The 144,179-nt window shown below is 44.5% G+C and overlaps 2 protein-coding genes across 4 annotated transcripts; one reads left to right on the forward strand and one right to left on the reverse strand.

The window, feature by feature from the left end:
• Window positions 1-8,295: 8,295 nt before the first annotated feature.
• On the reverse strand, window positions 8,296-83,719 carry LOC147902775 (WD repeat and SOF domain-containing protein 1). Its single transcript, XM_087373779.1, has 19 exons — window positions 83,523-83,719; window positions 81,382-81,458; window positions 77,850-77,939; window positions 77,637-77,748; window positions 73,637-73,664; window positions 65,873-65,971; window positions 33,285-33,351; window positions 33,133-33,167; window positions 17,584-17,658; window positions 17,381-17,476; window positions 11,695-11,758; window positions 11,513-11,566; window positions 11,307-11,392; window positions 10,227-10,287; window positions 10,036-10,100; window positions 9,828-9,933; window positions 9,597-9,685; window positions 9,066-9,274; window positions 8,296-8,963 (listed from the first exon to the last, which is right to left on the reverse strand). Exons 2-18 carry the CDS (start codon window positions 81,445-81,447, stop codon window positions 9,112-9,114), a joined length of 1,356 nt encoding a protein of 451 aa, XP_087229905.1. The 5' UTR covers window positions 81,448-81,458; window positions 83,523-83,719; the 3' UTR covers window positions 8,296-8,963; window positions 9,066-9,111.
• A 32,925-nt stretch (window positions 83,720-116,644) lies between these two features.
• LOC147902776 (D111/G-patch domain-containing protein) lies at window positions 116,645-131,490 on the forward strand. Of its 3 annotated transcripts, none has more exons than XM_087373810.1 (7): window positions 116,645-117,237; window positions 117,320-117,554; window positions 118,627-119,315; window positions 119,441-119,691; window positions 129,391-129,456; window positions 129,549-129,746; window positions 130,848-131,490. In XM_087373810.1, exons 1-7 carry the CDS (start codon window positions 116,874-116,876, stop codon window positions 130,983-130,985), a joined length of 1,941 nt encoding a protein of 646 aa, XP_087229936.1. In that variant the 5' UTR covers window positions 116,645-116,873; the 3' UTR covers window positions 130,986-131,490. The 3 variants fall into 3 exon arrangements, with proteins under 3 accessions (XP_087229936.1, XP_087229937.1, XP_087229938.1); XM_087373812.1 differs by having other exon boundaries at window positions 117,087-117,237; window positions 117,400-117,554; XM_087373811.1 differs by lacking the exon at window positions 130,848-131,490 and having other exon boundaries at window positions 129,386-129,456; window positions 129,549-129,682.
• Window positions 131,491-144,179: the final 12,689 nt, after the last annotated feature.

The following is a 144,179-nucleotide window of genomic DNA, read 5'->3' on the forward strand; positions in this document are numbered from 1 at the left end:
ATAGTCCAACATAGGATTCCAATTATTATTCTCTAATTTGTTCCATATATCAGAAAAGTCTGGATATCCTTGATAAGAATTCTTCATACTTTCAAAAGGCTGGGTCTCTACAACAATGATGTGATTAATACTTGGCTTTCTGCTAAGAGCATTAACAACTACATTCTCTTTTCCAGGTTGATACTGAATCATGGGCTGAAAACTCTGTATAAATGATGCCCATTTAATGTGCCTCAGATATAAGTGGCTGAGTTAACAGATGCTTGATACTTTGCTAATCGGTTTTGATAAGAAACTCAGATCCCATCAAATAATGTTTTCACATTCGTAAGGCATGCACAACAGCGGTTAATTCTTTATCATATGTGCTATAATTGCATTCCGCTAGTTTTAATTTTTGGCTCTCATATGCTATTGGATGTCCATCTTGCATAAGCACGGCTCCAATTCCATATCCACTAGCATCGGTTACAACTACAAAGAATGGTATAGAGAAATCGGGTAGTTGCAACACAAGAGCTTGTGTGAGAGCTTCTTTCAAAGTTGTAAAAGATTTATCTTGATGCTAAGTCCATAAGAAATGTTTAGCTTTTCTAAGAAGGTATGTCAATGGGTGTGCAATGTATGCAAAATTCTTGATAAACTTTCTGTAAAAGCTACACAATCCCAAGAATGATCTTAATTCATGTATATCTCGGGGTTTAGGCCATGTGACTATGCACTCAATCTTCTTTGGATCTACTCGAATCCCATCGGCGGATACAATGTGACCCAAATACTTTATCTGATCTTGAAAGAAACTACTCTTTTCAGGATTTATGTACAATTGATTTTCTTTCAAGAGTGAAAAAACTAGCTTCAGATGTTCCTTATGCTCCTCAATGTCTTTGCTAAACACCAGAATATCATCGAAGAATATGTTCAGGATTTATGTACAATTGATTTTCTTTCAAGAGTGAAAAAACTAGCTTCAGATGTTCCTTATGCTCCTCAATGTCTTTGCTAAACACCAGAATACCACACAATCTTGGTGTTTAAGAAAGATTCGGTTCATCATTCTACTAAAAGTAGCTGGAGCATTAGTTAGCCCAAAAGGCATAACTAGGAACTCATAATGTCCTGTTTGAGTTCTAAAGGTAGTCTTGTATATATCCTCTTCTACCATATGAACTTGATGATAGCCAGATTTGAGATCTATCTTACTGAAGACCTTGGTCCCTTTCAATTTGTCCAAAAGATCATCAATCCTAGGGATTGGATATTTGTTCTTCACTGTGATTTTGTTTAGTGCACAACAATAGTCTATGCACATTCGATAGGTTCTATTTTTCTTTTTGACTAATAAGACAAGTGCTCCATAAGGAGAACTGTTGGGTCTTATCAATCCTCTCTCTATCAGTTCCTCCACTTGCTTTTGAATTTCCTTTTGTTCTAGCTGATTGACTCTATAAGGAGCTTTGCAAGGTGGAGTATTACCCGGAAAAATTTCTGTCTTATGATCTTTAGGTCGAGAACATGGTAGTCCAGGGAGTAAATCCTCTAAGAAACAATTAGAAAATTGAGAAAGAAACTTTTGGTGTGTAGGCTTAGTGTTTGGCTGAGTAGCCGTTATCGTATTCAGCAAAATCAGATATGTCTTCTCACGTTTCCTAATTGCTCTTTTGGCTTGTGTGTGGTTGAGTAAAGGACTGATCTCAGGTTTCGACATATTTCTTGTTTGTCCTTCTCAATCCACATCTGATGTGAATCGTAATCTATCTTAGGATTATATTGATGCCTCCATGGCATTCTTAAGATGATGTCCACTCCCTGTAGGGGTGCCACTAGAAAGTCTCGTATATCCTTATAGGGTTTGATTGAGATTTCAAGATTCTTGACTTCTCTAGTGCAATTGTACTTTGTTTTGGTAAAAGCAGCTTTGACCTTATAGTTAGATGGGAAAGACTCTAGGTTTAGCTTTGCTAAGGTTCTTTCCAAAATGAAATCGTGTGTACTACCATCGTCATGCAGAATAGCAACCGCTTTGCCATTAATGAAACCTTTCATTTTTAGAAGAGCATGACAATTATAATTACCTCCCTCTTGCTTGGCTGCTTCGTCGTTAATCATGTGCACTTTCACCATTGGGGTCTTCTTTCTTTCGGGACACTCAATGGCTATGTGTCCCACCTTGTTGCACTTGAAACATCTTATTTCTTTCTTTGGAAAATTTCCACCGTTCGGCTTTGAAGAAGAATCTATCTTCTATGGAACAAAACCATTTTTAGATTTAAAGAAAGGGTTTTTATCAAATCTCTTTTTCTTATGGAAAGGTACATGCCATTCTAAATCTTTCCCTTCTTTTGGGATCCCATTCTTCCTTTCACAATTCATTGCAAAAGAAATTGCAGAGCTCAGTGAGCGATGATTAAACATGTTAATCTCGGCTCTCAACTTAGACTTTAGACCTGCCACATACTTCCTGCGTTGATCTCACTCATAAACTTTTTCTAAGGACTGTAATTGGATCAACGTTTCCCAAAATCTATCAGTATATGTGGAGATTGTTTCCTTATCGAATTGCCTGGAAGTATCCCATTGTTGTCTAGCTTTTGCTTTGAAATGTGAGGGAAGAAAATCTCTCTTGATGAGCTTTTGAAAAGACTTCTAAGATTTTGGTCGCCTTTTACTATGCTTAGTGATGCTCCACCAAAGTGCATCACTCTCTACTAAATGATTTGCAGCACATTTAATCTTATCTTTTTCAGAGAATTTCTCCCCTGAAAAATAATCATCTAGCTGACTGAGACGAGACAGTGCGTGCTTCTTTCTTTCCATCAAAATTTTGAAATGAGAAAGCTTTTCTACTTATCTTACTCTTCTTCCTTGAATTTTGTGCTCTCAATGTGGCTTTGACTGTCCTGATAATAGTATCATCGTCGGAATCATCGTCGGATGACTCATCATTAGATGAATATCTCTTCCTTTTCTTACCATTGATTTTCTTTTCCAATCTCTCCCTATGCTCACGCTCATTTGCCAACTGTGCCTGAAGTGCATCTAACTGTTCTTGGAGCATGGGTGGTTGTGGCTGATGTGCCATGATAATGCGATAATTATAAATAGAGTGCAACGGAGAAAAATAAGGGTACTAAGTAAATGAGAATTAAACGGATGAAAAAGTGTAATTCAAGTGTATGGGAAGAAATGGATGGTGGAAGATACTAAGTGTATGAAATATAAAGCAAAAGAAATCACTTATCTCGCTCTTTGATCGGAGGTAGAAAGGACTAGAGTGAGAGATATGTGACCAATGATGTCGCTTGTAGTCGTCTTTGTGCTCTACTGATCTCCAATTAATTGCTCAATGATTCGTGGTTCCAATCGTCCTCTTGATTCAAGTGTTCAGAATTGGCTATGGTCTTTGCCTTATTGAGCCCCAATCGCTCATAGGAGCCCTGTAGCTCAGTTGGTTAGAATGTTAGTCTTATGAGTCGGAGGTCGCAGATTTGAGCCCCACCGGGACTAAGTCAGCTTTGTTGAATTTTTTTAAATAAATAAAATAACAATGAGGCCTTTGAGCCTTATACCTTGATCAGCCGCGCTGTTGTTTGCTGTCCCCGGAGTCTAAAACACAGTGCAAGCGAATCGCGACGATATTCTGGACTCTGTGATGGCAAAATTCCCCGTGCGTCCATGAAGGCTGTCTGTTGTAGGACTTCGAAATGATAGCATTGGCGGCTTGCAGAGATTGCTTTCCCAAGGGTGGCGACGCTATTAAAGATTGCAGAACTGTGAGACTGCGCACAGGCGAAAGACTGTGGGATTGTGTGCAGGGGTGAAAGACTGTGTTAATGAGCCGGTTGCCTTGGCTATAGGTCTACAGCTGTAGACGGGCGCGTAAACAAAGATGAGACCCCCGAGTCCTAAGGTCTCCAAAAAGGCGACTACTACGCAGATTATAGAAGGCTGGATGCGATGGGTAGAGTTCTTCGACGCTCGAGGAGAGGAGGGCCATTCATGGCCCTTGTTGCAGTCTTCAGGAGGCTTCTGGGGTCCAGCCTACGTGCGTCAACTCACACGAATAGGAGCTTATACTTCCGAGGGGAATTAATTTTATCTTGCCACTGTAGCATGTGCAATGCTTGATGCAGACTTCATAGCATATTCATCAAAAACTAAAGTGAAACTTTCGTTTTTTTCCTTGTATCAAATAAGGAATTTTTTGACTCCTTTAGAGCTACGGAGCTTTAAAGACGGCGTAGCCAACGGGTTCCAAAACTCAAGCGTGGGTACATTCCTCGATGCACACTATCTCTTCCCCCATGAACTCTGTTTCTGCGTATGTGTCATGTAGTCCTTTTGAATCCTGAACCCTCCACACTCCACAGGACTTCTTTTACTCCCTCCTTCCCATGAGCATGACCACGGCTCTGATACCACTGAAACCAAAAGGTATTCTTTTCAACACACAAATTCACCACTTAATCAATTGGAGAAGAAGAGCATAATCACACCACGAGAACGACACCAGACTGGGTACAATCTCCCCCCCTAGATGAGTGGCTCACCCTCCCTCATCTAGAGTATTTATGATACTTCATAAAAGCACCAAGGAGCCAAAATTATCCCTCTCATCCAAAAATGAGGGATTTGCTTTACATAGCCATCTTAGGGCCCAAAATGAATTATGTCCACTATAAAATATATTGCTCAAACTTGCAATAATAAAGCAAATACAAAATTGGCCCATGACCATACATAATGCGCTATGCGACACCTCGATCGGTACCCTCGCACTAACTCCAATCCTTGCTATGAGTTCCATCACCTGTACTCAAGCCGCCAATTACATTAGTTATTAACAATCGATTAAACGAATCACCGAATCAACCGATCCCAACATAACCGCGCTCAAAGCACAATAATCAAGCACAACACCAATAACACTAGCGATATCATTATTAACATGGAATCATCCACAATACCGACCATCTAGCATGGCAAAACACAAGCTAGGCAGGCGTCCCCAACTAACCACACGAAGTATCCACTAGGACCCCTGCCACGTCCAGTGTGCTCCTATGGAGTACTTTGCCATAGTCACACTTGACTAAAATAATAATGTCCAAAGCAAGATATATCAGAAAAAAATATAATTTATGTAACCGAGGGGGATAGAGAAGTGTGGTGCCAAAGTGCACATGGATACATTCCTAGAGGATAGAAAGATTGGTATTGAGGAGGAAAACAATGATTGGATGTGGGTGATTGTGACAAGAAATGATTGGTTAGAATCATCTAGAAGGATGTGGTGGACAATGTACTTTGCCAATATATTGAGGCACTATGCAATGGAAAACGTATCACTTACCTTGCTCGCTTTCTCTCTTATCATGTTGATTGTCTTTGATCCTCCTTAGATTTGTAACATCAATAACCCCTATTGCTACTTGGTCGGATGTTGAGTTCTGTCCTCATGGAACTCCCATTGTCGTCCTTGACGGGGTTGAGAAGAAGGAGGTGCCCAACTTGTCCCCTTAGGAGCAAGTTTGTGCCAAGTGGCTCGTCTACCTGTAACAACGAAGGCACTAACCCAGGAGACCAAAAACCTCAACCCTCTGCCAAATCTCTCCTCCATAAGTATCTCAAGGAAGATGTCCTCCCAAAGAGTCTCAAGGAACTCAACGATCACCCTGGTCAAGGGACTCCATCATCGATCACCACCAATACTCCTTCGAGAACCTCAATAAGAGGAGCATCATTGGGAATCGTGGCACATGCTAAGTCAAGTCTATGCTGTCAACTATGAACCCATGATACCAAGGGATCAAATACACTAGGTGCACGCTAAGAAAGAAAGACTCCTCTACTAGGGCTCGAGTGGTGTCAAGGGAGCTCAACAGATGAGAAAGACTCCTCTCCTACGAATGGTGACCTCTTGAAGTGGTCATCCTCTAACGCCAAGCTCACATGCACGTTGAGAAAGAAAGACTCCTCTAGTAGGGCTCGGGTGGTGTCAAGGGAGCTCGACAGGAGGAGAAAGACTCCTCTCCTACGAATGGTGACCTCCTGAAGTGGTCACCAAGCTCACGTGGATCTAATCACAAACCTGGCTCGTCATAGGCATGAGTCCAAACAATTGGACCCTCAAGTGCTCTGCTTTATAGAGACTGTACAACGTTCTTCACATGTTGCTTATCATCCAAGGAAAGTACAATCATAACAACAAAGTAGGTGCCATGTGAGCCCCTCTTGCCTAACCAATAGTCACCACCAAGATTCACTCTAGAGGTGCCATGTGAGCCCCTCTTGCCTAACCAATAGTCACCACCAAGATTCACTTCTAGAGTAATAACCAAAGAACTTTATTCCGTTGATAGAGGAGATAAAGGCGAGAGAAACAAAGGGGAAAGAACGAAAACGCAAACAAGAGGGAGGTTATTACAAAAGCACCAACAGCCCTCCATGAAAGGCCAAACACAAGGGGCCACAGAGAGGGAAAGTCCTTCCTTAGTCAACCATTGCCCGATTGGTAATTAACCACCAGAGCCAAAATAGAGAGGGGCACCAAGCCCATGAAACAACTAAACCAAGAGGGCACCTCCATGACCAGCTGCAAGCAAGCCAAGGCTGAAAAAAGCCCTCTAACCAAATTGTGCATTGCCTAGGGCCGCTAACCAAGGAGCTATGACAAAGGCAATGTTGCAAGCAACAAGCTCTTGGACGACATGTGAGCAACACATAGAGACCAAAACAAGAGGAGGGGGGGCAAGGGAAGGTGAGGCGAGTAGGTGAGGTAGGCGTAGAGGCAGAGATGAGCATAGGGTGAGGCAAGGGGGTGAACAAGAGCAGCACCAAGCAACAAGGAGCACTCGAACCTTTTCTACTTAAAACTTGCCCATATTCGTGTCTCTAAGTTCCTAAACTATGTATTCGCACATTAAAATTTAGGCAAATTCTTATAAAATTAGTAAGAGGCCCAAAAATGCATTCTTAATATTTTGTGAAGTTTTTTAGTCCTATATTGCAAGGAGACGACGGCCACCAAAGCAATGTTTTGCATCCTATTGAATTGCTAACCCTTTGAGGCATATTCGATAGACAAAAAACTAGTAACATGAATCTACAAATTTTAAAAATATGCAACCATTTACTTAAAAAGTTTGGGGCTTCTCTATGGGGCATCCAATTTGTATCTCAAGTTAATATTCTTTCGTGGACTTCCAAAATGTGGCCATTTTTAGAATATTGACAAGATGGATTCTGACACTCCCGTCTTATTACTGTCAATGGCAGTTGCAAGCCAAATTTGCAATGGTTCTCAACTGAGCTAGCTAAGCACAAGTAGCATGCAAATCACATTACATCACATCACATCGTTTAAAGTTTTGAAAACCCTAAATTAGTCCTACAAGTGTCTTCTACTTCTTTCACACTAAACCACATGCTCTCCCACTTTGATTGTAATCACACTCCAACCTTTTATTGAAACAAATGGAGAGTAATATTGCACATCGCATTGTAGAAAAGACATATTATATGATTTATTGTTAATCTTCAAAGGATCTTCGTTCAAGGTCTTGTAAGTTTTACACCAAGTAAGGTTGTATAATTTTAAAGAACTAAGAGTTCTAATAAATTTGAATGGTAATTGTATGTCATACAACTCTAGACACAAACATAAACAAATATGCAAGCTAATATAGTAGGTCACTTTTTATAACACTCTAGATGAACTATGCAATATTGGTCTTTCAAGTCCAAATAAGCATCCACCATCACTTGCACTACACAAAACCACATACCAAGAATCTATGAACTACATTAGCATTTCAGTTTGTCCTAATGGTTTTTGCATCCTAAGCATCCCATCATCTAATTTGCCCAACACAGTCACTTCTAGTGTCTTCAATGGCAGGAGTTTGGAAGCAAAAGTTTCATGCGAGTATAACAATATGGATTGGTATCACAAAAAACTTCCAATCCTTAATACAATGAACATCACAAATCCAGATACAGATCCATTAATTTCAAATTTCTGTTTACCTATAGTTTGATGACGAATCCAAATATGGTAACTTAACCTTAGTAGTACCAAAGTTTTACAACCAAGTCAATGTGTCTATGGTGCAGCTTTTTTCAAACTATCCTCAATAGACCAGTCATGAATGGGACAGATTATGCAGACGTCCAAAGTTGAAAACTCATGCAATTTGGAAGTTTCCCTTACCATACATTGTATGTTGATAGTAATACGTTTCCATATTGCAGTCATCTACCTGTACGGCTAACAAAAAATTAGGAATACCAAGCAACAGCAGCAATATATCTCTGCAGACTGTTTACAAGTACAGAAGTAAACTTAAACCATGCCCTAGCATAGGAACAGTTTTGGAAACAATGGAAGAAAGGGGCATCCAAAGAGCAAGAAAAAACAAATCTCAGAGGTTCAGCGATTCTTAAGTCTATTACAGGTTTAAAAGCAGCTCTACCATGATAGTAACTGTCTCGTCTCAGTGATCTCCTTCTATATGATTGAAATCACCAACATGGTTACTCACCCACTTTTTCATGTATTACATTTGTAACCAAGTCATATATGAGACTCTAGGCAACTTGGAATTCTCAATAATATTATCTGTTCCCTAGTCCATATCCTTGGATCTGTAGATATTGCAGTCACTCTCAAGCATTTGTTACAAGTTGACTACCAAAACTTGCAATCCTAAGGAAGGGAAAATATTGAAGGCCTCTTGGAAAATTTACATCAAGAGAATTTGCCCCTCTCAGGCTGATGCAACGTTTCATTATGATCCTTTCACTAATCCATATGCTTGGTTCTGTAGAACTTGGAGTCACAGTGCTTTCCAACCGATAGATAATGATGCAACGTTTCATTATGATCCTTTCACTAGACCATATGCTTGATCCTGTAGAACTTGTCACAGTGCTTTCCAACCGATAGATAATGATGACAGTGCCTGCATTGTCAATTCCAGGGAAAAAAACCTCAAATCAATTTGCAGATCCACAACAGACAACTCAAATTACCAAAAGGAAAGTTCCTGCTGAATGAGTCTTACATTGCAAAGTATACTGCCAAGTTCCACTCAGCAAATAGTCTGGACATCACTCCAACTCTGCAACAATACGTTTCTTGCGCGCAGGTAAGTGAGGAACAGCCCCTGGAGCACTGTGAGCCCGTTTTCTCTCCTCCCGGTTCTTCTCTGACTCGTAAACATTCCGCCGTAGTTTGGCAGCCTTATAGATTGGCTTTGGAAGATGGCGATGCCTGATAATATGGCAGAATGAGTTTCAATGCTAAAAATCCTCGAGGAGTAGATAGTTGAGAAATCAAAAAGCCGTAAAAATCTCATTCAAAGTCAGATATTGCAACACGACAGCACAGTCAACACTATATCAAAAAACATGGCAATCTATTAAGAACACATTCAGAGCTGGGAGCAGAAACAAGCAACCTGACAAGATGCTCAAATTACAATCCTAACACATGCAGCCAACAGCAATTGCTGGAAAATAGCCTGATTTTTGCAATGACCACCTCACAAATTAGGGGAAGTAGAAAAATATGCAAAATAGCCTGGTTTTTGCACCTGTCTATTCTTTTGATCTCAGGCAGATGCTTATAGCGTTCCTTCAAAGCATTCATATAAGCATGCTTATTTTTCTCCCTTGGAAGCAGCTGTTAAGGCAAACAAATAATCATCAGAGACAAGGTCCCAATACAAATCAGGTACAAAAAAACATGGCTCACCATGTATGCGAAGAAATGATACATCCATGATCCAAGAAAGAAATGTTCCATCAAAGAAAAAGAACCATACCACTCCAAGTTGCTCTGCTGCTTTTGCCTTCCAAAGACGAACATTGGTATCGTCACTTCCTGAGATAACATATGTGGCATCACAGCTAAACTTGACACAAAAGACCCTGCAATCACAGACATCTTTGTCAATAGATTTGTCCAATCAACATCCAGCCACTAAAATATGACTGCACAATGCTGAGGTTCAGCCACAAAATAATAGCCACCTCTGCATTCGTGTTGTATGGTAAACCTCCCTGCTATGGCCACCATTGTATGCAAATATGCGGACCTACAGACAAAACAATGCCATTCAGCAAACAATAGGCATTAAGAAAACACACTTTAAAATCATAATCTGTAAAACAATAAGGACAAAGCTTAGAAGAATAATCAATTAGAGCTTCGAAGCACATACTGTTCTATCATAAGATCCAGTGACAAATTCTCGCCCAGTTGGAGAATAATCAATATCCATTCTGTGTCAGCAAAAAGCCAAGGGTCCATATATCACTTGAGGGATTGGGAGAAGTGGCTTCTCTTAAAAGTACCATACTAAAAGATACCAGACAACCGTGATAAACATAGTTCACAATAGAAAACTTATTTCAAACTCCCATCAAGCCCCCTTTTTTGTACTCTTCCTGAAAACTTCATTGCTCTTCAGACTTCAAGGCACAAAAGCCAAGGCTCCTTACAACCCTATTCTTCTTAGTGAACCATAAAATTTCTCTTACAATGTCCAATTGCCTTCCACCTTTGCAATGTGCAATACATCAGAAAATAAGTCTGCGTCTCTAAAATTTCCTTGAAAGTAAAATAGCAAGTTTTCAGAGCTAGCTTATCAAGACTCCAGAGTTCTCAATCTGTACTTAGGAGTTGTAGTATACACAAACTGCAACCTACAAACCACCTACAAACCATACAGCCCAATCCAAGAACCCCCTTGAGTGAGAGAGTAAGACAAAAAGGAGTAAGACATGCAGCTCACCTACAAACCACACAGCCCAATCCAAGAGCACCCTTGAGTGAGAGAGCTTGTGGACAGTATATGGACGCATGGTAGGGAAGTGAGAGTGCCCTGTATCTATTAACCAACCCTTTGGCACAGATATCATCCAACTAAACCTTGTACAAGGGGAAAAAATGGCAAAATACAAGTTTAAATGAACTTTTAAACCCCAGCAAGCCATTCATAGCACATCTCTCCATAAAGCTAGGGGGATCCATGGCATGTTCAAGATGGGTATATGTTCAGATCTTGAAGAGGTCGTGAGCATCACAATTGCTGCTCTGTTTCTGCAGGTCAATGAAACTTCAAAAGTTCAAGTACAGACAAAACTTGGATGATTGGCTTGCTTTCTAGTAGGGAGGCCCAAACCCAAGGAATTATGTCAAGCCATGTGGGTTAGTGGCTGTGTGTAGAAGAACAACAATAAGCCCCTGCCAAGAACACAAGATGGAGTTGAAAGTACTCTCAACGAAATAAGTCACTTACACTGCAGATACATGGTCCTTGTGGATGCATAGCGAGGTGTTCAACTTGCGCATGTCATAAGAATAGCAATTGCAATCTTCGTTTGCCTGTTAATTCAAAATATGTCCTCAGTGCCATAATAATGTCCACAGCCTGCACGAACTAAGAGGCTTTTACCCAAGTACTTAACACGGTTTGGAGTACAACATAGGTAAATGCTCACTTACACATGTGAAGTTAAAAGCTTCTCTAGGATTCCAAGCAACAGCATTTGTTCTTGTCTGCATTCTACACTTAGTATTAGCCATCGCACTGGAAATATTGGAAAAACATTTGGGGGTATTTCAACGAGAAACATATATAGATGAATCCAGGAACATGCCCAAACTCATCAAGATATTTAGCATACCTGCATTATTAGTTTTCTCAAAGGTGTTCCCATGCGAAGGTCATACAATGCAATGCTACGATCGCTGCAAATATAAAACAGCCAATTTAAAAGCAAGCAACAAGACATACACAAAAAGTTGATACGACAGTACAACACAGTCTAACAAGCACATTAAATTATCTAAACTGCTTGTTCTCCTATTAAAACTGCTTGATGTGATGGATACGTCGTATCAAAACATCATGAGAATGGATCTTGTGTACCAAATATCAGAATAATCACACGGATAATTGGCATTAGGATGTGAATTTGTGTCAAAACGCTCTATAAAGTTCCTTTTTATTTTTATGATTGTTGGATTTAGTGAGGTATTTTAGTACACCTAATGAAGTGGCCACACGAACAAAACCGTAACGCAAGAAATTGGATCAAACCTAGTCAGAACCATCAGTTAAAAAGACCACCTACACGAAAGAAGGGCCATTTATGCACGGAGGCTGACACTCTCGCTTCCATTTGGGTGGAGATTATCTTCTCTCTCAGGAGTCAGTGGGAGCGGTGTACAGGCACCTCTTTGGCAGCTCGTGGGAGACTTGTATCCTTCATGAGGACATGGGACTGCTCTCTTTTTTTTTTTTTTTTTTTCATTTGACCCCTTTTGGGATGTCGTGGCATTTTAGACCACCTCCATGGCTTTTTTGCCACATTGTTGAGGCTAGGGATAGAGTACTTTCTCTCCCACCTGTTGTATGATTTGTTTTGAATGGAATATATCACTCTTTCAAAAAAAGAAGGGCGTGCCCTCAGGACATACTACTGCCTATTAGTATACTACTGCCTATTAGTCTAAGACTTTGACTTCTCCTCTCTCTCTTCTGGACATAGCGGAGTAGAGGAGGAGATAGATGATATGAGGGCTGAGTGGGTCAATGGGATGAGACAAGAGATGCAGGAGCTACACATGATGCAGAGACTGATCAAGGCACGCACGATGGAGTTTCAGCCCATCATAGCTATATTCGGGGGGATCACCCAATCAGAGGTGTCACTATCGCTCTTTGACCCGGCAGACACTTTTCGCACCTCATAGAAGAGCCACCTTGGCACCGGGTTCTATATTTGATTCTTGTATTTTGATTTTGGTTTACCATAGTACTCATCAAGGGCCTTAGCGAGCCCCCTGCTTCAGCCCACACTGGCTTGTATGGGTTATCTTTGTGATTGTACTTTGTCTTATAGGTCCACGAGGCATCCTGAAGACAGTAATCTCTCTCTCTCTCTCTCCCCCCCCCAAAAGAAAAAAAACAGGAAATTAATTCAATGGACATCCATGAGATGGAAAAATACCTTGGGGACTGCATATCAATATTCCGAAGGCATCTTATATGCAAAATAAGAACTACATCACATGATCTGGAAGTGGAGAAGGGAAGGTGGGTTCTTCCAAGGGAAGAAACAATATGCAAAATCTGCCCCACCGGAGAAGTGGAAAATGAGCAGCATGTACTCCTAAGATGTCAAGCCTATGCACACATCAGAGAAAGATATGATGAGAGCAGAGGGCAACCTGAAAAACCTATTGGAACAGCCAGCTACAAAGCTAGGAAGCTATCTAAAATAAGTTTTGGAACACCTCAGTCCCATAGATCCTAAAGGGCCTCGAGGACTTTTCTATGTGCCTGCCCAGCCTACTATGAGAGTAGGGGACGATACCATTGCCTCTACCAAGAGGGGAGCGGCTTCAGCCCGCTCTCACGACTGATCCAATTCCATGACCAGGTCTGTCTGCATTGGCCTCTATCTGCTTGAGATGCGCCAACACAAGGAGACTCTTTTATGACAGATTAAAGAGCAGCAAGAGGTGACCAGACCACATGATATCTTGACACAACATGTCACAGACTTTTATGCACTTGAGTCAGCTCCAAGACACAGCGGGGTGGAGGAGGAGGAGCTAGCTGATATGCAAGCAGCTTGGATCACAGAGAGAGGGATGCACAGACCACCCGCGGCACGGAGAGCGACTAGAGCACACTATATTGAGGTCTGGCCTATCACAACTTTCCTCAGGGGAGACCGCCTGAGATGAGGAATTACTCTGAACATAGCCCAATGGTTCAGAGATCGAGGAGACCACGCCCTCCCCCACCACCACAGCGTGAGACAGCCTGAGATATTTTCACCGCTCACAAACGAGCCACCACGGTGCCGAGCTTCGGTTTTTGGGTCCCAGCTATCAGCCTACTTCAATTAGTATCTGATTTATACTTGATTTTGCTCGAGCTATTCAGCTCTATAGATCAGTTTAGTACTCAGCAAGGGCCCTAGTGCGCCCTTTGCCCCAGCCCATTAAGGCTTGTATGAGTTTTTCCTTTTTGGTGTACTTTGTACTTTGTCCCCATAGACCCACGAGGCCTCCCACGGACGTTAATACATCTCTCTCTCTCTCTCTCTCTATGGTGCAAATACTATCATACGCAAACGATATACTCCTCATATCATCTTCACGAGTAGGCCTACAGAGACACCTAGATGCCCTAGAGATGCTTTGTAGGGAGAGAGACTTGACAATCAACCTTGGCAAGACCAAGGTTATTGTCTTCAATAACTCACGCATAGTACTTCATTGACACAGTCTCAATATGTACCAAGGGGAGCCAGCGGAGATCATGCAAACCTACACTTATCTAGGGTTAGTCTTCATGGGACCCATGCAGCCACAACACGGCTTACACAAGGTCAAGGAGCTCTAGCCTAGCTCGAGCGACACTGCTTCCAAGCACATTTCTAGGACTTGAGGGGAAGAAACTTGAGAGGTTGATTATGGGATTCTCCAGTTGACTGGAGGAAACTTGAGGGGCTGATTATGGAATCCCGATGATTTGAAGTAAGTGTAGGCAGAGTTTGCCATGACACACTCTAGATTGATGCTATCTTCCAGAAAGGTGACATATATTCACAGGGTTTGGGGTTTGCCTAGTTGGAGACTACCGAGGTTGGCACCACAGTCATCCAAACAAGTTGGAGACTAGCGAGGCTGGCACTAAAGTCATCCATAGGACTAGCTGATAGAGGTATGCACTTATATCCAGATGGTTCGCCAGCCAAGGTATTCAAATGACCCCCCCCCCCCTCACCTCTTTTCAGTACAGCTTGGATGCACCGTTTCCCCCTATCCCACGAGATGAGATCAACCATATCATACAGTGATCTACTCCAACTCTATATGTCAAGGACTATGAGAAAAGCAGGGGGAGGGGCGGGAGGAGACTAGGAGTTCCCCATTAAGACCCACTTCTACCACGACCAGTTCTTGAGAGTATCAGACATAGTTGCAAGAAACAGCGTTTCGGCCGTCACAAATAGAAACGGACACAGCCGAAACGGCAATTCTGTTTCCCTATTTTTTAGGGAAACCCTAACTGCAGGTTTTTGCACCTGCCACCTCTTTTCGCCGCTCCCGCGTGCTGCCTCTACCCTCTAACCGCCTGCTGTAATCCTGCTCTACCCTCCACTCTCCTCTACCCTCCTCTATCCTACTATCCACTCTCCTACTCTCCTCTACCCTCCACTCTCCTACCTCTCCTCCACCCTCCACTCTCTTCTACCCTCTCCACTACTCTCTACTCTCCTCTACCCTCTTCACTCTCCTCTTCATACTCCCTCCAACCTCCTTGAGGAGTCCTCCTATACCCTCTCATACTCTCCTCTCCTCTCTCACTCTCCTCTACCCGCTCACTCTCCTTCTCCTCTACCCCATCCTTAGACCTTGAGTCCTCCTCCTACTCATACTCTCCCTCCTCCTCCTCCTCCTTTCCAGAATCCCTATTACCTACTCCTCTACACACAATGTCGAAAGATCCGGATTGGAGCCATGCCACCTACATTGATAGTTATGTGGGAGGTGGTGGCTCCAAGAAGTGGAAATGCAACTATTGTGGCATGAGTAAAATGAGGTCTATCACACAGTTGAAAGACCATCTGGCGGGTGTTCTCGACAAGGATACATGACTTTGTAAGTCTGTGCCTCTTGACATGCTACCTTCAAGAATGGAAGCGTAAGCGCATGGCTGCACCAAATTAAAACGAAGAAGAGACCGAGCCATTGCTTGATGCTCTTGCTAGCATATTGGGTTCAAAGAGGAGTAGAGGGGCATCTATAACATCAAGCGTGGGTCCTAATGCTAGGAGGACACCCTTGCCACATGGAGCCGATAGTTTGGATGCTACTGTGGGAAAAAGAGGCTCATTACAAAGGCCTAGCATTCAAGCACGCATGCAAAAGCAGGTAGTCAAGGAGGCCACTAATAATTGGAGCACTTGGGCCCTCTTCCATAGAAAGAAGAGGAATAGATTCACCACGGCTCAGTTGGAGCGGTTGGTGTTCTGCCATTGCAACCTCTGCCTCCTTGAGTACTCTGCCAACTCCCCCGAACCTCGCCAAGTTGACATTGACAAGGTGGACATGGAGAAGATGAAGGCCATACCAAATATCCCACGAGAGGAGCTGAACATATATGCCATATTCTACAAGGAGATGTCGGCACCGACAAATCGTACACGATCGCAGCCATCTAGAGATGGTGCTAGCACTTCAGTTGCACCCGATGCTGCTGCTTCTTCTTCAGACAATGACACCCAGGACTCATTTGAGGACGAGTGCTGAGTCAATGGATGATGCAGATGATGGAGATGAGACCAGTATTGTACAGATTCATAGATGTGAAACTTGAAGCATGATGCATGCTGCATAAGTCATGACTTAATAACACTTAGCAAATGATAAGTAGCATAATTTGTCACTTTTATTCATAATTGTATTATGTATAAAAACTTTTTTACACAAAAATTGTACTATATTGTTGTTTCGTTTCCCGTTTCAGCTCCGGCCAGAAACTCAATTTCCGTTTCGATGGGCAACTATGGTATCAGAGGACAGAGTGATCATCACAGCCAATTCTTGGAGGTCTAGCCTCTCCTCAGAGGGGACCGCCAGAGTCCAGTTGTCACTCTCGATGCCTCATTCGTGCCCCTTGAGCAAGCATGCACCATGCCTCTGTTTTGGAGCATAGCAACACCTAGTAGCATCTATCTAGGATGGAGAGGATAGAGAGAGCATAGTCAGTGAGCATTCTTCTTTCAGAAGATTTGGTATCTCCAAGCAATTCTTTTTTTAAATCTTGTCAAAACCCAACATGATATTTTTTACAGTATCTTTGTAAAGCGTGATAATAATTTTCATAGATAAACTTACTCTACACAGGATTGACTTCAACCCCATAAATCAAAAATCTGGCCCCTTTTCATGGACCTGTTGAAAATAAAAATAATTATTTCTTAAGGAACTAAAATGTAGTCTTTGGTTTTTCGGATGTTAGTTCAAAGGAGTAGGTCGTTGTCTTTCTCAAATCCAAAATATAGTGTGATTGAAGGTGGTTGCAAGAAGTAAAGCAGTTGTCAGTCTGCAATTGGAAGGGACAGGCAAAGTGCCGTCATGGTTATTTCTAAAATAACTACGTTAAACATAAAATATCAGAAACACTTATGAGCAAACGAATAAATGACTCTAATCTGTATTGAGCATAGCTTACTCTATGTAATATCCCACCAAGATTCAGTTTGTAAAACTAAGGCACTAGTCAGCAAATATGCAAGTATGCATGCTAGAGTTTCACCAGATTATCATTAATGGTTAAGTACATACCTTGCTGTTGTAGCAAAAACTTCAGGCTCAGAAGGATTGAAGCGAACAGAAATTATCGTGTCTGCACCCCAAGAAAAGCTGTTGATAGGTTCTGACCTTCAAGATGTGAATCCAGCAAACAGCATCAATCATAACTATATATTCTACAAATTAAAAAGCCAATACCAGGTGCTTGAAGAGGAAAGAAAAGGATGGAGGGCGACCTGTTAGCATCCCATATATCAACTTGAGCACCAGCAGTTGCAAATACATTGCTATTCCATTGATGGTCAATAGCTCTGTAAACAAAAGAAGCTGTGCATTATTTCTATTCACAAAAACATACATTAGCAAAGCCATTCCACAAACCCTACTAATTCTCCTTACATTCTACTGGGGAGGTGATTAGCATGAAAAAAGTATACCTTCACTCTCTGATATTCATGTATGCCATTCTACGAATTCTATTGAATTCTAATTATATTATGCTAATTACATTCTACTGTTAAGATGATCGACATGAAAAAGCACATCTCCAATATATGAAATTCATAATGGCACAAAGAGCATATGGAGCATTTGGAGGGTTATTTTGTACAAAGACACTTTCTACCTACGAGGCCAAAGTGGAATGGTTCAAAGGATTGCTCTGGTAACATCAGTCTTAGAGATAACAGGGAGCTGATAGTGAGCATCATTGCCTGGTACATATGGACAGCTAGGTGCAGGCAGACCATAGAGCAGCAGACCACATCAGCCTTGGAGACACTGGCCAGCACTTGGCTTGATATCATTCATACTCTCATAGGAAGATGGGATAGACTCTAGGGAGATTCAGGTTGCGTGTAGCACAAGAGGGAGGCTTTTATCAATATATGGGCTTTCCTCATTTCACAGATGATGGTATGATATGGCATTATATACGAATGGAGTGGCTATTTGTTCAGCCCTTTGTATGAGGTAATCCACCATAAAGTGGCCAGCCAGGGGGTATCCTTGTGTTTTTTCTACTGTACTCGTCATTGGAGGGTTGTATTTTCATTGGTGTCCATGTCACTAAGGAGCTTATTAATTAAGTGTTCTTTTCTCTGAAAAAAAAGTAAGTGTTCTGTCTTAACACTCATCAGGAATATTCAAACATTGCCCTCTTACAGAATCCTAGACGAATCCACGCTCAAGGATAGGTAGATGGTGATTTTCAAGGGGGAAAACAATGCCTCGATCGCTTTCCTACAAATTAACATTATTGCACCCCCTACACAGATTTGAACCAGTCTATTGCATAGACAAGAGATTTCATGAGAACCCTAGGGGGAGCTGGATGCTCTCTTGCCGGCTCCTTGCTCCGAATTCTATTATACGCTGATGACGTGGTGCTCTTATCTTCATCTCCTCAGGGGCTCTAGAGACACCTAGATGCACTACTGGCTTTTTGTGAGTCCCATGACTTGAAGGTCAACCTGGGTAAAACCAAGGTCACGATCTTCAACACCTCCTGAGCAGCTATGCACAGAGAGCAGTTTACTTTTGACGAGTCACTGGTTGAGATTGTCTCATCATACACACATCTAGGGGTTCTATTTTCTGGCTCTATCTTCACGATGAGACCTACGATGCAGGCCCGCCCAAGCAGGGGATACGCCTCTCTTGCCCAACTGTAGAGACAATGCTTCCACTCACACTTCCAGGATCCACGGACCAAGGTTCTCCTCTTCGACTCCTTGGTCCAACCTGCAGGCATGTATTGCAGCCCTTGATGGGGCAGACCTCTCCGATACAGAGAAGACTCAATAGGAGAGTTTAGAGGTTCTCTTGCCATCACAGATGATCCGCAGTAAGCCATCGGTTCCCCATTAGATCATTCAGGCTGAGTTCGGGGCATCTCCATTGTAGTTAGATGTGCAGACTATCACTTACCTATACCGCATGCGAGACTTGTATTGCAAGGCGATGCAAACTACCTTGGTTGGCGCTGTCCTCTTCAATGGCATTAGCAGCTCAGGGTGATCAGAGATGCTGATATGCACACACATGCAGATGGTTCGCGAGACTGGGTTTCCATATAGACAGGCTGCCACCCTTGCAATATAGCATCAACACCCCATTTGTCTCATTTTTTCGGGGCAATGAGTTCAACCCAATCATTCGAGAAGATCTTCTACAGCTACAGACATTCGGGACCTAGTTGGCAATCATAGAGCTCCCTATGAAGCTCAGCTTCTATAGGGATACGCATCTTCGAGGAGACACTTAGATCCATCTACCACACTCGCTTAGGATTGCCATTGGGCCTTGTTTCATCACACCGATTCCATATCAAGAGTAGATGAGCCGAGGGGATCCCCAGAGATAGTCGTATCTGCACACTATGTGACCGACATGAGATCGAGACAGAGGAGCACTTCACCTTCCGTTGCCCAGCCTACTATAAGATCCATGGACGATACCATTGCCTCTTCAGAGATGACTTCGAGCCCCTTTTTAGACTTCTCTCACACCCAGACTAGAGGTGCCTCGCCGCTTTCATTCATGAGGCGGTCAGACATAAAGAGCATCTCATTAGATCACAAAGACAGGGGCGGGACGCCTTATCAGACTCATCTCAGAGTATGATCACAGAGTTCTTTCAGCCAGAGCATATTGCACCCCTAATCACGAATACCAGGCGAGGCAGAGACCCCGAGATTGAGACGCGGCACATTCGATAGAGGACAGACGCACAAATCACACTAGCTGACATCTCATCTATGTTCAAGGCTGACAAGGGTTACTGTGGCGCTTGTCAGGCGTAGAGCCGTTGCCAGTACGTCACGACAAACTACACTTCCAAACAATAGACAACGATCTATCACAGGCTTTTTGCTTCCACAACCTAGCCCATCACTAGGCATACTTTGACATTTCATCGCATGTGTGTGATGTATTGTATTGTATTGGGTTAGGCTGTATCTGCTATGATGATGATGATGATGTTAGTGTAGGCCATCTTCTCCCGGTTCTAGTGATGCCCTATGGGCCCTGGTATGTGCCTTGTAGGCATAATTATAGGTACTCTAGTATTTTAGTGCCTTTTATGCCACATAGGACATTTAGTCCTATGTGACACCTAGGGCACTTAGTCCTAGGGTCTACCTTCAAGTACTATGTACTTCTCTTTTCATCTAATCCAGTTGACGTGACGGCTGATATCCATCGACTCTTGAATCTTGTGCTTGCTCTCTCGTTTATCGATCCTTTAGTGGTATCAGAGCGGGTATTGCTTTTGTCTTCCAGCTCTCCTCAGCCCCCCGAGTCCTCCATTGCTCATTGGGAGTCTGCTGCTCTGCTGGTCGTCACTGTTCCAGCCTGTTCGAGGCTCTTCATCTACTGTCTAAGGCTTCCAGAGCCATTTTGTCGCCATAATTTACCTCATTGCTGCTTTCCAGCAGAGGCAACTACTTCTGGGCCCTGCTGCAGCCTTTTCGAGGTCTTCTACACCACCCGTGGCCATCTGTTGCCATTGTTGTGCTGCAGATCCAGGCGCCCAGCTCCTGCGGCCTCAACCACACTCAGATTTAGGCACCCAGATCCCGCGAACTCTCCAAAGCTATCAGCAAGAGGCGTCCTGCTGTCGTGACCTGTCCAGAGCCCTCCACAGGAGACACTTGCAGCCACGCACTCATTTCGAGGTGTCTGAGGGCTGTTCCAGCTTTGCTCCAGCCACCTTTTGCACTTCAACTTGCTGCAGCAGCACCGTGGTCTGTCATATTCTACCTACAGAGGCCTTTTGGGTCTCAGCCTTCAGTTCAGGGGACCAGAAGCTGATTTACAAGCAACATTTGCTGTCTCTTACTGTTTTTTGACAGTTTTTACTGTCAAACCCTAATTTCCAACAGGAAAATTTAGGGCTTTTGACATTTGGACCTTCAACCTGTCAATACAACACTTTGGACAAGGTTGACAACTGAAATCCTTCCAAAAATTGAAGTTTTCAGTAAAATTCAGGTTCAGGACTGTCACATTGTGCCACGTCATCACTCAGGCCAACAAACTTTGGGGCTTTTGTGTTGGGAGCTCAATTTCAGCTGGTATCTCTGTTCCTATACCTTGCTGCACATATTTTCAGTCTTTTTGCTATCTCTATTTTATCATCTGAGCAAGAAAAGGCACCGTGTTGCCTTGAGGCCTAGTGCAACCTCCTGGAAATATCTACTGTTGGCTCACAGGTATTTGGGACAGTAAGACATATTTTTGCAGTTTAAAGCGTTGAGGCTATCCTTTGGTCACTTTGTCAGTGCATTTCTATCAATACTATTTACAATGGCTGGGAACAATCACGACTTATTTGGTATTCTTCGTGAAGATGATAAATTGGATGGGACCAACTATCCGATGTGGTCTTATCTCATGAAACATATTCTTGTTGCAAGGCACTTCTAGAATATTGTTTCTGGGGTTGATCTGAGGCCAGCCAATGCTACAGTGGCTACTCCTACTGCTGGTCCCTCTGCAGAGGGCCTACTCCTGATGCCTTATCTTCTAGCACCCCTGCTGCTGCTCCCCCAACTCAGGAACAATCAAGATGGGATGCAAGAGATGCAAATGCACAATCTTGTATTGCTTTATCATGCATTTATTCCACACATCCGATCTTGCAGGACAGCAAAGGATGCTTGGGACAAATTGGCTTCTCTTTATCAAATTCGCAATGAGGCACGTGTTGCATACTTAAGAAGATAATTGTAGGAAGTCAGTATGAATGAAGGTGACTCTATGGATGCATACCTGACAAAGGTCAAGGACCTCATGGAACAACTTGCCGATATTGATGAGGTGGTGCCAAATTCTCAGCTTGTCAGTACCACATTGAATGGACTGCCAGATACATATCAAGGATTTGCTACAACCCTTCGATTAGTGGCCATGGGTAATCCAAACCACTACTCTTTTGATCAGCTAGTTACTTTGCTTTTGCAAGAAGAGCAAAGTCGAGCTAATAGACAAGCTATTATTCCTGATCATGCATTTGCTTCACAGCAGACAGGAAGAGGCAAGGCTTCCAAGCCTATGGGCAAGCCTAAAAATGGGCCTAACAGTGGCAATTCCTCCAATGCATCTAAAAATACAGCAGATAAGTCAAAGAAGAAAAGATGCAACTATTGTTGCAAGCCTGGGCATTAAATTTCATAATGCAGGAAACGCATTGCTTCAGAGAAAAAGAAAGCAAGGTTGACAATCAATGCCTCACATGCAATTGAATCCCATGAGCCAGTAGATGCCTCACATGCACATGCTCTCCAGGATGATTGGGCATGGGCTGTCCATTGCTCTTTTAATCCCTCCCAAGTTGATGCATTCTTTACTGCTAATGATGCTCAGTCTTGGTATTTTGATAGTGGTGCTTCCAAGCACGTCACATCTTGCAGACAGTTGTTTCATTCCTTAGCTGATGCACCTCGTGGGCTGTCACATGCGCTAACAATGCCTCCTATGCTGTAAAAGGAATTGGAGATGTGCAACTCACATCCATTTCAAGCCATCCTGTCACTCTGACTAATGTTCTTTTCGTGCCTGGAATAGAAGTCAACTTGATTTCAATTTCAGCAATTGCCACTTCAGGTTTCAGAGTGATTTTTTATGGATACAGATGTCTAGTATATGATCTTCATGATGACAATGCCATAGTTCTCATTGGCACTTTAAAAAGGGGGCTTTATCACCTTGATGATCACTCAGCTGCACTCTCTATTGAAGCATTTTCTATTTCAGATTCACAGCTTGCTAAAACTCATCTTTGGCATGAGAGAATGAGTCATCTCAATTATAGAGCTCTTGCCAAGTTACATTCACAGGACATGGCAAATGATGTACCTCAAACTCACACAATTTCCAAACATGTGTGTGAGGGTTGTCTTTTGGGTAAGATGCATCGGTTTCCTTTTCAAAAGAATTGTCCAAAACTCTCACAAACGAAATTGCGGCTAGTGCATAGTGATGTCTATGGCCCAATGAGGACAAATGCCATTGGGGGGTACAAATATTTCATGACTCTCATTGATGACTTCACAAGATATTGCTGGGTATATGCTTTAAAAGCCAAATATGAAGTGTTCTCATGCTTTCAGAAGTGGGCTGAATATGGTTGAGAATGAATCAAGATGCAAGCTTGTCACCCTCAACACAGATAGGGGGGGAGAGTATATGTCAACGGAGTTTGATGCATTTTTATCTTCACGGGGCATTGTTCACTCATGCACTACTCCTTACACTCCTCAACATAATCCTGTTCCTAAAAGGAAGAACAGGTCCACTATGGAGATGGCCAGATGCATGCTTAAGGCCAAGTCCTTGCCCAATAAATTTTGGCTTGATGCAGTGATGTGTGCCAACTATGTGCTGAATAGATCACCTACAAGGGAATTGACGACTGTTACACCTTATGAAGCATGGAAAGGCAGGAAGCCTTCATTTTCACACATGAGAGTTTTTGGGTCTCTTGAATATGTTCATGTACCATCTCAGCTGAGACATAAGCTTGATGACAAGGCAATCAAATGCATATTTATTGGCTACAGCCAGGAGAGCACAGGGTATAGGTTATACCAACCAAATACTGGAAAGATTATTGTCAATATAGATGTAATCTTTGCTGAACACTCGGCTTCTCCTCTTGTGGACTACAAAGCTAAGCCAGAAGTTGACATGTTTGATGCCTTTGACTCTTGGTTACCTCTTCCTTCCTCAAAGGGGGACTTTGACCAGTAACATGAGCCTCCTGCAGGCCCTCCAACAAGCAATGATCAGCCAGTACCCCATGCTGATTTGCAGGTTTCTCTCCTAGCACAAAATGATCCCACTATTCATGATGCAGTGATTGAAGAAAGAGCTGTCAATAGACAGCAAAGGCAAGTTCCCAGATGGCTTCTTGATACGGACAGCAAACAAGATCAACCTTTTGCTGCCTGGACAAGATCAGGGAATAGACAGATGCATGGTCACTTTCTTGAGTTTGCTGCTACAGCTTGCAATGAAGAGCCTTTGTGCCTTAAAGATGCTTTTGACAGCAAAGAGTGGATGAGCTGAGTTACAATCCATTGCCAAAAATGACACATGGGAATTAGAGATCTCCCTCCCGGCAAGCATGCCATTGGTACCTGGTGGGTCTACAAATTAAAAAGGAAATCTGATGGCAGTATAGATCAACACAAAGCCCGTCTTGTTGCAAAAGGATATGCCCAACAACAAGGCATTGAGTTTGAGGAGACCTTTGCTCCCACATCCCGGATTACTACTATTAGATGTGTCATTGCCATTCCAGCCCATCACCATTGGCAAGTGCACCAACTTGTTGGAGATAAGTGCACACTAAGTACTATTTCCTAGTCTACATTTGTCTAAGTCTAAGTCTAAGTCTAAGTCTAGTCTTTATGTCTTGAGTGTGTGCCATGTGGCACTTCTACAATTATCCCATAAGCACTCTTGCTTTATGTCTTGTACTTTGGCCCATATATTCAATGGGTCACATCATTGTAATCTATCAGTCTAGCTTGTGTCTTGTCTACACTCTTCTCAAGGTATTTCTTATTTTTCAGTCTTGTCATCTCATTTCTAGTTTCTAGTTCTAGTTCTTTCTTCCATATTCCAACTTGGTATCAGAGCCAGGTTGATCCCCTCTCCTCTCCTCTCACTCTGCTGTAGCCATAGCTTCGTCTTCTCCTTTCAGCTTACCTCTCCCTCCGGCATCTCTCTCTTCAGCCTCTCGTGGCACCTCTACCTCTGCACCGCCCTCTTCTACGCTTCTGCTGGCCGCCTCTTCTCCGAGATCTGCCCTCTTTCTGCCCCGCCATTGCGCTCAGATCTGCGTGTACGCCTGCTCCAAGTCTCTGCGCCAGATCTGCTGTAGCGCCAGATCTGTGTAAATCTGTCGTCCGTACTCTGCGCCTCGCCGTCGTACGTATGTCCGTACTCTGCTCGCCATCGTCCGTACAGATGTCCGTACAGTCCGTACGACTGTACGGAATCCGTACCTGCACAGGCTGACGACTTCTCCTGCTCCATCTTCACAAAGATCTACATCCTTTTTACACTTCTACTTTTGCCCGGGATTAAGGTACTGAGCTTTTGCCTCTTTCAGTTTGCTGAACAATCTCTTCTTTTTTGCTGCTTCCTCCTGCTTCGATGGGCTGTCATATGCTATGGCCTTGACAAAGTGGTGAGAGAACCGGCTTCTGGGATCTCTTCCTCTCATTTATTTCTGCAAAATTGTAAGGGAATAGACACTCCCCTTGCATCCTAGCAAGAGGTAAGACCTTCCTACATGGCATCTTCCTCTCATTCTCTCATATCTATCAACAAATTCAATGGGTCCAACTTTCATACTTGGCAGATCAAAATCAAGTGCCATCTTATGAAAGAAGGCCTTTGGGACATTGTTCACCGTGATGCTCCCGAAGGTCCATCTGAGCAAGTTGTTGCTGCCAAGAACGACAAAGCCTATGCTATCATATTGCTTGGCCTTGGAGATGATTACATTCATCACATCTCCCACATACAGTCTACTCCTCAAGCATGGATCACTCTGGATACTCTTTTTGGAGCCCGATCTAAAAACTCTAAGATTGCACTTATGATCTCATTCTTTGATCTACATATGCAGGAAGGAGCTACTATAGCCTCTCATGTCAATTATCTTCGTTGTCTTATGGTTCAGCTTGCGTCAGTCAAGTCTCCCATCTCCGAAGATATTGCTATTGCTGTGCTTCTCAAAAGCTTACCTGACTCCTATGATACTCTTGTCACTACCTTCAAGTATCATAATAATCCTTCTCTTGAGGGTATCATCAATGCTCTCCAAGAGGAAAAAAGAACTCAACAACGAAAGGTAACTGACACTGCATTTTTAGCAAAGAAAGGAAGTTCTAAGGTAAGAAAGCCTTGCACCCATTGTGGCAAAACTAATCATGTGGAGAAGGACTGTTTCAAGGCTCATCCATGCACCATTTGTGGCCGTGATAATCACCGGGAGAAGGACTGTTACTCCAAAACCTCTACATCAGTTCCTGCAACTACCTCAGCCCAAGTTGCTGCAACATCTCCATCAGCTGATCCTGCTGTTCCTTCCTCACATGATGAGAAGTGGGCTTTCTGATTACTTCTATGTTTTGTCTACCACCTTGACCACCGATGATGTAGGTCAAGGGGTTCTAGTGTCTTGGTCTTTCTATTTGTCTACAGTCACTCTTCTGTCTATCTAGTCTTGTCTGTCTGTCTATTTGTCTATCAATCTGACTATGTTTTAGATCCATCTTGTCCTTACCCTTGTGGACCCATATGAGGATATCACTTGAGGAGGGGTGTCTCAGGATCATTTGTCTGTCATGTTTTCTATCTCTCAGTCTATCAGTCTGTCTTCTAGTCTTGTCTTTCTGTCTTACTCCTAGTGTCCACTTAAGGAGGGTGTTGGAGATAAGTGCACACTAAGTACTATTTCCTAGTCTACATTTGTCTAAGTCTAAGTCTAAGTCTAAGTCTAAGTCTAGTCTTTATGTCTTGAGTGTGTGCCATGTGGCACTTCTACAATTATCCCATAAGCACTCTTGCTTTATGTCTTGTACTTTGGCCCATATATTCAATGGGTCACATCACTGTAATCTATCAGTCTAGCTTGTGTCTTGTCTACACTCTTCTCAAGGCATTTCTTATTTTTTAGTCTTGTCATCTCATTTCTAGTTTCTAGTTCTAGTTCTTTCTTCCATATTCCAACTCAACTTGACATCAAGACTGCTTTTCTTCATGGGGATCTGCAGGAAGAAGTTTATGTGACACAACCTCTTGGTTGGAGGTTGTTAAGTCTGAAAACAAGGTATGCTGGCTTAGAAAAGCCCTTTATGGTTTGAAGCAGGCACCCAGGGCATGGTATGCCAAAATTCATGCACATTTACTATCCCTTGGTTTTCAGAATAGCCCCACAGAGCCCACTCTTTATGTCCGTGGGAGTAAATCTGATTTTTTAGTGCAGATTTTATATGTGGATGATATGCCAATCACGGGCCCAGATACTCAGCATATTGCAGCTTTCAAGGCTGATTTGCAACAAGCTTTTGAAATGTCAGACATGGGACAGCTACACTATTATTTGGGCATTCAGTTTGCTCATGTTGAGGGGGGTATCATGATGTCACAGTCCAAGTCCAAGTATATTGGACAGCTCCTTGATCGTTTTCAATTCGAGGATTGCAAGCCAATCTCTACTCCAGTGGACCCTGGCTTCAAATTTTCAGCTCATGATGGGAGCCCACCATGTGATATCACTCTTTACCAGCAAGCTGTTGGATGTCTCATTTACTTATGTCACACTAGACCTGACTTACAGTATGCAGTATCTCAGCTCAGCAGGTTCATGTCACATGCACAGGCCCAGTTCACAGCATTGGCAAGCAGTGAAGAGAGTCTTCAGATATCTCGGAGGCACTCAGGATTTAGCTCTCTTCTATGGTGATCAGGGTTCGCTTACCATGCATGCTTACACGGATAGTGATTGGGCAGGTTGTTCCGACACCAGAGTGTCACATACCGGCAATTGTTTTTTGCTTAGCAGTTCATGTATCTCTTGGCTCAGCAAGAAGCAACCAACAGTTGCCACATCTAGCTGTGAGGCAGTACAGGGCAGCCTTCACTGCTACAGTAGAGTGTGTCTGGCTTGAACAGTTACTTATTCTTGGTATTCACCAGACATCATCCACTATGGTCTACACTAACAGCCAGAGTGCTTTGGCCATTGCGCGTAATCCAATGTTTCATGCGTGTACCAAGCACATTGAAGTTCACTATCATTATGTTCGAGAGCGGTTGTCAGCAGGAGATAGAGAGTTGTCCTACCTTCCCACAAAGGACAACATAGCAAATATGTTTACAAAGGCACTTCCTCGTCCCAAGTTCGAAGTCTTCCAACAGGCTTTACACTTGGTTCCCTTTGTTACATGATCTGACATACCTTGTACATTCATAGGTGGCTATATCCTTTTGGATGAACATGTGCCACCATGACCAGAAAATACCAGGTATTCTGAGACGTTTCCAGAATACTTCAGCCCATACCATGGAGGGCGGTTTGTAGGCCATCTTCTCCCAGTTCTAGTGATGCCCTATGGGCCCTAGTATGTGCCTTGTAGGCATAGTTATAGGTACTCTAGTATTTTAGTGCCTTTTATGCCACATAGGACATTTAGTCCTATGTGCCTAGGACACTTAGTCCTAGGGTCTACCTTCAAGTACTATGTACTTCTCTTTTCATCTAATCTAGTTGACGTGACGGCTGATATCCATCGACTCTTGAATCTTGCGCTTGCTCTCTCGTCTATCGATCCTTCAGTTAGTGAGGACTATGACTCGTGATATTGATGATGATGACATTTACTATGTCCTACACAATTTTCTAGCATGGGTTAGGATGCTCGTTAGTAGCTCCACCCTTTTTGCTAATTGTATTAGGTTTTCTATCAATCTCATAGGCCCATCGGTCTTTAGTAGACTTTAATAAACTTTCTTTATTTCTTTCTCCCCCTCAAGATGACATCTTTGCTCAAAATACTTTTCTGACTCCACATGGTACAGCCTATATGGTTACCTCTTTGCAACCGACAAAGATGCATTTGTTGGCCTTATCATCCCACTTATCCTATAATTTTCTTGGGGATTATGGCTTGGCTTTTATGCATAACTTCTAGCTTATTAATGAGCTAGGGGTTCCAAGGCATCAATGCCAAGTGGCCACTGGCAATCACTTCAAGCAAGTTTGAATATATTTCTATGTTGCACGAAACGTTTCCATGCAGGAAACACGGTAGTTTTGAAACGTTTCAGAAACGGCAAGGGTAGGCTGAATAAAGTATATTTCTGCTCATAGAAGCTAGCAATTACACAAAACATGCACCATATAGTGCGCAATTCGAGCAATTGGAATCTTGGAGGGCATGGATCAAATGATCTTTGAAGATGCGATTCATATAGTGCATCGGCGACTTAGTCGTCACCCATGTAGATTGTTACTCCTGAAGCCTTTGCTATGCACCCACCATGATAATGCAAGGGCATGCCATCATCTTTTGTCAATACCTGCCCTTGTTGGCTTTTCTTTTGGCGCACTTGTAGATTAGGCGTCCAAAACATTTCCAAGTTTCGGAAACACCCCAATTTTGGAAACGTTAGGAGACGGGGTTTCGTAACTTTTTGGGATGTTTCTTGCAACTAAGATATATTTGTCTTACATAGTGCAATTTTCTTGGGGATTATGACTTGGCCTTGTGTGCGTGACTTCTCTATTATCAATGAGCTAGGTGGTGCATCAAGATAAAGTTGCAATCCTTCTACTTGCTACAATATTTCCATGGGAATTATGGCTTGGCCTTTATGCTTGACTTTTGGCTCAGTAATGAGCTATGACTTGTGGGCCATTAGGGCCAAAATGCAATCCCTTCAAGTATTTAAATGATTTTTTTCTTACATGATGCAATATTCCCATGCGTGTTATGGCTTGACTTAATACACTCGTGAGTGAATTTTTCCATCTCTCTGATTCGTTTGTCAAAGATGTGGGCCTCTACCCTAGAAAATGTCATTTTCTATCTTTTTCCACCGCTATGGAAGAGGCCTATACAACATAGTACTATACATCTTGCTGTATTCTCTGTTGAACTCTCTACACAAAACATTAGGAGAGATAGTGAGAGCAGTGTACACAGGACATCAGGATGGCCCAAGCTATCTTCTACTTGACAAGAGCAACATATTGTGAGAGCTCACAAACATAAGGCTTTCATCCACAACTTACACAAAAAAGCACTAACCTAGCCAACTAGACTATCCTTAAGCTGAATCATCACTTGACTCTGCATTCTCTGAGTCCAGGCCACAATCCAGAGGTCCCCTTCCCTAGATAGTAGTCTTTGCTGAAAAGAAAGAAAGGACGTTGCAAGATGTGGCTGAATGTTATGTATGGCAAGAATTATCAGGATGCATAAACCTCTGTTTCCAATGGCAAATTGTGTCGATGCTATGTTGCATTTACTTTTTTTGGAGGAGGAAAAGAAGATTGACGATGTGATTGTATGTCGAGGCAATAAAGATGATGTTGAGTGCTAGTTGTGCATGATGAGGAGGTTGAAGTCTCAGATGCTTTGACAAAAAGATGTGAGTGAGAATGAAGCTCTCATTGGACACATCATGCATACCAATAAGTGTGATGATGTGCCTGAGGGGGGTGCCTTTCATGTCTTTCTACAAGCATTCTTCAAATGGGGAGGAAGCTCATTTGCTCTTGGATTTTGTTAAGGATCAAGCAATGGGTTTGGCTTACAACTTGCACGAATGAGGCAGTGGAGCCTCTTGAGGGATTCCTAGTTTTAGATCATGGGTTGGGTGAGCCCCAGGGACCTTTGTGTGTGGAGGTGACCTCAAACGTTGTGGCTTACGTGGAGACGAACCAACCTCATGGTACAATTCTGATGCCTAATGATTAGTGGAGTAATGTGGTGTCTTGGCAAAGGGGTGAGTTTGTTGATTTGTTGGATGCTATGCATGGTAATGTTGGTATGAGTACTCCGCAATATCGTGTTGGGCAAAGAACTCGTTTGTTGGACATAGTTGGCCTATGTCTTAGCCAGGTTGGGGAAGGCATTGTGGGGCATGGATTGATGCAATATATGGTAGTGTTTCTGTTCGAGTCTTGATGTTTCTACTATCGCTCTTAGCAGGCAGCATGCATGTGGGGGCTAGTGGGGCACCCATACTCTAGAAGAGTTCTTTTACAGGAGATGGAAACTGCGTACCTTTTGTTTTTTATAGAGGTTGATGGGTCTTATCTGGGAGATTAAGCCCATGCAACTGCTAAGTATGCGCTGTGTACTTCGTAGTTGAGGACGAATATGTTACACTAAATTTTAGTTTATGCTAAAGTGAAGCTATAACCCCTCTTCGCTATGGAGTCTAGAGGAAGATGGGGGAGCTCATGCCCTTTGAGATGTAGTTTAGATCTTGAAAATAAGGTGAGTCTGAAGGGGGGAAATTAAATGGTTGAAAGTGTGTTTGTGTTCTTATAGGGGGGTAGAGTGGTTAGGGGGTTTAAAAATTAAGGTACAATGTAAAGGGGGAAAAAGAAAGATATAGAAGAATGAGATGTCGAGGAAAAGTCTAGTGAGAGGAAGAATGTGGAGTAAATAGGAGTCGTTGTGGGAGTAAGTAACACAAGGGAGATATACACAAAAGAGAGATGTATGCATACAGAGTTTTTGGTTGGTGGTGTTGGGAATAGACGCCGTTTTGGTCAAGTCACTCTCTCCTTCCTTCACCCTTGCTGTCATGAGTGTAGTTCATTAAAATCGAAAGTCCTTTGTCAGTATCTGTGTGGAGAGGTCTATCCTCTTGACTCTCTTGAAGCTGTCAAGGGCTAGGTTGTGGGTGATTGGAGGCATGACCTACACTAAGGCTCTCACCAAGTGCCCCACCTATCTACACTAGAGGAGCTGCCCTAGGAGACTTGAGACCTCGACCCTCTATCTAAACTCAGCTCCATCCAATGTCTAGAAGAATCCCGCATATGGACTCTGGAAACTCCATGGTCACCCTGATCCATGGAACACCATCATCCGCAAGTACTCCAGCATGGTTCTGAAGCAAGCTCCAATGGAAGACAAAATGGGACAATATTCCTTTGGATGCCACAAGAAGTATAGCATCACTGGAAACCTTAACACATGACGTGTCATCTCCATGTCGTCTTATGTAAAACTGTGGTATCATGATATAAAGGAAACCAAATGCGGGTATAGGTATATGGGGTTCTGCTCCTCAAGGGCCTAGTAGTGACGAGGGAACTCAACTGGAGAAGGAACAGTCCTCTCCCATGGATGGTAAACTCCAGGTTGTGGTCACCCTCTATTGCCAAGCTCACTTGGATCCAGTCTCAAGTGGGCATGAGGCCTACAATGCGGCCCATCGCTGCTCTGCCTTGAGGGACTATATGGCTATCTGCACCTACTACTTGTCCTCTAGGGAAAGGAAAATCTGAACAGCTGGGGGAGTACATTGAGGTAAGGCGATTCATGCGCTTTGTCCCAATTTGGACTATTTGACAAATCAACAAGCATCTAAGGCCTCTGGTTATTTACATGGAAATCTGATGACAGATCCTGCAAAGAAGTGGATGTACGAAGATGACAAAGTGAAGAGGTGAGACACCAAAAAAGATGCCTAAATTGTGATTTGAATTGACATTCATAACTGTACTAATAAATTGGAGGCAAACAAGAAGATTTCAGCTTGACGGCTTCAAAATACTCAGAAATTTTGGTGGCCACAGATTCTCATCTTGTGCTGATCCTTTCTTAAGCATACATTCAGGATGACTGTCTTGCAAAAGGTAAGAGGAGCTCCTTGGAGGCCTATTGTGCTATGTTTTTGATTTGGTAACACACTCATCTTGCAACACCATGATAAGCTCCCAGGAAGACCAATTGACAAACAGCTCGAACTCAACACAGAAACCTTGCACATTCCCAACAACTTATGAAGGCTGCATTGACAACAGCTGGCAAAGCTGACCTATAGATTAATCAAACGCTATTTTTCACTGGAATGAGATGTTGCATGATGAATCTGATTTGACTGACAGTCTGAAGAATAGGCTTCCTACAGTATCATATTTCTTGTCACTGAATTTCCAGCTCGAACAAACATGCCAAAAAAGAGAGTAGAATGAATTGTCCTATGTCATTATTGTAGGATTTAAGCAAGCGAACCTGAAGGCATTTTTCCCCACATGAACAGCCATGGGCTTGATATGAAACAAGCAGAAAAGAAAACATATTAGTAACAATATCGTGATGCGTTGATGATGTCATATTTCAAGTGGCTATGCATTCATCAGTCATGTAAGAGAAGTGACAAAGACCTCTTGATGGATACCATCACCGTTCAAGTCACGCACTCCCACATGGGGAAGTTCCCATATCCTGACCCTGCAAATAAACCAAAAAGAAAATCTTTTAGTTGGAGCTTTTGACCTTTACATGCTTTAGCTTTCCTTTGCACATTTGAAATAAAACTCTTTCTCTAATTTTAAGCTATTACAAAATGACATTTTATAGAGTTAATTGCCCTCTAAATGATGGGCAGATTTGATAATATACAGAGGAAATTGCCATCAAAAGTCTCTCTAGATGCTGTATGACATGGTGAAATGCCATCATGCATTGGAGAAATCAGATCTGAGAATCCTGATGATGTATAGGACAAGCTAAAAACCTCATTTGAATAAAGTAATGAATTGAGTTGTTAATGAGTCAAATGGATTTTGTGTTAGTGAACCCTCAAGGCACATATTTTCATAAGACTCGATTATATCCAATAGTACCCTTAAAAATTTTGAAGAACACAGAAGAAAAAAAAAGAGACAAGGGAATAAGGGAGTTTTGTAAGAGACATTAAACAAAAGTAACAGTAATAGAACAAAACTTTAAAAGCAAAGCTATACTTGTATTCTCATCCGTCACAGGGGCATGAAATTCTAAGTACTTTAATGTACTACAAGACTGTGACAACTTTGGTTTTAAAAGTCCAAGCGTGGGCTTACTAATGTGTAATTAAACGCGGCATGGTGCCTAGCACATAAGCGTAATTAATCCCTAGGCCCAAAGTGTTGGAATATGGAAGCAAGAATTAGAACTAGAAACTGGAAATGAAATAACTAGACTGAAAAACAAGAAATACCTTGAGAAGAGTGTAGACAAGACACAAGCTAGACTTATCGATTACAATGATGTGACCCATTGAATATATGGGCCAAAGTACAAGACATAAAGCAAGAGTGCTTATGGGATAATTGTAGAAGTGCCACATGGCACACACTCAAGACATAAAGACTAGACTTAGACTTAGACAAATGTAGACTAGGAAATACTATACTTAGTGTGCACTTATCTCCAACACCCTCCTTAAGTGGACACTAGGAGTAAGACAGAAAAACAAGACTAGAAGACTGAGAGACAAGATAGAAAACATGACAGACAAAAGATCCTGAGACACCCCTCCTCAAGTGATATCCTCATATGAGTCCACAAGGGTAGGGACAAGATGGATCTAAAACACAGTCAGATTGATAGACAAATAGACAGACAGACAAGACTAGATAGACAGAAGACTGACTGTAGACAAATAGAAAGACCAAGACACTAGAACCCCTTGACCTACATCATCGGTGGTCAAGGTGGTAGACAAGACATAGAAGTAATCAGAAAGCCCACTTCTCATCATATGAGGAAGGAACAACAGGATCAGCTGATGGAGATGTTGCAGCAACATGGGCTGAGGTAGATGCAGGAGCTGATGTAGAGGTTTTGGAGTAGCAATCCCTCTCCCGGTGATTATCACGGCCACAAATAGTGCATGGATGAGCTTTGAAACAGTCCTCCATATGATTAGTTTTGCCACAATGGGTGCAAGGCTTTCTTACCTTAGAACTTCCTTTCTTTGCTAAAAATGCAGTGTCAGTTACCTTTCGTTGTTGAGTTCTTTCTTCCTCTTGGAGAGCATTGATGATACCCTCAAGAGAAGGATTATTATGATACTTGAAGGTAGTGACAAGAGTAGCATAGGTGTCAGGTAAGCTTTTGAGAAGCACAGCAATAGCAATATCTTCGGAGATAGGAGACTTGACTGACGCAAGCTGAACCATAAGACTGCGAAGATAATTGACATGAGAGGCTATAGTAGCTCCTTCCTGCATATGTAGATCAAAGAATGAGACCATAAGTGCAATCTTAGAGTTTTTAGATCGGGCTCCAAAAAGGGTATCCAAAGTGATCCATGCTTGAGGAGCAGATTGTATGTCGGAGATGTGATGAATGTAATCATCTCCAAGGCCGAGCAATATAATAGCATAGGCTTTGTCATTCTTGGCAGTGACAACTTGCTCAGAAGGACCTTCGGGAGCAACACGTTGAACAATGTCCCAAAGACCTTCTTTCATAAGATGGCACTTGATTTTGATCTGCCAAGTATGAAAGTTGGTCCCATTCAATTTGTTGATAGATATGAGAGAATGAGAGGAAGATGCCATGTGGGAAGGTCTTACCTCTTGCTAGGATGCAAGGGCAGTGTCTATTCCCTTACAATATTGCAGAAATAAATGAGAGGAGAGATCCAAGAAGCCGGTTCTCTCACCACTTTGTCAAGGCCATAGCATATGACAGCCCATCAAAGCAGGAGGAACCAGCCAAAAAAGGAGAGACTGCTCAGCAAACTGAAAGAGGCAAAGCACAGTACCTTAATCCCAGGCAGAGGTAGAGGTGCAAAAAAAAGGGCGCAGATCTTCGTATAGATGGAGCAGATTTCAAACAGCCATCTGGAAAAATCGACCTGTGCAGGTACGGATTCCGTACAGTCGTACGGACTGTACAGACAGCTGTACGGACGGTGAGCAGAGTACGGAGTACGGCCGACGTACGGATGTCGTACAGAGTGCGGCCGACGTACGGATGTCGTGCAGAGTACGGACGACGGCGCAGAACTGTACGGATAGCAGGAACGGGTGCTAGACTGCGCAGATCTGTCGTGACAGCAGGGTGTTGCGCAGATCTGGCGCTCAGATCTGTGGCTGAGCTGCGCAGATCTGGGGCAGATCTGAAGCGGGATACACACAGATCTGGCGCACAGATCTGGAGCGCAATGACGGGGCAGAAAGAGGGAAAAAGGCGGCCAGCAGAAGTGTAGAAGAGGGCGGTGCAGGTTTTTTTGGGACAGATGTCGGAGAGAGAGGTAAACTGAAAGGAGAAGACGAAGCTATGGTTGCAGCAAAGTGAGAGGAGAGGAGAGGGGATCTACATGCTCTAATACCATGTTGGAATATGGAAGCAAGAACTAGAACTCGAAACTAGAAATGAAATAACTAGACTAAAAAACAAGAAATACCTTGAGAAGAGTGTAGACAAGACACAAGCTAGACTTATCGATTACAATGATGTGACCCATTGAATATATGGGCCAAAGTACAAGACATAAAGCAAGAGTGCTTATGGGATAATTGTAGAAGTGCCACATGGCACACACTCAAGACATAAAGACTAGACTTAGACTTAGACAAATGTAGACTAGGAAATAGTACACTTAGTGTCTCCAGCACAAAGGCATTCCAAGGAATTAAAAGAGTGGTTGTTGGGAAATGATGACGTGGCATTTTTAATGGGCCCCCTAGAGGGCCATGTACCTTCAGTGGCCCCCCTAGAGTTCCAGGTGGCTCTAGTGCCTTCTACATGCTCCTTTGCCATTCCTGGACCTTCCTGGGCCTTCTAGACTTCACATGTGTGGTTTTCTCTCTCATCTTCTCCCTTTGTTGAGATTTTGGACTGGTTTTTCAGCCTCCTTTAGCTGAATTCCGTTTTTCTTCATAACTCCTCACCCGCTTGGATTTCTTAACTTCCATTTGGCCCAATGGCTTCCCCTTTGCCTCCCCTTCGCAGTGATATGCTTTTCCCTCCGTGCGTTTGGTAGAACAGGCAGAGCTGAGCACTTCTTTTGCTGGTCGAATTTGCAAAAGTGGCTTTTTCTGGACCTTTTTGCTTCTACAGCCTCTTGGGCCTCTCCTCTTGCAAAGCTACAGCTTTTTGTTGAATTTCAAGTGGTCCCACGTGCTGGTTGACTGGTTTTTATCAGTTTTGGAGAACTTTCTGACGATAAAACTTCTCCAAAACCTTCTCAATGCATTCCTCTCTAAAGCACGCTTCTTTTGAGCCCAAGAACTCCCACTTCTTTGCGACAAAAGTGCTTCTTTTTGCACTTTTTTCAGTGGAATTCTTGCTGTTCGGCTCTTGTAAATGCTCTTTCTTCATGCCTTTGCACTCCTCTTTGGCTGAGAATACAATTGGGCATTGGCTACTATGTCCTCTTGGCGATTGAGGACTTGGTTCGAGTTTCCAGGGCTTGGTGAGTTGTGATTTTGTTGTTGCAATTTCTTTTTGACATAAGCTATTGGTTGGCCTTGTGTGCCGCCTCTTTCTTGGTTCACAGGTGCCTAGGCAGTGCTACATGAGTCATTCTTTGGTTGGGTGCTTTGCTGATTTTATTTTGGAGCTTTGAAAAGCTTTGTGAATGCCATCATGAAACCACTCAAAGAGAGTGCAGCTGGGGTGCAATGTGATTGCATCTGGACAGCCAATGGAATTGCACTCGGAAAAGAGAATGCCTTAGGATTGAGCCTATGGGTTAAGTGCACTTTTGTGATGGTGTTCTATGCTTGAAAGCCTTGCAAAGGCTCAGTGAATTGGGGCTGCGTGCTCAGTTGTAGGGAAGGTCTCCCAGATGCAACTTGTAATTTTTACTTTTATTTTGCAAAAAAGAGACTTCTATTAAGTATTAAAGAAAACCGTTAGAGCAAGCTCCAAACGGGAATACGGGATACACCATGCAATGCATGAAAAGCTCAAGAGCCAAAAAGAAAGGATTGGGGCTGATAGTGCCATCTCAATCCGATAGCAACCTCCGAGAAAAAGGGAGAACCCCTCCAAACTCGAAGAAATACAGTCCTCCTAGAAGAGGCTGCCCATGAAGGGCCCTGCATGCTAGCCCATATGGCTATCAAAGTGTGAACCGTGTCACTCCAAATAGCTGTGAGCACCTGTGATGGGTGTATCTGGGTGTCATCCAAGGCCTCTGTGCATCTGGCTCTCCAAATGTGCCAAGAGGAAATGCTAGCCAAAATCTCCCAAGAGGTGTCCACTGAAACATGTGAAGCCCTGAAAGGAATATGTGGTACATCCTGAAGAGAGCAGGGCTCTTTCACCTATCGGCAGATCAAGAGTGCCCAAGAAGAAGGCTCACCCTCATAAAACACCTGGGGTCCAGTAAGGGATAACCATGCGACCGAGCCCCAAGTCATGAAGAAAGGGAAAGTATGAAAAATGCGGAGTATCCGAGCAACTCCTTTCCAAACAGTCCTCGCTTAATTGTAGTCCCAAAGGCAATGTCGCACTGACTCCTCTGCAGAATGACAGCAAGGGCAAGTGGGATCAGCCCCAAATCGTGATCTCCACAGGTTCACTGCAATCCCTCCATGAATAGAAAGCCAAGAGAAAAGAGTGATTTTTTTAGGGATTTCCTCCAGAAATTCCTACGCAAATCTGCGGTGATGAAGAAGCTATCCCAATGGGGAGCTTTGGAGGGAATCCAACCTCTACTGCTCAACTGAAATCTCCTGGCATTACCAACCATGAAACGAAAGAAGGGAATCCCCCTCTCTTGGTGCCCATGATCTATCCACTCCCACTCTCCTGGATCCCACCGCAAGCATCAGATAGGTGCACCTCCATATAACCACAACCTCTAGGATCCCAAGGCCAAGAGTAGAGGGTCGGGGTCTAAGTACCACTCCAAGCCCGCTCCATGGTCCACCTCCATCCCCAACGTCAAAGACCAGAGCATCTTCCCCGAGACCTCGAAGAGCGATCACCTGTAGAGGAACTGCTGTCCTCGAAAAAGCTCCCATCCAAGTGGTGAAAGTAATAGGCATCTCAGCTGTCCATTCCACAGGGATGGCTGCATCTATCTACTGAATCTTGCGTGCTACCCCTCTGAGGTGACTCACGGACTGTAGCCTCTAATCCTTAGGTATCCTGATAAAAGCCTTCCAAGTGCCTACTGTGCAGGCGGGGCCTCTCTCCCATCTAGACCGCTGCATATAATGGGAAGTGCCCAGTGGTCTGCCATGCTCATCAAGTATACTGTCGTTCCAAATGATCGGCTGCCTATCAATCTCTTCAAGGGTAGAGGACGGAACCCTTCAAAGAGTGTTCCTAAAGCTCCCCCAAGGTTTGAGGATGGCAGTCATGAGAGGAGAGGCAAGAGACCTGAGAGAGGCAGAAGTAAAAATCAAGCAAGGGCTGTCCACCCAATCATCTCCAAAGGTAGGTGTGCAAGCCTGAATGCGTCCAAAAAAGAAATCCTTCCCCCCTCACCACCACCTTACAAAGCAATGCCCTGCAGTGCAAGTCTGGGTCAATGATATTAAGGCCCCCTTCCCATGTAGAGAGAATAATAGTCTCCCAGGCCACCCTCGCTGCAACATCTGCCGTGCCATCAAGTCCACTCCATAAAAAATTTATGACTGGTCTAATGAGCTGAGTGATGCAATCCCTAGACCAGCACCAACAAGAACACAAAAACCAGGCGGTGGCCAAAAGAACCTGGTTCACTACCACAACTCTAGAGGCAAGGTCGAGTTTGGTTGAGCTCCAAAAAAGGAGCTTTTTCCTTCTACTTTCTAGTACTGGGGCAAACTGCTGTGCTGGAGAGATGCCCAATCCTACCTGGCATCCCAAATATCTGACAGGAACACCCCTCTGAATCCAGGAAAAGCCAATGTCAACTTCCCAGCCTAGAGTGTCCTCATCATTGATCCAAAAGCCAAAGGATTTATGCTAGTTAATGTGTGTCCCTGCAGCTGAGCAAAAAATATCCAAGGCTGTGCCTCAATAAAAATAGCACTGTCATCAGCCAACTCACAGTCAAGAAGCTCCTGCCCTTGTCTCAAGGGCAATCTCAACCCATAAAGCTCAGCCTAAGATCTAAGGAAGATACTCATAGCTTCTGCCACAAAAAGAAAGAGGAAGGGGGCTAAAGGACATCCCTGGCGAACTGATCTGGAAATCTGAAACCTGTCACCCCTTACCCCTCCAATCAAAACATGGCTGTGGGTTGATCTGTAAAGGGAGGCCACCCCTCTAATCCATGCATCTAAAAATCCAAATTGTAGAAGAGTGCCCTCAAGAAAACCCCAATCTACTCTGTCATAGGCTTTCTCAAAGTCCACGAGTAGAACTGTCAGCCTCTGCCCGCTCTGCATAGCCCACTTTGTGGCTTCCCAAAAGGAAAAGATATTATCAGATATGCACCTGCCATGCACAAAGCCTGTCTGAGTATCATGGATGAGGTCTGGAAGAAGGGACTGCAATCGGATGCTGATCGCCTTGGCAATGATTTTGTATAGAGTGCCCAAAAGAGTGATGGGTCTCCAATGGGATACAAAATTCATGTTGCCACCTTTCCGGATAAGATGAATTGAGTCCCTCGGTCAGTGAGTCAGGCATCTCACCCGAGTCCCAAATGCCCTACAAGGCTGAAGTAATATGATCACCTATCATATCCCAAAAGGCTGTAAAATATTTCACTGTAATTATTTCGCTGTGAAATATAAAGAAATACCGAAAAGGGCGCCCCGGTGTTTGGGGCCAATCGGGTGCACTTGTCTATGTTTGTTGAGTAGAGGCATTCTAGCCTCCATCCCTTTTTCAGTGGTTTTGTTTGTGAACAAATCGGTAAATGCCAAATGGTGATCATGCAATGGTTAATGGTTGTGATATATGCTTTTTAAGCTGTAAATCAGTGCTGAAGTGATTAAAGGTTAGTTCCACTGCCCTCTGAGTGATTAGAGGCCGGTTTCATTGGTTCCGTTGCCGGGACACCACACTCTCTTCCTCAAGAGGTGGGCCTTGGTAGTTTGGTGGAAGGATATATTTGCTGCACTTTTTGACAGCTGAATATTACAGCCATAAACATGGTGAGTACCCATGAGCAAGAGAGCTCCACAACTCCTCAAAGGAGAAGGTAGGAAAGCCTTAATGATCCAGCTAGTGTACAGCTGCAGGGAGCACAACAAATGCCTTTTGAGCAGGCCACATATGAAGCTACAACTCAGCTCAACGGTGATACTAGTTCTAGCAGTGAGTCAAATGATGCTACTATGTTGAATGCACAGCTTGCAAATGCAATGACTGCTTTGACTTAGCTGACTCAAAACTTGGCTCAAATTGTGCAAACAAATGCCAAGAAGAAGAAGAAATCAAGAAAGCACAAGCACAGAAAGAGTGAGTACACACATGCACCAGCTTCTCATAGCGGACAGCACACTCATGCATCAGTTTCCCATGAGGGACAGCCATCAAAAATGACTTAGAAAGTGACTTCCAAGAGAGAGGAATCCCCCAAAAGAGCACTTGAGAAAGAGGTACAAAAAGTACAGCCAGTGCAATAGTAGGAGCAGCCAGCACAAGGCCTTGGTTTGGGTACTTCTAACTCCTCAAAATAATAATGTGCAGTCTATAAATGTGGCTCAACCACCTCAGCCATATTTGAGGCAGCAACCTGAATATTTTGGTAAAGATTCTATCTTTGATGCTATGTTGATTTCACCGCCAACTGGGCATAGAAAGCAAGCCATGTATGACAATGTGGGAATGCAGCCAGGCATGCAAGCCACAGCACATGCTCCCATGTCTAATGTTCAGCCAAGCATGGCTCTCCCTAGTGAAGGGAATGCTGCAAAAATACAGCCATCTTTGGGACAGCCAACATCAAATGTATATAAGGTTGCCACATTTTTGAAAGGCAATGCACTTAAGTGGTACACCAACCTTATGCTTCATGGAGATGCACCTGCTACTTGGCTAGAATTTAAGCAAGTGTTCTCTTCTACTTGGCTTACTCCAACTTTTGTAGTTGAAGTACTTTCACACTCGCATGACTTGTCATACAAACTTTACAAGAATCTTGATGATTACACCAAGAAGTTTGGGATGTTTTGCTGCCATTGAGCTCTTACAAGCATGTTTCTTTGAAAGAGCAAATAGAGAGGTATTGTTGCGGATTGCCTAGTGAGCTACGTTATTATTGCATCAAAACCAAGGTGGGTTCTATGACTCAATTAATTGAGAATGCAAGGACAGCATATGCATGGATGCAAGAGAAGAATGTGGGCTTTATGGACAGCAAGAAAGAAGACAACAAACGGGCTGCCAAACACCAGGATAAGAAGGACATCAAATCTAAAAATAAAAATTATGGCAAACGACCGTTTCAAAAGGGAGGAAAAGCCCAATTCAAAGCTGGTCAAAGGCGTGGACAGCCTAATAAACAGCCCCGTACCAAGTTATCTGATGAAGAGAAAAAGTCACTCATGGAGCAAAACAAATGTTTTATATGCAAAGGAGAGGGACACTGCTCTTATGATTGCCCATCCAAGAAAAGAGACAGGTTAGAGGATGATAAGAATGATAATAAACAGGCTGAACGGAAGGGCAAAAGGCCTAGACCTTCCGCACGACTTCTTCCAGATGTGATTGGGAGTTTGCCACATGCACATGATGAAGAGGAAACAAAAAAGACTGAGATGTGCAGAGCATGGGGAAAAATCAGAAATCAGAATTGTTTGTTTTTCTTTGATTCTGGGGCAAAGGCGAATTTCATAACTCTTGATATGGCAGGAAGGCTTGGCATCAAGCCTAAGGAAATAGGGCCATCCGACATGTGTGATATGGCCAACCCTGAACTCAACACACTTGTCACTCCTATCATTGGCAAGTTGAGGATGCATATCCAAGGATATCAGGATGCAGAGAACTTCTACATTATGCCTTTGCCAGAGTGTGATGCTTTGCTTGGGATGCCTTGGATGTACAGGGTGGGGGCTGATGTGCAGATGAGAAACAAGAAGATTTCTTTAACTCATAGAGGCAAAAATCATGTACTTGATGTAAAGTTGAAAGGGGAGTCAGCTTCTTGTATTTCCAATGTAATAAGCGTCATATTTCAACGTACTTGATTTTTGTCAAAGAGGACAGCCATCCAGTTCAGGAAGGCTCTACTCTTTCTGCTTTAGATGGAGAAAGGGCTACTTTTATTTCAGATTTTCAAGATTGTTTCTCAGATGCACTTCCTCAAGAATTACCTCCCAAGAGGCCCGAGGATCATCAAATTGATATAATTCCAGGAAGCTCACCGCCTAATATACCTCCCTATCGTGTTAGTAAGACACAACAGGAAGAGATAATGTCACAAGTGAAGGAACTCTTGGAAAAGGGATTAATACAGTCAAGTAATTCTCCTTACTGTTCCCCTGTGTTGCTTGTGCAAAAGAAGGATGGCAGTTGGAGAATGTGTATTGATTATAGGGCTTTAAATAAAGTCACAATTAAGAACCGTTTTCCAATTCCACGCATTCATGATATATTGGATCGGTTGGAAGGTTCCTCGATGTTCAGTCGTATTGACCTTAAAAGTGGATACCATCAGATAAGGATACGGCCTGAAGATGTCTACAAGACTGCCTTCCGCACTTCATTTGGCTTATATGAGCTCCTTGTGATGCCTTTTGGTTTGACTAATGCACCTGCCACTTTCAATAGAATGATGGACATAATTTTTAGAGCACACAGAAAGTTTGTGGGCACTTTCTTCGATGACATCATTGTGTTCTCTAAAAATGAGCAGGAGCACAGGAAACACCTCACTATTGTGTTTCAAGAGTTGAAAAGACACAACCTGTTAATAAACACCAAGAAAAGTGAGTTCTTTATGCATGAGATTCATTTTCTCGGTCATATGCTGTCAAAGGATGGAGTCAAGATAAAACCTGCAAAAGTTGAGGCCATAAGGAGTTGGCCACTTTTGAAAAATCTACATGAAGTCAGAAGCTTCCTTGGGTTGTGTTCATACTATCGGAGGTTTATAAAGTACTTCCCATGAATTGCTTCTCCCTTGCATGCTTTATAGAAGAAAGCTGTACCATTTCGGTGGGGACCAAAGGAAAATGCAACTTTTGAAGAGCTGAAGCAAAAGTTGTATTCTAGATAATAATTTGCAGGTTTAGCAAACAAGCCCACTTTGTGCAAGTAAGAAAGAAAATTACAGCAGATCAAATGGCCAAATTGTTTCTGCAGCATGTCTTCAAGTATCATGGGATGCCTGAATCCATAATCAGTGATAGAGATCCGAGGATATGACCAGTCTCTTTTGGAGAGGGCTGTTTGAAAATATGGACACTACGCTGAATTTTTCGTCATCTTTTCACCCTCAATCTGATGGACAATCGGAGCAAGAAAACTCTACCATCCTGGATATGTTTAAATGCTATGTCTCAGACCACAAAAGCAAATGGAAGCATTATTTGCCTTTGCTGAGATATGCTTACAATAATACGGTGCACACATCCACAGGTAAAGCACCTTTTGAAATAGTGGAAGGTGCCAAGAAAATACCTCCCATTTTGCATACAAAAGAGAAAATCTTCGAAGCTGATCGTTTTGTGAAAAGCCTTGAAGAGGCTTACAAGAAGATCAAATATCCCTTGCAAAGAAGTCACGACAAGAAGAAAAGAGCAACAGATAAGCACCACAGGGAATTGGTATTCACAGAAGGTGATTGGGTTTTGCTGCATTTTCAAAAGGCAAGGCTGAAAAATAAGAAAGGCAAGGAAAGGTTGTACACAAAGCTGAACATGTGTTACTATGGTCCTTTCCATGTTTCTAAAAAGATAAACAAGGTAGCTTACAGACTGAAGTTGCCTCCGCATTGGAAGATACATACTGCCTTTCATGTGAGCTTGTTAAAGCAATATCATGGAGATGTTCCCAAGGATTTGCCTGACGAGGTACAACTTGAAGTGGAAGAACAATATGAACTTCTGGTCCCAAAGCAGATTCTGGCACACAAAGATAGAAAGCTTAAGGGTAAAGTTATTCGTTGCTACTTGGTAAAATTTCAAAATTACCCATCACTAGATGCGAAATGGATGGAGGAAGGTGAACTGGCAAAGTCACCTGGGATATTGCAGCTTTACCTTGATGCTTTCCAGTTAGAGCCGACTGCGGTCCGGGCTCCTATAGGTAGTTCAGCAGAGCGAGCGCTTGGAGCATTACCTGGTGTTCAAGAGGGAGGGTAGCACCTCCACTCCCTCAGTACAAACCGGCTCATCGTGATTTCATGAGGTCGCTAGATGAGCTGACACTATTTCTGCTGTGAGACTTCATGATATTAATGCATCTTGACTATTGATCGCCGAGGATCACATAGATTTTGAGCACTGGATATGGGTGGATGCATGCCTCTCCTAGCCATATTTTCACTGTCTCTGTATACTATAGCTGTGGCTTTCTTGTATACTCTTTCATGGTATATTTCATGCTCGCTCCTATGTTTTGGGGCAACAAACTGTGGTTTGCTGTTTCAAGAGAGGGGTATGTCACGGGGGCGTGAAATTCTAAGTACTTTAATGTACTACAAGACTGTGACAACTTTGGTTTTAAAAGTCCAAGCGTGGGCTTAATAATGTGTAATAAAACGCGGCATGGTGCCTAGCACATAAGCGTAATTAATCCCTAGGCCCAAAGGCATTCCAAGGAATTAAAAGAGTGGTTGTTGGGAAATGATGACGTGGCATTTTTAATGGGCCCTCTAGAGAGCCATGTACCTTCACTGGCCCCCCTAGAGTTCCAAGTGGCTCTAGTGCCTTCTACATGCTCCTTTGCCATTCCTGGACCTTCCTGGGCCTTCTAAACTTCACATGTGTGGTTTTCTCTCTCATCTTCTCCCTTTGTTGAGATTTTGGACTGGTTTTTCAGCCTCCCTTAGCTGAATTCCGTTTTTCTTCATAACTCCTCACTTGTTTGGATTCCTCTACTTCCATTTGGCCTGATGGCTTCCCCTCTGCCTCCCCTTCGCAGTGATATGCTTTTCCCTCCATGCGTTTGGTAGAACGGGTAGAGCTGAGCACTTCTTTTGCTGGTCGAATTTGCAAAAGTGGCTTTTTTTGGACCTTTTTGCTTCTACAGCCTCTTGGGCCTCTCCTCTTGCAAAGCTATGGCTTTCTATTGAATTTCGAGTGGTCCCACGCGCTGGTTGACTGGTTTTTCTCAGTTTTGGAGGACTTTCTGGTGATGAAACTTCTCCAAAACCTTCTCAATGCATTCCTCTCTGAAGCATGCTTCTTTTGAGCCCAAGAACTCACACTTCTTCGTGACAGAAGTGCTTCTTTTCGCATTTTTTCAGTGGAATTCTTGCTGCTGTTCGGCTCTTGTAAATGCTCTTTCTTCATGCCTTTGCACTCCTCTTTGGCTGACAATGCAATTGGGCATTGGCTACTATGTCCTCTTGGCAATTGAGGACTTGATTCGAGTTTTCAGGGCTTGGTGAGTTGTGATTTTGCTGCTGCGATTTCTTTTTGCCATAAGCTTTTGGTTGGCCTCATGTGCCGCCTCTTTCTTGGTTCACAGGTGCCCAGGCAGTGCTACATGAGTCATTCTTTGGTTGGGTGCTTTGCTGATTTTATTTTGGAGCTTTGAAAAGCTTTGTGAATGCCATCAGGAAACCACTCAAAGAGAGTGCAGCTGGGGTGCAGTGTGATTGCATCTGGACAGCCACTGGAATTGCACTCGGAAAAGAGAATGCCTTTGGATTGAGCCTATGGGTTAAGTGCACTTATGTGATGGTGTTCTATGCTTGAAAGCCTTGCGAAGGCTCAGTGAATTGGGGCTGCGTGCTCACTTGCAGGGAAGGTCTCCCAGATGCAACTTGTAATCATTTCACTGTGAAATATAAAGAAATACAGAAAGGGGCACCACGGTGTTTTGGGCCAATCGGGTGCACTTGTCTATGTTTGTTGAGCAGGGGCATTCTAGCCTCCATCCCTTTTTCAGTGGTTTTGTTTGTCAACAAATGGGTAAATGCCAAATGATAATCATGCAATGGTTAATGGTTGTGATATATGCTTTTTGAGCTGTAAATCAGTGCTGAAGTGATTAAAGGTTTAGTTCCGCTTCCCTCTGAGTGATTAGAGGCCGGTTTCATCATCAATACTTAAGCTGCCATCTTTTGAAATCTTCCAAACTCCACCCAGAGCATGATCATCAAGTCTTTCCAGCTTGACCAGCACGACTCACGGAGACAGCGGTCGCATGATCCGAGCTAGAGTCAAAGGCACGTCAGACTCGCCATTGTACTAAGGTACACATCACGCTTCCATGCTTACTAGACCCGATGGAACAGGAGTGACTGTGGCACTTGTTCTCCGCAGGGTTACAGCTAGGAGACTTCAGGGAGCTGCACATGTCAACAACTACCCGTGCCATATCGCAGGGTTTTGCAGCCCGATACCCCTCTCCTAGGGCTGGTACTCTCACTGGCTTCCACTCAGAGAGTTTTTCCCTTCTATGTACCGATGTAGTTATGGGTAGGGTTATGGACTATGGATTTTGTATTTGTCCTAGGTGTTAATGCCCGTTTAGTGGCTCCACCCATCAGTTCATTGTATCAGCTTCTTTTAGTCCCATAGACCCTTTTTGGTCTTCCTAAGACTTTTAATAGACTTTCTTTCTTTCTTGATTTTAATAATTAACCTAAATTCTCTCTCTCTCTCTCTCTCTCTCTCTCTCTCTCTCTGAGCAACAGGAGAAGGCGGCTAGACCACAGGACATGGAGGCTAACCAAGCACATTGACACGTCACAGACTTCTATACATATGAGTGAGCTCCATGACACAGTGAAGTAGAGGAGGAGCTAGCTGATATGAGGGCAGCCTGAATCAGCAGAGAGAGCCGACGCTGTGCCACTTAGAGAGGGGGGCAAAGATCACGCACGAGACAAAGAGTGCCCAGAGCACATTCTATTGAGGTCCGACCTATCACAACTCTCCTCAAGGGGAACTGACAGAGACGAGGGGTCACCCCGGACATAGCTCAGAGAGTTCAGAGATCGAGGAGCCCGCACGCCACACCACAATGCGAGACAACTCGACAGACGCAAGTACGAGATATTTTCACAGCTCCCCAGAGAGCCATCACTGTGTTAGGCTTCCGGGTCTGAGTCCCAACTTCGAGACCGACTTGATTCAGCTTGTGTTTGACTGGATATGATTTTGCTAGCATAGATTAGTACTTAGCAAGGGCCCTAGCACGCCCTTTACTCCAGCTCACTGAGCTTGTATGAGTCTACCTTTTTTGTGCACTTTGTCCTATAGGCCCGCAAGGCCTCCCGCGCACGTTAATACACATCTCTCTCTCTCTCTCTCTCTCTCTCTCTCTCTCTCTCTCTCTCTCTCCCCCCCCCCTTTCAGTACAGCATGGATGCACCACCAAAGCTCATTCCACATGATGAGATTAACCATAGCATACCGTTAGACCTTCTCCAGCTCCACACATCTCGGGCTTGGGGGGGGGGGGGGGGGGATCATCACGAGTTCCCCACCAAGACCCAGTTCTATCATGACCACTTTCTGAGGATATCGAAGCATGGTCTCATCATTAGGCCCCAGTATGACACATCCCAGCACTCCTGAAACCCCTGATCTGCAAAATAACCACACACAACATCAGAACTGAGCAGGCTGCTCACCACCCAACCGTGACATCTACGGGATGTGATCCCGAATCAGAAGATGTCCCCCCGAGCCACGAGCTGAGCTACTGGCACGAACTCCCAATCAGATCCCAACCAGCCTGGTGTCCCATACCACCAGGTGGCGCTGTGAAGCCCTGGATCTGCCACTGGGCCTTGGGCTACGCTAAGATGCAGGCGCGCGTCCGCGACACAATCCAGGATCAGACCTAGCACCTGGGAACGAGACTTGCTCCCAACTGCACACTGAGAACTGAACCCCTTGGGCCTCTTTTATAGACTCGGGCCCCGGCGCCAAAAATAGCGAAGACCTATAAATAGTTCGTACCCTTGCCACTCAACCCGAGAATCAAGCCTGCCTAGCTCTAAGCCTCCCCAGGCTAACCTGAGCTAGTTCTGTGTACCTAGTACACGTCAGATACCGATCCGTGCACATGACATACTCCCCCTCCTCTAAGAACTCACTCCTGAGTTCGGTAAGAAATCGGGAAATGTTCTTTGGAGGTTTTGTAATGTCTCCCATGTTGCATCCTCCTCAACACGGTCCTTCCACTTAATCTTGTATTCCGTGATAGTACGAGTTCGAATCTGTCTTTCACGGAATTCAAGAATAGATTCAGGTTCGTGAGGAATAAAAGTTAAATCTGTAACTTCTATAATCTCATGAGGAGAAACAATTTGATCATCTGCACCCAATACTTCTTTCAGTCTACTGACATGAAAGACTGGATGTACTTTAACATCAGGAGGCAATTCTAGTCGATATGCAACTGGTCCAATTCTTTTAATGACCTTGAATGGGCCACAATATCTGGGGGATAATTTCGGAACCAAACCAGTACTTAGGCTCTTGGATTCCTTAGGAATTCTCAAATATACCATCGTTCCTTCAGAGAACTCTCTAGGTGAACGATGTCTATTAGCATAAAATCTGTCCCGATCTTGGGCACTTCTAATCGACTCCTTGGCAAACTGCAACATTTCCTGCATGTCTTGCAAGAAGTTCTTAGCAGCATCATTTTGAATCCCTTTTAATCCTACCATAACTGGTGACTTAGGTTGAAACCCGTACATAAGGACAAAAGGACTATAACCTGTACTAGAATGCTTTGCACTGTTGTAAGCAAATTCAATCATGGGTAGATAATCTTCCCATGAAGACTGTCTCTTAGATACATATGCCCGAAGCATGTCTTCAACCAACTGGTTGACCTTTTCTGTACTGCCATCGGATTGTGCATGATCCGAGGAACTCATACTTAGAGTAGTTTCCAACTTCTCAAATACAAGTGTCCAAAAGTTACTTGTAAACTTTGAGTCCCTGTCACTGACTATGTCAGATGGCAAACCATATAGCTTGAACAAGTGGTCCACAAACTCGTGAGCCAGCTGAACAGCCGAAATAGTTGTTCTTGTAGGTAAGAATCTAGCCATTTTTGTCAAACGGTCAACTATGACCCAAATAGAGTCATGACCCTTGCGCGTTCGAGGCAAACCAGTAATAAAATCCATGGAAATACTTTCCCACTTATTACCTGGAATCTGTAATGGCTGTAATAAGCCCGCGCTCCTAAGGCGTTCAGCCTTAGTAACCTGACAAACTCGGCAACCTACCACATAGTTCTCTACGAATGCACGCATCTTAGGCCAATAAAAGGTATGCTTCACAAGAGACAGAGTCCTATGTATACCTGGATGTCCCGCACTAGGAGCATCATGACACTCCCAGAGAATCTTGGATTTTAGGTCCAGAACATCAGGCACACAAATCTTTTCATTCCGGAACAGCAAGCCGTTCCTAATCATCCACTGACCTCCCGCCGCCTGTATCCTAGGTGGCACAATCCCTGAGTCCTGGTCAACCATGGAGCTCCCATCCTGGACTCTCTGCCAATAAGAACTGAAATGACTATCAGTTGCGTATAGCCCTCTCAAGGATTGAAATAGGTCTGAGGATATTTCCGTAAATGACAAAGCATTTACAAACTTAACTCGACTTAAGGCATCTGCCACACTATTCAACGAACCCTTACGATAACGTATTTCGAAATCAAAATCCTGCATTAGCTCTGCCCATCTAGCTTTCCTTCCTCTCAATTCTGATCCATCACACACATACTTGATTGACTGGTGATCAGTCAATACAAGGAACTTTGAACCATACAAGTAGTGTCTCCAAACCTTGAGAGCATACACTACCGCATAAAGTTCCTTCTCGAGTGTGGGCCAACGATACTGAGTGTCGTCTAGCTTCTTACTCTCAAAAGCTACAGGTCTGCCCTCTTGAAATAGAGCTGCCCCAATCGCATAATCACTCGCATCGGCCTCTAAAACATAAGGCCGGGTAGGATCGGGTAATGCAAGAACGGGTGCTTCCTTGATAGATAACTTCAAGGTTTCAAAAGCCTTGTTCATTGCATCATTCCAAGGGATCGGTTGAGTAGACCTGCGTCCACGACCTTTCAATATGTTGGTCAAGGGTACCGTGATTTGTGAATAATCACGGACTGACTTCCGAAGAAATACCGTAAATCCTAGGAAAGAACGAAGTTGTTTCACAGTCTGAGGGATAGGCCATTCTAAAACCTTCTGGATACGATCCAGATCAATGCTAATACCTTCAGAAGAAATCTTGTGTCCTAAGTAAATGATCTCCTTCATAAAGAAGTCACATTTACTCATCTTGGCATAAAGCTTATGCTGTCTTAGAACAAATAAGACAACCCGGAGGTGTCCTATATGATCCTCAAGCGTTTTACTATATACCAAGATATCATCTAAGAACACGACAACAAATTTGCCCAGATAATCTCTGAACAAATCGTTCATCATCTGCTGAAAAGTAGCAGGAGCATTGGTCAAACCAAAAGGTAATACGAGAAACTCGTAATGACCATACCTAGTCCGGAATGCGGTCCTATCTATGTGTTTAGCATAGATACGGATTTGGTGATAACCCGTACGCAAATCAATCTTAGTGAAATACTTCGCTCCAGCCAAACGGTCTATCAAATCATCAGAACGAGATAAAGGATAGCGGTTCTTAATTGTAACTTTATTTAGTCGTTTATAATCTATACACATCCTCCAGGAAGAATCCTTCTTCTTTCTTAAGAGGACAGGTGCACCCCAAGGAGATTTACTTGGGCGGATGTAGCCCATATTCAGGTAATCCTGAAGCTGGATAGCTAACTCATCCTCCTCTACCTGGCTCATCCTATACGGTGGTACACTGATAGGTTGAGCGCCTGGGACTAAGTCTATGCGATGATCTACTGCCCTTTCTATAGGTAAACCTTCCGGCAGTTGAGCTGGAAATACGTCTTTAAAATTATCTAACAACGTTCTCAATTCTCGGTGTTCAAACACACTTAATTCATTTTTGTTAATTACCGAAACAATAAATGAAGAAAGTGGAATCAAAACACACTGATAGACATCATAATGAGAAGTGTTCAATATATTCCGAAGCTGCATCGCAGATACAATAGGTCCCTGAGAAGGGGTAATCTTATCACACTGAATACAAAATTGGGTGCCTTTGTCTTCAAAAGAAAGCGTATGCTCCGTCCATCCGATCTGGATATTGTGGGTTTTAAACCACTCTATCCCGATCAGCAAGTCTACATGCTCTAGATGCATAACGTAACATGTGAGAGCTCCCGTGTAGGCTTGAATCCGGATGGGAAGCGCTTCAACCTTGCGATCCCAAAACTGCTTCCCGGCTGGAAGCTGCACCTCGTAGGTGTGGTCGCTAGGTACTGTGGACAGCCCCATCTTCTGCACAAATTTGTAATTAACAAAATTGTGAGAGCTGCCCGGATCAAAGAGAATGTGAACCCGTTGGTCCCTAACTTCTCCATAAACTCGGAAAAGATCATGGGAACCAAACAACGAAGTATTAAAGGTACAATTGCAAGAAAGGGGGCAGGTAATGACATTTACTGAAATACCTGTCATCGTAACCTGGTTGGCTCCCTTGGCTGCGGTACGCGGACCTGCCTGGAGCTTCGGTCCTAGCACCAATCTCTGGTTCTTCCGCTTAGGACACTCATTCTTCGTGTGGCCCCGCTCCTCGCAATAAAAACACCGGCCCTCTTTCTTGAGCCGGAGAGTGCGAAGGAAACGGGCCTTACCATTCTTCGCAGGAGTTAAGCTTTTCCTGGAGGCGTTGTCCGTAGACTTCGTCTCCCCAATACCAGTTGCATGCTGAAAGAACTTGCGTTTGTTCTTTCCGCTGGTCTCGATAACTGTGGTTGCCTTGGTTCCGGCCATGGTATCATCATATATGCGCGCATATGTCATGGCCTCCTGCAATGTTGTGCACTTGTTATTCTTAATCTGTAACTTATAGGAGTCTGGCAAACCATCCACGAAAAAACCTAACAAGGTTACAGGATCCATTTTGGTGGCCCTGGTTTGCAGATCCCTAAATCTCTGAAGATAGACTTCAAAAGTTAAGTTCAATTTTGACATATCGAGGGCTTTGAGCTTGCCGACGATATCGTAATCATCTTCCTTCTTCAGGAACTCCTTCCTGAAGATACCCTCAAATTCTGTCCAAGTGTCAGGCTTAGGCTGGAGTTCTTTCCACCAAAGCAAGGCTTTACCTGACATAAACCCTGCTGCTAGCTGAATCTTTTTCTCGTCTGGATAGGGGTGAAATTGGAAGTGAACTTGCCACTTGTGCAGCCAAGTGTCAACCACCTCCTTTGTTCTTGATTTCTGGTCACCTGGAAAGGGATCCGGAGTGATATTCGGGCCTAGCACGGAGGCCATGGCATCCACATGCGTGAGTGCCTGAACCGTGCTAGCCAGAAGAGTCAAGGTAGCTTGTATCCCTTGGAGTTGCTGTGTCAACCCCGATTGATTAGCGTTGACCTGCTCAAATTTACCATCTAGAGCAGTCGTGAACTCACTGAAGGCTTTCTTAGTGATCAGGTCGTCATAGAGACCCTGATCATCCTCCCCCACTGGAGTGTAGTCTAAAACCTGCTCCCCCATAGTGAACTCGGGATTCGGAGCATCAGACATGGCTGAATACCGATTCGATTACAAACGGAGAGAAATAAATAACTGAAACGGAGCACGGAGGGAGATGGAGTAGAAGAAAACCGTCCCAGATAAATCTGACAGAAAGGATGCTGAAATCTGGAAGACCACGAGCCCTGGTGCCTCCCCGAATCTGCAACCGGATGCGCAGTCAACGATAGAGGCTGTACGGACTGCTGACGTGGCCTGTACGGCTGCTGACGCAGTCCGTACGGTGGCTGCAGGTGCAGGCGCAGCTGCTGTACGGAGCAGCAGCAGGTACAGAAGCAGATGGTACAGTCCGTACAGGCTGTACGGCTGTCGCTGCAGCTGTACGGGCTGGTACGGAACTTTGGGAGCTGTGCAGGGCTGACGCAAGCAAGGCGGATGCAGGGAAACTGCTCGAACAAGGCGCTGCTGAAGGGCGAGGCGGGCTGGCACAGATCTCGAGGTGACATCTCGAATCTTGGGCTGCTAGTGGGTTGTCTAGCACCCAGCCCCCCATCTATATAGGGTGCAGGGCTGCCCGATTTGGAAGCTAGGCTTCCAAAGAAGGCTGAGCCCCTCCAGCTTTGGAGGGGTGCTTTTGCGAAAAAAGCACCTGAGCCCCTCCAACTTTGGAGGGGTGCTTTTTTCGCAAAAAAGCACCTTCCTCCTGCCCTTCCTCCTGCACAGGCTGCACGCAGCCCTAGGCGCAGGCTGTTCGCAGCCTGTTGCGCAGGCTGTGGACAGCCTATTGCGCTGGCTGTGGACAGCCTATTGCGCAGGCTGTCCTGCCGCTACAGCCTCGCCTACTGCGTCCCTTTCTACACCCCGCATCCTCTACTCCCTGGCTGCTTATTTCCTGCCCTACTCTCCTCCCTTTCTGCTCTCCTTCTCCTCCCTCAGAACTTCTCTCCGTAGCCTTCAGAAATTTCGATTCAATTTCACTCCTCTTCTTCCTCCTTTTCCAGATATTTCTTCACCCCTTCTACCCCAGGTAGACAGCAAAAACGCAGCAGGAAATCTCGAATTTTAGGGCATACCTGGAAGAGAAATCCGTCAAATTTCTCGCATCAGAAGTTCCTACCTCAGGAGTTGGCTCTGATACCAACTGACACATCCCAGCACTCCTGAAGCCCCTGATCTGCAAAATAACCACACACAACATCAGAACTGAGCAGGCTGCTCACCACCCAACCGTGACATCTACGGGATGTGATCCCGAATCAGAAGATGTCCCCCCGAGCCACGAGCTGAGCTACTAGCACGAACTCCCAATCAGATCCCAACCAGCCTGGTGTCCCATACCACCAGGTGGCGCTGTGAAGCCCTGGATCTGCCACTGGGCCTTGGGCTACGCTAAGATGCAGGCGCGCGTCCGCGACACAATCCAGGATCAGACCTAGCACCTGGGAACGAGACTTGCTCCCAACTGCACACTGAGAACTGAACCCCTTGGGCCTCTTTTATAGACTCGGGCCCCGGCGCCAAAAATAGCGAAGACCTATAAATAGTTCGTACCCTTGCCACTCAACCCGAGAATCAAGCCTGCCTAGCTCTAAGCCTCCCCAGGCTAACCTGAGCTAGTTCTGTGTACCTAGTACACGTCAGATACCGATCCGTGCACATGACACAGTACCTCGAGGATAGGAGAGTCTCGCACACCTTGCGGATTGCTATAGGACAGATACGAGTCTCATCCCACCAGTTGCAAATTGAGGCAAGGAGAGCAGCCGGCATACCTAGAGAGCAATGGGTCTGTAGACTATGCACGATGAGGGAGGTCGAGACAGAGGAGCATTTTCTATGTGTCTGTTCGGCCTACTATGAGATCTGAGGGCAATACCACAATTTTTCAGTATGGGCACCTCTTAGCACGAAGACATATTGCTCCACCTGTTTGTCACAAATGTTTGGCTCCACGAGAATCTGTGCCTCATCTCCTTTGATATTGTCCACACACCCGTGATTTCTTGGGTCTCCTTCAACAGCGTTTGAGAGCTAGATTTCCTAATGCTATCTTTGGGAAGCATTTTTTACTTTTGGGATTCACCCAAGCAAACAGGGATTTGAGTTGTTCTTCACCTGGATTCATTACTGGGCACTCTGGACTCTATGGAAGGATAGAAATCATAGAGTCTTTGGTGATCCTACTTATTTCACTTTCTCTTTTTCTGCAGCAATCTTTCTTTGATTGTCTGCAAACTCATTACATAGACTACAATATATACTTGTCAAATAGTGAGATCTGTTGCTGATGTACTCTTGAGCTCCCCATTCAGGGGAAGCTACTGTGTAATATAGAGCATAAAAATTTTCACCAAAAAAAAGTATGTGCATGGGGTGCGGGTATGGCTATAGATGTACATGGTCATGCGTCACACATGCACACATGCTCATGGGAGAGAGAAAGAAAGAAAGAAACTATATTAATGTCTACTAAAGACCGAAGGTCTATGAGACATAAAAAAACTAAATACAATGAAAGCTAAGGTTGGGGCAACTAAACGGGCACCCATACCCAAGGCCCATGTCTATGATGAGAAAAAATAAATACATCGCATTGTCGCTAAGAGAGAGAGAAAACCCAAATAAGGGAACAACGAGGGGAAGCACCTAGTCATCTACCAATTGGTCAGCTATCCGTTCGAGTGATTGGACCTATGTATGTTGTTCTGGGACCAACTCCACCAGACGGCAAAGGACAGACAAGAGAAGCTTGTCTAACAATGGCTTTGGAACTGGCGAGGGTTGGCATCGACGAAGAACATCAATGATGGATCAATGCAGTCTGTTGCTGCTCAGCCTGTCCAGGTCCATTCCTCCTATGTAGTCTCCGTGAGGTGCCCCGCTATCTGACAAGTGCTATCATCGCCCCAGAGGTCTATCTCCCCACGTCGAAAAAAGTGGATATGTCTGTAGTTGTCATGTGAGCATCCATCCAAATTCAGGTCTGTCTAGTCATGCACTCTGGCTCTCCTACGCCTGATCCCCTATTGTCCCTGGCTGGAGTCCCCAGAGAAAAAATATGTGATCGTGCTCGAGCCAATGAGGCGTATCCTCTACTCAGTCTACCCTGCATCGCTGGTCTCATCGTGAAGATTAGGCTTGAGAAGATAATGCCCAAGTAAGTGTATGAGGATACGATCTCAACTGGTGACCCACCGAAAGCAAACTGCTTCTGTTGCATGATTGCTCAAGAGGTGTTAAAGATCATGACCTTGGTCTTGCCAAGGTTGACCTCCAAATCATGGGATAGACAAAAAGCCTCCAGTGCATCCAGGTGTCACTGGAGCTCCTCGGGTGTGGACGACAAGAGTGCCACGTCATCTGCATAAAGAAGAATCCTGATGATGATCCCGGCAAGTGAGCAACCGGTCTCTCCGAACGCCCCCATGAAAGTCTCCAGCTCATCGATGTAGAGACCAAACAGGGTTCGTGATAAGGGACAACCCTGTTTGACCCCTATGGTACTCAAGATCTCATCTGTCCGACTTGCGCCTATCCGAACTCGGCCTCAGACTCTCATAAAGTGCCATGACTGCCAAGATGATCTCTTGATCAAATCCCAGTGTCTGTAGGCGTGTGATGAGACGAGCTCGAGGTATTGTGTCAAAGGCTTTGCGGAAATCCACAAAGCAGCAATATACCCCACCACCTGAGGAGGGCCATAGGTCAAGCCCGTTGTAGATGATGTGACAATGCATCCTGCCCAGATCTAGGAGCGCATATCCATATGGTGTAACAGGCCCGTGTCGGTCCGATGAGGTCCTGGTCATACCTGCTCCGTCTAGGTCCATGTCTGATAGCATGATAGAGTCGTCTCGGAAGTCCAGGAGTAGAGCCTGGCACGTGCTCGTCCTGGCGTTGAAGTCCCCAACGAGGAGAACTTCCCCGTGGGCTGAAAGGTCTAGGATATCCTGATGTAAGGGTGCATATGGCGATGTCTCACCCTCCTCTCGTGCCACTCTGGCGAAGTGGGATGTGTCTGTCAGGAAATAGCATATTGCTATGAAAAGGTCACGGGTGTCTGTGCATCAGATCCGGATCCACATGAATCGAGAGTGTGCGTCCTTCCTCTCAATGGAGATGGCTCTAGCGAGGGAAGACCTGTACAATACTGCGACCCTGCCTGATCCTCGGCCTGTATCCCTCGTCTCATTCCTGAAGGCTGACTCCCATGTGTAGCCACTGACTATCGGTAGTGGACGCTCTAGGCTCTAGTGTGTCTTCGTGTAAAAGACTATGTCTCGTCCTGTATAAGACTCCGAGAAGTTCCCTAGGTCCGACCATAAGGTACCATTACAGTTCCAAATGGTGCAAGCTAGGGTCTCGGAAACCTGAGTCTCATAGGCCCCGTCCCCCTAGGGGATACAGGTGGGAGCCCGACGGTTGCCGGTCAACAACCTACCATCTCGGACCACGGCCCATTTTTTCTCCTTACAGGCAACATCCCGCGGCTACAGAAGAACTTGTCGCTCCTCAATCTGTAGAGGTGTCAAATCCTCGTCCATGGACAGGGTGGGATGCTCTCGTAGGGCGGCTCGGCATCGGAGTGTCACTAGTCGAGCATGTGAATCTTTGAAGCGAATGACTAGGGGCTGCTCTCGGTTGGGGTCTCTCCCAACACGCTATGCTCCCTCTATGCCATGGTCGGGGATCCCCATGGTGGTGGTCACAAAGGTGATCGCCTCCTCCATGGGCGTCGTGGTGGTGCTGGTGATGTCTCGTGTGATCCCTCGTATCCGGATCTTAAGGGCCTTCGAAGCCCTCTGCTGCTGCTTCTCCTATATGGCGGCTGAAACAGTTGCCTTTGCGGACTCCCGTTTCGCCACGTCCACCCATCTAGTCGTCTCTACTACAGCCGACTGTATCGTGGCTATCTATGCCTCCATCTCTGTAACTAGGGTCCCTCCAGGCGCTGCTCTGAGGGTCCCGAGCTCCTCTCTAAGCTGTGTGATGTCGTGTCTGAGCCCCTGGATAAGGGTCCCCTGCTCGTGTATAATGCAAGCCTGCTCCTGGGTGTATCGGGCCTGCTCCTGAGTGTAATGTGTCAACTTTGCCTGACGGGCCCGGATGCTGTGTATCTCAGCCAATAGGGAGTTTGAAGCATCTGGTGGGGACATAAGATGTGCTGGTCCAGGTGGGAACTGGATCTCGAGAGGGGTTGGAATGAAGGTGGGCTGCTGAGGTTGTACTGAGGGTGGGGACGCTATGATCTGGGCAGTGGAGTGGTATGTAGGAGTAGCGAGGCCGGACGAGGTGATGAAGGGTGGCCAACTGAGAGGTAGAGGTGATACGAGGGGAAGTACTATGGAGCCGTGGCCGGTGAGGCTACTGAGGTGGCATCGATGATGAGGCGGATGATGGTGGTGAAATAGTGGTGGTAACCATAGCGGTCGAGGATGTCGTGAGTGGCATGGGCTTTGGGTGGGCCCCTTTCTTCTGGACCGCGGTGCTGTCCACTGTCAAACCGCTCCGGTTGCTGCGTTTGTTGAAGTCCTCTAGACTGAGTTGCTTTTGGGTTTTCCCCTTGTCACCGTTCCCCTTCCCCATCTCCTCGCGTATGTAAATTTGGACCTAAGGGTATCCCACCTAGTCTCTTGTCCTCATCCCCCTGTTCCCTTCATTATGGAGGAGGCAGCAGCGGGCAAAGAAGGGATTGCAAGAGGTCGGAGTTGCAAGGGGGGGGGGGAGAGAGAGAGAGAGAAGAAGAAGAAGAAGAATGTATTACCGTCCTCTAGGGGCCGAAATACTGACCCATGGGACCCATAAAAGTCACGATACAAGTGTCTCCTTCCTTTTATGGAAGGGGGGGAGAACAATTATTTTGAAATACATTGAGTAATACAACATTCACGATATTTAAGAACCTTGGCAATATAGTTACCCAGAGTGGCTATATGGCTATGTGAGAGCAAGCTTGCTAGGGTGTCGTGTTCCTCTGTAATATTGTTGAAGTCCCTCCTTATGCAGGCATACCGTGTGCATGTAAGGAGGACATGTGCTTCTGTCTCTACTTGTTCTTGGTCACACAGCTTGCAAAATCTTTGTTCCCTTGAGACATCTCCCCAAGCACCTTTCTCTATCTCCAGAGTGTGTGATCGGGTGCGGATGAGTGCAATGCTTCTCCTTGCATTTGCAGGTATGGGCATAGTTATGTATTTTTGTGCATTTTCTTCCTCCTTGGAGTAGGTGTCCCAATAAATGGGATTGACATGCGTACAATAGTACTCATACTTAGCCCTTTTTTCAGCTGATTGCCATTTTTGCTGCAATATTCCCAACAAAGCTTTATGAAATGCCTTCTCATCCATTTCCCCGGATGACATCTCCAGGTAGGATGTTACTCTCCATCTTTGGAACCATCTCTGAATGTCTTGCCACCAACCAGATGATAGCGTCTTGCTTTTGTTTGTCTTTTGACGCCTTTTACTTGCTTCCCATGCTTTCATTGGTAATCTTTGCGACCCCATGGACTTGACCTTCTTTATGTATTTGAAAACCTTTCGTAGTGCTCTCAATTCAATGGGCCTTGTACCAGTCTCAATAAGCATGATTGAGTATGGTGTAGTAATTTTAACTCCCAGATGCCCTCTTAGAAATGATTTCTGTATTTTTTCAATATCATTCCATTTTGATGCTGAGATGGTACCTCCCCATACTTCTACTGCATATAGGACTGTTTGCACCACATAAGCATCAAATAAAATCCGTCCGATGCTCCATCTCTTAGTGTCACTATTTCTGCAATCATTTTCAAAATGATAATATTTTCCCCACCCGGCATCAATCCTTCTGTGGACACAATCATTCCATCTATGATTTGCTGGCACATCTATTCCCAGGTATTTGAATGTGTTTACTCTCTCGATTTCCTGCTCATTGTACATAATACTTGGGGTGTTTGCAGGCTGCTTAGTTTTTACTATCATCATTTTAGTTTTAGTGACATTTACCATGAGGCCGCTCTCTGCACAAAACTTGTGTAGAATGTGCATCATCCGCTGCATATTTTCTGCTGTGTATGAGAAAAAGACAACATCATCTGCATATAACAACAGTAGTACGGTGCATGCACAGATTTGGGGGCTCTCTAGTTGCTGCTCTTGCATCATTTCTTTGACCAACTCCTCCAATCTGTCAATACATAGTCCAAATAATGTTGGTGACAGAGGGCAACCTTGTTTAACCCCCATATTACTATGGAATGTAGTTGACAATCCGTTTCTACCTTTGAGTTGGCAAGTTACTCTCTCATATAATCTGAAGACTGCTATTTTCAAGTGATTTGGCACTCTTAAGTAGCCCATTCTATCCCACAAATTGTTTCTAGGCACTGTGTCAAATGCCTTCTTAAAATCTATGAAGCAACAATAGAGAGGCTTTCCTTGTAGCCGGCTCTCTTCCATTAGAACCCGTAATGTGACCTAGTGATCCACAGTGCTATGGTTTCTTCGAAAACCAGCTTGTCCAATGGCCCTCTTTCCATTCAGTTCTGCCCATAGACTAAGTTCTATCTCAACGATTGTGCTAAAGAGCTTGGCCATGGTGGATCCCACCATAATGGTTCTATAGTTGGAAAGCTGGTTACGATCCCCACCTTTATATATTGGTTTCACCCAATTTTCTTGCCACTCTGGGGGGAAACCATTAGCAATTGCATCATTAAGCAAAGAAACTAGGCAAATTCGTGTGTAGTCACCTGCCCATTTTAGTAGCTCAGCCTTTATATGCAATGTGTCATCTGCTTTTCCATTGGCCATTTTCTTCAGGCCCTCATTCACATCGTCCACACAGAAAATATGTGGGCCCTTGTAGTGAGCTATGTCTGTGGACATAGGTCAGGCATGTGGGTGGGTGTAGAGTTGCTTGGCATATTGGAGCATTTCTTCATCTGTGAAATCTCCCATGATTTCTTTTGATCTCTCTTTAGTTTGCCTCCACGTTCCTCTCGGGTTCTTAGCAAACTCAATGGCATCTTTCCACTCTCTGTCTAGCTGATATTTCCTCTTTTTTCTCCGAGTGAGTGCATGAAAGTGTTTTTCAGCCTCTTTACGTTGCATGTCATTTGGCATCTGTTTAATTTTCAGCCTGGCTTTTATGCATTCATCATCAAACCATTTGTTTTGTGGTAAGCCCTTCGTGCATACTCTCTTGATCTTTTTTTGACCCATGACTGTATGTGCAGCTGAGAGTAAAGTCTCTTTCATCTCGCTCCAGTTCAGCCTGCAAACCTCCTTAATAAGAGCATCGGTAGTGTCCACATACTTCTCCCTCTTGTCTATGTCCATACGAAAAGACCAATTCTTTGCTGCATGGACTGGAGTTTCTGCCAAATGGGGTATGTGCATTTTGAGATAAAGGGGAGTATGATCTGATTCTCGATACTTTGGGCCAATTATATAATCATGTACCAAATTTACTGCATCAAGTGAAATTAAAGCATAATCTACCACACTTGATCCTCCACTAGCTAGAAAGCATGTGGGAACTCTTGTATGTGGAAAGAGGTCTGATCCATTCAGCACAATCATATGAAGCCCATTCACTAGGCTTGTCAATGCCTCTCCATGTGCATTTACTTCCTTGTCCTCCGAGTGTCTGTGCCACTTGGGGTCTATCTCAATTTCTTTGACTTTGTCATATTCATGCCCTGTAAGTGACTGAAACTGGGTGTCCCCAATGCGTGCATTCATGTCTCCTAGAATCAATACTCTCCCCTTGGCATTGAATTCCACCAAATCTGAGCACAAGTCTCTGTATGGATCTGATGCATCTCTATCATAGCGTTGATAGTACGTCGACCCTAAGTGCGGTATGTAGCACCCAACTATGTAAAGTGGTAGGGGCTCTGCTTTCACCATGATCCAGATGAACCGTTTATGAGGGTCATCTTTGCATATGCTTATATTATCTCGTAAGTGTTCTTTGTATAGGCATGCAACTCCTCCTTGCCCTCTTGTACCGGTGTGTGTTTGGCATATTGAATGTGTTACATATCCATTGATTGGAGGTAGTCTGTGCGTATCCCTCTCCCATGTCTCTGCAAGAAAGACTACATCTGCATCCTCAAGCACATCATTAAGGCCTGCCCCCTTCTGCCAGGGGAAACCTCTGCAATTCCAAAACATTACTTTGATTTCCTTCTAGGTCCCATGAGCCGCGTATCCCTAGAGGGTGGTGTCCTCTTTTGCCTCTTGTCTCTTCTTGCGTGCTTCGTAGGATTGGCGTCTTTCGGCTTGTTGCTTGGGCGTTCTATCTTCAGTGATGAAGTAAGAGGTTCCTCGTAGGTATATCCTGCTGTTATCTAATATAATTGTTCTTTTCCTTGCATCCATCATTGTGCATACAATTGCCCGGTGGTAGTCTTTCTCTTCCTTTTTCTTGCTGACCCTGTGTGCTCCAAAAATAGTCACATCCTGCATAGCAAAATGCTCCTGAAAGAAATCTGTAATTTCCTTGGCTAGTGACAGGGGTGTTTCTGCACCCTTTTCTGTCATACCTCGTATGACTATATTTTGTGCTCTTTTCTCCCTTTCAATGCATTCTTTTGCATCTATCCCTTGCTCAATATGCACCTCTTTGTTACTAATTTCCTGATTGCTTCCATGCCCCTCTGTATTTGCACCCTTGGCTATCTCAACCCAAGTAACAGAATGCATCCCTTGCTGTTGTATGGTCTTATTTTCTTCCAAGTCATGTACTCTCTGTTGCAGGTTACCGATCATCTCAGCTTGCGTGCTCACAACTTTATCTAATTGAGCATTTTTATGCTCTAGATCTTGGCATTTTAATGCTAGACTCCTTAACTCTTGTTGCTGTTGCATCATTGCTGCCTGAATGGATGCTAGAAAATTCCAAAATTTTCCTTGTAATGGCATAAAAGGCGTTGCATTTCCATCTAAAGTGATAAGTGCCAATTCTTCCAAAGGAGGTGGCAACATTGATGATTTTTTTTCTTTTACTTCTTTTGATGCTTTCTGCACCTCAGTTTGTTGACGTACCATCGTTGCTTCAGTTCCTGCTCTTGGCATTGCCTTAATTGGTGTAGAGTGTGAGGAGAGCCCACTTCTAAGCTCTCTCCTATTGAGCTTTGCTTCAGCCAGGTCTGATCGTGTCAACCAATGATTTATGCTCTCATATAAACCGGGTGATGTAGTCTGTTGAACAGCAGCAGAAGAAAGCCCTTCGTCAAGTCTCACCAAAGCTCCGATGGTGCCTTTGGTAGATATGTCTCGAACAGGAGAGCAAAGAGATCGCGCGATGCGCGACAGAAAAAAGAAGCAGCAGTTATTGCAACTCGGCTGAAGAGTAGTGGGGACAAAGGGATCCTTACGGTCAACAGGGTTGAAGTTTTACCCCCCTTTCGAAGCTAATGGTGCCCTCAGATTTTGAAGAAAAACTGAGGAACTGTCTTGAAATTGTGACGCGACTGCCGCCCGCGGCAGACAACAGGAGCTACAGTTTAGGTGAACAAGCCGGAAGACTGGGGGCGTGAAGGGATCCTTACGGCCAACCGAGTTGCTTGAGCAAGAGAGAGAGAGAGAAGAGGGGGAAAAAAAAAGTCGAGGCTGCACTCCAAAAAAAACAAGAGAGAGAGAAAAAAAAAGTCGGGGCTGCAAGTGCGAGGGGGTGAGCGAGTGGTGAGCGGGGGGGCTGAGCGGAGGGGTGAGCGAGGGACTGAGCGGGGGGGCTGAGCGAGGGGCTGCGAGGGCTGAGCAGAGGGGTGAGAGGAGGGGTGCGAGGGGGTGAGCGGGGGGGCTGAGCGAGGGGGTGAGCGGGAAGGTTGAGGGAGGGGGTGAGCGGGGGCTGAGCGGAGGGGTGAGAGGAGGGGTGCGAGGGGGTGAGCGGGAGGGCTGCGGAGGGCTGAGAGAGAGAGGAGGGGTGAGCGGGGGGGCAGCGGAGGGGTGAGAGGAGGGGTGCGAGGGGGTGAGTTGGGGGGGGGGGGGGGGGCGCTGAGCGAGGGGGCTGAGCGAGAGGCTGCCTGGGCTGAGTGGAGGGGTGCGAGGGGGCTGAGCGTAGGGGTGCGAGAGGGGCAGAGGGCAAGAGAAGATGCATGAATGTTCCACTTAGTCTTTGAAAGACCGAAAGGTCTATGAGACTGAAAAAACCTGATACAATGAGCCGAACGGGTGGAGCCTCTAAGCGCGCATCCACAACCAAGACAAATACAGCATAACCATAGAGACACTAATACATAAGAATGTCTGAGCCCATAGAGAGCATGGAAACTGTTGCGTGGCATCACTGCAACAATCCTCTGAAGGCTGGCAGAGGAGATCATACGAGTGACAATTGAATTCAACATGCCGCATGATGAAGCTCATAGATGCCTTTGATGGGAAGGGAGGTGGGTGGAGTTAGAGAAGGATTTTTGTTTGGCAGATGCTTAGATGTTTTCATAGCCATGTCCAACTTTCTGCAAGCATTTGAATGTTCAAGCTTTTGGCATTTATAGATGTTTGACCGTAGCTATGCTGCCTCCTTCCAATATAAATCCAAAAACTCTGAGCTATGCAAGGCTCCAATTCACAACTAGTCGTCATAAATGCGAGAGACAGAACCATCAAATTTCAATAACCTTGTAATCTATTTTCAGAACCCATTTCTGAAGCTAAAAGGTCTTAATTCTGTGTATCTTGTCAAAACTTTGGGTGAATTGTTAGAGCAAGCCAATCTTATCAATAAAGGTTATGTATGGAGCTCCTGCAACTAAACAAAATCTGTCAAGTTAAACTTGGTGTCCACCCGTTGGATCCTCATGTTAATCGACTCAACAGACTAATATAGTTGGCATCCCGAAAGCTCTAATCTGATGAAAAGGTCACCAGATTATGCCATAGGATTAAAGATCAACTTAATTTCACAGACCGCATACTTAAGATGTTCAGACCATAATAGTTATTGGAAGGGTGCCACTGTGCAGAAGAACCCTGAGAGATTATCCAATCCAGTGACCACTGCAAATAGGCGTTTAAATGTTCCTTTAAATCATACATCAAACTGTGCAGAAGAACTCTCTGAGAAAAATTTAAGACCAGTGACCAGTTGTTGTTCACCTTATTAAAACATGCACAAATCTAGATATGGGAGTTGCATCAAGGACAAGCACAGGATTTTACCAGTATCATCACCTCTAATCACCTACACAGTATCTAAATGGGAAGCATGTTTCTAAGTAAAGTTCTTCCAGCCACCCCTATGAGATATTTTGCTACTACTTCTGTAGCATCGTTCTTCAAATAGCAGCAAATTTTCGTATCATTGTGTCACAGAAGGTATTTCAGAAAGGAGGAATAAAAAACTTACGTGCAGTCATCTCCACATGAAAGTAAGCGGTCACCTTCAGCAGATACAACCAACCCTCTGACACCTCCTCTATGGCCAAGAAATTGACGAACCGTTTGCCTACATACATACTCACCAATCAACAATCTCATCACCATATATCATTTAAATCATTATACTCTTGAAGCCAAAGTGAGTCAAAAATGTGTGTTCTAGTGTGTTCTAGTGTGAGTTCTAGTCTAGTGTGTCCTATGGATGCCACAAGTCATATTGGGAGTTATCCCATATGCATAGGTGTTCATATGTGTGTGTGTGCTCTTATATAAGAGCTGTACTTGTCTAGTGTCAAATCCAATCAAGTATCAAGCTACAAGCTCTTTGGTCTACATGTTCATTGCTCTAATCATTTCATTTCCATTTCATTATGTCTCCTTTTGAGTATCACTTGCTCTCTCCCTAGCCTACCCTCTCTCTCTCCCTCTCTCTACCATGTTCTTGTGCGGTAGCTACTTTGGGCACATGGGTTCTCTGCCCTTGCTATGCATAAAATAAATGAAATAATCTTTACTACTTTCTTGTTTGAGTCAAGGGTACTCTGCCCTAGGTTGTCCCCCAAAATGAATGCAAATAAATCATCTGTGTTGAGTCAAAGGTTCTCTGCCTTCATGGAGGGATTGCAGTGAACCTGTGGAGATTCAGGTTCGGGGCTGACCCTACATGTCCTTGATGCCACTCATCAGTTGAGTCAATGCAGCACTGCCTTTGGGAGTGCACTCAGGCGAGGACGATTTGGAAGGGTGTTGCTAGGATACTTTGCATTTTTCATAAAGCACCCTTCTTCATGACCTGAGGATCAGTTGCTTGGTTGTCACTCACTGGTTCACAGGCTTTCTTCAAGGGACATGACACAGACACAGCTTTTTTTATTCCACGAACCTTGTGGAGTGCTCCCTCCGGGATGTTCCATTCACTCCATTCAAAGCTCCCCAGGCTTCTGTAGACACATCTTGGGAGATTTTGGCTAGTATTACAGCATGGCATATTTGGAGAGCCAGATGTACAGAGGCTTTGAAGGACTCCCAGGTTCACCCTTCTCAGACTATGGCCAGCATCTGGGCAGATACTATACACACTTTGATGGCCATTTGGGCGAACATACAGGGAACCTCCAGGACTCTGCTACTGCTAGGAGAGTTGCTTTTCTCAAAATCTGGAAGGATTGTCCTTTCTTCTCTGACTCTCCTTCAGGGATGAGGTGGCATTTTCAGCCGCCACCTGAGATTTTTGTTTACTCACTTTGAGCTGTTTTTTCTCATGCTTGACATGATGTACTCCCGCACTTGAGCTTGCTCTGCGGTTTTTATTCATACTTAATGAAGTACTTTCTTGGAAAAAAAAAAAAAAAAGGTTCTCTGCCTTGGATAGTCCTCCTAAAAAGATGTATTTTCCTATTTTGTTTTGGTGTGTGGCTCCATGTCTCTCATTAGCTCCTGGAGCCAGGAGGGGATGTACTGTGGGAGCCCTATATTGGCTTTGATAGGTTTAGAGTGGGATGTATTGTGGGAGCCATGTATTGGCTTTGATTGGTCTCCTTATCAGGCATGGTCGTTCCAGAATGGTGGTGTATTCCTAGACCTATGAGCTGGTCATGTAGCCATGCTATAACGTGAGCCTCTGAGCATGTTGAGTCTCAAGCCATGAGAGTGCTTGGATCAACCTCTAAACACGCTCAGACTTTAGCCTCTGAGTTACATAGGGTGCACAGTTTGATGACCGTCATTGTCATGTTTTGTTCTTGGTTCCATTCCAGACCATCACTGTCATGTTCTGTTCTTGGTTCCATTCCAGTAGTCTCTCACCTCACCTTCATGGAGCGGTGTTGGAATATGAAGCCAAAGTGAGTCAAAAATGTGTATTCTAGTGTGTTCTAGTGTGAGTTCTAGTCTAGTGTGTCCTATGGATGCCACGTGTCATATTGGGAGTTATCCAATATGCATAGGTGTTCATATGTGTGTGTGTGCTCTTATATAAGAGCTGTACTTGTCTAGTGTCAAATCAATCAAGTATCAAGCTACAAGCTCTTTAGTCTACATGTGAGTACTCTCATTTTTGTTCATTGCTCTAGTCATTTCATTTCCATTTCATTATGTCTCCTTTTGAGTATCACTTCCTCTCTCCCTAGCCTACCCTCTCTCTCTCCCTCTCTCTACCATGTTCCTTCAGTTAACCCTCTTGGCGTAAGCCAAATCTCGTTGACCGAAGTCAACACTCTCTGACCAAAGTCAGCGCTATGGTTCTTTGGTTAACCGTAGTTAACCATCTTGGCCTAAGCCAAGTCTTCCTAACCGGAGATAGGCTTACTTAACCGAAGTTAAGTATCTTTGACAGTAGTCAATACTTTGACCAATAAAAGATAACTTTTTGAAAATAATTAAATGAACGAAAGACTCATTAATTATGATCAAATAAATGGTCAACTGAAACTTTGACTTTGGAGTATTTACAATTTGGTGACACTAGATGGCACAACAGATATTGTGGCCAAGCTAGCCACAAAAAAAGGTCTAAATATCATAGACCCATACTTGCAATGCAGGGTGTTACTTTGCAAGTTTGTGGTAATGGGACTTTTGCGTGGGCAAGAGCCTTGGAAGGATTTCTTTATTCAATGCATATAGGCATGTACCCCTCTTCAGGCAGAGACTCGGTGGGTAGCACCAAGTGGATTTTTACTTCAGCCCCCCTCAAGTCTCCTTCTTCTCCTCTTATGGCTGCCATTTTGAAAGCTTGGAGCAGCTTTCAAAATACTCTTCGGAGAATTCCCCAAGTTTCTTGCATAGGCAGCCTGTCATGTGGAATGACAACATACTTGATGAGCATGGCAGGCCGCTAGGCCATTCACATTATATGCAATGGTCGAGATGGGAGAGAGGCCTTGAATTCTCTGTAGGATCATAGAAATTTCTCAAAAAGATTTTGGACGACCGTAGAATGCTAGTAAGTCATCTCTGAGGAAGTGCAGGGAGGATTCAGCAAATTGATGCAGCCATTCAAGTGGACTGGATTGAGACGGATGATATGTCTATTTCTCGTTCCACTTGAAGTGCCACTGGCAGCTACATGAATATTCCTCGATGAAAGGGCAGACCATAAACCTTCCCTGATTGAGGGCCACACCTGACTGAATTGTAGTACAATAGCATCCTCAACTGGGAGGGTGCACTGCCGTGCAGCAAGATCTTGGAAGTATACCAACGTGGCCCATCGGTCCAAAGGAATGTCACCAAGGACTGGGAAAAATAAGAAATTCGATGTATGTCCTCCAAATCCCAGCCAAAGTACCCTTTGACAAGTGTGTAACTGGGATCCAACCAGACAATGGACTGCAAATCTTTGCGTCCTGCGCATAGTCTGTCTAGCAATCTCACAATCAATCATCTTCGGAGTCCATATCTCACTCCCATGTGAGCAAAAGCTACCTGAAGTGGAGTGAACAATGTGACCCTCTCTGGAAGCGACTATACAACCCAGATGCTCCTGTATCTCACCTGACTGTCTGCAGAAAACCGCAATCAGAGTTCAAGTCGAAGGTAACCCTCCTCTGTGGCACCTCATAATAAGTAAGGCTAAAAGGTAGGGGGTATATCTCTGTCAGCCAATATGTAGACAATCTTGGAAACACTCATTTGCTTAGACTCATCCCCTAAGACGGGAAGCTATGCTGAAGTGAGGGGCTGAATGGGAGCACTGATCCCTCTCCTGGCATAAGTGAGAAGAGGCTCAGAGGCATGAGACGTGATATAAGAGGGCATTGAGGGCTTAACCTATCGCACTAAATCTCTGTTTGGCGCTCTACTTAAGCAGGAGCATCGAGTCATTGCTTATAAAAGTAAGAAATTGGATGGTTAAAAGTTAATATTTGCCACTTAGGACAAGGAGATTTTAGCAATAATCTATGTGATTAAGATCATGTTTACAACAACTACTTTAAACTTTTTTTCCCCCAAAGAAAAGACTTGTATTAAGTATGAAAGAAACTCCAAGAGCAAAGCTCGACGAAGGAGTACATCATGCAAGGCATGCAAAAACAAATACCATAATAGGGCAAAATCAAGCTCATGTAAAAGAGGTAGAAAAAATCCAAGAGCATGCTGAAAGTGCAACTTACAATCTTACAAAGGACTTCGAGAGGAACAAGGAGCCACTCCACTCCCTAAGGAAGACAAACCTCCTAGTTGAGGCTGCTCGAGAAGACTTGGTATGCTCCCCCAAATGACCACCAAGGTATGTATCGTATCTGTCCAAATACTAGCCACTGTGTGTGCAAGGTGGACCTGGAAACCTCCAAGGCCTCGGTGCATCTCGATCTCCAAATATGCTGCGTTGCTATGCTCGCCGGAATCTCCCATGAAGGTCTATAAGGAAAGCCACAAACGTCATCCAAAGAGCATGACTCAACCAAATGCCGTCAAACCGAACACCCGAGGCACTCAAAAGAGAAAGCCAAGCTACTAAGCCCCACGTCATGAAGAAAGAGTGCATAAAGGTGCTCAATAAGCTAGCAATCCCTTTCCAAATGATCCTCACCTATCTGCAGTCCCATAAGCAATGTTGAATAGACTCACGAATACAAATAGGGTCTTCCCCGCACACGGACCTCTGTTGGTTCATTGCAAACCCTCCATGAATGGGGGAACAACAAATCAGTCTTTTCTTTTGGCTTTCAACTCCATGAATAGAAAGCCAAAAGAAAAAAGTGATTTTTCTATTCCGGCGGGATTTTCCAAAGTCTCTTCCAAAATGATTTCTGCAAGACAACAGAAATCTGAAAATTCTCCCAGTAAGAAGCTCTGGTGTGTTTCTAGCCTCTTGGCATTACTGACTATGTTACAAAAGAAGGGAAGGCTCTTCTCTCTATGTCCTGCATCAATCCATTCCCACTCCCTGGAGTTCCACTGCAAATACTTTATGGGGACACCTCCATAGAGCCAAATCCTTCATGAGCTCCATGGAATGTGATCTAGGTTAGGGTCTAGATACCATCTAAAGCCAAAACTCACGTCTCCACATGTCCTACAGCCATGATAGACTGAAATGAAAAATGCATAAGTATATCATCTGTATACCTAGATAACCTGCCCCAAAATAAACATCAAAAACCAAGGCATCCCCATCTGAGCCTCGTAACCCAATGACCTGAAGTGGGACCCCTAATCTCATAAAGGCCAAAAGCCAAATAGACCAAGACCAAAGCCTGTGACCTCCAAAAACCCAATCCAAGGGTGGTTGCATCAATCTATTAAATTCTCCTTTCACTTCCTCAAAGGTGACTTACTGATTGGCGTTTACGATCATTTGAAAGGGTTTTTACGCCCATGTAATAAGCTCGCCTCCTCCACACCAATAGTGCACGTGTCTTCTACACACAATGTCTGTTTTGCTATACGTCAAGATTCGCCCTTCTGTAACTTTCTCGTGCCAAGCTTCTTGGATGCAATCGGAGCACTAAGGAACGGCTTGCACTTCCGCACTTTAGCTTAGCTAGATGCCACCCTTTTTTAGTAAAGATCTCCATCTTTTTGCAGCTATATCTGGGCATTCTGTCATATGGAAGGACGGCGTTACACAACCTCCTATTCCTAAGAACGTTACCTCTTGAGGAAGAGGTTGAAACCAAGGCTCCGATACCAATGAAATCCGACCTGCATTGATTTTTCTTCAATTACTGAGGAACACAAGAGGAGCATGCATGCACACACAACGCAGCACTAGGGCCCGAGACAACACAGCTGGACCCCCCCAAGGTCGGGCTAGAGCACCTCGGGGAGTCGTGCCATACTCGCATGGATCATGTGAAACTTGGTCCGGTGAACACTAACCCCAAATATGTGTAAGATTGCACTATCTCCACAGGCTCGTCACGGTATGTGAAGCTCTAGCGACGGGACACTGCTCACAAGGTATTGAAGATCATAACCTTGGTTTTCTTGAGGTTAACTGTCAATTCTTTCTCTCTACAGAACATCTCCAAAGCCTCTAGATGTTTCTGCAGTCCCTCAACTGAGGATGATATGAGGACAATATCATCCTCGATAGCAAAATCTGCACCATCAGGTCAGCCAGAAGCGAACCCTGTCCAACGAGGCCATCGACAAAAGAAGTGATCTCATCGATATAGAGCCTGAAAAGAGTCGATGATAGGGGACAATCTGCCACACTTTGGCTAAGATATATGGGTCGGTACTAGAGAGGGAGATCAACAGCCAAGCGGGCACTTAGGCAGGCAAGTTTTCGGAGATAGCACTCCACCCTGGACCACATTTTCACCCTAAGGGCTATTATTGAGGAGGCGAAGTCGAGGCATCAGAAAGTCTACACTTGCTTCGTAGACTTTCGTAAGGCATTTGATATTGTCCCACGCTCTCACCTGATCAGGAGGTTACAGGAGTTGCAACTCCCAAAGATCATGATTTGGGGGGTCATGAGTCTGTATGAGTCCGTTAGAGGAAGGGTACATGCCCTAGGAGGCCTATCAAACTAGGTTGAGAGCACTATCGGAGTAAAACACAATCATAAGAGTGCAGTAGTTCCCAATGTCTATGGGATCACCTGCCTTGTGTATCAGTACTATGGTGGTGGTGCTCCAAGTAGGTGGGAAGCCATGGCAAATGGCATGGTTGAACAGCTATGCTAGGATAGGGATCAAGATCTCTTGCCCATGCGCAAAATGCTCAGTGCGTAGTCCCTCATGATCTGGTAATCTCCGATTATGAAGTCGGAGAAGGGCAACTCGTACATTCTACGCAATAAACAAATGACACGTAGTGGGTCCGAGCATGGGACATATCAGGTGGTGCCTAACTTGGGACATCATATAGAGAGCATGCATATGTATGCCAGACTGTTGGATCTGTGATGGGGATGGGCGACTTCCCCTCCGATAAGTGCCCCTGTCCCATAGTAGGGTCTCCTCCGCAAAAGGAGCTGATCACCTCATCCATTCTGTGCATGAAAAAAGCCCGCTTCTTACGCTGTGTCCCTCCGCGTGAGATCCGTTGTGCCTCTAGTGAAGTCAAGTGTCCTGGTGCTCACTCACATGTATCTAATTAGGATATTCTTTCTCAAACTGTGGATAAATTAAGCTGTTAACAGGTTTTTTAGAAAGAAACCTACTCAGCAGTCTTCCACAGCTGGAACGTATAGTTGGGAAATCCCCTAAAGTCACCAAAAAGTGTATTCTCCAAAGGCAGTACCCCTTTTGAACACTGCAATCAAGAACATATAAGTCCATCTCGTCAATTTAACAATGCTATGTAAATAAGCTTGTGCTTGAGTTACAAATCGAAAAAAATATCCTGCAATCTGCAGCAATCTGAGCACACCCTATGACAATTCTCTGAACTCTTGTCCTAGATCTAGTATAGCTTTCCCTATAGATGTTTTACATTTATCGCAAGGTAAGCTTTTTCCTAGTGTGCTTCATGGCAAGTAATATAAGTCATTCACAATAACCCTCTTAGAATAGCCTGCTTCTCACAATATTACTTCATCAGTCTCGCCCATTCTTATCAGTACACTTTAATAACCAGATTATCTAAACTAACACTTTAGCTAATAACCCTCTTAACATTCCTCGCTTCTAAGAAGATTCCTTTGTCAGTCCCCTAGATTCTTACTGCAGCATGTTGACAGCTAGGTCATCTAAATGGATGCAGTTGTATACTCGAAACTGGGTAAAGTACAAGCAAACAATAGCATGCAAGCTACAGACTTTTCTAAATATACCTGTAAGCAACGTCCCAAAGTCGAATTTCTGCAACAGTCACAGACAATAAGAATACAATTGTCAGATTCGAAGCATAAATGACAGGGTTAGAAATATGTGTTACATTAGCAGAAGACCAATTCTTAGAACATATGCTGCTTTGGACCTCCGAAAAAAATTTACATAGAAGTCACTCGTCGCCACTCAAGATACTCTTATTTGTATTAAAATTGCAAACCAAAACAAAGAAAATGATCCCAAAATCATAAAATTGTGTTCTAAAGGTTTTAACAAATGCTCGGTGCTCAATCTGAGGAATAAATTGACTGCCAATGACTTTTCTATCATTGTGGCACACAGAATTTGTACTGCAGAAATCAACTTTACAAATTTGATGGTACAAGTCACCCTTAGTAAGAATTAGTTTCATTGATCAATGTAGGAGGAAAACTTCTTTCCAAGCTGCATTGACAAGGCAAGTGGTTGAAACAAGAAGCTTGGAAAAATAGTATAAGCTCAGGCTCCTACTACGTGCTGGCGATGCATGTTATGAGTTTCAAAGAGAGGTACTCCAAACATTAAGCTTAGAAGAATAGAGTCAACGCGAATAAGTTTTTGCCATGCTTCATGGACAAGGACCAAACCATGTTTTGCCTTGCATCCTTGGAGAACGGCCGTTCTCTAGATTGGGTCCTCTCTGCCCATGTAAGTATGCAAGGGGAGTGTGCCTTCCATAACAATTGATGGATTATTTACATGTGATAATCAAGAACACAAATACTAAGATTCAAGGTTGGTACACATCATACCCATTAGGTGGAAAACAACTAGGTATTAAAAGGGAGACCCCCTCCCTTTTCCCTTTTCTTTATTTTTTTAAATTCACAACTCACCCACACGGCTTGCTTGAATCCTACCTACACATATTCAATAAGTGTACAACTATAACGATGGACACCCCCTCCCTTGTTATAGGAGTACCACATCTATTATTTTTATTCGGAGATACAAAATTGTGTTCAACAATGGACCTCTTAAAACCCTACAACACATAGAGTTCAACTTTAACCTGGAATGTGCCTACACATACTTTTTTATTTTTGGGTGAAATCCATGTATACTTATATTACAGAATGTGCCTACACACACACACACACACACTTTTTTTTTTTTTTTTGGGGGGGAGGGGGGGGTGAATTCCATGTATCTTTATATTAAAAAGAGGCTGCCCCCAAAGTGGGGATCAGCCAATACAAGATCAGAAAATTTCATTGTAGGACAAGTAGACAGTGTAATCTATCTGACGAACAGACAGGAAATCCTAAAAGGATTGCTTTAGTGACAACCGGAAATAGTAGAACATGGAAGAAGTAGGTCCTCGAAAGACTCTGTGGTTCCTGTATCTCCACAAAGTCCAAAGTGCCCAATATCGAACCCACAAGAACACACACACACACACACACACACACACACATATTTCCACAGAGTCCAAAGTGCCCAATATCAAACCCGCAAGAAAACACACACACACTTTTTTTTGAGGGGTGAAGTCTATTCATATTTATTACAGAATGCAGTCCCCAGAAAGGAAACATGCAATTACAACACCAAAGATGGCAATATAACAAAGTTGTTGGAAAAGTCACCTCCCTATTTGTAAGCCCCTATATGAGGAGCGCGTGGGGGAGGTAGACTTAAGGTTATGGCTACCACATGGGCAGCTTATTGGCTTAGAGAGAAAAGCATAGAGAAGGGGCTGCCACATGGGCAGCAAACAGGCTGCCATGTGGGCAGCACAACAGAGAACTTACCTAACAGTGTGGAGCCAGCATGGTGGATTGCAACAAGCCGGGGTAGACACATGGCAGTACGGCTCAGATTGGAGCAGGTCTGCACAGGTTTAGAGGTGTGGAACCGTACACCTACGTGGCAGGATATGTCAGCAATAGTATGGGACTATATGCAGCAGTCAGGAGCAAGATTGTGCAGATGTACCAGCAGATCTGGGGGCAAGAACAGTATGGAATTTTGGCAAGTGCAGTATGGACCTGTTGCAGAGGTTGTACGGACCTGCAACAATGAATCAAGGGGATGGAGAAGGTCAAATCAGAGACAAGGCGCATGCAGCAGGGTTGCGCCCATCTGAAGCAGGTGTATGGCCTGCAAGAAGACCCCGATTGGAGCTGGTATGGGTCTGGACCAGGCTGCAGGCCACGTAGCCACTCGGTTGACATAGAGGACTGGTTGGGCTGGTCAAAGCCAGCCAACCAAGTGGGTTGGGGCAGACCAGCCAGTCGGCCATTGGGCTGATTGGGTTAGCCACTTTGAGGCAGCAAGTCAGCCAGTTTTGGGGGGCCTCTAGGCCTGTATAAGGAGAGCCATTTGGGCACATAAGGCATCCATCGTAAGCAGCCTTCAGGAGCAGACTGGAGCACCAGAGCAGCAAGGCTTGGGCCTACATCCAGAAGGACCAAGGGAGCTGTGTTCTATAGACAGAGCTCAAGGAAGGGTTGCACCCTTGGCTGTCTTCCAAGGTAGCAAGGTACAGGGATCAAGAAATCCATTGAAGCAGCAGTTAGTGAGCCAATGGGAGCAGTACACAGCCAGCCACAGGTGGCAAGGACCACAAACATTGTTCAAAATATAAACATAACGATTAAGAATGTAAACTTTATTAGCTTATGCTATGAACTGCAGACATACAAAAGAAGAGAGGAGCAGGAAGAGATACTAGAAGCTCGGTCCTGCAATACACCTCTGAGCTCTAGAGTTCAAACATGGTTGAAAAATAGAGAGTAACAATTAGATGGCAAAAGCATGTATCAAAACAGCAAAGTCTTTCCATTTTAGGAACATAACTGAAATACACCAAGATACCTACGTCTCTAAACCTGACAAAGTACACTCCAAAATAGTATCTCATACAAGCCACCATGGGCTGATGCAAGGGCTCACTAGGGCCCTTGCTGAGTGCTACACTAAGAACCTCGAAAACTAAAACTCAAAAAATCATGAGAGAAAACAAGAGATGTTTGTTGAGATATGGTGCCATGAGCACATAAATTAGAGGCTAAGGTATGGTGTAGAAAGAATTAAAGCAGCCACCCAAGGATGTGGACTACATGATGTGAAGATGTGGATCAAGGATATCCACAAGGAGAAATATGGATGAGAGGATCCCACATGTGATGACTATTCTAAGGGCACTCTCTATATAAGAGGTCTATCATGTATTGTTAAGAGGCCTATCATATATTGTTGAATAGAGAAATACACATACACTCAAGATTCTGTTTATGAGTCCAAGCTAATCTATCTTGGAACCTAATTGACTTGAGGTACATGTCATGAGTACTCTCTTCATCATGTTTCCACGTAAGTTCCATCCATCTTAGAGCGCTCCATAGATCCTGAGGCACGCATGTTTTGAGAATTTTATCAACTGTGATCTTGGTGCCTCGGCAATCTCCGATGGGATATGAGGATATCATGTAGCTCCCTCTATATGGTCGTCTTTCACTATGATGGGGAGTGTGGCCTCTGTGATCTCTGTATCCAATAGGCCATCTCAAGAGTGATACTCTGACGGTCCCCTTTAAGTAGAGCTGGGAGCAGGGAGGTGTATTTGTGGGACCAAGCTTGCAGCATGTCTCCATGCTACTCTCTTCCATGCATTTGCTACAACTTCTTGGGACGCCTTCCTCCTTTAAGATTCATGGCTCTAAATTCACCTGGTACTAGGGCAGGATCAAGCAGCTTCCTTTCCTTTCCTATGTATGCTATTCTTATTTCCATACTGAACATGTGCAAGGGCACCTTTTGGTTCCCTACATAGCAATTTTATGGGTTCCACTTGCGACCTTACCCACATTAGAAGTCTAGAACAATGATAGTCATAACTGCACATACCCAAGCTGCCACATCATACATTTGGAACACGTCTGGTAACTTGATAATAGCATAACAAAAAACATTTGATTCTTGACCTTATGTTCACTATTACATGGTAGCAAAACTCACCTCCATCCATGGACCCTGAGATTAGGCAATTCAGGCTTCGAGGATTTTTTGCCATAGAAGAGACAGCATCGATATGTCCATTCAAAGCCCCCATAAATGGCTTAGCAAAAACCTAAAGTTTCAAGAATCAAAAGTTCTGTTAATTGGTCTGACGAAAATCAAAGAAAACTATAATATGCAGGGCAGTCTTTTTAGAGAAATAATCAAGTGTACCTTGTCCAATTTTGCAGCATTCAATGCCCGGGTGTATTCATGCGCTCTTTCATGAGGATGAAGACTAGGATCCAGATTCTTGAAGACTTTCTGTCCTCCAGCAATAACAAATATAAGATGTGAGAAAGTTATAGTTTTGTAATGCCACCAAAATTGAAAGAAAAAACGGTGGAGGCCTTACAAACTGTAGGGCCCTTCACACACATTCATAGGAGACATCGAATACACACAAGCAGAACGAAATTCACAATCTCTAGCTACAAGCTCTTATAAAGATAAGATGCGCACAAAGTGAACTGCACACACAATGAACCATATAAGAAAATTCCTAACATAAGGAGGTGAGGGTGGTGAGGCAGAAGTTGGAACCTACTTAGGCTTCATGAAGAAGCTAGGGTTTCAGTCTCTCCATGGGGCAATAACATACGAAGTGCCATATTAAATCACAGGTACACTAAAAAAAAAAAGGCCTCACATGATTTGCTGCCCTCGAGTGTGTGTTAAGACCCAGGGTCATAGCATGAGCTGCAGTTAATGGTGGAGTTCCAAACGATGGACCCTTTAAAACAGCGGAAGAATATGCCCAGGAATCACACAATGCATAGTCAAAACTCAGTCCACACAAGTGTAACTTAAGTAAAGCACATGCATCTAGATAAATAGACAGCCATGTAGACAACCAATAGAATATTTATTATGTTCCCTCTAGAGAGAACCGTATACAGTACACCCTGCTCAATGTGTGCCAAGTGGACATCTTGCTACTGCTCTACCTTGCACCAAACAGAGGGCTTCACCTGCTGTCCTACTACCTTCCTTCAGGGCATGGCCCAACAATGACCTTCAGTGTCCTCCACAAGAATCTTCAGGGCATGACTCTGCTGCTCCTATGTTTGCACTCCTTGCTCTTCTCCCTGCTGGAGATCTGCAGACATGAGTGCCACACTATACGCAGACTGTTAGGCCTCCTTGCTGCTCTCAACCAATGATGACGCACACATTGAGTACCAGGACCCCCAATGGGGACCGTTTAACCACTAGGATGCACATTTTAGTTTGGTGAATCTGGAAGTTTGCCATGTGACAACTGTGGAAGCATACTTGTATGACAACAGAAGTATCTGGTCCCAAGAGTCAAAGTGCACACCTGAAGCCCCTCTCTCTTAGGCTAAATTTAAAGCTAAATTCGCAAAGCAATTTTCAAAAGAGCTTGATGAGTTTGAGAATTTTGCAAACCCAAAGGACTTGCAATGCTAGGAAAAGGATTGGAAGCGTATACAATGAATTAATCTCATTGCAATGCAATTTTCCTTCCTTTTTTGACCAGTTATGAAGATTATTATACTTACCGTGGTCTCCCATGAGATTATCAGGACAAGGTACACCGAAATAAATTTACTTCACTGGAGGATGTAGTTTGTTTTGTGAAAACCTATGATGATACCATCACCTCGCAAGGCAACAAAGGTGCACCTCGTGGATTGCCAAATGGCAATTTAAAAGGCCATTGCCAAAAGAATAATAATCGAGCAAAGAGGCCATGCACGAATACAACTCCTAATGCAAGTTCTCTCTACTTCAAGTGTGACAGGTCATATCGCAAATATCTACCACTGTGGCACCGAAGAAGAACAATGAATGGAGAAAGTAAAATAGTGCATGTAGCAATGTTGACTTGCTTACTTCTGGTATGATCTGTGATAGTGTGACTTGTTCACATTGACGTTTATCAACTATCTCTCAAGCAAGAATTGAACCTGCCTATGGTGCTCTTATGTGGTGAAGTTCACCCAGGGTGATTTCAAGGTGTGTGAAAGTGCCAGTGGCTGATGGACAGCATAGATGTATTGCTTGGCCGAAGGTGGTTTCTTACATGTGGACTATGTAGGCCACACCATTACTTTTTGTATGTAGGTCAGGCTAGTACTCTGGTGGTTGATCTCAATGGCCCTATGGCCAATTTTTTAGTCCAAAGTTTGATGATAAAACAAGCAACTATGATGCTTCTCCATCTTCTTCTTTTGTAATCTTATAGAAGTTGATCTGATGTTTAGTAAGCTTGATTCCATTGCTCATGTTTATTACAATGTCATAGTCAAGCTATAGCCAACGCACAATTTTCAGTTAAATCGTGTACTAAACTTAGAATTCAAATAGCCATTAAACAAAGATATACAATAACACACATACAGTTCAAAATTTCACACAAGGGATAGGGTAGAGAAAAGGAAAGACACTGGCACCCGCAAGGATGTGAATGAGGTACAACCCCTACTTGGGCCAATCCCAGGTATATTTCTTTATTCCAATGATGAAGACTTTAATTACAATAGTAATTTGAATCCTTGGTCAGAACCCAAGGCAAACTAGCTTGGCCTTTTCCCTTCCTATCTTACTCAATATGGCTCAAACTTCAAAACCATCTAAGGTATCATTCTTTAAGCTCTTGTTATGTCCTTGGAGGCTCATATAAATGGCGTTTCTAGACCCAAACTTCAACTTGCCAATCAATTAATATTCTTCCAAAAGTACTGGTGCGAATCTCAATAGCAAATGCAATTAAAACACAAAGGGATTGTATGAATGTGAACTCTATGACTATGTATTCAAAACAGTGACTTACCTAGCTCGAATTTTGTAAGAGAAGCAACGAGGTATACATAGTCCAACCTAAAACTAAGGCAACTAAAAGTCACCTTTACAAATCAAATGACTTAAACATTACAAATTTAATGAGTCACACATAATAAGATTGGCAAATCTAAAATGGCCCCTACGATAGATTGCAAGTTTTAACAAGTCTTTCTCTATCTCTATTGCAGTAGTATGAAACCTACAACAATCTATGTTGCTAAATGCATAGCTTATTTACGTTCTTGCGTACATACTGTACATGAGTGTATCCCAAGTCTGTGTTGTTGAATCTCTAAAAGGAAACAAATAAATAGTAGTCTGTGTTATTTAATGCATAGCATGTCTAAGGCTGACAAATACCTTTGGGAATAGTTTCTAAGGACAGCTTTCATCTTCTAAAGTATAAGTTGACACAAACAACAAAGCATAATATAGGCGGTAACGCTCCAAGTATGGATGACCTAGGTATCACGCATACACAAACCAAAAGCCGGTACAAAGGGCACCCCAATGCATGAGGGGCATAAGGAGGGAAAACAAGAAAACTCCACCACAAGCAAATAGTTAACAAAGATAAACGGACCTATGGAAAGGGCGTAGAATGCCAACAAGTGGTGCCTCTTGATGCCAATGTTTTTGTCCCAATAACCTATGCGCCCACTCTAAGAATATGCTCATTGAAACTTGTGCATGTGGATACTTATGCATGATTGTACGTGCATATATACATGCATGCATGTCTGTGAAAACAGCCAAGCATAGGAAGAGACTATACATGTACATAGTTCTCTACACCATTCACTAGAGCACCCAAATGTTTACTTGTAAGATTTGTCAATTTCAATCAAAAAAATACATTTTTTATAAAAGCAATCAAGAGAACAAACACATGAATTACTTGGAGATCTTGCCGGCGTTCACGAGTACATTCCTCCTCCGATCGAGAAATAATTTTAACCTTCATGTTTGAGAGATCTACAAATTCACATCAAAAGGAGCAAAGTCAAAAACCAAAAATGTCATTAAATTGTACTATTTGTTTTTTACTTAGAGGATGAGTTTGGGCACCTTCCTAAATTCATGTAGAAATACATCTTTTGCAATATTAGCAAATATCTAAAATTTCACCTTGAGGAGTCTTCATAATAATTATTTCTATTTGTAGTGGTGCACTGCCATATCAACTATCTTTTCTTTTGCCTAGAAGGGAGGAGGAGAAGAATTTTTTAACGTCAGGCCACAAGGCAAGGCCCTCACGGGGTCATCAGACGTATCCTGGGGATCGAACCCAAACACACCCAACAACAATAGTCACTCCCATAACCAATAAGTCTGTAGAGATGGGCATTTAGAACATACTAAAACAAAATATTATTGTCTTCATTCACACTTGTAGATTGATGTGGGATACTTTTTTATTAGCCTTTGAGTATAGTGCTAGCCTTCGAGTCTGCCCTTCATCTCTAGAATGCTGACAAATATAGATGGACGCTCCTATGTGTGTGAAATGGATGTCTGTGAGAGCATATGTTTATACTATGATCTACAACCACCACTAGCCTCAATACTCACTAGACGTCAAGGGGATTGCTAAGAGACAGCCTAAGCAAAACCAAAGAAAGATCTTTGAACTAAAGGCAAGTACACAAATAGATCCAGCTACATGTGACTAGTGCACAAGAAACTCTCTCAAGGACACTCAGGTCTAAGACAATGAACAACTATAAAGGACAAGCAAGATAACTCAATCATGCCAAAATAGAAGCCCTGCCACCCAATGCCACCCCTGGCAAAGTTTGCATTCCCCACTCAACTTAATTTTGGACAAGTATGACAAGAAAAAAAAATCGCTAGTAATCTTGTCTTGGCTCAACCAGTTTCAGAGTTACTTTTCAATTGTATAGACGCAGGACCACAAAAGCGCAGCCTTGCTTCCATGCACTCAACAACAGAAGCCATCAATTGTTGGCAAACGTGGCACCCAGAGCCCAACGCTAGACATAGTTGACTATGATTGGGAATTTATCAAGGACATCCAAGCTCCATTTTGCCACCATAGTACATGGACCGTCTTCACACCCAGTTCCTTAAATTCACACCAAGGGCCATAGATTCAGCCAACCAATACGCAAATTGTGTCATTCGAGTGGCTATACAATTACAGATACCACAAATCAGCAAGTTTCTCCATGGCCTCTGTTTAGATATCTAATGGTATGTTCAGCGCTTCAAGCTGAAGCTGTACCACAAAGGCCCTCTCAACAAGAAGCATCACAAGACCCCCAAACCAAGGGTGTTTAAAGGCCAATAGCACTTGAAATAGCAAGCCTCTAGCAAATGGTAAGTATGGGGGCTTTTCCAACACAAAGAAGCAGAGACACGGCCAGAGCCATGAGCAAGGCCATGATAAGCAACGTCGTCCCCATTTGTATCCACCAACTAATGCAGCCATCATAGCCTCCCTTCCATCAAGATCTGGCAAAACACCAAGAGCAAACTCGGTAGTCTCATAAATGGCAAAAACTCAGCATATATCTGAACATGCTGCAAGGATATTTTTCTGACGGAAATCAAACGGCCCTTGACTTTGCTGCAGTTGATGTGGCTCTTCTGACTTGTCTGTGTGTTACGGAATCCTGTGAAGCTTATGGCGGCTGGAAGCGCAATGTCCCTTCCATAAGCTCTCCAAACTTGTGACTCAATCTAGGCAGGGTTCAGGTCATTTAGGTTCAACCCTATAATTTTTCTCGTTAATCTACTGTCATAGGATGAATCTCAATAACATGCATTGTCATATCATATTACTTCATCTCCTCATAAGAGTGGAAATGTTGCCCAGACTTTTTGAAAGTATCCCAAAAATCGTACACGAGATTTCGTTACGGTCCCAAATTGCATGCATACTTGTTCAAAACGAGCTGCAGGCTTGCCTTGAAGCCATCACCAATATCTAGGATAAGATGGTGAAAAAGAAATCAAGAAAACAACTACGATACAAAAGCTCAAACGAATAGTTTTTCATGCGATCTCGTAGCCAACCTGTCTCCAAGCAAGGCCTGCAGCTACCAAGTGACAGCAACTGTGCTCGTTGTTTCCGAAGACATTCCAAGTGATGAAACTAAGATATACAAAGTCTTATACAGTAACATCTATGATATAGCGAGTCTTACATTCAATATACGTGGATGATATTGAGCTACAAAAACTTTTATCAATAACGTACTTAACATTGATTTTCACAGTTCTATGCAAGTGCTAAACCATTTTCATGAGTCAACTCCAATATGCCGACAATTTGTTGAAATATCAAAATTTGAAACTCAAATGAAAGGCACTAGGGATATCACTAATGTATAAAAATATTGTTCTTTAAGACAAATGGGAATATGTTGACAATTTCATTCCAAGAGTAATATGTGATCCTAAAATTAACCCTTCCTTTATAAAATAATGATTAGATCGAGACAAAAAGGATAACTATGCCTACATTTGACCAAACAGAATGTGCAAGATGTAATGCTTGGATAACTCAAGATAGTCAAAGCACCCAAGGAAACATGGGGCATGTTTGCAACATTGTATGTGCTAAAGAATACTTTCAAGATCTCGACACTGAAAACTCAAATCAATCAAAGCTTTTGGCATGGTGGAATTAGGCATGCACATGTGCTAAGAGTCAATGATATCATCAATCAAATTTTAACTAGACGATAATCTATGAATTCAATTGAGTTTACTTTCAATGACTTGGTGAAGTTTATGAGAATCGAATAAAACTTACAGCCATTCAAAAATAGGGATCAATACTCAAAGAACTATAATAAGTCTTGTTAAATAACGAGATGAGAACTTAAGTAAGCTCCAAGCAAGTTAAGTTAAAAGGATTAAGTGAACATAGCGTTTGCAACATCAGGTAGAGGTAGAGGCAAAATAGGTGATCCGAGTATAGGTGGTGGACAACAACAAGAGAAGAATCAATAATAACATCACATAATTCAAGCATAGAAAATTACTAAAATAGTGGCAATTCGTCACATAAAGTAAATTTCCAAGGACAAAAACTTCTCAAGAAATAAAAATTAATCAAAGATTCGATTCTATTCTAATGCAATGTTTTTCTTGATTTTAGGCATTATGAAAGAGATTGCATGAATAACAATATAATCAATTAGGACAATGCACCAACATCAAGGAACTAGAGGAAAAAGGTGACTATCATGTCTGACGTAGTCACAGGCTTATGTAAATCATAAAGATTAAAACTATGGCAATAACACTAAATACAGCATGTAGATTGATCCAATAATGTAATCCATCATGTAGACAATACACCAAATCTAATTCCAAGAAAAGGAACAATTTTTATGGATCATATTTCAACGAGAACAAATTTTCAAGTAATAAAGGAATGATACATTATGTTCTACTCCACACCTCAGCAAGAAGTCGCTGCCCAAGGACAAATGATACAAAAGTACTATAGAGTATGCTTTGATGGTGATCAATGTATGATAAGACATAAATCCAAAGAATGTCAACTAGTGGGAAAAGCAATCAAACAAAACCATAACATTGGTTCCGAATTTGCTTGCGATGTTGGTTTGGCACTCAAGTACACAAATGGTTGCAGAATCATTTGTAAATGGGATGGTAGAGCATCGTGCACTTTTGGAGCTATGGCACAAGAAGTGTGGTTATGTGAATTCAAATTTGACCCAATCGAAAAATCAGAATATGGTCATTGGCATTCCAAAATAATTGGTAATGTTTACAATCTTTTCCCAATCCTAATTGGGGAGATTCTTGTCATTGAGCATGGCTCTAGCAATTTGTTATTGTTATATTCTTTTGTTTTACTATTTTGTTGTAGTGTCTACAAAAAGTTTTATGTCCTCTATAAAAATTTATGAACATTAAATACATATATTAATCACCTTTATCTGATCTCAAGGCTTCGATCTTCTTGCCTATTTGGTTTTCAACCATTCTTTAAATCCTTTGGATTTGCCAAATATGTTTGGCTTCTCTTCTATGAAAATATCAACGATAATCAACAATGAATATGAGGCAAGATAATGAAAAATTGACATTCTAGTATGAGTATATCACTAAACATTGGAATTTATCAAATCGACAATATCCTTGCTCTAGTTGTGCTTCTTCCAAACTTGCCCTTGCTTGTTTGCCAAAACAACATGCTTCACCAAATCTCCCAAAAAAATTGAGCCAAGGAGGCCCTCTAGGAGAACTAGTCATAGAAGGTCTTGTGTGTTTTTTCGGGAAGTAGTGGGACACAAGGTCACTATTCTTTTTTATGATGGCATTTTTAAGGATTTGCTCAACAACTATGTGGTTGCCAAGCTCAATATCCTCACAAAATAAACAATTAACGTTCTCAAGCTTCACACTAATTTTGGCATGCTCAACAACCCACCATTACCATAGGAAGTAGTTACAAACATGCTATTATATTCAACATTAAGAGACTACATACGCTTGGTCTTCATTTTGCTATTGCTTGCTACCAAAAACAAGCCATGTACGTTCCAATAGTACCCCATCAATGAAACTCGGAGCGAATGCTCCAACAACTGCCAGTCATGAACTCATACTATACTCCACCATTGAATGGCAATTCCTATCCTCATCCCTCATGGTGAACATGGCCTTATTCTCAGCATCATATGAGCAACCTATGATGTCTTGCACCTTCACAAAGGATCTTGAATCTTCCAAGCATTGCTCAATATCAGCCATGAGCACACTCACTTATTTGTCCACATATCGAATCTCACTAAGAACAACTCATTAGCTCACCTCTTCAACATGAAGACATGATTGTGGAGCGTCACTATTTGTGCAATATTCTTTTTCTGACATAAATAATACATAATTGTCTAAGCTTCAACACTAACGCCACCAACTATATATGCCGCAGCACTAAATCTAGATCCTTCTTATGATCATTAAGAACGCCTCAGTGTCTGTGACCACCCACTCTTTGATGGCATCTAGATCTGCAAGTTTGATAACCTTGCATGTCACATCCACTTATCAGCAAGTAGCTTCTCAATTCCTTTAGTGGTTTCCCACAATGCAAGGGCAACCAATGTAGTTGCATATCTTAATCCTCCGCATTTGATAGTTGGTCCCATCCAACATACTTGGTTGATCAAAAATCAGGATCGATATGTGGTGCCATGTCACACTATGAGATTTGACTAGAAAGAAGATTCCAAGCCACATTCATATACCTTTGTAAAACTAGAATATATCCAAACGTCAAATTCATGTTTTTGTAAATCATGAGATTTTTTAGTTGTTGGGGCTTTTGCACTTGCGTAAGATATTTTGATATAGTTGAACAATTGATCACCAATTGGATGAAAATTCAAAGAATTTGCATGTTCGCTAAGGTGATAGAAAATAATACCTTTGCAAGACTAGAATATATTAAACCATACAAATTCATGTTTTTGTTGTTCGTGAGAAATTTTAGCTATTGAGGCTTCTCCACCTGTGTAAGATATTTCGATATAGCTGTGCCATAGACATGTTGGTTTGCCCATGTGGCATACCTACTTCATGCCCACATGGCATGTCTTATTCCTTATTCCTTTGTATTCATCATATGAGAGCTTACATATAGGACAATGAACCTTCTATTCCCACAAAAATTGCACATGCACATCCTGTTTTGTTAAAAAAGGATGAGTTCGGGCATTTCCTGTATTAATATAGATATATGCAGTCCATTGTATTAATGAACATATAAATTTCACCTTATGAAGTTTTCAACCACTACGAAAGCTGCGATGCTTGATATTTCCCCTAATATCAACTACCTTTTCTAGTCTTTCTGGCTTAGAAATGCTCATTTGGGAGATACTAAAATGAAATAGCCTTCACATGTAGTTGTAGCTTTGCTGAAGAGAATTTGGACTACTTTCATTAGCCTTCTCCATTGATGTGTATGTGTGCACACATTCACGCGTGTGTTTTCTTAACGTTTTGTCGTTAATATTTATCAGTAGCACATATGAAAGGCATCTTGAAATAGATATGTAAACACCATTGTGTTTGGATGGATTGAACATAAATGGCACATGATTTCGGTATGTCATTGTGCTTGCTAGTGCTTCTTACAAGTTGTAGACACCACTCCACTGAGTTAGTGGATCTATTTTTGCCTTAAGGTTAACATATTGGGCCAGTTAGGGAAGAAAATCTTGCAATTTGATAGAAAATAAAAATATGCCTTCCGTGCACTAAGTTATCAGCCTATATTTGTGAGAACATGTATCTGCATCTGGTTTTGTGATATTTATCACCCTGCATTCGATTATCCTTGTATGGTGAATCGTTTGTCCTAAGTTCAACAAGCCACCTTCACCCTAAGATGCAGCGGTGCTTGCAATACATATGGGCCCCTGCTTGCTTGCACCCAATCCCAATCGCCTCGTCCCCACACACATTCCCATCACAGCATCGCCCACACATGGAAATGTGTTAGCTTGTCTAATCAGTCTTTTTTCCACATGCTTGACCTTTATTTTAAATCATTGCTATCATGATAGCTACGCGGATCATTTTCATTGCTCGTACACCCATGTTGAGCTTTGTAGCATCAATAATGTTTTATGGTCTCTTCACTCAGTCTTTGCCCACAAAAGCATGTGCTTCTGAACCATTGATGGGCCACCTCTTGCTGATCCATCGTCGTCAAAATACATTTGTATAGGGAAATTTCTATTTCAGAATGGTTGCAGGTCGACAACCCAAGAACATGATGAAGGATAATGAAGAGTTTATTTTCTAGCATTGCAGTAGATTTTACTTGCAACTGCAAGTGCTCCCTCTACCCTCCAAGTAACCTGTGCATTTTAACACTCCATATAACCAAACCGTATTGTACCATCGAAGCTCTTAGTGTGTCGTCCATCCCATCACTCAGTACAACCATGATCAAGTATTCATGAAAGGAAATATCCAAAAGCACACACCAAATCGGATTAAACGACGCAGGAAAAATAGAAGTAAAATTGGATCTAGTAGAGCACATGATATGTAGAGAAGAGTAAAGGCACGCATGCTTTGAAATGTCTCCTTCCAAGCAGACGATTCCCCTCCCTCAAGCCATAGTTCAACTTTGAAGTCTCACTGTCCCATAGCCGTTTTGCTCCTCCATTGAAATTACAAAAGCGAATCCACCTATCAGAAAAAACGACCAAGTTATAACAACAAGTAGAGATAGCACATGTTAGACAAATGCCTAAACAAGCAAGTAAAAGATACCAAACCAACACCTCTGACAGACAAAACCAATAGTAGTAAGACAATGGGAAGCACAGTAAACAAAACTACAGCATACCTGATGGAGAAATAAGACAACCGATCATGCCCAAACACTGAGTAGGCCTCCTCAACAAGCAAGTGTGATCACCAACACCGCACTACCTTGTCAAATTTCACTACTTGTACAGAAATAAGAGCCAGAGAATGGCTACAACACACCAACTCACTAGCCTAAGAACACTTTAAAGCTTGGCTAGCAAATGAAGCCAAAGAAGAAAGAAAGCAGAATGCAAACTTAGATTTCAATATGTTGCATTCATTTGTGAAGAGCTTTTGATTGTGCCATTTGTTCTTATGTTTACATCTCCCACCAACGTTTAGATCTCCCATATTATCATTGTAGGGGACCCACTCGTCTTGCAGCACAATGCGATTTTTGCCTGGGATCCTGGCATGTGGTGAAGGATGTACAAAACGAAATGGACGAATAGTCTTAAATTTGGGTAGAGGAGCATATCTCTCTTGCCTTGTCAACCCAGTGGTCAAGGCTCTTAAGTGTGACAAAGTCGTCTTAACCGCCTATGCGCGCGATGATTCAAAATTTAGTGGGCATGGCCCATTTGACAAGCATGCGTGATCATCTTCTTCGCTTTCGCACATGTAATAATTCAAATTTTGGTGGGTGACCCATAGCCATGAGGCAAGCACGTGCAATTGCCTTCTCTACTCTAGTCCCTGTGTAGAGTTAAATAGCCTCATGGTAGCCACACATTCATTCTCCGCTCCTCCCACTTGCCAATAAACTTGTGATTTATTTGTTTTTTTTAAACTTATTTTTGGGAGCTTTCTATAGGTGACACATGTAGAAAGATTGCGTCCAGCATACATGCTTGACTATTTCTACATGTGCGGCGTGTGTGTGTGTGTGTGTGTGTGTGCGCGCGCTTGCGCATGCATGCACGCGCACGCGTGCATGTGTGTGTGTGTGAGAGAGAGAGAGAGAGAGAGAGAGAGAGAGAGAGAGAGTTTATTAAAGTCTGCTAAAGACTAATGGGTCTATGATACTGATAGAAAACATAATACAATGAGGAAAAGGGAAAAGACACTAAGCAAGCATCCTAACCCATGCCAGACATAACTATGTAGACATAGTCAATGATATCATCATACATGTCACTATAGTCATAGACATCCCTAGCATCATCCCCATAGTAGATGCATTCAATACAATACAATACAGTGTAGCATACACAAGGTATGAAAACTTGAAGGTACATGCAATGTCAGACTAGGCAGTGTAGGGAAGAAGCCTGTAATAGATCGTTATTTGCTATATGGATGAGTAGTCAGTTGTACCCTCCTGGCAGTTACTCTACACTTGAGGAGCACCACAATGACCCCTGTTAGCCGTATCCCAAGTTTGAAAATAGAAGAAATGTCAGTGAGTGTCATCTATGCGTCTGTCCTCTGTCGAGTATGCCGCATCTCGACCTTGGGGTCTTTGCCTCTCCTCCTATCTGTGGTCAAGGGGGCAACATGCTTGACTAGAAGAACTTTGTGATCATACTCTGGGATGGAACAGGCAAGGCCTCCTGCTCCTATCTTCATGATCTGATGAAACACTCTCTATGTCAGACTACCTCGTGAATGAAAGAAGCTAAGCACCTCTAATCTCGGTGTGAGAGGAGTTCAGAAAGGCCCTTGAATCCGTCTCTGAAAAGCCAATGGTATCGTCCACGGATCTCGTAGTAGATTGGGCAATGGAAGGCACAGTGCTCCTCTAATTCCACCTCATGTCGCTTATATAATGTGCAGATACAGCTCTCTCTGGGGAACCCATCTGCTCATCTGCTCTCCATACATAGTCAGTGCACTAACACATGGCGCGTGCATCCTCTCACTCCCAAGAGGATCAGCTAGGGTACACCCTAGCAATTTTCCCATCATCCTTGGAGAGCATGGCCATCACTCCTCATCTACCACTCCTGTAACCTGTTGCCACTAAGGTTGCTGCTCCTCTTGCTCACCTCACCATTGTAAAGGAGGAGGCCAAGGTTTCCCAAGCACCCACACAGCAAGCAAGCCTCCTCTTTGCCATTGGCTAACATACATTCTTCTCACCCTACACCCCCTCCCTCCCCGCACCCCCCTTGCTCTCCTCCCCCCCTCCTCCTCCCACCCCTCCTATTGTTATCACCCTAGTCACCCATACCCCCTCCCCCCTTTGCCCCTGCCCCCCTTCCACAATAGGTTCACCCCTTTCTCCCATGCTTCCTCAAGACCTATCCTTGACCCCTTGCCCTCGAGCAAGGGTGTTGTACTCAAAGTTTATGGCGACCCACCAAGAGTCACACTTGGGTCACGTCATGGTCACCTCAGCAACATGCCAAGTTGTTAGACCTTGGTCATACCTAGTCGCAGCGTGTTCACATGTGTTCACATCTTGGACTTGACATGGACATGACTTGGACATGACATGACTTGACATGGACATGACTTGGACATGACATGACTTGACATGGACTTGACATGGACATGACGGAAGCAATACATGACTGAAGAGTGCCAAACCTCAACCTCGACTCACCATGGTCAAAGTCAATCATAGGGAAGTATTGGCGCAATGGTATGCGGGATACACCTGTTGGTGCACATGGAAAGCAGTCCATCAGTTAAGAGGCATAGGTGGTGCACCAACCCTCTCAACCAACTAGTGTCAGGAGCGCAGGAGAACACATGGAGCACGGGATTCATTGACCTAGGACAGGCTGGAGTGTTGCGGAAGCCATCAAGGACAGAGCGGCCCACAAACGGTGGAATGGCTAAGGATGGCTAAGGGTGCAAGAAGGCAACCAATAGGAAGAAGGTGGGGGGATTGGTAGCGGGGGGGGGTGGAGCAGAGGAGGAGAAGGTGAAGAGGGGGAAAGGGGAAAGGGGAGGGACATTCTGGCAGGGACGGGAGGCAGGAGTGAAGGAGTGAGAGGCTAGAGTCAAGAGCTCGCCTCGTGTATATCTTCAGGGAGTGTATCAGTCATCTTGCTCTCGAATGAGTTATGCTACTTCCCATCTCTGCTCGCTACTCTAAAATCTCTTTTCGTTGTGTTCTCCTCCCCTCCTCTCCCTTCACTTGGTACAACGGATCTGTGTCATGTGGTTGAAGTTCCTTGCTGTTCATGTCGAGGGATGGCTTTCATGATGTTGTTCCGCTTTGGTCTTCTTCTTGCTCACATCACTTCAGCACTTGTACCGCTTGCACATAGTTGACACCATCTACCACTTGCACATAGTTGACACCATCGACAGCACTCACCTACGTACCAACAGTGACACTTATGGCACGTCTTACTCGCTTCTCGCACCAGTGGCCCTAGGCCTCCGGTAATACTTCCGAAAGTGTTAAGAAACCCCCCCCTCAGACAGGTTATGGCGATCACGGTGGGACACTGCTGGTGTTGAGTAGCACGAGTGAAGTGGTGATCTAGGGTCCTAGAGAGAGGTCTTATGCCGAGTAGTTCTGAAACACTTGAAGGAGCTAGTGAGAGAACTAGGAGGTACTTGAGGAGAGTGGAGAAAAGACTTCCGGCAGACCAAACTAGGTACAAGAAGCATTACGTGCGACGAAAGTTTGCGAAGTCCTCAACTCGAGCACAAAGTGAGCCCATTGGAGCAGTAGCCAGAGCAAGTAACTTCATCGACACTCTCATTGACTTGGACCAACAAGAACCCTGGTGGTCAGATCCGGACTCCGGAGAAGAAGAAGTGCAAAGCGGAGAACAGGTGAAAGAAGAGGGTACTAAGGACGAGGACTCCTCAGGGACTCATCAAGGTCAAGGCAGCCCCTCTCCTCCTCCTGCAACGATGTCTTCATCAAGCACCTCTTCTACTGGAGTGGTGACTCCATCTGCTCCCACCTCAACCTCTTGTGGACAAGCTGCTACCTCATCTGTTACGCATAGCTCCGGGCTCCTAGCTAATCCCTCTTCTATATCTATTCCATTGGGGGGTACTTTTGCTCCGGCCATGCCTTTACCTGCCATGATGGTTTCATCTCCCTTTCCATCCACACCGGTGTTGCCTTTTCCATCACCTTCTTCCTTCCCTTCTGCTTACTCATCCATGACTTCAACTCCGTCCCTCTCTTTCCCAAATGCTCTCCCATCCTCTTTCACCCCCACATCTTCCATGTTCTCACCCTTTCCCTCTGCAACACCGAGACCCCCCACTTACGCCCTACCATCTGGGTACACTTCCTCTATGACTACATCAGTAGTGACTTCTCCATTGTGGTCCTCCACAGGAGGGGTTGTCGGGGTGGTCTCCTCCTCGGGAGCACCAACACTCATTACAGCCCCATCGGGACTCCCTCCAACTCTTGCATCCTCTCCAACCTCTCGGGTGGGGATGGCCCCCTCTCCAACCTCTCGGGTGGGGACGGCCGTTCTCAGTCCTCCAGACAGAGCGAGACTTCTCGAGCTACTCAACAAGGTCCACGTGAAGACTCAAAAGTTCAAAGGCCACCTCCATGAAGATGCGGAAGCTCATGTGAGGAAGTTCCTCACAGCATGTAGAGCTAAAGGTGTGGAGAATGAGCATGCGTTCCTTCACATCTTTCCCTCGTCATTGGAGGATGCTGCGGATGTATGGTACAGTCAATTTCCTCCGGACCACTTCCAGACGTGGACAGACCTAAGGGAGGAATTCTTACGCACTTTCAAGTTGGAAAAATTCGAACACATGATTGTCCAAGAGTTATCCACTGACACCATGAAGCCTGGAGAGAGCATCTCTGAGATGTACACAAGGATGAGGGTCTTGGCGGCAAAGATGTCGGTGCCACCCAATGACGCCGTCATGAAGGGGTGGTTTTTGAAGGCTTTACCCTCCACTATTGCTATAAGGCTGGTTGACAAACTTCCTGAGCATGCCTCACTACAAGAATTTCTGAGGGAAGCGGTGAAGATGGAACGGTCCCAGTTAAGTTTCGCCTCAACACCCGCTCAGACCGCCCAACTTCCGAGAGAAGAGGGCTCACAGGCATGGCAGCAACTCAAGAAGGAATTAGAAGAAATCAAAGAAGGTCTGAAAGACAGAACAAAAGTGGATGGACCGTCACCCTTTGAAGCTCAGATAAGAAGTGGTCTCTGGTGCACGGACTGCAAGGGTTCTGGCCATGGCTACTGGGAATGTCCATCGAAGCGTAAGGTACCCACCCCAACCTCCTTTTGCACATTTTGTGAAATTCACGGACATGATGCCTCCGAGTGCAGGTATCTTAAGGGGTTGAGGAAGCTTCTGCCGGAGTATCCAATTGGGGAGCCACTGGTGGCTACAATCAACAAAGCTGCACCGACCACTTCAGGGCCAGTACCCCTAGCTTCAGCCCCTGTGAAGGCACCTGAACCACCCACCCACCCTATCATTCCACCTCCACTACTTCCTAATCCTCCTAATCCTCCTTTGCTCCAAGCTCCTACTCCTAGTGAATTTGGGGCTCCATACTTCTACCCTCCGCCCTACTATGCACAGTATCAACCACCTATGTCAGGGGGTGGATATGGATCCCCTTATGTTCGCGGTCGACGGGGTGGGTTCCGAGGTGGACGTGGAGGCAGAGGTACCAACTTTCGCAGGCCCATCATGTGCTATAGATGTGGCGAGTATGGCCACTACCAAGATGATTGTACACAACCATTTGGGGGACCCTCTTGTACACAGTGCAACACAAATGACCACTACACCAGAGATTGTCCCAATGGCAGAAGGGAATTAACATCGCAAGTCAACATGGTTGATGTAGTAGTGGCGGGGGAGGGTGACAAACCCCATTTGATTGGTGCAGTGTTGGGAGCTGTGACTAGGTCACAAATGAAGGGTGACAGTAGTAAGGATGATTCAAAATCAATATCGGAGGCCTCATCACCAACTAACAGCAGCTCAGTCACTAGAAGAGCATCCCCACCTCCTTCCTCCAAGGTGGACAGTGGGCACAAGACTACATCGCCCTTGTCCTCTCCTGTAACTGGATTAGAAAGGACCCGAGGGGCCCCACAGCCATCAAGTCCTATCAATAGCTCTAAAACTACCTCAGCTCCAAGTGAGCAATCTATGCCTTCAAGGTATCAGGAGGTGATCAGGAGTGTCACCAAAGATCTTCAATTTAGTTCTGAAGATGAAGGAGTCACACCTCAGTTTCCTTCCCGCAAGTCCAAAATAGTGAGGTTTGCAACAGAAGTGACAACTTCAGGGCAAAAACGTGAAGAGTCGCAGGCAGGCCCATCCACCTTCCACTCAGGAAGCACAATGAAGCAAGAGAAGGAAAAAGGGGTGAAGCCTAGTAATGCCAAAGAAAAGGGGAAATGGGTGATGGGAGAGTCACCACAGGAAATATTGACTGAGAATCCAGAGGCACCTCCTCTCCCTCGCGTAAGCTTCGACCCTCGGCCAGAAGCTCGGCGGATGAAGGCACAAAAGATTGCTGCTACTGTCCAGCCCTATTCTTTGATGGATGACTTGATGGATTTTAGGCCCAACATCACCTTACGACAACTCTGTCAATTGTCTCCACATATCAAGCATCAGACTATTGCATTTGTGAATCGCATGCCAGGAGGGCGCCAAAGGGGATCTGTTCAGGGCGGACCCACACCAGAGACAGTAACAGTTCAAGATGGAGTAACACTAGACAATTGCTCAGCCTATGCTGCCCTCACATGTGAACAAAGTCCCAAGCTCGCAGTGGAGATCAATGGGGTGGAGCTGAAAGATGTTTTCTTGGATGGTGGGGCAGCAGTAAACATCATGCCGAGAGGTACTCTTCAACAACTGGGTTTGAAATTGACAACTGACGTACATTTCCAAGTACGCATGGCGGATCAACGCAAGGTGAAGCCTATGGGGGCTGTAAAAGGTGTTCACATGAAGATTGGGGGAGTTACATTCCTGTCCAATTTTGTTGTACTTAATATGACAGAGGGTGAGCAGACTTATCCTCTACTTCTTGGAAGACCATGGTTACGCTCAGCAAAGGCTATTCAAGATTGGTCAAGTGATGAAGTTCGACTACCTTTGGGATCCACATCCTTAGAAATAGACATGGTTAGTGGAAGGGCCCGCCACCGACCTGTGGAACTTGGGGAAGAGGATTTCGAAGAAGAAGAAGGGGTGGAAGAGGAGCGATGGGCACTTGGGGATTGGCCCCTACAGGAAGAAGAGTTGGCCTATGAGGAGGACTCACCCTTCCAAGGTGAAACCGATGTAACAGCGGCACGAGATGTTGGTGAGAGCTTGACGTACTTGTTGGAACATGCTAGACCAGATGAGGAAGAAGCTGTCATCTTGGATTGGATGGGGGCCCTGGGATCCTTAGCCATCAACATGGTGGAGTTGTGTCCAGAAGAGGATCCTGAAGCCCATTTTGGTACTTCACGGAATGAGCAAGAGGTGAGCCAGGAAGCCTCTTCCCCACCTGGTTTGGCTGATCTCATGTATGAACGGATGCCTTTTGGCCTTCTTAATAATCCCCACATGTATCAGCGAATGATGTCCGCAAGTACCAGACCAAGTGGTAAGGAGGCCACCAGGGTGACTCAAGACAAGACCATGAAGCAGCAATGGAAGCAATGGATGCACACGACATGGATGCCTCACACCAAGAAAATGACCATGGGATCACAACAGAGGAGGAAGAGGATCCTATGCAAGAAGATGATGAGCGAGCGGAGCATAACGATGGACCTGAAGAGAACACTTATGAATCTATGGAAGAAGACGATGACCACATAGATCATAGGCTGGCTGAGCACAATGATGGTATTGGCGCATACACTCATGGATCTGAAGAAGAAGAGGATGATCACCTACTTACTGATGTCACTCAAAGGCAGGAGGTACCGGAAATGACTCTTGGAAGGGTTATTGAATCCATTATGCAATCTGACCAACCTAGGAGGGGTCAAGAGGCCGGACAATTTGAAGGAGCCGTCCACATTCACACTGGAGTCTGGAACTTCAGACCTTCAAGGCAAGCCCACAGCATACAGGGAGAAGAAGATGTCGCGGACCTTGTTCTACTCGACTTATATATGTCAGAAGTTGACTCCCCAACAACACAGGAGGTTCATGACACTACATACGAGGTGGTTGGATTACCATATAGAGGAATGCTCAAGCAAGCACAAAAAGGAAAGAAGAGAATGGGCCCAACTGTTGCCTCTACATTTCAACCATTTCCAGAACACACCCAACCGTCCTATCCGAGCTCTTGGATGGAAGAAGTAGTGGGGAATTTTTCTCTAGATGATTCTCCTGCGCACCCAGCAGTGGGAGTAGAAGAACCGAACAACTCCGCATCAGGAAGCATACCTCAGGTTGACCATGCCAGGGATTGGAGGTATCTGAACATAGGGACAGAAGACCAACCGCGACATCTTAAGGTAGCCAGTTGGGTCTGGGAACATGACTATCTCCTTGCTGCATTGTCTGATTTTTTTCAAGAGTATGTTGATGTCTTTGCCTGGTCATATAAGGATTTAAAGGGAGTACCCACTGAGTTCATGGAACATCGCATCGATCTATATCCGGAAGCAGAGCCGGTGATCAGGGGACCATATCGCATGAATCCTAACTATGGCAAGGCTGTCCATGCTGATATTCAAAAGATGGAGCAAGCAGGGTTGATCTACCCTGTTGACTACTCCGAATGGCTTAGTGGCATCGTAGTGGTACCCAAAAGAGAGACTGGAAAACTCCGAGTTTGTGTCGACTATAGGAGTTTGAATACCGCCACACGTCGGGATAGGTTTCCTCTCCCCTTCACTGACAGGGTGCTTGAAACCGTAGCTGGTCATGCTCTCTACTCCTTCATGGATGGATACAGTGGGTATAACCAGGTTCGGGTGCGAGAGCAAGATCAGTTAAAGACTACCTTCGTCACCCAATGGGGAACTTATGCTTACCGGATGATGCCTTTTGGTCTATGCAATGCACCGGCCACGTTTCAACGTCTTGTCACCAAACTCTTCCAAGAGAACATCGGAAAGTTCCTTGAGGTATTCTTGGATGACTTCTCTGTGTTCAATGGTAAGAATGCTTCTCACCTCGAACCTGCTATTCAGACTGATCATATGAGTAAGTTGAGGTGGGTTTTTGATAAGTGCAGAGAAGCTAGGTTGTGCTTGAATCCGGACAAATGCTTCTTCCTCGCCTTGCGAGGGGTCCTCCTTGGCCACATCGTCTCAGCTAAGGGAATGACCACGGACCCAGCAAAGGTGGAAGTGATATTGACCTTGCCTATCCCTCGCACACCCCGAGAAGTCAAGTCTTTTTTGGGACATGTGGGTTATTATAGAAGATTCATCAGGTCCTATGCCGACATAGCGGTGGCGTTGACGGAACTCCTTCGGCAGGAGCAGTCCTTCAACTGGTCGGCACCTCAACAACTGGCGTTTGACAACCTCAAGGATCGTCTAGTAAAGGCACCCATCTTGCGGCAACCTCAATGGGATATCATTTTTCATGTGCATGTAGATGCAAGTGGGCTGGCCATTGGGGCGATATTGGCCCAACCAGATGAAGAGCACAAACTCGACCTGCCTGTGTACTTTGCAAGCAGACAACTCAATGGAGCAGAAAGAAACTATAGCACCACTGAACGCGAAGGCTGGGGCATGGTCTATGCCATGACAAAGTATCGGCACTATCTCTTGGGCAGTAAATTTATCATCATTACCGATCATCAAGCTCTCAAGTACTTACTGAACAAACCAACGCTTGGGGGGAGAGTGAGTAGGTGGATTCTTCTATTTCAAGAGTTTGACTTTGACATCCTAGTGAGAGCAGGCCGATTACATCAACCAGCAGACCACTTGTCAAGGATCTCTTCAGGTGAAGCAGCCATAGGAGTTGATGATGACCTTCCAGATGCGGGCCTCTTCTGTGTCGATGCCACAGTACCAAAAGATGACTGCCTGTTTGCTGTGGATAGCTTTCCCCCATGGTATGCAAACATTGTACAATTGTTGTCTACCGGGGAGTTCTCCAAAGGGTTAACTCCAGCACAAAAGCGGAGGCAGATTCTTCAGGCTGCTCCTTTCAAACTGATCGCGGGTCAGCTGTACAAGTTGGGGAAGGACCACATATCGAGGAGGTGTGTGCTCCCTCATGAAACACAAGACATCCTTCAGGAGGCTCACTCAGGAATGGGGGAGGTCATATGGCACCAGAGGCCACTGCTAGAAAGGTAATGCGCTCTGGGTTGTGGTGGCCAAAGCTATTCCAAGACTGCTATGCTTATGTGCGCCGCTGTGACTCATGTCAAAGAGGGGGGCCGAAGCCTACCCGACGGGAGTACCTTCCCCTTCAGCCATCCAGCCCTGTACCCCCCTTCTATAGATGGGGATTGGATTTTGTTGGACCCATCTCTCCTGCAACTCGAAGAGGGAACAAGTATGCTCTGATTACTACTGATTATGGCACTAAATGGGTGGAGGCTAAGGCCGCGAAGACCTGCACTGCTCAAGTTGTGGCCTCATTCTTGTATGATCAAATCATTTCTAGGTTTGGATGTCCTGTGGAATTGATGAGTGACAGAGGTACCCACTTTCTCAATGACGTCATCGCTGACCTCATCACCCAACTGCAAATTGTTCACAAGACCTCTAGTTCATACTACCCTCGAGCCAATGGTTTGGCCGAGAGCTCCAATCGAACCATGTCTCATATTGTGGCTCGGTTATGCCTTCATTCCTTGGCAGATTGGGATATTCTACTACCCGCTGCTCTTTTTGCTTACAGAACCGCATACAAGGCTAGCACTGGATATTCACCCTTCCAGCTAGTTTACGGCTTGGAGGCGGTTATGCCCTATGAGTTCCACATGAAGACCACTAGGGTCATGGCAGAGATGGATGATGACTTGGAGGCATGCACACTTGAGAGATTATGGGATCTTGAAGCCTTGGATGAACATCGTCGTGAAGCGATCCTGGCTCAGGAAGTCTGGCAAAGAAGGCAGAAGGCATGGCATGACAGAAATCTCAGGAAGAGGGAATTCCAAGTTGGCAGCTTAGTCTTGTTATATTCCAGTAAGTTTCTGAAACATAAACCCAAATTTGTCAGTGGTTGGACAGGGCCCTTCTTTATCACAAGGATTATTCCCAGTGGAGGGGTTTATTTGGCCACCTTGGAGGGCAAGAAGTTACCAGCACCTATAAATGGCTCACGGGTAAAGAAGTATCATCCACATTGACTCTCTCTTTGGATAAGGATTTCCATTCCTATTAGTTGAATTTCTATTTATTCACCCCTGTTCACTCCTATGTCAACTCCCCATGTTCACCTCTCTGTCACCCATGTTCACTCCTAGGTCACCCCTGTTCACCTCTAGGTCACCCCTGTTCACTCCTATGTCAAGTCCCCATGTTCACCTCTCTGTCACCCCTGTTCACTCCTATGTCAATTCCCCATGTTCACCTCTCTGTCACCCATGTTCACTCCTAGGTCACCCCTGTTCACCTCCAGGTCACCCCTGTTCACTCCTATGTCAATTCCCCATGTTCACCTCTCTGTCACCCATGTTCACCTCTAGGTCACCCCTGTTCACCTCTAGGTCACCCCTGTTCACTCCTATGTCAATTCCCCATGTTCACCTCTCTGTCACCCATGTTCACCTCTAGGTCACCCATGTTCACCTCTAGGTCACCCCTGTTCACTCCTATGTCAACTCCCCATGTTCACCTCTCTGTCACCCATGTTCACTCCTAGGTCACCCCTGTTCACCTCTCTGTCACCCCTGTTCACTCCTATGCCAATTCCCCATGTTCACCTCTCTGTCACCCATGTTCACTCCTAGGTCACCCCTGTTCACCTCCAGGTCACCCCTGTTCACTCCTATGTCAATTCCCCATGTTCACCTCTCTGTCACCCATGTTCACTCCTAGGTCACCCCTGTTCACCTCTCTGTCACCCCTGTTCACTCCTATGTCAATTCCCCATGTTCACCTCTCTGTCACCCATGTTCACCTCTAGGTCACCCCTGTTCACCTCTAGGTCACCCCTGTTCACTCCTATGTCAACTCCCCATGTTCACCTCTCTGTCACCCATGTTCACTCCTAGGTCACCCCTGTTCACCTCTCTGTCACCCCTGTTCACTCCTATGTCAATTCCCCATGTTCACCTCTCTGTCACCCATGTTCACTCCTAGGTCACCCCTGTTCACCTCCAGGTCACCCCTGTTCACTCCTATGTCAATTCCCCATGTTCACCTCTCTGTCACCCATGTTCACCTCTAGGTCACCCCTGTTCACCTCTAGGTCACCCCTGTTCACCTCTAGGTCACCCCTGTTCACTCCTATGTCAACTCCCCATGTTCACCTCTCTGTCACCCCTGTTCACTCCTATGTCAATTCCCCATGTTCACCTCTCTGTCACCCATGTTCACTCCTAGGTCACCCCTGTTCACCTCCAGGTCACCCCTGTTCACTCCTATGTCAATTCCCCATGTTCACCTCTCTGTCACCCATGTTCACCTCTAGGTCACCCCTGTTCACCTCTAGGTCACCCCTGTTCACTCCTATGTCAACTCCCCATGTTCACCTCTCTGTCACCCATGTTCACTCCTAGGTCACCCCTGTTCACCTCTCTGTCACCCCTGTTCACTCCTATGTCAACTCCCCATGTTCACCTCTCTGTCACCCATGTTCACTCCTAGGTCACCCCTGTTCACCTCTCTGTCACTCCTGTTCACTCCTATGTCAATTCCCCATGTTCACCTCTCTGTCACCCATGTTCACTCCTAGGTCACCCCTGTTCACCTCCAGGTCACCCCTGTTCACTCCTATGTCAATTCCCCATGTTCACCTCTCTGTCACCCATGTTCACCTCTAGGTCACCCCTGTTCACCTCCAGGTCACCCCTGTTCACTCCTATGTCAATTCCCATGTTCACCTCTCTGTCACCCATGTTCACTCCTAGGTCACCCCTGTTCACCTCTAGGTCACTCCTGTTCACTCCTATGTCAATTCCCCATGTTCACCTCTCTGTCACCCATGTTCACCTTCAGGTCACCCCTGTTCACCTCTAGGTCACCCCTGTTCACTCCTATGTCAATTCCCCATGTTCACCTCTCTGTCACCCATGTTCACTCCTAGGTCACCCATGTTCACTCCTAGGTCACCCCTGTTCACCTCTCTGTCACCCCTGTTCACTCCTATGTCAACCCCCCATGTTCACCTCTCTGTCACCCATGTTCACTCCTAGGTCACCCCTGTTTACCTCCAGGTCACCCCTGTTCACCTCTAGGTCACTCCTGTTCACTCCTATGTCAACCCCCCATGTTCACCTCTCTGTCACCCATGTTCACTCCTAGGTCACCCCTGTTTACCTCCTAGGTCACCCCTGTTCACCTCCAGGTCACCCCTGTTCACTCCTATGTCAATTCCCCATGTTCACCTCTCTGTCACCCATGTTCACCTCCAGGTCACCCCTGTTCACCTCTAGGTCACCCCTGTTCACTCCTATGTCAATTCCCCATGTTCACCTCTCTGTCACCCATGTTCACTCTTAGGTCACCCATGTTCACTCCTAGGTCACCCCTTGTTCATCCTTGGTTCACCCTTGGTTCATCCCTCCTTCAGCTTCATTCAGCCTCTATAACACCCTGATCCAATATCCTATCCAAGAGAGAGAGTAAAATTCAAACTCCAATTTTCCCACCGTGTTCATTCAAATATTTCCTCTTGCCCACACCGCTTTTTCTCTCACCTACCCCCTCCCACCAAGGCTATATTTAGCCACCAAATTCAGCGTCTGTCCTTTATCTCCCAATTCCAACCAGTGCTATATTTAGCATCTGGCTAAACTCTCCTAATCCCAACCAGTGCTATATTTAGCATTGGCTAAACTCTCCTAAAACCAACCACTGCTATATTTAGCATCTGGCTAAACTCAGCGTGGATCCTTGGGATCAGCTCATCCACCTCCTCCACCGCATCTTGCAGCCCACTCATGCTAATTTTGACTTACTTTTCTAAAGTTGGATCTCTTCGTTCTATATTTATGGCTGTTTTTCCCCCCCTCCAGACTACGAAATCATACGCAGCCTCTTCTCCCTCCAGCGCAGCCTCCCTCCTTCTCCCTGCAGCCTCCCTCCTTCTCCCTCCAGCGCTTTCTCCTGCCGCCTCCCTCCTTCTCCTGCAGCCTCCCTCCTTCTCCCTCCAGCGCAGTCTCCTGCAGCCTCCCTCCTTCTCCCTGCAGCCTCCCTCCTTCTCCCTCCAGCGCAGCCTCCCTCCTTCTCCCTGCAGCCTCCCTCCTTCTCCCTCCAGCGCTTTCTCCTGCCGCCTCCCTCCTTCTCCTGCAGCCTCCCTCCTTCTCCCTCCAGCGCAGTCTCCTGCCCTCCTTCTCCCTCCAGCGCAGCCTCCCTCCTTCTCCCTGCAGCCTCCCTCCTTCTCCCTCCAGCGCTTTCTCCTGCCGCCTCCCTCCTTCTCCCTCCAGCGCAGTCTCCTGCAGCCTCCCTCCTTCTCCCTCCAGCACAGCCTCCCTCCTTCTCCCTCCAGCGCAGTCTCCTGCAGCCTCCCTCCTTCTCCCTCCATCGCATATTTCCTGTAGTCTCCTGCAGCCTCCCTCCTTCTCCCTCCCTCGCATATTTCCTGCAGACTATCATCACAACCCTCCTGCTGCAGCCTCCTGCAGCCTCCCCTCCAACACCTTCTCCTGCACCCCTCCTTCTCCTGCAGGCTCTCCCTCCATCGCCACCCTACGGCTCTCCCTCCATCGCCACCCTACAACTCTCCCTCCATCGCCACCTTACAGCTCTCCCTTCATCGCCATCTTGCAAAACCCTGCAGCCTTCCCTCCAGCCTTCCCTCCAACGCCTTCTCTGCAGCCCTACCTTCATCGCAATTCTCCTTCCCCCTTCTTGTTATCACCTGGCCAGCTCCCCTTCTCACTAGCACCTCGCCAGCTTCCTCTTTGGACCTCGTCATCAACTCCCCTTCCCGTTATCACCTGGCCAGCTCCCCTCCTCACTAGCACCTCGCAAGCTTCCTCTCTAGACCTCCTCATCGACTCCCCTTCTCGATTATCATCTGGCCAGCTTCCTTCTTGCCTCGTCATTCACGCCCCTTCCTTTCTAACTTTTGTGCTTCTCCATCAGCTTCCCTTCTCATCGCCATCAGCTCCCCCTCTTGTCACCACCTACCCCACTCTCTCGTTCTATCTCAGTGGGCTTGCCAACGCCTTGACAATAGCCCCCCTACCTCGTCACCAGCTCCCCTTCCCTTCCTGCTTCAAGCCCTCGACAGCAGCTCCCCTACCTCGTCACCAGCCCCCTTCCCTTCCTGCTTCCTTTCTTGCCTTGTCATCACTCACCTTCCTGCTTCGTCATCAGCTTCCTCTCCTGCTTCGTCATTAGCTTACACTTTACCTCTTGTTCTTCTTCATGCTCGAGAAGAAGTCTAAGTATAAGCCAAGGTTGCCCAGAGATAAGCTCTTCATTCCTTTCTATACCGCCATGACGTCTCAGGCAGCCTCCGCAGTGCACATGACCTCACCCCTGCCTACAGCCTCAGCAGGGCTGACTACATCAGCTAGGCCGACTTCATCAGCAGAGCCACTTCCATCAGCAAGGCCAACTTCATCGGTAGGGCCGACTTCATTAGCAGGACCGACAGCGATACATTCCCATCTTGGTCCGGAGATCACTATCATCTCGGATGGTGAGCCACCGCAATCAAGACAGCAGCGGGGGGTTCTTTTCCACTCCCAGAGCTCCAGTGCCTCCTCTTCTGACCATGGGGGCTCAGATTACACCCCCTCTGCACGGAGACCACATTCAGAAGGGTCGGGTGGGCCAACGGAGATACAGAGCCCTTCGACCCTCAGTCTCACTGAGTTCGACAAGGTCATCTTCCCTCCGGTGGATGTGGAACTGTGTACAGGATTCATCAGATCTTACGACTATGTCACAGACACTTTTGAGTTCATGGGCTCCAGGCAGCTTCTCACACCCAATTTGGTCTCACAGTACATGGGGCTCCCTGCTCTCCCTATTCAGCCTCCTTCCGACGATTCACCACATCTCCTGTCATTCCTTTCACAGTGCAAACCCAACAGGAGGGGATATGATTGCAAAAAGGTTTTGGAAGGTGGGAGCAGAGAAGCAGTGATCACACGCTACTTCTTCACTCGCTTCTATTCAGCACCCGGGCATTACTACATCACGAAAGGTATCCGTCCTGCTCTTAATGCTCTCTTCACCATCACTCAGTATGATTTTGCATCTCTCTTTTATTCAACATTCCGGGCCACTGTTCGAAATCGCACACGCCGAAGCACACACACATGTACTTGTGGACCTCACCTCACCTACCTCTTGCACCAGTGGCGGGCTGCAACGCCTGCACTTTTTCCTCCACCTTCACATACTTCATCCTCTCCTCACTGCCCACCCTCCGCTCCTATGATCCCCCACTTGAGATCATCTCCACTGGCCCTTCGTGCGGCCCCAGCATCCTCGGCCTCTGCTGCACCAGTCTCTGTCCTCTCTTCCTCTCCAGTCCCCATTCCCACTCTTGCTCCCTCCACATCTGCATCTCCAGTCTCCATTCCCACTCTTGCTCCACCCACATCTGTAGCACAGGTTTCTGAGCCATTCCCTCTTGGGCCAGCCTCTGGAGCTTTGCCATCAGTTGCTCATGCCGGAGTCGCCTCTCCATCCATCCCCTTCGAGGCAGATTGTGATTTCCCTGATGATGTTCTTCCGGTCACTCCCCTGCCCTCCTCAGGTCTCACCCACCATGGCAGAACATTACCACTTACCTCACCCGCAGTCATGACCATTTCCCCTCCAATCATCTCATCAGGGTCAGTAGGGTGCAAAGATATGCACATTAATCCCCCAACTCAGGGGGATACCTCCACAGAAGGTACGACAGCAGGCACCGTTACGGCAGCTGGCACCTCTGCCCTGGAATCTCTTGATGGAGAGGCATCAGAACGACACAGGTTATTGAACCTGAATCTTACTTTGGGAGCCACTGGTGATGCGAAGACCCCACCCCGGGTGTCTCGACGACTGACCCCTGAACCAAGTATGGAGGCTGCTGAACAGGACTTACTGGAAACTCGACCTGGCGAGGTTATTTTTGCTGGGGGTAAGATACCTTTTCCAGCGGATTGTCCTCCACTTCCTCAAAATGATATGTTGGATACCTACTTCGCAACCTCCTCGGGAGATCTATTCACCCATGAGGCCCAGATAGAGGAACAGAGCCAGGAACACAAACGGCTGTTGTATGCATTAAAGCGGAAGCGGTCTTCTGTTTGCATGGAGGAGGAGGACTTGGACCAAATTTTCACACTTCCCTTGCAAGAGACAATCGCTTCCAACAAGAAGGTATCCCAAGCTCCAAGCTGTTACCTAGACATCGACACACTGGCTCCAGTGGCAGCTCTAGAGGACCTAGAGCAAGAGGGGATGAAAGCGGCCTTCGAGGAATATGGCGAGCTTATTGACATGGCTGACCGAATGACCTATCGGGACAGGTATGCATGGGTTAAAAGGTCCCTTCATATGGCTCAACGCATTATAGATGACAGCTTCATTCAGATGGGTGCCTCCCTCTCTAATACTACGGGTCAGGTTTGCAAGCTTCTGTCACAGAAGCAACACCTCCGCTTGGAACATGAGAAGCAGGTAGCCAGCATGCATAAAGAATGGGATACAACATTGCAAATGAAAAAAACGGAGTGGGGAGCAACTCTACAGGCAAGGGAAGCTGGGTGGAAAACTCAGCACGACGAGTTTCAGCAAAGTCTTGTAGCAAAGGAGGTAGAGTGGACAGCCACCAAGAAAGTTTTGGAGGACCACCATTCAGCCCAACAGGCTCAAATTCAGCGGGAGCTTGCCGCCCTACAGGACAGATACTCCTCACTGGCTGCCGATAAGCATACTGTGGATCAACAGGTGGACGTGGTGCGGAGTCAAATGAAGCAGATTCGCGAGGCAAAAGACCATCTCCAAGTTTCACATTCCAAGTTGCAGGACAACTTCCATGGGCTGCAAGATGAAAATGCTGCTCTCAAATCTCGATGTGAACATTACAGGTCTGGCTACCACAGGTATAAATCCAAATATGAGGACATCCGCAACCTCATGGACACAGTCGAGGAAGAGGCAAGGACCAGCCCCGGAACCTCAGCACACCCACCCCACCCACCCCTTCCCCCTCCTTGACTTTCATCCAGCAAGCAGTAGCTCCTGGATCTTTTAGTTCGGCATATCTTTTTGCGAACTCTGTACATTTGGATTCTCATGTAAATAAGGAGTTTGGAGTTGTATGGCCATGAGCCAGATTCTTTTTTCAGTTTTACAGTTGTAAGGCCATGAGCCCTTTCTTTTCAGTTTTGGGATGTCAACCCCAAGGTCACTTTCTTATTTGTAATTTGCACCTAACTTTCTCTCACAAGATCCTCAGTCATTCACCGGGACGGTGAATGATAGTGGCGGGGGATCTGTTGTACTCAAAGTTTATGGCGACCCACCAAGAGTCACACTTGGGTCACGTCATGGTCACCTCAGCAACATGCCAAGTTGTTAGACCTTGGTCATACCTAGTCGCAGCGTGTTCACATGTGTTCACATCTTGGACTTGACATGGACATGACTTGGACATGACATGACTTGACATGGACATGACTTGGACATGACATGACTTGACATGGACTTGACATGGACATGACGGAAGCAATACATGACTGAAGAGTGCCAAACCTCAACCTCGACTCACCATGGTCAAAGTCAATCATAGGGAAGTATTGGCGCAATGGTACGCGGGATACACCTGTTGGTGCACATGGAAAGCAGTCCATCAGTTAAGAGGCATAGGTGGTGCACCAACCCTCTCAACCAACTAGTGTCAGGAGCGCAGGAGAACACATGGAGCACGGGATTCACTGACCCAGGACAGGCTGGAGTGTTGCGGAAGCCATCAAGGACAGAGCGGCCCACAAACGGTGGAATGGCTAAGGATGGCTAAGGGTGCAAGAAGGCAACCAATAGGAAGAAGGTGGGGGGATTGGTAGCGGGGGGGGGTGGAGCAGAGGAGGAGAAGGTGAAGAGGGGGAAAGGGGAAAGGGGAGGGACATTCTGGCAGGGACGGGAGGCAGGAGTGAAGGAGTGAGAGGCTAGAGTCAAGAGCTCGCCTCGTGTATATCTTCGGGGAGTGTATCAGTCATCTTGCTCTCGAATGAGTTATGCTACTTCCCATCTCTGCTCGCTACTCTAAAATCTCTTTTCGTTGTGTTCTCCTCCCCTCCTCTCCCTTCACTTGGTACAACGGATCTGTGTCATGTGGTTGAAGTTCCTTGCTGTTCATGTCGAGGGATGGCTTTCATGATGTTGTTCCGCTTTGGTCTTCTTCTTGCTCACATCACTTCAGCACTTGTACCGCTTGCACATAGTTGACACCATCTACCACTTGCACATAGTTGACACCATCGACAGCACTCACCTACGTACCAACAGTGACACTTATGGCACGTCTTACTCGCTTCTCGCACCAGTGGCCCTAGGCCTCCGGTAATACTTCCGGAAGTGTTAAGAAACCCCCCCCTCAGACAAAGGGTAAGACTGTGCCCCTCTCCCCTAGCGTCTTCCTCTCTTTTGCAAACCACTTCCCCCCCTTTGGAGGACATAGCCTCTTCGTGGGTGCCAAGGGGAGGGGGTTTGTCCTCTTAGCTTTTCTCTTTTGCTTAGTACGAAATTTGTATTTTTTGATTTTTTGTATGGATCTCTTAAGAAAGGCCTCAGACATTTGCTATCAATCAAAGGTTTGCTTCTTAGGAACATATTCCCATCCATAGGTGAGCCTCTTTTTCTACAACTACCTTCTCATGAGTTGGATCATGATGGTGAGTTGGAACATGCATGGGCTCCATGACCATCCAAGCAGTTAGCCACAGTATCTGATACTTTGATAGGAGTTGCAAAGGGCAGTGATAGGATGGGAAGAAGTTTTCTAAATTTAAGAGCACATGTTTTCAATAGTGGACATTGGACATCGCCACCACCTCCTCGCTAGGAGGGGGGTTTTGTCCCTATAGCATGATCAAAGCGAGCTCATTGCAAGTCATGCACTTTGAATGGGTCTCCATGTTGGTGAGTCCAAGATTGGGATCTTGAATGTATATGCACCTGCTTGTAGACAGTACTGCCTTGGCTTTTGGAGGCGACTCATAGAGTGCTTCCTAGATTGTTGGACATGACTTCAAAAATCTAGAGTTCACCGAGGACAAGCATGGAGGAGCCTCCTACACTAAGATGTGAAGAGGAGCACCTATGAGTGGCAGAGACCCCTGGAGAGAGAACTAATTTACTAGGCTCCCCAATAGCCTTTAGTTTTCTTTTGGTCAGAGGAGACATGATGGCTTGAGGAAGAACCTAAATAGAGTTAATTTTAGGGATTGGGAGATGCATAGGGGAGGCTCTATGGGCATTCTAGTAGGCACCATGATGTCAAATCACTCTCCAATTATTCTTGATCTATAACAGCCCTGCCTTGGACTACCCAAAAGGGGGTCTGCATCCCAGATGAATGCTTGTAGGGGGTAGAGGTGTAGTAGGCAATAGGAAATATTTGGAGTGGTCCAAGAGAGGGCTAGGCACCTTGGGTAGCATAGGCAATTCAACAGAGTAGCAGCAAGCTATACAACCCTAGGCCCCATTGGAGGTAGGCTCTTCAACAGTGATATAGAGCATGACAGTGTGACCTAGCATCCATCAAGAGAATTAAAGAGTAGTATCTAGACTCCCAGTGGCTTAGTGATTGGTATGAGAGTGCATGGCTTGATTTGCAAGCCATAGAGGCTCATCGAGCTGAGTTTTGTACTAGTCCTTTTGGGCTTAATGGGTGCAGTAGGGCGATAGGATGACTAGGTAATTCTTCAAGGCCATAGGGTCATAGTCAGGTGGGACTTAGCCTCAGAGGCTGTGAATGCACATGGACCCTCAAGAGATCCTTGACTGCCTACGAAGCAATGAAACAACGAAAGAATGAATAGAAACTTGAGAATTTCAATGGACTTTTAAAAGCCTATGGACCTCATTCATGGTAACTTTCAAAACCAACTGAACTTATTTCTCTAAATCTCGTAGAAGGAACTTAGAATCAAATTTTGGATTCAAATAACTTACATTAAAATATTTCAATGTTTAGATAGTGAGAAGCTAGTCTGCAACACACCATACTCGTGCTTACGTTAGATGACTTGGTGCTATGGATTGTGATGAGCTACAGTCTAAGACACTACTTGGTAGTCCTATCACCCCTAAAAAACTTCTATGAGGTTTAGTGGTTTGAGTAAAAGTGTTGGTGACTCTGGTTTTCAGAGAGTAATGAGATTAACTACTGCATACAAGAAAGGAATGGCTACATTCAAAGAAGGTTAGAGAATGGTTGTCTCTCTCAAGTATGCTTTATAAATCTTTCATTATATCAGAAGTTAAATAAGCTTTAACTGATGGTCCTAAGCACATGTAGGTCTTTGCAAGGAGTGGAAAAGACAGAACAGAATCTCCTATAGTGTCCTACAAACTTGAGGTCATTGAAGACTCTGAAGAAACCCATTGTACAACTATTTGATGAGCATGGTGATTTATTCCCTTCACTAGAAATTAGGAAACTATTAGAAAGTTGCATTAGGTTTATGTGTGAAGGGAAGGTCCTAGCAACGTACGAGACGTATTGTGCATCAAAAGACCCTTGGCCAAAGCTTATGAAAGCTCACTTCACAAATCCTTGTGCAAAAGAAATCATTGTATTAGAGATTTGAGAGGTGTTCCTAGCAAGATTTGTAGAGAGTGAGGCTTGAATAATTGCTTTTACATAGAAGGATTTGTGATGAGGGCAACGAACTACGACAGTGCCACATGTCACTTCTCGCTACACGTCAGTGCAATAACCCCAGTCATCAAGGCTTAGCCATTTCCTTGTTAGATATCGTTCTTTCTTGAGAAACCAAAAGTGAGTTTTTGCTTGAGGTTTCATCTAACTCAAAAACAATTGGTCCTTTTGCCCACATTGCTATAATCGCTTAGTCAACATTGATGCTACTTTAAAGGCAACTAGTGGGTAGCTTCAATAGATTATAATTATTGATGGCCCACTTTCAGATAGAGAAAGTAATCTATTTCAGCCTCTCTTCAGTTTGAGGTAGCTTGCTGTCTTTCTTTCATTGAATTTTGTTTTTTTATATCTGACATAATTGTCATTTCTATCAAAATGATCCTATGAGTGCCATCAAATGGTGAGTGCTTTCAAGAAAAGGGCTCTACCATGTATGTAGCACTTAACATAGGTGTTTGGGAAAAAAAAAAGCAACACTTAGTCGCCTTTGCAAAATAGGATCCTGAATTGGGATATGGAAAGATGGTATCTTCTTGAGAACAAAAGCTTGTGTAAAACTGTTGTCCATTTCCTTTAAACTTGAAGTCCATTTTGAATCCTTCATCGAATTTTCATATTTTCTTAGCCTATGATTGATGTGCAAAACCGTCTGAATTGTCAAGTTAAATAGTATCAAAGTTGAATGCATATGTAGTCAATGTAGGAGCACCAATATAAGCTAGCAAGCATTGAAGTAGTTCTACCATGATGTTAAGAGTTTACTATAGTTGCTCAAGTAGGGACCTTGCAATCTAAGATTACCTTGCTTGCCAACGTGCTCCTCCATGGAGCCAATATTGATAAAGTGCTTGGGCTAAAGGATCCCTTTCTTCTATTTAGTCAAAGAGTTCAATGAATGTGAAGACCATACTTGTTGGTATCAAGAGGGTTGGTGCCTTTTCTATCAAAATCATCAAAGAAATGTTGTGGACTTTCAACCTGAAAAAATTAATTATAGCTCTTGTCTAAAATTGTGGGCTTTCACATTATGAACTTTCAACAAGCTTAAACCTAGAAGTGTAATTCATTATGCTATTGGGCAGTTTTTTCTCAATATAAGATCAATGACTCTTTACAACTCATGAAGATGAAATACCTTTTCTCGCATAAGTTCAAATGGATGGTTTAAACTTTTTAGCTTCATGGATAATGTTCTTCTACCTTACATCATTTGCAGCTAGTATAACAATGATGAAGACAACTTGGACAACACTTGTAATCATGCTTTGGAACTTCTAATGTATACATATTTGTTTTGGATTAGATTTTAACTTCATGAAGCACACTCTTGCTATGTAACTAAGACCTATGGCTTGGATACAATATGTAATTATCTTTTAGATCTTATACCATATAGAGCTTTTTAAAACTTCTTTCTTGTACCGGTGCAATAGAAATTGTGCAATGTTTTTATGGTCATTTCGTCCATACTTGAAATACTTGTACTGGTACAATAGAAGCTACACAAGGCTTTTGTGACCAGTTTTTTTTTCTAACTAGAGAAGCTATCAAAAATTTGCAAATTGACTTCAAGTTCCCCCATATATTCCCTCAAAATAGAAGTATCTTCTTGGCACTAACACACTTCATGAATACGTAGTATGATATAAGAACACTTGAATTAAGGAGAGTTTCAAGGATGGTTCAAAAGCAAGACATACCAAATATTAATCCAAGCAAGGCACATTTGGTATCCATAAGAATATCAATTGTGCAAATTTGAGAACTAAACTATAAAGGCCAAAAATGACTATGTGGAAGCATCATAAACATCATGGCAAGCATAGAGAAAGTGCAACAAGTGCTACCAAAGATTTCTCAATGATGAAGGATGCATGTTGTTTGGAATTAAATGAAAGATGAAATACGGGCATTACTATATGAGTGGGATTTTCCAACCATTGCTGATAATAAAAGCACTCCATGAGCTTATGTGAATCCACTTTATAGGGTGAGCAATGATACTCTTAACCATGAATGGGTTAACCATAATAATTAATCATAGCAAAACAAGAAACGAGGCCCTACAGCTACCATCATTAGCATTGACAACACAGAAGATAACTTGGAGAAAAATACATGACTTCATGGACTATACACAATGCAACAATTTTTTTTCTCTCCAAAAAAAGGAACCTTCGATTCATGCTTGAAAAAAACCATACAAATCGGCTTCTAAATGGAGCTATCAAAGCCCTACAACTACTATCATTAGCAATGACAACACCCACGATGACAACTTGGAGACAAATACATGACTTCATGGACTATCCACAATGTAACAATTCTCAAGAAAAAGAAACCTTCTGTTAATGCTTGAAAAACACCATACAAATCAGCTTCCAAAGGGAGCTAAGAATGGTAAATACAAAGAAAAAAAGCCACCTATCAGAATGGAGCCAACCTGTTTTTCGAGAACCAGCTCATTGCCTAAGGAATCTTTGAAATTGGGGCTAACAACTTAGGGAGGTGGTCTACACATACATCCAATATCTCCCATGGAGAGGGTGTAAAAGACTAATAGAGGTTAAGAGTTGCAAAAATGCTCCCTCCCTTCCATGGTCATTCTCGATATTAAAGTCTGATTCTTAACATTTTATTTCCTAACATCCCATTCATAATTTACTTTAGAGATAGGTACATCTGATGATACCATTGAAAGACTTCTACCACCAAAGAGATTCACACAATACTAACAATCAAGCCATCTTGTTTCTAACCACAGAACCGTTTTGGGTGCACATTGCAACTAAATACGAATCAAACCTTGCTATGCATAATATAGCATACATAGATCCGAGCTTTCTTGTTGGAAAGACATCCCCAATGCTGCCAAAACAAAATATACAAACTCAACAAAGTGCCTAAAGTATTAAACTTCTCACAACTCACAACATGCTTCAACTTTCCATAAGGATCAAAGACAACTATCTGCAAGACCTATGATCATAGAAAAATCGATAGAAAGAAGGTTACCTATGATCATAGGTAAACTTCTTTGGACCTACAAATCAATGGTCGAATCACACATCAGCAAAATTGGCCTATCAAGGCTGGCAACAAAATTGCAGCCAAAGAATTGTGAAAAGCTACAGAGATATTTCAATTCCAAGCCCATATCTTGCTGCAAAGGTAGCTGGAAATCCCAAATGCTATCCAAAAATATAATTTTGGCTAAAGCCTTCAACACAAATACCCTTCATCTTTCTTATTAGCAAACATGAAGGACTTGTAAGAGATTGGCTAAAGCCTTCAATACAAATAAGCAAACATCAAATACATACAAGAATAAAGAAATCCCCTAAAGTCTTCAACCCCACATAGATCACAATAGGCTAATGGCAACATACTTTAACTTTCTTATAAGAGAACATCAAAGATAATCGTCTCCAAGACCTATGACCACACACACCTACAAAATCAATGGCTGAATCACACATCACAAAATTGGTCCATCAAGGTTTGCAAGAGAGTTGTAGCCACACAATTATGCAAACTGATTTTTTGTCTGTAAACTCACATCTTGCAGCAAAAGTAGCTCTAATTCCCAAACATTTTAACTTTATCATAAGGGAATATTAAAGACAGCTACTTGGAAGACTTATCATCAAAGAAATATCAATAGCAAAAGCACCCACAGACTAAGACCTATGCACGAATGGCTAAATCACACATCCAACATAGCATCTTGAACATACAATACAGAACCTACATTCATGATCCAATCTAAGCTATCCATTGATGCAAGTTCATAGTGCTTTCTTTTCTTTTATGCTTCAAGCTAGTTCTTCACAATACGTGAAGATTTAAACCCTCATCTTCAAAGGTACAAGCATTTCATGCTTGTTAGCCTACATCTTATGATGCAGTTGTTGAGTTGCCATGAGTCGTCTCAAGTTATGTAAAGGGTAAAAATACTAGGTGTGCTTTGTTGTGGTTCATCAGTTTCTTGCTCCATATTTTTAAACCCTTGTATCTTTAAGGAACAAGGTTTTAATTTTCCATTATTATGCAGAACTAGGTTGAAGCATAAAAGGACAGAAAAAACTAAGTACTTGCATCAACGAATAGCTGAGATACAACAATGGATGGCTTAGATAGAACAGTGGATGCATCTTTCGTGTTATATGTTCGACAAGATATGCTGTATGTGTAATTGAACCATTCATTTGTAGGTCGTAATTTGCGGTTGCTTTTATGGATGGGTGTTGCTATTGATATCTTGAATGGTAAGTCTGTCATTAATATTACCTTGTAAGAAAGTTGAAACATTTGCTTTATAGCTCTTTTGATGTAGTTGTTGAGTTGCCATGAGTCATTTGAAGTTGCGTAAAGGATTAAATATTGAGTGTACTTTGTTATGGTTCATCAGTTTCTTGCTCCAGATAGTCAGCTTTAGAGATTGGTCAATCGTATTGCTTCTCTTTTCAAAAAATCCTCCCTAACACCAATCACCAAAGGACTATCCATACAAAAAAAATCCATCCCAGCATCCATAGAAGTACAACCATTAAAGTGAAAAAGACAAGGGCTATTAGTCAATGGTTAATCACTAAGATGGATCTCTAGCATGCAGAGGAAGAGGAATGGTTTTCATCAATGACTCAGCCACATCTTCTCGTAGATGTTCGATGTGGAACACAGACTGCACCAAAACCAATGTCCATCAATTGATGGCCTGTTGGATGCTAGCTGCAAACTAAGAGAAAGATTCCATTGAGTAGCAACGGGAAAATCTATCGCACATAATAGGGAGACACACCAATTGAGAGCCAAAAAGTAGGACAAGAAAATGCCTCAAGCTACTAGTCAATGCTCAAATCACGAAGCTACATCTCTAGCATCCATAGGGAGACTAAAGGCTTTCATCAGTGACCTATACAAATCCTCTAGAAGCAAGCTAGCAATAAACCGAATCAATCATTGGTTGGCTACTAGCTATACTACAAGAACAATATTTGCTTAGAGAAAAGGCATACACACAAATTGAGAGGTGAATATCAGACATTAGAAGAAATCCAAACACAATGCCTCAAGCTACTAGTCCTACATTTGCAAAAGATTTGAACACGATGCTTGGAACACAACGCCTCAAGCTACTAGGACATCGGTAGCATGTGGAGGGATACCTATTGTCTTTCATCAACGACTGATCCAAAGCGTCTGATAGATAACCGAGGTAGAACCAAGCCAGCAATGAATCGAACCAATCATTCGTCGGCTTCCAGCTGCACACCAATAAGACCCATTGAACCTTGGCATTCAAATTTCCATTCCCTTCAAAACTGCCACATTGTCATAAGGCCTTAAAGGCATTTACACAATATGGCTGCCGCCCAGGCAATCAATGAATCCCGCACTGTGGGCGGGCAATCTTGCCCATCCATGAGCCTTGGGCATGCCCACACACTGCTAGTGTGTAAACACCCTAAGCCGATCACAATTGAATGTGTGAATTTAGTTGGCTATTCCAATGAGCTAAGTTGAATAAAGTGTACTTTCATGAGACCATAAGTTTTTGTTTTTGTTTTTCTTTTTGCGTTGTTCCTTTTATTTAAGTGCCAAACATCACTGAGTATACGAGGTCATAACTACCCTTGGGGCCTGAACTTAAAACTAGGCCAAACTCACCGGCCACTTCACTTTGCTGGCTTGAGCACCACAAGATACGAGGTTTGACTCCCCTGGGGCTTGAACTCAAAAGTGGCCCAAATTCACGTGCCATTTGGTCCACACTCTGCTCACATAAGGCCATAAGGGTGTTTACAGGCTTGAGTATTGAGGGCACCGCCCACCACGGGTCATACACGGGCCATGTCCAACACCTGGCCTAAATGCATTCAATGCACCATGGGCGAGCATGGGAGGCTCTCAAACTATATAACAAATGTTTTGTGCTGTGCTGAAATTGAAAGTGCCAACAATGCCCCCACATGCGGTGACCAAGATAGAATGCTGAGGTGCGCGTGGGGCTTGAACTCGATTGGCAGAACACACCTTTTAGGAGCTTGGGGTCTAAACTCTCTTGACTGAACTATATAATACTTGAATGTGCGAATCTAGTATTCAAATTGAAAGAATATAAGATGACCCATGAAGAAAGTGCAGTACATTACATCTTCTTCTTCAAGCGTTTGCAGGAACAAAGTTGTATAGATGGCAGAGTCCATACATTTGGATTCTTGCTATCTCTACCCAGAACTGCCCTCTACCTCAGAACCCACTTCACATGATCCCCATTTCGAATGTCCTGACTGGTACTTTGATCAGAAGAGGTCGGCTTATTGGTATTTCGACAGAATCTCCAATGCTTATTATCTCTACACAGAGGAATCGGAGAGTGCAACTCTTGATTCAATCCCATCAGAGGATGCTTTCCCTTTGTGGTATTACGACCGGGGACGCTCTGTTTATTGGTATTTCTGCAAAGAGTTTAATGCCTATTACATTTATGAAGAATCAGTTTCTGAGGTGGGCTCTGGCCAGCACATTCAGAGTTTTAATGAAGGCAAGGGATCAGGTAGGACTGTTGAAATTTTGAAAGGAGATTGGTCAACATTTTCGTCTGCTATACCATCTTTTCATGTTCGTCATTCCCACAGGAGGCAAACGGAAGCGTGACGGTGCTGACCTTGACCAAACGCCTGCCGAATCCCAAAATGTTGATTTTTTGAATGCGCAGGAACCAATTCAAGGTTATGAGACCTATACTCACGTGGACAGAGAATTTTCTGTTTGTGAAACGTCTATTTCTCAAGTTGCCAGTAGTTCTCCTAATCCACTTTGGTCGGTGAAATCAACCCAACCGGCAGACGTAAACCCATTTCCTTCAGGATGGTAAGGGCACGTGGAATAACTAGGCGTTGCTAAGGGTGACTTTGTATGAGTAATAATTTGTTCTGGATGCGTTGCAGTCAAGGTCCATTCGGTTTGGATGCTAAGCTGGATTGTAGGTTAATGTATTTTACTAGTTGAAGGCGAGGTTTGTTATCATTACTACCACTTTGTTCTTTTTTGGCTCGTTTTATGGTTGAGAATGCTACAGGCTTAGGGTTTACGTGTACAGCAATCAAGCGTAGTTCCAAAGATTTTCCATTTTGGTTATGAATAGTGGTGTTCTTCCCTTCCATTGTTGCCATGGGCTTAGTCTGTCTGTACTTTAAACCAGTTTAGACTTCCGTTGTTGCCATGGGCGTAGTCTGTTGTTTAGACTTCACAAGCAGTTGTGGCTTGAATGAAGAGATTTGGACTACTTTTTGATTAGCCTTCTCCTTTAGTGCTAGCCTTCGTCATGGCTGAGTTTGCCCTTCACCTGGAGTGCCGACAAAAACTCAGTACGAAGACTTTGTATAAATGGATGCTCAAGTATGTGTGGGTGTGTGGATTTGTATGTGTGAGAGCATACTTTTATACTATGGTCTACACCCACTGTTGGGCGTTGATGATGTCAGTGGGGATGTCATAGTAGCTAGTCCCTGCTATGCGTGATGGAGTTTATGGTTTTCAATCTTATGAGTGACTATTGTGAGATTGAAACTGCACTTTGTTGTGTTTTTAGAGGATGAGTTTGGGAATGTTCCTGGATTCATCTAGGTATATGCTTCTGCCGCATTAGCGGACATGCAAATTTCACCTTGTGAAGTTTTTGTCCGAGTTGCGGCCTGCTGGTATTGCGATAATTCTTTCTATCTTAAATGGTGCGTTGCCCTATCAGCTAGATTTAGATTTAGATGCTCGTTTGGGAGAGACTAAATTGAAATTGTTTTGACTTCACAAGCAGTTGTAGCTTGAATGAAGAGATTAATCCATAGTTGCCTGCTTCCTTGTGCTGACATTTATTGCTTTAAATGGCTTATTCTTGGGTTCTGATTTGATGTTTTTGAGTGATCTATGTTTCACCTCTTTGCAGGGTGGAAGATTTTCTTATTGAATCTTATCTAAGGGGATATTCTGATGTGCATGCCGGTCATGGGGATACAACTTATGATCGCAAGTGTCATCCAGTGCCATCCCAGTTGATGCTGACCGATGAGAGCATTGCTTGTGAAACGAAGGAGTTGAATGTTTCCCATTCATCTTCTGAGGGGGACACAAGATTGAAGACAGAAAGCTTTGCTCATCATGTGGAATATATTTCTGGCACGATTTCTTCCCAAGTGAAGCTCGATTCTACCAATAGGAAAGATCTAGAAGAAGGGGAGTTACTACTCCAAGAATATGAAAATGAAAGTATGTCCAAGGCAAATCCAGTTGCAATTTGCACAAATGATGACAGCACCGGACAGTTTAATTGTTTGCAAGTCCAAAATGAAGTGAACTTGGAAGAAAATCAGAGAAATATCGAGTCGTGGCAAGCTCAGTATGGGCAAGTCATAAGAGCTAGTGCTGAAGAACAATTTTCTTTGGGTGCAATAAACTTGTGGAACTGGCGAACAGCTGTTAAAAAGGTGAAAGATCAAAAGAAAAGGTCTGTATGCTTGGTGGGTCAGGTTGCTGCGACTTTGAGCAGACTTCATCCTTCCCTGCAGCGTCGGAATGGTTTTATCAAAACAAGTTGTGTATGTGAGGTCAATCTCAATCTGGTTAAGGTATCATCAGGTAGAGGAGGAACCCCAGCTTTGTTTTCAGTGAATGGCCTCTCTCAATCAGTAAGAAATGTGCATGTTTGACAGTCTGCTATGAAGGTGATTTCTTAACATTTGGGCGATGGAATATTGTTCCAGGAGAGCTGTACAGGCTCCAACAGCCAAGTTCAAAGTACTTGGCTTCTGTTACTGTGTACGACTCATCGAATCCAACCAAAGATTGGGACTTCCCTTGCATTTGCTCCAATGTCCCTCAAGATTTTGAGAGCAATCTCACACATTCATCGAACAGTGCAGGGTTATCAAAACCGTCAGATGATTCTCTTCTTGCAAAGCCTTTTGTTCCCAATTTAAATCATCAGAGATATCAGCCTATGTGGCCAGTGAAGGTAGCTATTTTTCTCTTAACTGCTTGCCTCTGGATGTTTGTATACTTAGGGAAAATGGAATATCTATTTTCTGGAAACTCTATACAAGTTGCATCAAGTCTCTACTCTTGACCTTTTGAATGCTTTGGAATTTTCAGATGTTGATTTTATGCATCTTAGAATGGAGATAGATGTATCTTTATACATTAATGAATGGAAAAAGGTGAACTGATTACTGATGAAAGGTTGGATATTATGCTCCCTCCGCCACAGTGCAGGGTGTATATAGAGAGGGGACCTTGTTTTATCAATATCAAAGTCAGAGTTTCAAACAATTTCCTAATGCATCTTTAATTATTGGGATGAATGGGAAACGGAGGGGGGTTCTGAAGGTCCTTCGGTTAGTGTTAACTCTTACCCTGGAATCTGAAAACCAGATGGTTGATCCACATATACCTCCTCCTCCAGGGTTCCGTTCAAGAATGCTGACTTTACGTCCATCTAAAATATGGACCAACTGTGATGGGCAGCCAATGCAATCACTGTCCGACTAGTGATCATGCAGGCTGTGGGGCACAAGTCTCGTCGAAGTCAAGTCCCTTCGATTGAGCATGGCCTTTCACCTCCAATTTGGCTTTATACTTGTCCAAGCTCTCATTAGACTTGAACTTAGGCTCTCATCAAACTTGTACTTGTACACCCACTTGGTACCGATTACCTTCTGCTTGTAGGGTCTGTCCACCAAGTCCCAAGTGTCATTTTTAAGAATAGCGTCAATCTTTGCCTTCGTGGCAGCCTCCCACTCTCGTATATCTTTCGCCTCCTCAAAGGTTCGTGGCTCGTTGAGCTGAGCCACCATGGTGAAGTTGGATGAGGATGCAGACAGATTGTGTTGAGACCATCAAGCTCCAGAACTCGTCTCGAAAATGTCTGTGACTTGAGATTCGGCCAAGGTCCTCAGCTACCACGTTGATAACTTCTTCTCACCGGAAGTTGACTTCGGAGGTGGTTCTAGTCCATCTGGCTCTTCTTCAGGCTCCTTGAAATCTTCAGTCTTCTCTGGCTTTGACATTTCGTGTTCATGCACATGTACGAATGCATTAGAACCAAAAATCCTCAAATGAGAGATAGTGGGCTTCTTACCATAGTAAGCTTCATAGGATGTCATATTTGCAATGGCATTGGTCTTGGTCATGTTGAGGATGTGAATTGCAGTGTTGATTGCTTCACCCCAATAAGCTTTCGAGAGATCCCTCCCTCTGATCATGGTCAAACCCATCTTTGTAACTGTTCAGTGCTTTCGCTCAGCAACCCCAGTCTTCTAAGATGTGCATGTACAAGTAAGCTGATGCTTGATTCCATGCTTCTTGCAAAAAGTATTGAACTTTGTGGAGGTGAATTGCCCCCCACGATCATTGTAGAATGCTGACATCCTTCCCTATTTCCTTCTCTAGCTTGGCCTTCCATTCTTTAAATTTCTCAAATGCTTGAGACTTCTTGGCTAGGCAATATACCCAAGTCATTTGACTTAATTCATCAACATATAGAAGAGAATACATTTGAACCTGCAAACGAGTTTGTTGACATTGGTCCGCAAATGTCAGAGTGGACCAGCTCCAATGGTCCCTTAGCCCTCGATGTAGCCTCCTGTGGGAACCTGTCCTTGTGCTACTTGCCCTCCAAGCAAGCCTGGCAGACTTTATCCGTGTGTGCGATTGGTGGAAGTCCCTCCACCATCTTCGACTTTTGCATTTTTGTAAGAGTGTCGTAATTGACACGACCAAACCTTTCATGCCACAACTTTGAGTGCCTGTGGTCCCCATGAATGACTAAGGCATGTAACCAGGCCACCACCTTTCCGTTTTCCTTGGATGTGACGGTGACTTCTCCATTTCGAAGAGTACCGACATCTTATGCTTATCCATCTGACTCACGAAGTGCAGATTCTTGCAAAGATTGGGATTATACAACACACCACCTTTTTTCTCCCACTGTGGTGATGAACGGAATACTGGCTACACCCTTTACCGGGCATGCCCGGCTATCCCCCATGGTCACGTTCGCGTCGAGATGGGTCCTCTCCATTGTCTTAAATCACTCTTTCATGTTGGACATGTGTTTTGAGGCGTCGCTATCCACATACTAATGCTCCTTGTTATCACTCGCTACATGAGCGGAGCAGTGCTCTATGCACAAGAAGACCTCTTCTGTAGTGACATTGGCCGAGTTTGTCTTAGGCTCCTCCTTGCTCTTGGACTCCTTATTTTTCTTTTGATCTGCCTTCTTCTTCCAGCAATCCTATGCATAATGACCGAGCTTTTCATAGTAGAAACATTTTAACTTCTTTTTCTTCTCTGAGTCTTTGGCCTTGCTTTTGGAGTCCTTGGGATTGCCCTTATCGGGCTTGTCCTTCGCTAGAAGTGCTTTATTGTCGTCCTTGTTGTACTTCTCCCGGGCCTCCTCCTGTAGTAACAAGGGCCCAAGCTCTTCGAATGTCAAGGGCTTGGTCCTTTCTTTTGTTGTCAGAGTGGTGACGAACCCCTTGAAGCTGCACGGTAGCATATTAAGTGTCAGCAATGCCGGTTGACTGGAGTCCAGCTTTTGACCAACCGATGTCAGTTGATCTCTTACCTCTTTGACTTTCGTCAAAGTGTTCACTTACCGACTCTCCCTTGTCCATGCTACAGATTGAAAAGCTGGTGTGGTAGAGTCAATATATGAGAAGTTTTATCTGTCTTGTACAAGTCCTTTAGAGTGGCCATGCCTCCATTGACGTATCCGCCATCTAGATATGAGGAATCATAGAGTCTGCGGTTGTCCCTATGAATACAGCTAGGGCCTGGGCATCTCTATCCTCCCATGCTTCGAGTTCATTTCTGTTCACTAGCTGAAGAATCTTGCCCTTGTTGTCTAAAGCATCCTCCGTCTTTGCCTCCATTCCCGGTGTGAGCTTTCACAGCTCCTGGGACACAAGATGACTCCGGATCTTTACCTTCCAGATGGGGTAATTTGTCCCATCCAACTTCTCGGACTCTCCAGAGTTAGGGATGGTAAAAGAGGGAACATGACTAGAGGAGTTATGAAGAGCAGAGGAATAAGAGGTTTTTGACTTCGACATGTCTGCTGCTTATTTCCCACAGCAAAAAATTCTCCAAATGGAGCATACGGTGGATGAAATAGAACTCTGCAAACCTGGTTCGAATTGGAGTCGCTTTCGAGAAGAACTCCTTCCTTCCGTGTGAGAGCGTCTAGAGCTGGAAACTGTGCTCTGATACCATGTTGGAAATGAAAGAAAGAATCACTCTATCCTCACAATCTACGTGGAATAGGAACAGCTCCGTCTCACACTCAATGATGCAGACCACACATGAAAACCTCTGTCACATGCACCCCTGCACTTGGGTGCAAAGTGACACACTGGCTACATCGACAAGTACATAATAGTTCCCTAATAGGCGTTTTTGTCGTATGCTGTGATCCCTTTGTGAGCCCAGGTCCAGGGACAGTCAGGCACAAGCTACGTCAGTCAGTCTCTCAGCCTTAGGTCAAGTCAGAAGATTAGTCCTTGTTCACTAGTACCCATTGGAGAACCGTAGGGTAGTGTTTCCGTCTTAGGGTTAGGGATAGGTTTAGGTCCAGCCTAGGATAGGAGCCCTTCTGGGCCCCCTCAGGGCTGGAACAAGTGAAGAGAATGGCAGGGGAAGGGCTGCCTTTATAGGCTACCATGCACCCCTCCCTAGGCTGCCATTTATGGGGCCTAGGGCTGCCTTTATGGGGCCTAGGGCTGGCATTTATGGGGCCTAGGCTGCCTTTATGGGGCCAGCCAACCAGCCCCAAAAGCCCTATAAGTAGGGGGCCTCCAGGCCCTCTTTCCTCAGTCAGTTCTCCCAGCACTTCAGCCTCCTACAGCTCCTCCTCAGCCCCCTCTGAACAGCTTGACACTCACCCCCAGTGGCCCTCTGACCAGCCTCAGCCTTTGGCATCAGTTCAGCCCTTTGGGAAGGTGTTCACGCAGCGCATCAGACAGGGAGTTGGGACAGCGAATGGAGTAAGGTTTGGGGTCTGTTTCAGCAGCTCTTCTCAGTTATCTGTCACAGTTTTACACAGCTCATTCTCAGCTCTTTATTTCAGTGATCTCTCAGCTCTCATAGGATCTATCATTCCTAGCTTTCACTCTCACGCAGTAACCTTGCATTCCGGTGGACAGCACAAGCCTCTTCCTTGCCTTGCAAAAGCGTCCTACATCATCGGTGTGGACAGCATCAAGGTCTCGGTATTGGTCGGCATTGCCTCTCAGGTCTTTGGGTCTGCCATACGTGTGCACAGTGAGCTCTTCTGAAGTGCGTTTCCATGCTCTCTCGAACAGTGTTCTTTGTATTTCTCAGTTCTCCAAGTATAAAGCAAATTCTCCCCTGGTTGGGGGAGGGGGCCCTCAGTGGGTACAGGGATCCAATCGGTTGTCGACTCTACTCTCTCTCTACCCTCATCTCCTTTCTCTCTCTATGGTGTACAACGCTAATTCCTTGCTAAAGGTTTAAAGAAGGTCTTGCTGTGAATTACACGATCAGATTACCATTGTATGTTACAACCTCACTGTCATGTGCATGGTGTACGTAGGGTTGGATATCAGGTGAACATGGGTTACGGGATAGCATAGGGCTGGATGGCTATTTTTAGCCGAGATTGCTATATATAGAGATTGATTCATATATAGTGCTCGCTTTTAATAGACTTGGTCTCGCTTTTCTCCAGCTAGCCAAAAATAGCCAAAACGCGCTAGATTTAGAGCAAGTGCTTTCCTTGCTAGAGAAAAACAAAAAAGCAACCTGCTTTTTAACCAAAAAACAGTCTCGCTTTTAATAGATCCTGTCCCGCTTTTCTCCAGCCAGCCAAAAATAGCCAAAACGCGCTAAAATCAGGCCATACACTCCTTCCCAGAGCCAAGCGCCTGCCCCCAATCATATTGCCCCTGTCTTTGATGCCCGAATCTCCTAGACAAGCCGCTTTCCGGCTTATGAATGCCCTCTCTTTCCTCCTACTTCTCAACTGCAGCAAATCTAGGTCTCTAGGGTAGGAATCTCATCCTTGAGAACCTAGAGCAAATTCTTTCCCTAACTAGCCCACTCTCACGCGTCCCGAAAGCGGCTTATGAATGCCCTCTCTTTCCTCCTACTTCTCAACTGCAGCAAATCTAGGTCTCTAGGGTAGGAATCTCATCCTTGAGAACCTAGAGCAAATTCTTTCCCTAACCAGCCCACTCTCACGCGTCCCCACACAGCCAATCACATCAGCAACCCAAGCGTGGGTAGTTATAGGTCAGAAACGATCCATCCTTATATCTCTTGTTGAAAGCATCAAGTCTTCTCATTGCCTACCCTTCTCAGGGAATCACAATTTCCAAACACGTAGCAACCGAGAGAGAGCACACAGCCTATGGACTTCTATTTCTTCCACAACTCTCCCAATCATGAGTGCACATCATCAGCCAACGATTCAGTCCATACATGAGCGGAAATTCAGATTTGCAAGAGCAATCTCAAAAAGCGTACCTGGAAGACATCTTTTCTGCATACCTCGCGTTGAATTCAATCGTGATAGGACGGCTCTGATACCAAATGACACGACCCCGCAGGATCTGACCCTATCACTAACCTAAAATCTCGTCCTCAATCCAACCAGAATCATAGCGCAGGTGCCTCGATCCTCCCGACCACCCCCGAGCACGTGGGCTACAGCTCGACTCATCCATAGGCTCGTATCTAACCCAGGCGTCCCATACCACCTGAGCCCGTCCAGAGGACCTTCGATACACCACCTATGATCCGCCATGTAGATGGCCAGAGTCCCGGCCTGGGTCCAAGCCCCATCCATCAGTTGAGGGGCGCTCAACTGATCTGCACAATAGGATTGGCCCTCCCTCTATATAGAAGGAAACCTGCTATAGATAGCACAATGCTATGAATAGCTCCCTCCATATAAAGCGAGCACTATATATGAATCAATCTCTATATATAGCAATCTCGGCTAAAAATAGCCATCCAGCCGTATGCTATCCCGTAACCCATGTTCACCTGATATCCAACCGTAGGTACACCATGCACATGACACTCACTCAGAAGACAGAGTAGAAATTAGTGTACACGAGAGAGAGAACTCAGTATTTCTCCACCAAATAGTGGGCAAGCCAAAGCTCAAGGTGAGCACAAAGGTCCAGCAAGGGATGGAATGCCAAAAAACTGATAACTTTTGTAGACGTCTCCCGTTCTGCGCTGCCTCTTTTGTGGATGATGGAGAAAGAGGGGGGCAAGGGGCCCCTTTTATAGGGGCTGGCAGGTCCTAGAAATGGCCGACCCAAGGGTCGGTTTACAGAATGGCTGGCTGACTTTCCAGTCGGCCTTTTTCTGCAACCAACCCCCCTTGGTTTAGTGGGCTGGCTGTCCCTGCCCTTTGTGGCCTTTCTTGCAGCCCTTGATGCTGCTGTCTGGCAGCAAAACAGTCCCCTATTATCCCTCCCCCTCACAGTCATATGCCCCTCTATGTCCTCCTCACGGGTGGGGGACATTGACTTCCAACACTAATGCCATCAAGCAGAGGCTAGAGCATGATATGCTGCCGCAGAGGATTGGAGAATGTGTCATCGATTTCAGACTGGTCACTTGTACCATTGCCCTGCTGGAACATGGCATGAATCCTGATTGCGCAGTCCTACCATACGCATCATGGTGCCGAAATTGTGAGCTAGAAGCCTCAGACATACTGCTGCGAATTGCGGTGAGATGCATCTCTAGGCATGGTAACTGGCAGTGCAAAAAGTCCAATGGTGCTACTGGGAAGACTCATCGGCATGTCCAATGAAAGAAGTGCACCAGTAGGTTGACCAAAAATAGATGGCTCCATTGTTGGAAAGGTCACATCCCCATCTGTAAGCCCCCATATGAGGAGAGCATGGGGGGGGGTGAACCTAGGAAAAGAGAGAGGGAGGGGGCTACCACATGGGCAGCACCTCACACAAAGAAAGGAGAGTACTTGGTAGAAGGAAGCTTGCCTCGAGGGAAGATCTGGCAGAGAATGGCTAGGTGACTGTCAAGGACAGAGCAGAGCAGATCTGCGCAGCATCTCCATCAAGGAACGAAGGTGCAATGACTTCAGCCACCGTACGAATCTGTACGGGCTGCTGCAGGGCAGTGTACGGAAGGTGTACGGGCAGGACATGGTGCCGGCAAAGGGCTGCAGCATGGCGGGGATCTGTGGGCAGGTGTACAGCCTGCAAGAAGGTGTCCAGCAGCAGCAAAGGGCAGCCTAGCAGCAGCCCAAAAGGGCCTGGCTAGGGCCCTTGTATAGGGCTGGTTGAGCCAGCCAACCAGGCTGACCAGCAAGTCAGCTGGTTAGGTTTGGCCAGCCAACCAAGTCGGCCAGAGGGGGTCGGTTCATTCCCTGCTGGGTCGGCCATTGGATAGGGCCCTTGGGCCTATAGAAGGAGGCTATTGTGCCTCATACAATCATCCAGCCTAGCAGCTTTGGGAGGAGCAGCATATCCACCATCCTTGGGCCTCTACACAGGAAGTGAAGGAGAGAGGTGTTGCTGCAGACTTAGCTCCAGGGAGAGGCTGAACCTAGACTGTCTTCTAGGGCAGAAGGTTGCTGAGATCATATCTTCAGGAGCAGCAAACCTGCAGCAGAAAGGAGCAGCAGTTAGGGCATTCTTGGACCTACTCCCAGGAGGTGAAGAACACCTACAGAGAGCTGCAGACTGAGCTAGCAAGGTGCTGCCCACCTAGGCTGTTTAACAGGCAGTAAGGTGGAGAAGAACACTCTAGACAGAGAGTCTACATTTGCTTGAGGTGGAGCATGCGGGCTTAGAGATCTAGAAGTGTTTGACATCTCGTAGGAGAACCTTTTGGTATTGTATCCTGTCCTACTTTGTGGATGGACGGAAATATAAAGAGTTATTTGTTTCTGAGCATTGTCTATTTACTGGCTTGCACATCCATGCAATTTAAGTTAAGAAGTTTGTGATTCCACACCCCACACCACAATGTGTGAGCTCCTGGGCAATACTATTAGTCTTTCGCTGTGCGTACCCTCTGTTGGGTAATTTCTAACATGGTATCAGAGCCCAAGTAGGAGGCTCACATGTGTGGGAGCCTGAAGGCAGGGACCTTGCTGAAGGACGACCCTGATTCAAAAGCTCTTGGGAATCGACTTCCACGACTGGAGGACAGTGCCCTTGCAAGAAGGAGGGTGACTCAGGTTCTATTAGGTGTGTTTAAAGTTTGTGGTCCAGGTTATCTAGAGATGTTCTTTTGTTGCGGACCTTGCCAAAGGAAGGACGGGTTGAAACAGATCCTCAGAGCATGGTGCTTGGAAGACTCCAAGTTGTTCACTCATTATGAGGGGGACAATTGGAAGATCGTGATGGTTGGATTGCTCGAGTTTGAAGGCGGGAACGTGGTTCCGGGAGGTGCTACTAGACATGGACCTGTGTACCATTTTGGTGTGCGGAAGCGGAACCAGACTTGGTGGAGCAGGAGCCACTGGATGAAAAGCCAGTAAAAGATTTCGACATCAAAGTGTTCTAGAAGACTACGACCAGGGAGATACTAGAGCATCGTTATTGACGTGTTGGCATTGGGCCGCATGAAATTGCTTAGAGATATAGAGAATGTGCCATCAATGCCAAGGTAATCGCCATATTGGGATGCTGATGGTCCCATCGGAAATGATATGGAGGGTTGGAAACTAGTGGGGCATCTAGCATCCGCTATAAAACTACCTCGTGGTGAAGAGAATGCATCCTGACTGTCTGAGTGGGCACAGGTTGCTTGCCATTATCTTGAAGGGTAGTGGCAACAACTAGATCCACCTGATGATCAATCTACTGGATTATCTGCTGACGAGGGTGTTGTCCCATTTCCAAGGAGTGTCTTGAACCATTGAAGACAGTGCCTCCAAAAGTTGCGCCTGTACATTTATTGATTCTGGTGATATAGTACTAGAAGGCATTCCTGTGTTGCTTATGGGTGCTGCGACGATGGCAAGCAACAATGTTGTGGTGCTTGCAATGGATGAGTTGGCATGACGAGGTTGGCTGTCAATGACGGATTACGTAAAGCTTGGACTTCTTGAAGGGTGGGCTGGCGTTGGAGCTAGGCAATGAAGCTATTCGTGGCGACCGGTCACTGGGGCCCCTTTCTTTTTCTCTTTCCCATTTGCCTTCTTAAGGAACAGCAGTAGTGTCTTTTCTTTGCTGGCTTTTAGTCAACTCCTTTTTATGATGGTTGTCCTGTCAAAGGACTTTTTGCAGCCTTCATAAAAATGATAACCATCCATTTCTCCCCTTTCTTATCTGTTATAAAGAGATAATTTCTATTGTGTTTACATATTCTGGTCAGCTTGTATTGAAGTATTTTGAAAGAAACAGGAAAGGATAATGAAATTTGGAATAGGATCGTGTGCGACAGCTCCAAAAGGTCTGAGCTTGTAAATTTTTATGTAGTTCATATGAAAGTGGAGTCAGCAATATTGTGATTCTCTCTACTTATAGAAATGGTTTTTTCCTGTGCATGAGAAAGATTGTGGATGATATTATGCCGTAGCTGTTTATTGATGGCCGAATTGTGTGTGGATTCTTGATTTGAGCTCTCAATGAGAGGGCTTCTTAGAACTAATTAGGCTTCCAAGGGAACTTTAACAAACCACAAACTTGTATTGTCAGAGCAGAAAAATCCTTCTGTACCGGCAGGCATAAGAGCTTTGACAATGAGGGAATTAGCATCAGCAGACCAGGTCAGGCCGTCGAGTGTTATATGGATTTAGTTAACTGTTTGGAATGTATAGTAGTGTCCTCTAACTTCTTTTTTCCTCTGGATTCCTTGCAGAGGAGGCAGATATACAGAGACAGAGCAAAAGAAAGGAGGGACCTTCATGGTGTGTTTGGAGTAGGCATTGGGCAAACAGTGCCTGATAGTGAGGAAGAATCATCAGAAACCACACATATGGACTGTGTCAGGAAATTTGGAGGTAGAGAGGCAAACCTCGTAGGAAAACGCATGCTGGAAAGCATGGGCTGGAGTGAGGTGAGTATATATTTTTTTGCAAGTAAATTATTTCACAAAGCTTCTGTTTCAGGATATATAACATTACTAGGACCTCTTGAATTTGGATTTATAACCTTCCCAGGCTCAGGATATCTGATTGATCATGCAAAGTTTGGTTATCGAATGCTTATTATGGTTTTATACCAGTAACATTCCTAGGATGTGGACTTCCTCCTTACCTTCTACTGCCTTCCGTTTTGAGACATGGTAGGAGGTCACCTCATATAGTTTTTGGTAAAACTTAAGCACTACTCCCGCTCAGTTCTGTTGAACACATTAAACAAGACAAAAAGTCTCATTCAAAATTGTCACCTAAATTTTATCTGCTTTGTTTTTTAAGAGTTGATAAACAAATCCATGAACTTTCTGCCTTTGCAGTTCTTTTAATGTCTTTGGTTGTCTAGATGCTTTGCTTGTTCAAAATGATGCGCATCTGGAAATCTCTGTATGCTTCACATCTTTGTATAGGTTTTGTGGAGTACTCATCCTGTTCTGTCCTCCGACCCTGAGGATTGCCTGCAAATTTATTTTGATAGATTTGTTCGATTCTGAGGGTTTTGGGATATTATAGAAGGTGATCATTGTAAGAAGCCAAAGTGCCATCACGTTTTGATTTAATCCTTCCAATCCTTGTGCAACTGTATTGACTCCTGAAGTAGCTTTTTACTTTGTTTCCAATACAAATATTTAGTGTGCTGCTTGTGTTAGCATGTACAAGGCCTAGTATTTGGCTGCTTCTGTCAGCATGTACAAGGTCTAGTATTTGGCTGCCCTGAATTTCTAATTTTTCATTGCAATCCAAGTGGAAGACCTTGGATTACTTGCTTAGTTATTTGTCAGAGTACATGGAGCTTTTAGAGGTTGATCCTCTTCTGAGAAGCTACCAGCGATAATTGTCACCTGGTGATGCGACATTTTTTTTGGACCTGCTGTTTTCTCTGCTAATTTTTGTTTTGATCTGACTTGGTGAAGCTATTTTTTTGTTGTATGAAACTTGACTGCCAAAAGTGTATCCATCTAGATGTGTACACGTACTGTGCTTATTATTCTGATTTGAGTGTTTTCTTTGTATATTTACAGGGAGAGGGCTTAGGGAGAATGAAAGATGGAATCGTGGAACCTCTGCAAGGGATGGGAAACCTTGGCCGAGCTGGCATTGGATGGAGTTCATGCTCGGATGATAGTTTGTTGAAGTCTGTTCTGAACGTGAGCAAATGAGGTTTAAGACTTCCACTTTATAGATGAGGGTGAGCAACGTATTACGTTGTTGCAAAAGTGTGGCAGTGCTTTTCAGAAGGAGAGATAATGACCTATGAAGACACCCTGATGCGGCAGCAAATGGCTGTAAAATCCAGAATGGTTGTCCTGAATTCAAATCACCTTCAATACAGGCAGATATGCCTTGAATATCATACTTGTTCTGCACACACTTTCAAGGGAATCTCTTTGTATCATCCAGAAGTTCCTATGTACGTTAAGGGAGTCTTCAGGAAATGAGCGTTACCTTAGTCGACCAAGGCAAAGACAAGGAATGGTTTAAATGAGCATTAGCATGGCGTAAGGTACAGTCTGTAGCAAATACTCCTATTGTTAACACAGATGTATTTGCACGAGTAGTTCAATTCTCTTGCGCTCTGCTTTCTATATGGCTCATTTTATTTGCTAAAGTCGATCGGACACCAATTGAGATGCTTTTGAAATATGTCCTTAAAGAATATTCAAATTTTACAATCCGAGAAATGTGGAGTCTTTCACCTTATGGCAATCACTCACTTGAAAAGTGTTGGAGTAGATGGTGCATTGCCCCACTTGTAAGCCCCAATGAGAGGAGATCATCGTATTTGTGTAGGATCAAGGAACTAGAGAAGCTGCCTTTGAGAGGAAGATGCCACATGGGTTCATATGGGTGGACGTGATTATCCCTGATGGTTGCAGTGAGGTGATATGAGGGGCTGCAAGAGGGGTTGCTGGCCTGGTGGTGTGCAATAACATATACTTGTTACTTGTAAATAAGGCTGCTACTTGTTTTATAAAGTTGGATCTATATCGATGTTCTTGTTTGGTCCAGGACTCTTCTGTTTGTTCTCCGTTCTTCCATTGCGTGGCATGTCTAGGAAGGTATCAAGTCTCAGTATGAGCACAAAAGCAGGTACATGAATTGTGAGTGAAAATCCTAGCATAGAGATCATTGATTAGAATTATGTAGTAGAGAGATCAGACAATCAAGATGTGCTTTCTCTTGAGACAATCGATAGAAATTCTCTAGGTGGAGCTCAAATGAGCAACAATAGTTTAGCGTTTGTCCTAGAATTGAAGGATAATCAATATCACAATGAGTGTGGAGCAACGAATGGTGGCTGGATGCAAGGTCACGGAGCTCTCAAGTATTGGGGAAAGATCATCTTTTGAACATTGTTCGGGCTGCAGACTTTTTCCCAAGTTGGGAAGAGATCAATTTTGGATGAGGGGTCTTTAGATTCTTTAAGTTGATTGAAATCGAGCAACCTTTGTATGTTGATCTCATCAATTAGATGATGAAGCTAGATTGCGCTTGGTAACAAATATGTTGCTTCAATGATGTAGAGGACAATAGATGGTTGGTGATTGTAGTCGACTTTAGTATGGTGTTGCCTAGAAGAAAGATGAAGTAGATGTTCGAGGTCCTACTCAAGTCTTTCATACTCATGGGAGTGCTTTGACTTTTGTGAAACCATTGAGGGATACCATGAATGGAGCAAGCATATTAAAGCAACTCTTTTGCCACTTTGCTTTTGAAAGGCATTGAGGAATTGGCTTAACTTATTGATGCTAAAAGGCAAGATTTGCCATGTGCCCACCATATAGCTACGCCATTAACCTATTCTTTTGTAGTATGGAACATGCAAGTATGTTCATCATATCACAGTTTCATGATCCATGCCAACAAGATGCTGTGAGGTTGAGAGATATCCCCATGGGAGTACATGTAGGCATTTGAAATCATAGAGGATCATTTCAATGGTGCAACATGATGATTTGCATTGAGATAGGAAGACGAGGGCAATTTGAATGAAAGCCATCAACACATAAGCTATCACTAGAGGTCTGGCATTAACAATTGGTTAGTTGGATGTGGTTGGGATTAGAGTGGTTGCATTGGAAATGACTTGCACTGGTCCAAGAAATGTTGTAGACTTTAAAGAGTCTTGCTTATTTTAAATGACGATCTTGATCACACCTTGCAGACTTGCTATATTCAATTCTTGATGGAGGTCTTCGTGAAAGTAGCGAGGAAAAAAAACAAGCATTGCTTGAATGAAAGAGCAATTGGTCTCCCTACTGCTGCTGTTGGTAGCCCTCCCTTGTTTCCCCTTCGAGCCCCCTGTGCCTCCCACCCCTTTTGCCCTCTCTCTTGCTCCCTTCGCCTACCTACACCCTCCATCTTCCTTTCCTTAGATCCATCCCCTCCCTTCTTGTTGGTCGTGCCTTCCCATACCTTCCTTTCTCAGCGCTACCCCCTTGTTTCTTACGCATTGGGGGATTAAAGATGGTTGCCTTCATGATGATGATGACACATATGACACATCTGACATAATCATATATTTGAAGAAGGAAGTACCATAAGTTGAATGGAACAAAAATGATATATGCAATATTTGTCAAAAGGGCACACGAGTACAAGTCTATTTTAGAGGGAAGGTAGTAGACAAGCACATGAGTTAAAGGATACAAAGATTTGGATAGTCAGAGGAGCTCACTCCAATCTAGCTCAAACAAAGAAACAATGAACTCACCAAAGTGAAGGAAACATGCTAGGTAGGCACTTGGGTGGTTTATCGAGATGGGTAAGCACTGATTAGAGACTTCAAATCCAAACCCAAAGACTTTGTCTTAAATTGATGTTACAAAGGCCACTTTATGAGAGTATCAGAATGCAGCTATGCCCTATAATAACTTGCAAGGAGGTAAGCCTTGTGCACTCCCCCAATCCTTTGGCTATCCAGATAGTACGTCACTTTTTCGTATTCATACTGTCTCATAGACTCGTGAGATCTCTTGTAGATGTTAATCTTTCTTTCTACTCCATTGCCTTCTCTTCCTCGTCCCCCTTCATACAGTTGCGCCATTGGCACCCGTTGCCTTACTCCCCTAAGCCTGATTTGAATAGGTCGAGGCACTTTTCTGTTGGCCACCCAGTTATATGCAATTGCTTTGAGCTCCTTTTTTGGTTGGTTTGCGGCACTATTTCGAGCCAACTTGGTGGTGGTGATGTAGGGCTACCAACAAGGCCTTTTCCCCCCTTTTGCAAGGGGGCCAGCTAAAACCTTAATCTACTTTAATCCTTTTGTGGTCCTTCTTTGTCGCCTATTTCTTGTTAGTCCAAGATGGTTTTGGTTATAACCCACAATCCCCTTCTTTTTCCACTTTTCCCACCTCTCTTCCCCCACTCTTTCTTTCCTCCTTTTCATGTCCTTCTCCTTTCCCTTGCTAGTAGGAGCAATTGGGCTCTTATGGCAGCTCCCTCGATTCCCACATTTGTTGGCATTTCCCTCTTCCTAGAGGACAAGCAATAGGTGAAGATTGTAGTTCAATCTTTGTAAGATAGAGCATTGATGGGCCACACAATAGGCCTCACCCCCATGAGGAGCCAAGGAAGATTGGATACAAGCAAGCTTGGTACTGGAGGCTGAACACATTCAAGATGTTACCACATTTAAGTTTGGTATTGGAGGGTGACCACATTCAAGATGTCACCATTCTATGGGAGAGGTATCTTTCCTCTCTGACTAAGTTCCCCTTGACACGACTCACGCCCTTGTGAAGTAGTGATATTTTCCTTGGCCCACATTTGGTGTTCTTTATACCTTGGTACCCTCTTAGTATCATGGCTTCATGTTGATGAGATGGGATATAACACACCATGTGCCACAGTTCCCAGTGACGCTTCGTGTGTCGGGGATCCCAAAGGGACATCGGTCCATTTTATCTTCCATTAGAGGAGGTTTGGGTAGAGTTCGGCTATGACAACCTTAGTGCTTGTAGATGACGAGGTTCCATGGCTTAGGATGATTGTGGAATGCCTAGATCTCCTAGGCCTAAGAGAGATTTGTTGAGACCTTGTATGGTGGCGAGTTCTGCCAGAGGGTTGAGGTTTCTGGCCTCTTAGAATAGTGTCTTTGCTTCAAGCACATGGGACACTTGGTGATAGCTTGTCTTCGCAAGGCAAGTAGGGCCTCCACCCACTTGCAACCTCGCATAAACCAGTAGACCCCCCCTTCTAGTCTGATAGGAATAGGAGTCAGACACCCCTTGGGTGGAGTAGTCGATAGTAGGTGGGCACGAGGTCCCCTTCAACCCCCCTACCCATGGGATTCAGACACTCCTTTGATCTCTCGACTGCACTGGAGAGCTCCTAGAAGGCTCAAGGGACAACCTAGGCTCAGGTATAGGTGCTTTGACCTAGTCCTCCCATTACTGCCATTTAGCCCACCCCACCTCTGTCTCCTCCATATCCTCTCCACCTCTACCTCCACCCCCAGTCAACCCCTCTCCTCCTGCCTTCCGTCTTCCCCCCCCCCCCTCTTTGCCACTTGCTCCCAATGATCACACTCACCACCCATCCCTTGACCATCCCATCTCCCCCCCACTCTTGTAGTATCATCTTCTTCCTTCGCCTACCTTGCCTCTCCGGTCTCGCTGTGCCCCCCATGCCTATGCCCCCTAGACAGAACACGACTTCTTCATCATAGCCCCAACTTGCTCTTCATCACCTTTAAAAAAATAAAAAATAAAAACATTTACACACACCCACCCCACACTCACGCACTTATGGTCTTATCGAGGGGCACCCCACCTTCACGCACTTGTGGTCTTATCGAGGGGCACCCCACCTTGGATCGATGGGCAATGGGTCCACAACTATGGCACTCACACACACCACACACACACACACAGCTTTGAGTCCTATAGGATGCAGAAAGTGCACATTGGATCATATACCGTTGGGGAATGCCTCTACTTGTTTGATTCCTCAACAAGATAGGACTCCATGCCCCAGGCACCAAGACTTGAACCATGATCTGAGGGTTGGTAGTCCAACACTCAAACGACTAGGCCAAAGCCTCTCTTCATCACCTTTGGGCATGCCTACCATAGATTCGGAATAGGAGTCTTCCCCTTTCTTTCGGTCTTTGGGACCAAAGCCTCATCCAGGGCATCCTCTCCCTTGCAGGAGTTTTGGAGGCTAGGACCTTGGAACTATCTTGATGTTCCACATGACTACCCCATCACATCGAAGATGTTAGTCTCAGTATCATAGCCCTTTGAAGGGGGTCTATTGGAGCAAGTGGAAGACCCTCCTAGCCTTTCTGGGGCTTCAACTTCACAGCCACAAGAGAAGAGCAATGGAGCCCCTTTCTCTTTGACCTTATGATGCGGGACTAGATGTTCCGTATGATGAGAGGCGTGGTTGGGACAATAGAGGAAGGAATTGCAGATCAGCCATCACACGGCCACTTTTCGAGCTTGCTTTCTCACGTGACAGGCGAGATTGGGGTTTAGCAATAGGGATTCATTTGGGACCAGAGGAGCAACTCAAGCCTGTCACTTTGGTCATGCTAAATTAGTGGACTAGTGGGGTAGGAGTGGAAACCTCTTTCTTGATGCATCGTTGCATGGATATAGACTATTTCCTTCCAGACCCCAGCCGAAATCCCAAAAATCCTTGAAGGCTTCCACTCAAAAGAAAGAAATATTTGCCACCTCCCCTGCTCCCCATGAGTTGGACTGTAGTGAGTTTACACGATCTGGCATGTCAATGAGTTAATTCTTTGCCAGGAGTTGCCATGGGTCTTGGTGGGTCAATTTGTTGACTTTCGTATGATACGTTCTTAGCCTCATACATCAACGGATAACATTATCTCCTCTTAGGGAAAGGGCGAGCATTTTGGTCCCTAACAGTGGGTAGGAGGGGGGGGCGGGTGTATCTTAGTAGCCTAGATTCTGGCCATGGATGCTTTTGATCAAGGAGAACTGATAGGAGGATGGGTGGTATGGATTGTCTTGAGGATCTATGGGTCCAAGAAAGGGATCTTGAAGGTTTATGCATCTGTTTTTCGGAAATGTTGGCCCTCCTTCTATAGGCAGCTCACATCGAGAGCCTCCAGGATGAGGAATCATGGATGGTTGGCTGTGTCTTCAACAATCTACATTTCGAGGAACTCGAGTAGGGTTGGAGCCTCCTTCTCAGCGATGCCCACATCAAAGCATAGCAATTGAGAGCAGTTCCCCTTCATAGTAGCATTCTTGGGTAGCCTTTGCTACCCCTTTAGTTAGCTTTGGCATGATGGCCTATCGTAGAGACTCGATAGATTCTGTGGGAAATTAAGTGATGCACAAAGGTGGAGCCATCAACATCCTAGCTAGGATGATGTTAAATCACTCCTTAATGTTGCTTCACTTGGATCAACACTATTGTGGACTCCCTTAGAAGGGGGTGCGGATGCCCAATGCATTACTACAGGAGGAAGGGGTATAACACGCCATAGCAAAGATTTGGCAATAGTTGGACCCCCATAGGACAATTGGGCCAGGTAGTAGTAGTAGTAATTTAGAGGAATAGCGAGGACCTACAAACACAAGCACTTCAGAGGTTTCGGAGAGGGAGAGAACACTAAAAAGAGACTTGGCTTCCATGGGAGTAGGACCCATCCTCTGAGTGGCTTGCAGATAGGTATGAGAGTGCATGCCTTGACCTCTAGGCCATAGATATTTGCAGAGTAGAGTTTTCTTGCCACTGCCAAGGCACACTGGGCCCAACAAGGGGTTAAACGACCACACAACTATTTCAACCTCTTTCAAAAACTATCCCACACGATTAATAGGGACCTATCTCCACGGTTTATGTGACGAGATAGTAGATAGATCTACTCGAACCTTGAAAAGATTCTTGAGCTGGCCACATCCTCTATCATCAAGTTGGTCCAATCAACCCCAATGAGACCCCACTTGTTCTTATAGCCTAGGCTTTCGTAAGGGCACACACTCCTTCTAATGGCATGAGTAGACACTTGGATGCCCCATTCACAGATGAGGTGCTCTTGGAGGCCCTCAAGGCCCTCCCACCATAGAAGTGCCTAGCTTGGCGAGGACAGCCTGACTCCCTCTGCAGGAGTGCATTCATGCTCCTCTGCAGTTGATCTTCTAGGAGCTTTTCAACTTTGGATTGCTCCCCTAGTCGCTTAGTTGTGGATGGATTTGTGTGATCCTAAAAGGGGAGACTAATCAAATATCTGGTAGTGCACCCAATCCCCCAATCGCTCAATTGTGGATGGATTCGTGTGATCCCAAAAGGGGAGACCGATCAGATGTTTGGTAGTGGCACCCAATCACCTTCTAGACACTGCTTATAATATCTTAGCTAAGATGGGGTCCCATCTTGTTGACATTATCCATGACACTTCTGTACGTTCTGTCAAGGAGCATATCATCCTGGACAACATCTTCACCATTTGGGAGGTAGTGGAGTTGGTAGGGAAGGAGTCCAAACCTATTTCAATCCTCCTTTTGGATTTTGAGAAGGCTTATGATAGGGTGTAGCAGCCTCTTTGGAGAGCACCACGGGTAGGATGGGTTTCTTAGAGTGCTAGATTCAAGGGTCTATACCTTATACATAAGGAGTGCTGGTTAGATGCTTATTGGGGACCATGTAGGGGAGGCCTTTTCTATTTTTATGTCCTCTAGCTCCTTGCATTTCCTCTTTGTTGTAGAGGCTTTCATCTCTTTTTTTCTAGCCTTACAATGATGTGCCTCTTGATTTGGCAAGAGGAGGAGTGCAATAGAGATTCTAGAGGGAGTCTGAGGTGCCCTTGAGGTGTATTGTCAGGCATATGGGGACAAGATCAGTCATCTTCCTCATGTGACTAAGGAGATTCAATAGATCCTAAATTGGGGGGGACCTCTATTGGCTTTTGTTGGATCCCGTTAGGTCAAACAACAATGTATAGAGGTTGCTAGGTGGGCATTGATGTCTTAGCGAAGTAGCATATTGCCTTGATACTAGAGAGTGTGGTGCAAGCTTTTATACTAGGGATCAAAAACACTCTCCTTAGTAGAATCAGCCCTTGTGGGCAACTAGGTCCTCTTGGCCACAAAGTGGTACATAGCCTTGTGCTAGGCCCTTGGTGAAAAGATTCTTGTGGGAAGGATAGGACGGCATGAGGGACGCTAGAGCTAGAGTTGCTTGGTAGACTGTGGTCCTACCCAAGGTAGAGGGAGGACTTGGCATTATCGATCTAGAGATGCAAAGAAGATCCCTTTTGGGCAAGCTTGTACTGCAAGGTATCACCTAGGTTTGAGGCCCTAGAAGCTTTCTATAAAAAAAAACCCTGCACAAGAGGGCCTTGGGATTAGTGTCCTTCATGATCTTATGTGGGTGGATAGCCCGAACACACTTATAAACTCTTTATCTTTAGCAATAATATAGGATATATAAAAAACCTTAATAGGAGGTGGTTGTGCAACCGCTGATGAGGTGCGTATACAAGTTAGTAAGAAACTGCCATACGTAGGAAGTTACATGTTCGGCTCATAAGTGTGTGGTGAAGGATTCCAAATGTGGATATGCTACTTCTTATTGAACTGTGTTTCGCCCAATTCTATGTCTATTTTCTATATGTTGTGGTGATAGAAACATTTATAATATAAGGAATATGTAGTTGTTTGACTTGATTGGATATCTATGTTGTAATGAATTTTGAGTTGATATATCCTCTTTTGGAAGTTTTGACTGTATTCTCGATGATGCTATATTTCTACTAACAGGTAGATTTATGGATTTAATCTCTACCTGTTACATTGGCGATCCTGTAAACAAATTGGGTACTTCGACCGGATGTGGCAATGGAGTTGACAGACAACGAAGGCAGTCATGATGTCGAAGCCGCATAATCTACAGACGTTCTACTTGAAAGGGAATGGACAAACAAAATGAATGAATCAAATCTTGAAACATCTCTTGATCAAATCGGTTGAGTCAAAACAATCTGCGCCTACAAACAATCTGACCCTGCAAAGCAATTAGGCACTTGGATTGTGAAAATGAAAAGAGAGAGCATATGCTCCTCCGTGAAAATGCTACGAAAACGGAGCGCATGTGGTAGAACGCACACACACAATGCCTAGTCTGAGGAATGAGAATGTTCAATACCTGCAGGGAGAAATTCAGATTTTCTACTGCGCTCTCCAGGCACTAAGGAACCTCCATCAGGCAACTGTGAATGGTGGGAATTACGAAGCACTTCAAGTGATCATCAGGAATGTGCAGGAACTAATCTGGGATTTGCAGCAGAGGAGGCAAGGAATCATTGAAGGAGAAATCATGGATGGAAATGCTAAGGAGCATTGAGGTTGGCGTAGACAATTCAATCTACAGACCGAAGGGAGAAGGAGTCGAGCAATCTCACAGAATGTTCATGGAGATAGTGGTAGCGGATGTCAAACACAAAGGAAGCATAGTCATCTCCTCGACAATACGAATGAAGAAGGTCTTGATGAGATGGTTGAAATGCCTGAAGAGGTAGGAGAACCATCCGAAATTCAACCAGAGGTGGATGAAATTGCCTCGAGTTCGGAGGATGAAGACTGGATTCCTGGTAACACAGCGCCGGGTGAAGAACCTTCCACTAGTTTTGGCAGAAGTTCAGAATACCAAGGTGCAGTTAATGCAGAAAATCTTACGTGGTCTCCATTAGAAACCTTCATTCGGGCAAGTTTTGGGTACCACGCAACATTTGGGATGTATGTAGGAGTGTAGAGGTAGTTGTTTGACCCACTCCCGAGCAAACCCCACCGAGTAAAACCAGCGGTTCCAATCAACCTAGCAATCAACATGTAGAACCCCAAAGTACGCTCTACTAAATTCAGTGGCAAGACAAAACAAGACCCTGATAGTCACATTGGGCAATTTGAGACCCGATGGGTAGCAAGTGGTTTCGAAGGGTAGCTTGGCGATGCGGTCAAGAAGGAACAATTGGCAACAACCTTGGTGGGTAAGGCCATGAGTTGGTTCATTCAATATGGTACGAATCACTTTCAGGATTACGATGCTTTAAAACAAGCTTGTCTATCAAGGTTCAGACAGGAGAAAACACTAGAAGCAATACTCAAGAAGCTTCAACAATTGAAACAGAAGGATCTGTTGGTAGAAGACTATGCCCAGAAGTTTTGAAATATGAACCAGAGGCTAGCCACCGCTCAGTGACCTACTAAGGAGCAATTGGGGGATTATGTTTGTAAGGGGTTAAATAAGGAATTGAGAAGTGCTGTTGTAGGAAGGGATACATTGGCAGGAGCCAACGACTTCGACAATATGGTAGCAGCTGCATAGCATGCAAAACAGAGATTTAGCATGACTAAAAGAAAGTCAAAGAAGGGTAAAAAGAAGGATGTAGAAGATTCAGATTCGGACGAAGGCACTGACATGGATAGTGAGGATGATGATGTGGAATACGAGTCCGATGAGGACGATTCAGATGCTTCGGATGATGAGGACATGAAGTCCAAGAGAAAAAGAAAGAAGGAATCTAAGAAGGGAAAGTCCAAGGGCAGTTCCAAGTCAAAGAAAAGGCAAAAGCTTCCTCAGGGGATGAGAAGTTAGAGAAAAAGATCAAAAAGCATTTGAAAAGTATGGGGCTATCAGAAGCTAGTTCATATGAGAAAGCTTAATGTGAGTTTTGTTTCAAACAAAATCATGACATTGCCAATTGCTGGTACAATCCGAATTATAGGGGGCAGTTGCCTCCTCATATGCAAGTTGTTGGAGCAGTGACAACCACCTACAGCCAATCAAGTACGGGTGAATGATAATGCTAACCCGACGAGGAGACCAACATATCAGAATGGGGGAAATAATCCTTGACAAGCCAATACAAGTAATGATGCATACAACTGCACATGCTGGACACTGGCAAGGTCTAGGATGTGAACTCTAGTGTAAACACCGCAATGAGAGGGGCATCCCGATTGTTCAGTACCAAACTCGATCACAAACGCAGAATCTGCCTCGTCCACCACCAGACCAATCCAATGCTATGATCATACAGCTCGAGCAAAATGGGGTAGAGGAAGGACCTGCGATGGTGAAGCAGATAGTAGCACAAGAGAAGAAGGTTATTGAGCTAGTACTTGTCGTTTTATGTGATTATTCAGGGTGCAAACAGGAGAGTGACATGCTTGAGGGACAAAGTGATCTTGCATCACAGGTTGTAACAAGGTCTAAGGGACCAATCTTGAAGGAAGAGAAAGTGCCAACGGTAGACAAAAGCAAGCACCCAATTGATTGGGATGAGCAAAAGAAAGTTCGACATGAGGTTCTTAAAGCTTTGGATAAGGTAAATGTAGACAAAAAGGTTAGGTGGGCATTGACAGACACCACACAGCCTATATCTGCCGAAGTGAAGATTGATGAAGCATTACAACCAGCAAAGAAAAGAGTCCATCCTCAATGTGCAAAGTTAGTAGTGATTGAGGAGGAACCAAAGGAAGATCAGGGTGATAGCAAAGGGAGCATAGTACAACCTGAGGAATCCGATATGCAAGATGAAGGCCAAAAAGTCAACATTCCAAAAAAGGAAGGGGCTTGCAAAGAGGCCCAGCCAGGGAGTGGCATACTTAAAGAACTAGAAAATGCGGTTACAAGGGAGGAAGAAGAATTGTTTCATAGCTTGCTCAAGGCTAAGGTCAATATCACATTGGACTAGCTTCTTAATCTGGTACCAGAATTCAAAACACAATTGTTGACTAAGTTGTCAATTGACATGGGGAGCCTAATGGATAAGGCAAAAATGGAAGAGGGAGAGTCTTTGAAAGTTGACCCAGTTGTTAATGCACCATAGATTGAGGATGTGGACTATACTGTACCACTTATTCAGGTGGAATATAAGGCACAGATGATACTAGAAGTCTTGTTAGATGGAGGGTTGGGTGTGAACATTTTGTCCGAAGACCTTTACAGGAAATTCTATCTCAATGAATTAGAACCATCCCCTCTTCAGGTGAAGATGGTGGATCAAAGGAGGGTCCAACCTCTGGGAATTCTGAGGAATCAACATATTGGAGTTTGTGGATTGACGTTTATGGTCAGCTTTGTTGTCCTCAAATTGGAGGGGGATGAGCAATCTTATTCTATGTTACTTGGCAGGCCATAGTTTTGGGTAGCCAAGATCAAGCAGGATTGGGGGATGATATGGTGACCATCAAAAAGGGAAAGAAGAAATTTAAAATGGCAATGGTTCCAACAAGGAGCATACCGAAAAGGGTTCAACCCTTGGCAGAGCTGAAGGCATTAACATGGTGATCGAAGTGGAAGATGATGAGGAGGAATGGTTTCTTAAAAGAAATCCATCTCTTAAGTGAATGTCTTGAAGTACACAATTTTCCAGCAATGGAGATGTCTGCAATTCCGATTTCAGACAGTTCTAGTCTGAAGGATTCCCAAGAAGAAGGTAAAGAAAAGAAGTCAAATGGAGTTTATGCAGACCAGTGGGATGTTGATGATGAGAAGGAGGAATTATACATTAAAACAGATGTTCAAGCAATCATTGAAGCCGAAATAGCATTTTAGGATCACTTGAGGAAGTGTGCAAGAGTAGAGGAGGGTGATTTAACTGAGATGAACCTTGGAACAGAACAAGATCCAAAGTTGGTGCATGTTAGTACTTTGTTAAATGCAACTTTTTATGAAGCTTTACATAAATTGTTATTGGAATTCAAGGATGTGTTTGCTTGGCATTACATGGATATGAAAGGAGTTGATCCATATTTTTGCCAACATAGAAATTTTAATTTGAAGAAAGATGCTGTCCCAGTGGTTCAGCAAAGATATAGAATGAATCCAAACTATGCTCAGAGGGTGAAGGAGGAAATTAATAAGCTACTCAAGGTGGGGTTCATTTACCTAGTGGATAAGGTAATTTGGCTTTCACATAAGTCATAGTACCTAAGAAGAATGGTAAGCTTAGAGTATGTGTTGATTATAGAAAATAAAATGCAACAACAATAACAGATCCTTTTCCATTGCCTTTTTGTGACACAATGCTTGATGTTGTGGCTGGTCACGAGATGTATAATTTCCTTGATGGTTTCGATGGCTACAACTAGATAAGGATGGCTCTGGAGGACAGAGACAAGATAGCTTTCATCATAGAGTGGGGAGTTTTTGCTAGTAATGTTATGACTTTTGGTCTTAAGAATGCACCTCCCACATTTCAAAAATGGATTTAGGAAGTTTTTCCTCCTTGACTAATTTTATCAGAGTTTTTCTTGATGATTTTTTTGTGTTAAAAAAAAAGAATCAGCATTTGCAGCATCTGAGATTATGTCTTGAAAGATGCAGAATTGCACGCCTTAACTTAAAGTGTGCTATTGTTGTTAAAA

The sequence above is a fragment of the Dipteris shenzhenensis genome, chromosome 4, assembly GCF_047967505.1.
Source record: "Dipteris shenzhenensis isolate YYH24624 ecotype China chromosome 4, Dip_SZ_1.0, whole genome shotgun sequence".
Classification (NCBI taxonomy): domain Eukaryota; kingdom Viridiplantae; phylum Streptophyta; class Polypodiopsida; order Gleicheniales; family Dipteridaceae; genus Dipteris; species Dipteris shenzhenensis.

Excerpts from the sequence above, each read along its gene's own strand:
- LOC147902775 (XM_087373779.1), bottom strand. The coding sequence starts at position 81,447 with ATGAAGGTTAAAATTATTTCTCGATCGGAGGAGGAATGTACTCGTGAA. Across the intron at positions 17,477-17,583 it reads GATATATGGGATGCTAACAG|GTCAGAACCTATCAACAGCT; the intron begins GTCGCCCTCCAT and ends CACATCTTGAAG. Across the intron at positions 10,101-10,226 it reads CTGGATCTTATGATAGAACA|GTCCGCATATTTGCATACAA; the intron begins GTATGTGCTTCG and ends TTTTGTCTGTAG.
- LOC147902776 (XM_087373810.1), top strand. The coding sequence starts at position 116,874 with ATGGCAGAGTCCATACATTTGGATTCTTGCTATCTCTACCCAGAACTG. Across the intron at positions 119,692-129,390 it reads AGCCTATGTGGCCAGTGAAG|AAAAATCCTTCTGTACCGGC; the intron begins GTAGCTATTTTT and ends TTGTCAGAGCAG. Across the intron at positions 129,457-129,548 it reads AATTAGCATCAGCAGACCAG|AGGAGGCAGATATACAGAGA; the intron begins GTCAGGCCGTCG and ends GATTCCTTGCAG.